This window comes from Mesoplodon densirostris, chromosome 11, assembly GCF_025265405.1.
Source record: "Mesoplodon densirostris isolate mMesDen1 chromosome 11, mMesDen1 primary haplotype, whole genome shotgun sequence".
In the NCBI taxonomy this organism is placed as follows: Eukaryota; Metazoa; Chordata; class Mammalia; order Artiodactyla; family Ziphiidae; genus Mesoplodon; species Mesoplodon densirostris.
Window position 1 is genome coordinate 6,363,166 of NC_082671.1, and position 143,290 is coordinate 6,506,455.

The 143,290-nt window shown below is 45.1% G+C and overlaps 5 protein-coding genes and 1 non-coding gene across 9 annotated transcripts; 4 read left to right on the forward strand and 2 right to left on the reverse strand.

Annotated features, from left to right (window-relative positions):
• The first annotated feature begins 4,438 nt into the window (after positions 1 to 4,438).
• Positions 4,439 to 13,207, forward strand: DYRK4 (dual specificity tyrosine phosphorylation regulated kinase 4). Its single transcript, XM_060113668.1, is given in 5 exon segments — positions 4,439 to 4,599; positions 6,179 to 6,238; positions 9,610 to 9,740; positions 12,087 to 12,262; positions 12,966 to 13,207. Coding segments are annotated over 5 exon segments (717 nt in total). The 5' UTR covers positions 4,439 to 4,491.
• Positions 13,208 to 14,993: 1,786 nt separating this feature from the next.
• Positions 14,994 to 43,256, reverse strand: AKAP3 (A-kinase anchoring protein 3). 4 transcript variants are annotated; one of them, XM_060112825.1, is made up of 4 exons: positions 43,088 to 43,256; positions 34,776 to 34,871; positions 23,103 to 25,415; positions 14,994 to 15,300 (listed from the first exon to the last, which is right to left on the reverse strand). In XM_060112825.1, the coding sequence occupies exons 1-4, from the start codon at positions 43,154 to 43,156 to the stop codon at positions 15,145 to 15,147; spliced, it is 2,634 nt and encodes an 877-aa protein (XP_059968808.1). In that variant the 5' UTR covers positions 43,157 to 43,256; the 3' UTR covers positions 14,994 to 15,144. The 4 variants fall into 4 exon arrangements, with proteins under 4 accessions (XP_059968808.1, XP_059968806.1, XP_059968810.1 ...); XM_060112823.1 differs by having other exon boundaries at positions 23,103 to 25,442; XM_060112827.1 differs by having other exon boundaries at positions 23,103 to 25,442; positions 42,860 to 43,256.
• A 166-nt stretch (positions 43,257 to 43,422) lies between these two features.
• On the forward strand, positions 43,423 to 70,007 carry NDUFA9 (NADH:ubiquinone oxidoreductase subunit A9). Its single transcript, XM_060112380.1, has 11 exons — positions 43,423 to 43,528; positions 48,929 to 49,099; positions 49,446 to 49,543; positions 53,083 to 53,174; positions 54,375 to 54,516; positions 58,398 to 58,500; positions 61,771 to 61,838; positions 63,006 to 63,082; positions 64,259 to 64,354; positions 66,870 to 66,936; positions 69,400 to 70,007. Exons 1-11 carry the CDS (start codon positions 43,480 to 43,482, stop codon positions 69,568 to 69,570), a joined length of 1,134 nt encoding a protein of 377 aa, XP_059968363.1. The 5' UTR covers positions 43,423 to 43,479; the 3' UTR covers positions 69,571 to 70,007.
• Positions 53,861 to 53,967, reverse strand: LOC132499671 (U6 spliceosomal RNA). The gene has a single exon (XR_009533901.1). It is a non-coding gene; the product is annotated as a U6 spliceosomal RNA (small nuclear RNA).
• Positions 70,008 to 70,174: 167 nt separating the features above from the next.
• GALNT8 (polypeptide N-acetylgalactosaminyltransferase 8) lies at positions 70,175 to 117,821 on the forward strand. The gene is given in 16 exon segments (XM_060113405.1): positions 70,175 to 70,214; positions 70,378 to 70,439; positions 73,903 to 74,071; positions 77,496 to 77,676; positions 78,860 to 79,057; positions 79,560 to 79,674; positions 83,986 to 84,171; positions 85,154 to 85,291; positions 85,837 to 85,894; positions 85,897 to 85,931; positions 86,937 to 87,079; positions 87,313 to 87,340; positions 94,139 to 94,288; positions 113,228 to 113,293; positions 116,957 to 117,077; positions 117,790 to 117,821. Coding segments are annotated over 16 exon segments (1,722 nt in total).
• Positions 117,822 to 127,681: 9,860 nt separating this feature from the next.
• KCNA6 (potassium voltage-gated channel subfamily A member 6) lies at positions 127,682 to 129,309 on the forward strand. The gene has a single exon (XM_060112478.1). It carries the CDS (start codon positions 127,682 to 127,684, stop codon positions 129,263 to 129,265), a length of 1,584 nt encoding a protein of 527 aa, XP_059968461.1. The 3' UTR covers positions 129,266 to 129,309.
• Positions 129,310 to 143,290: the final 13,981 nt, after the last annotated feature.

Below are 143,290 nucleotides of genomic sequence, written 5' to 3' on the forward strand. Positions count from 1 at the left end.
AGCCCTCATTGTCAAAACCTTTAATAAAAGTGAAAAAGTTGTGATATGCACTTTTCCTTGATACTAATGCATCCACCTGTCTCTTAACTGTCTACATTTTATGATAAAATGAGTGCTTTGCAAAAAAATGTTAGCCTTTTTGTTGTAAATATAAAGGGGAAGAGCTGTTTCTTAAAGTCGTCACTTTTACATTAAGCCCATGCTTTAGAGGGTGGCTGTCAAGTACTTGTCACCCCTATTGTATTAGATAGTACAGCCCTTTAGGAAGCTTAGGTCCTAATTCACTGTGAGAAAAATAGTGATAGATATTTTATATTTATGGTGAGAACTTCAACCAAACCGAATTTCAATTTTTAATAAAAATACTTTGAATCATGTTAACCATTAAAAAACATATAATACTTAGCTCAGTTCTTCTTGGTTAATGAAATATCTATGGTAATGTGAAGATAAGTATTTAGAATTATGATTAAAGTGATGATTTTATGTAGGAATTATGATCCTACTGCTATTATATATATTTTTTCTTATCAAGTGTATATTTTCTACTGTCTTACACCCCCTTACCTACCCCACCCCACCCCTTCTTGGAAACATGTTTCCCAGGGGCACGGTATTGAGGTACTCTGTATGCTGCAGTTTAACAATAAACACTTATTAAGAGCCTACCCTGTGTTAGTACTGATATTAATTAATCATCTGGACCAGCTTGATGAACCTGTTTTCTCTATGCTATTGATATTAGTAGTTTCCACTGAAAATTACCTTAAAGTGTGTCAAAACTGGCCTTGCAGAAAGCACTCATGACCTTTCTGTTGCCAAACCCAGGGTACACTTTCTCACCTTATCTTATAGACCCTATTCATTATACCCTGCTTAGTACATTTTATTTCTGGGCCCGTATGACACCATTCTTTTGTACTTTTCTCCCGCCTCCCTTCCTACTCTTCATTGTTTGTGGCTTGCTAATCTTTTGTGTCACCTACACGCACGGCTCTCACTACCATACCATATTCTGTGAGATTCTATTCTTTTCCCCCCTGGTCCTTTTTTCTTTCAAAGCTTGGGCAACTTCAAGTTCCAATGGTCACCAGTGTGACAGTGACTGCCAAGTCAGGATCTTTAGCCCAGACCTTGCTCTTGTCACAGACCACTTGATCATTTGACGTAAGTCATCACTGAATCGATAACGTCTCACCCTCCCCAGGCGTTTTCCCTCCTATATTTTCTGTTAGTAAATAGCATCACCCTCAGTCAGCAGAGGTGCCTCAGGTACTTGCACCCTTCACATCCGTTCAGCAAGCTCTAGTCCATTTCCTGCGTTTCTCAAAACCGCTCTCTCCTTCCACTTGCTGCCTTTACTCTGACTACTAACGGGCATCCTTGCCTTGACTGGTAACCTACTCGGGCCTACCCATCAAGCCACTCTAGCCAGAGGGAGTTTCCTATAATAAAATCTGAGCCCAAACACCCCTCTGCTTAAAATCCACACACATGCCCCTTAGCCTGTTTAGTTCACAAACTATTTTGAATCAGGCTGGCCCCTGTCCGCTGCTTCAACCTTGTCCCATGCTGCCCACGTTCACCTTTGACCCCCTGCCACACCACACTGGGTGCTAGTACCCGTGGCTCCAGGTCTTCAGATGGTTCTTATTTGCCTTCTTTCCATTGCTAATTCCTACTTGTCCTTGAAGGCTCAAAATCAACTTGGCTCCTTAAAAGATTTTATTTGAATGTCTGTTTCCTGCAGGGACCAGACTGTATATTCCTCCAGGTGATGCTGCTGTCATTCACCTATTTAGTTTTCCTGCTTTTACCATGTTAACAAATTGAAGGATGAAAACCATATGATCATCTCAATAGATGCAGAAAAAGCTTTCAACAAAATTCAACACCCATTTATGATAAACTCTCCAGAAAGGCATAGAGGGAACTTACCTCTATAATAAAGGCCATATATGACAAAGCCACAGCCAACATCGTTCTCAATGTTGAAAAACTGAAACAATTTCCACTAAGATCAGGAACAAGACAAGGCTGCCCACTCTCACCACTATTATTCAACATAGTTTTGGAAGTTTTAGCCACAGCCGATCAGAGATGAAAAAAATAAAGGAAATCCAAATCGGAAAAGAAGAAGTAAAACTCACTGTTTGCAGATGACATGATACTATACATAGAGAATCCTAAAGATACTACCAGAAAACTACTGGAGCTAAACAATAAATTTGGTAAAATAGCAGGATGCAAAATTAATGCACAGAAATCTCTTGCATTCCTATACACTAATGATGAAAAATCTGAAAGAGAAATTAAGGAAACACTCCCACTTACCACTGCAACAAAAAGAATAAAATACCTAGGAATAAACCTAACTAAGGAGACAAAAGGCCTGTTTGCAGAAAACTATAAGACACTGATGAAAGAAATAAAAGATGATACAAACAGATGGAGAGATACCATTTCTTGGATTGGAAGAATCAACATTGTGAAAATGACTATACTACCCAAAGCAACCTACAGATTCAATGCAATCTCTATCAAACCATCAATGGCATTTTTCACAAAACTAGAACAAACAATGTCACAATTTGTATGGAAACACAAAGGACGCCACATAGCCAAAGCAATCTTGAGAAAGAAAAACAGAGCTGGAAGATTCAGGCTCCCGGACTTCAGACCATACTACAAAGCTACAGTAATCAAGGCAATATGGTACTGGCACAAAAGCAGAATTATAGATCAATGGAACAGAATAGAAAGCCCAGAGATAAACCCATGCACATATGGTCACCTTATTTTTGATAAAGGAGGCAAGAATATACAATGGAGAAAAGACAGCCTCTTCAATAAGTGGTGCTGGGAAAACTGGACAGCTAAATGTAAAAGAATGAGATTAGAACACTCCCTAACACCATACACAAAAATAAACTCAAAATGGATTAGAGACCTAAATGTAAGGCCAGACACTATCAAACTCTTAGAGGAAAACATAGGCAGAACACTATGACATAAACCACAGCAAGATCCTTTCTGACCCACCTCCTAGAGAAATGGAATAAAAACAAAAATAAATGCGACCTAATGAAACTTAAAACCTTTTGCACAGTAAAGGAAACCATAAACAAGACCAAAAGACAACCCTCAGAATGGGAGAAAATATTTGCAAACAAAGCAACTGACAAAGGATTAATCTCCAAAATATACAAGCAGCTCATGCAGCTCAATATCAAAAAAAAACAAACAACCCAATCCAAAAATGGACAGAAAACCTAGACATTTCTCTTTCCTTTTGTTTGTTCACTTTTTAGATTCCACATGTAAGTGAAATCATACTGTATTTGTCTTCCTTTGTCATTAAATTCATTTAAAAAATCTTTCCTGTTGGGCTTCCCTGGTGGCGCAGTGGTTGAGAGCCTGCCTGCCGGTGCAGGGGACGTGGGTTCAAGCCCTGGTCCAGGAAGATCCCACATGCTGCAGAGCGGCTGGGCCCGTGAGCCATGGCAGCTGAGCCTGCGCGTCTGGAGCCTGTGCTCTGCAATGGGAGAGGCCACAACAGTGAGAGGCCCACGTACAGAAAAGAAAAAAATCTTTCCTGTATATTTGTACTTTGATTGCAAAGTGCCTCAAGTCCATTTTGGAAACAGACAGGGTACAAAGTCATTTTTATTAAATCTTTATTTTGTTTTAAATCACTAAAAATTATTACATCCTTACTGTACCCAAGTCAAAAAACAGAGAAGTGACTACAAAATCCCTTGCCCTGCCCCCATCTAGGTAACCAGTTAACAGCATTTGCAAATAACTGTAATGTCCCATTTCTCCAACCTCAGTTTCCTCATCTGTAAAATCTAGGCTGCCTGCAATACTAAATATCCTCTGTACCTCCTCGTCTGCTGAGATTTTGTTGAACTTTTCTTTCTATACTTTATATAACACAATGCACATAATGTATGGAATATACATTTTTAAATTATGCATTTTGCACGCTTCTTTTTCAACTTTCATACACGTCTTCCCTTGCCAAATCGCAATACTTCAGAGGGTGTCTACCCCAGATTAATCAGACAATTTGAAAACTTAGCTTTATACTCGTCTTATGTTTTCTTTTTTGAAAGCTTGCCTGACAAATTTACTTCTCTAGAACAATGCCTACTTTAGAGTTCTTTATCAGTAACGTGAGGCTAACAACCCCTCATGATAATCAGGTTCCTCTGAGGATGTGATGAGATTAGATGTGGGATGGGACTCATAAGTGCTGGCCATTTGTACTTCCTTCTCCCTGCAAAGCCTGGAGAGTGAAAAGAAGTCAGGGGTGGGGGGGTTCTTAATTAATTATTGTCCACCCTCGCCTGAGCAGGTATGTGGAGCAGGGTGCTCTGGAGAGGAGATTTCCACGTGAGGTTTCTCTTTCTTTCCCCTGCAGCCTACACCTACATTCAAAGCTGGTTCTACCGATCCCCAGAGGTGATCCTGGGCCATCCCTACAACATGGCCATTGATATGTGGAACCTGGGCTGCATCATGGCCGAGCTGTACATGGGCTACCCCCTGTTCCCTGGGGAGAACAAGGGGGAGCAGCTAGCCTGCATCATGGAGGTGAGGGGGACCCGGCTGCCTTCCAGCCGATGCCCTCGGGATGGGTAACTTCCGCTTTCAGACTCCAGGCTGCATCGGACTCGCTCTAGGGCAATGGCCTGCATCTGTTTATGGGACAGGGTTGGATGTTTTGAAATTATGTACAGTTTTGAGTTGACATCTAACCTTTTTATCATAAATTTAAGTAACTGCAAAGGATGTAACTTCCAGCATATTGTGAATAGTGACATTTAAAATAAAACTGTTATACCAGTCTTTCAAATATAGTCCAAAGAATCTAAAAACAAGGCTGACATGACACCCATTGAAATCTGTGCACTGTTCAGTTGTTAGCTACCATCTTAACTTTCTGGGAAGAATATCACCCCATGAAAAGGCTTTACCAAGACTCTCATATGATTATTTATTATACCTGCTATTCTTTTACTTAAAGACATCTTGTTAAGCCAAATTAGATGACATAGGAGAAAATTAGAAATTTCACATTTTAGGATTTCCCCAGGCAACAAAGATATTTTTGACTCTGAACAAAGACATATCTAATTCCTCTCTCTCAACCTATCTATCCATTCATCCCAAATCTCCATTTTCTAGATTGTCTTAAAGTTAAATGTTGGTTGGGGAGACACATACATCCTTGAGAATTAATGTAGAGATTCATCTTATGGTTGAAACTGATAATAAAGTATTCAAATAATTTAGTTAGTAGTAGCTATAAGTGATAGCTATGGTGGGATGAACACTGCCCTGGAAATCAGTAAACCTGGAGGCTAGTCCTCCTTCTTTGGCAAGTCACTTCCCTGGTCTGGATCTCTGTAAAATGAGGGGACCAGAGTCCATGGCTTCTAAGGTTGATGATGGATGATTCAGTGAAGCATCCCTGAGCCAATCCTCCTCCAATTTCCAAGGAGAATGGAGGGCATGGGATCTGGGTGGAGGTTCCTCCTGCCCCAGAACTGCAGCTTCCTCCTGACCTCAATCAGTGAGGCTGAGGAACAGGAGGGCAGGGTCATGAAGAGACAACCTGGGAACCTGGCTGCAAGGACAGGGGCCCAGAGCTGAGGGGGACGCCTGTCATTTCTCTCTTCTGTGTGCACCCCTATAGGTTGCAGTGGGGAAAGGTGACCAAGCAGGTGTTACTCTTGTCTTTTCAGAAGATATTTTGTTATATCGTGGTCTGATGCCCATCTGGTGATTTCCATCTCCTTTTCCTTTCCTCCCTTCCCATGCTCTGAGCTGGGATGTGTCGCTCCTTAATTCAGGGGTGGTCCACAGCTACACTGGTTTACTTGCTTGGACAGTGGGATCTGGCTGCTCTCACGAGTGGCCTAACTAGTAGGTGCTGATGTCTGTTTAGAATATTGTGGGTGGTATCAGTGCTCAGGATACTGAAACGGCCCTGGATTAGGAGTCAAGTCTCAGGCTCTGGACCTGCTCTGCCACTGGCTTGAGGTTATCGCTTAATATCCTGGGTCCTTATCTGTAGAAGACAACGTTTAGCTGAAGTCCCACCCAGTTCTAACAGTCTTGGAATGTGTGACTCCAGAGGAGTGAATCCACTGCTTTGTCCTTGTTGAAGGTGCTGGGCTTGCCACCAACCCACTTCATCCAGACGGCCTCCAGGAGACAGACATTCTTTGGGGAGTCCCAGGTCTGACTCTCTTTTTCCTGTTGTAGCTGATGAGGTTTCCCAGCCCTGGAAGACACCTTCCATGCCCTACACCCCATATGATGCTCTTCCTCTGGCCCCACCCCAAAAGGCAGGCTGTGCTTAGAGGTTTCTTTCAGAAAAGTAAAAAGATGCTGAGCCGTGGTACCAGGTGCATGATGGAGATGGGTGGGGCAGTCACTGGGAACGAGGTCTTGGCAGTGAAGATGCACAGGTGCCGAGAATGACCAGGTTCCTGCTCAGAAGGCCTATCAGCAGATCTTGAAACCCCAAAAGATTAGAACTCTACCCTCTCCTAACAATTCTCCCCACCTCCCCTAGCAGCTTGCCTGCCCGCTCGCACTATGCACGGTGAAGGAAATCAAAGAGCAGAAGCGTCTTTGCAAGAATAGTGGAAAATTCCATTGCTGCAGTTTATCATTAATGGAGCCTTATTCTTTCCTGCTGAAATTCTCTTAATCCCCCAGTCCCTTACTATTCCAGATTCATTGCAACTTTGGTATAAAATGGGTAAGCAAGGGCTGTCAGCTATGGCTTGTCAATTTTGTATAGGACATCTGCCTAATTGCTGGAATTAAGCTTCATCCACAGTCTCCATGCTGCACCCCCCATCCCAGTTCCCAGACTCTGGATTTTATGATCCTCTGTCTTTCAAGCCAAGTTGTGCTGTACAGGACGGACTGGTGGATCGATGAAGTCCAACTCGGGCAGGGCTTCTGGGCCACTGTGAACCAGAAGATGAAGCCAGCCCCAGATCTAAAATCCCTTTGCTAAGGGATTCCCGTGTACAAAAAGCCATAGTGGCCCTAATGTCAGCCAAGTGGAGTGAAGCCAGATGTGAGGGACGAGGGCTCCAGAGACGGGCTCCCTGCCATCCGGAACGACAGTGTCGTCAGCTTAGTGCACAGGCTCACACTGTCGTTCCCAGCCCTCCTGCCTCTTATTTTCACCCAATGGTGGCCTCAAAATGGGTAGACAAATCACATAATTTCTCTCCACATCTTGTCCCATCAATAGGAAAGTCAAAAAACACCACCCTGGGGGACCCTCCTGGACAAAAGTGTTTCAGTCATGTTGATGGGCAGTCGGTATATATTGGTTCAGCCACCTGGGGGTTAAAATGTAGTCTATTTCTGTACCAGTTGGTTAAAAAGCCACAGCCCTGAGCCCACGATCCAGAAACTAAAATTTTAAGGTCTGGCAAGAAAAGGTCCTCCAGGATCCCCCTCCAATGCCAAGACTGTCGTCCACTCGGATTGGTCAGCCCCATACCAGAGCAGCCTGATGGCAGCAGAGGCTCTGGCTGACTCGCTGGTATAACTTATGCATGAGGCAATGGAACGGGTCTCTTGACCCCAGATATACTTTTCCCATCCACCACTTTTAATTCAGCCTTTTGGATTTCAAAGGATTTAGGGAAAGACAAGTAGGAGCATTGGTGTTCCCTCCTGCTAGACAAAGACAATGTGGGAAGAGTCACATCTCAAGCCTATAACCCTGAACTCAAGAGATTGTACTTGGGGGAATCAAAAGGAAGGGAATATAGGCATTTTGGTAAGAGGGTACCAAAGACATACACATGTCCATTTCATAGAGGACCCGATTTTTACCATCAGCACTAGGCTTCCGAATGTGGTTTTGGTAGCAAAATCACACATCTTCCCTTCCTGCGTAAGAAAGGACGTTATTGGGAGCTGCATCCTCATCCGTGTTTCCCAAATTTTATTTGATTATAAGAATCATTTGGGTTCTTGGGAAAAATGCTAATCCCCAGGATCCTCCTATGGTATAGTGTGTTTGAGGTGGGACTCAGGAGTCTGTATGTTTTTTACAGCAGCTTGTGATGAGGCAAGTTTGGAAACACTGTATCCACTTAAGTTCTTGGCTCTCCCTTCCCCAGGTTTGGGCTGCCAAGAGGTCCTCAGCCCCCAGCCACTCCTAGTTAATACCCTTAATTAAGAGGAAAGTTGTTTCTTCAAAGGTAGCAAGATATGTAGGTGCTCCAGGCAACAAGAGGAGGTGTGGAGAATAATGAGACATTGGGGAAGGTCAGAGAGGTAGGAAAAACTTGTACAAGAAAAGCCATTACATAAGGATGACTGTAGGAGCTATGTTATTTGGAAGCCCATGAATCTAATTCTTCTTTGGCCATTTATGAAAAGACAGTATAGGATAAGGTGGGAGCCCTGGTGCCACAGTCAGAAAGGAGTTCACAGGACCTGTGCCCTATGCAGTACCCCCAGCCCATTTTTTTCTATATAAACACACAGATACCCATGTGTGTGTATACACATATACACACACTCATGGGCTCTTCTAGGAATTCAGTAAGAGCAGGTGTTCTGTTGGACGCCCTGCAAATTTTATTGATTGCAAAAGTAATTAGAAGCATTTCATTATGTACCTTCCAGGATGTCTATTGTATGAACCCCGAGTTTTTGTGAGAATTTCATGGAATGTGTCAATTTTGCATGTGTGCATATACATATCCGCCCTTTTACATGTATATTTACAAGGTGTGAGCATACATGGTCACCTTTCTGCACGTGCTCACCAGGACCGAGATGTCCAAACGAGTGGTCTTGCCTTCAAGGCATTGCACTGTGTTCTCAGGCCACCTTTGGACCTGTCTTCGGGGGTTTCTTTTCAGCAATGACAGAAGATACATTTGGTGAGGGCTTTAATCAGTGGAAATGGCTGAAGAAAATCATTCCAAGCAGTGTCTTAAGCCACCAACCAAGTTTGATCATTCCAGTTATGGACAAAATTTTGACACGACTGTAAAAATAAGACATGAGGTTAACTTGCTTGTGTGGCTTGTACATGAGCTCTGAAAGTCAATCCTTCTCCTAAAATGACTTTCCTGTTATTCCTCATGGGTGTCCCAAATTCTCACGTTTTGGGGTGAGGAAGGATCAAGGGCATAGATAAGCCAAGAATGGACAACATGCTTTTTGTTCAGAGCGGACTGTTTCTGTCACTTCAGATTTACTTTACTATTATTATCCTCCTCCTCCTCCTCATCATCATCATTATCATTATCGTTATTATTTTACGTTGGTTAATGTTAAACCATTAAAATCATTTGATTGATTCCAGGAGGAGGTGGTGGCTCAGAACATGCCGAGTAGTAGGAAGTTATTTGTAAAAGTAAATTGTATTCATTGGATAATTTACGTGTGGTTATTTTAAACTAAGACTGCGGGTGTGTTTGTCTGTGTGTGAGGGGGCAGGAGAGCTGCAGAGACCACTCCCAGAAGCAGCATGGTTGAGTGAACAGCTGTGATGTGACCAATGCATATTCACACCTGGAACTAAACACATAATGTTATATCTCTAAAGATTCCAAAGGTTTTCCTAAAACATAACCAACAACAGGGGGGAAAAAAAGATACCCGGATTCCAAGGATCTCACCATGGTGCTGAAAACCTACGACACCAGTTTCCTGGACTTTCTGAGAAAGTGTTTGGTGTGAGTTTGTCAGGGTGTCTTTGCTTCTGGGCTTCCTCTTAAATACTGTACTTTCCCACATGTTTGCTGGTGAAAGTCTGGGGCTGGGAGGCAGTCACGGGACATAATAAACACGGACCATAGATCTTTAGAGTCTACGAGATGCTTTCCTATCTGTTGCCTCATCAGACTGCTCTCTCCACTGTCCATCCTGTGTGGTCAGTGGAACAGACGATTTGATGTTTTGAGACATGGAGCCTCAGGCTTGAGAGGTTCAGTGACTTGCCCTGGATTACACAGCGTGCGGGTCGAGCTTGCTTCCTTCTTGCCCTGACTGCCTGGAAGCAAGGCTGCAGGCAAGTCCTCAATGTTTTCTCCTTCATGAACTGAAGCCAAGGTCTTCAGAGAGCCTGTTGTATCAGTAACTACTCGCATACATGCCCAGTACAAGCTGGTTTCAGGCCCCTTCCCACCCATTCCCCTAGGGTTTAGAGTCTAAATCCTCTCCTATTAGGGAACTAGGGAAAGGGTGATCTATAAACCATTTATTGTGTACAGCTTTTTAGAATCTATAGGCATATTTTGAATCTTAGAAAGTAGGCTCTGTACTTCACCCAAGTCAGTATTGATTAAAAAAAAAAACCAATAGTCCATAAAGCACCTTAGAACAGTACCTAGTTTAGAAGGTATTTAGAAAATACTAGCTGTTGTCACCAATTTTAAAGAGGTTATGCAAGTCTGTCTCCACTGAGTGGCAAATAAATTAACCATGTGATATTGGACAAGTCATTGTCTCTCTGGGCTTCAGTTTCCTTTTCTGTAGAGTGGGGTATTACTAAGGTCTCTTCCAGCTGTATTAGTCCTATAATTGTTTAGTATTTTTAGAAGACCATACCTTTATGTTCTCTCATTCCTTCAGCGGGATGAAGTAGTTTTAGCAAAATACTACTCTTCTGGCATTTGTGCATCTGGAGTTTAGGTACTAGCTCAGAAAATAAACCACCAGGGACTGCCAAAAGTTTTCCCATCTGCGGGGTCATGCTACCCATCTGAAAAATGGAGATAGAGAAGGATCCTGTGCCCCATGATGACCCCCACTCCACCCCAGCCTCTTGCTGAGGCGATAGAATGAATGGCCATTAACTCGTAACAGAAACTCAGTACTGAGACCGAGGTGGGTAATCCAGAAACTCAGAGCCAAGAATGAAATTATTCTCCTTTTTAGTGCAAAGGGCTGGTTGCTCACACCTTGTAAGAGGCAGTCATGCTGTCAGGGCCTGTTGTTTTATTACTTCGTATTTGGCTAATTAGCAAGTCTTTGAGAGACTAAAATTTTGGGGTCAGATTTAATAGGAATAAATGTAAAGTTCTGTGTCTAGGTTTTATAGGCTAACTCTAGGAGTTCAGGAGAGGCGAGGTGTAGCTTAACAGCAGTTCATTGGACAAAGAACTGGGAACTTGAGTTGTTTAGACCTTGATGAGTCTGAAATATTAATGCCATCTCCTTGCAGTTAGTAGCTATTCCCAGCATGATGGACACCAGTTAGATAACAGCTGAGCTTCCCTATCTAGGAAGGAACTGATCATGTCATATGATCAATAATTAGTAGTCATGTAAATGTTTTCAGATAGTTGAAGGGTTGTGACATAAAAGATGGATTAGTTGTCTCATTCTGTATGATGCTAATGGGTAGAATTTAAGACCGGGTCAGAGTTACTGGGCTAAAAGTTCCTGAGAAGTGAATCTTGGCTCAATGAAAATGAAGAACTTTTAAAGAATTGGAGTTTTTAAAAACTGGAATAGCTAGTTCTGTGAGTTAGTGCCATGTTACTATAATTACTCAAGAAAGACAAGATGATTCCATGGTGGGTCAAGTGTATTTTGTCAAGTGTATTTTGTTACTGCATTAGCAGTTTGGATTACCTCCAAGTCCCCTCATGATCTTAATATTCTAGTGTTCTATAATGTTCTTTGTGATATATTTGGAGGTCCAAATTCCATAGTTTGGGAATCACAATTAAGCATCTCTTCATTTTGATGTTCTTAGTTTATTAAACCCTAAATCCCACTGGTTTGGATTTTCTATATTTCTTGTAACGGAATTTGGGCTCCGAGATATTCCTTGGCTTGTCATACACATTTTCTAAAAAGATCATTTCCAATAGTTGCCTCCAGGTACTTTAAAATTATATGTCATAAGCTCTGTTCTATGGTATCTTTGAGTTTTAACATAGCTTAAATGGGTTCTTTAAAAATGAACCATTTTTATATCTTATTTAGGTTCTTTATTGGGGTCTTTGAAAATATTTCATTATTAAAAAGGGAAATAAAACCCCTAACCGATGCTGGGCTTTGTTGGTGTGTAGCTGGGAGCCTTCTCTTCCCATGACCCCTGACCAGGCCCTCAAGCATGCTTGGATTCATGAGCTGCGGAACCTCAAAACACAGCCCAGGCTTCAGACCTTGAGGAAATCCAGTCTCTGTTTCCCTTCTGAGGCCAGGAAGGACAAGGTTCAAGGGCAACATCACTTGGGCAAAAAAGGTACAGTACCTCAAATAGCCAGTCCTATTTCCATAATCCAGGGGGTCAGACATCTCTGGAGGATTGCATTCCAATTTCTCTGAGCTCAACCTTGGTTAATTATTCTGGCTTCATCACTACTGGCCTGCCACTTCTTAATTTGGGGATTTTCCTCTTTCAGGAAACTCGGTTGTGGCTGGGTTCTCCTTTTTTTTTGCCCTCTCATCAGGAATTTCCGTGTTTCTCCTATCTCCAATTCCTATTCGCCTCCTTTCCTTTTCTTTCAATGTGTCCTGCTCTGCAAGCCCTATAATTACCTTTTGAATTTTTATCAGATTATGGAATTATACAAGTAACTTTTATATGCAATATAGCATCATGGTTGTGTCCTTGGACACTGGAGTCAGGTTGCCTGGGATAAATTCTGGCCCTACCACTTATGAGCTGTAGGCCCTTGGGCAATTTACTTACCCTCTCTGTGCCAGTTTCTCCATTTATGAGAATGAGAATAATGCCTGTTCTCTCTAGTTGCAGGAAGGATCAAAGGAACCAGTAAGTGTAAAGGGCTTAGAATAGTGCCTGGCACACAGAATGTGCTTTACAAATGACTTGTTTTTGTATCATTACAACCAGATTTCCCCAAAATGATTTAGAGCCTAATGGACAGTTAGAATATAATTCATATTTGAACACTTACTTGTTCCTGCTCTCTCCTCTTTGGCAGAGGTGATCCTTCAAATAGAGACTAAAGACAAAACCAAAGAAGGCGCCACTAAACAGGATCAGAATTCAGGTAATCAGCAGGGCTCTGTCCAGCACACAGCTGAAGTCCAGCTGCCTCATATAGCAGAAGCTTCCGGAAAGCCCGAGGCAGTTGTTGGGCCAGCGGAGTCCAAGACCTCCACAGGACAACAAAACAAAAACTGCTCCCCCAAGAACACAAACACCTTACCACCTATTGTGTGACCCGAGAGGAGGGTGTGTCCTGTTCCTTTCCACCAGTGATTTGTATTAGAGACGGCACTTATATTGTACAATACTTAAGACTGTTGTTTTTTAATGCATAAAGGTTTAAAACAAACAAACAAACCGCTATTCACGTGGCCTATTGGCATGATTCCTATGATGAGGGATTGGAAAGGGTGTCCCTGCACCCATGCTCCTTCCTTATGCCCTCAATGAAATACAACAATGGGTGCGTGTGGGGGGAGATGGGGTGGGGAGAGAGTTAAGTACTCAGTGTTACAGCATCACTGAGAGGACTCTAAATAATAAAAAAACACTTTTTTCCTCTTGCCCAAGACAGTCAGGATCCTGGTTTGAAAATGACAGAAGCTGAGTTCAAACTAGTTTAAACAACAAAGGACATTTATTGGTTTATGTGACTGGGGAATCAGGAGGGATAAGTGTAGACACAGCAAGATCTAGGAATTCAGACAAGATCATGGAGCTCAGACTCCCTCTCCCCCATTAGTCTTGCTTCTTTTTACAGTTAACTTCACTCTGAAGACAAGCTCTGCCCAGAAGTTAAGATGACCACTCTCAGCCAGTCAAAGATGCAGTCCTCCTGCTGGTAGGAGAGCCTCAGAGATGACTGACCGGATTTGAACTCATCACTGTGTCTGAGATATTGGGATCCTCGGATTGGCCAGTCTGGGTCACAAGCCCACAGTGTGGTGTGGTGTGGTGGCAGTGCCATGACTGATGCTTCTCCAGGACCACGTGGAGTAGGGGACAACAGGTTTCCCAAAGGACGGAAGACGAGCAAACTACAGGAGGTATCCACTCATCCACCACCTGCCCTTCTACTCTTTACCTACACGAACTCAGTCTGTATATGGTTGTAATTATAGTACAGATAAATGTGTACAAGACTCAAGATCATAACATCATAAACATCATACATGGCTTCATAGTTTTCATTTTAATCAGTGTGTAACTGTCCATGAAGGGAGACACCAGGTAATTGAAGCTATGGGTTTGGATGAGATCACCTAGGGAAGATAGTAGAGAGTAGCAGAGGGTCAAGAGAAAGTCCTGGGAAAGACAATCATGTAAGGGGTTGACAAAGTCGAGTAGAGCCCGAGAGATGTAGAAAAATAGGGAAACTAGAAACCAGAGGAGGAGGAAGTTTCTAAAAGGAAGGATGGAGAATAAAAAATAGCTGGAGCATGTAAAATTCAGAAAATGCTTCTAAAGTGGGGTGACGTGGACATTAAGTCAGAGCAGTGTCAGAAGAGGTGACTTGTCCCAGGTCCTACAGCCAGAAAGGTACAGAACTGGCAACAGAACTCAGGTATTCTGGACCTTTTTTGACACCGACTGTCTGCAACCATGGATAAAGCTGAGGTGGACAGTTATTCTGCGGAGACAGAGAGGATTAATTAATCCTAATTAAGAGGATTTAGATTGGATATTGAAAAATATTTACAAGGTTATAAAGGGCTGAAATGACGCTTGATAAATTGTGGCTTACTTTTAGGGACAACTTGAAAGCAGGGGAGCCACAAGGCACTGACGGGGGGGATCCAAAGACAACAGGCCAAATGGCGTTTGGTGGGGTCTCTCAGGCCGGCCGTATTTTTCTTCTGCTAGCCATCGGATCCTTTTCTCATTGCTGAGATTGCTTCACCTTACTGTCCCACTGGATGCCAAGGAAACAAAATACCTGAAGCCATTTATTTGTAATTTATTTTTTTTATTTTATGTCCTTGCTCACATGGACAGGAAAATCTGCAAAATCCAGGGACTAGCACAAGATGACATGTCTTGGATGTGAGTGGTATGAAGGTGACGTTGGGGCTCTGTGAGGATACAGAGGCGGGGGCTGCAGAGGTGAGAAAGCAGGGAGGGGACGAGGGCCGGGCCCAGCGCGGGAAGAGGGGAGAGCAGCGGCGGCCCCATCACAGGTTCACCAGCAGCCAGTCCAGCAGCTGCAGCTGCATGACGTTGTCCACTGCCTCGTCCAGCTGTTGCTTCTTCTTATAGCGCAGCACCGCCTGCAGAACCTCACCTACGCTGCGCCCTTTTTCCACGGCGGCTGCCGAGAGCTGAAGTAGCTGAGGGAGGGAAGGAAAGCAGTGGTGGGGGTCAGAGCATCCCACCGAGGGCAGGCAAGGGCTGCCAAGGCGAGGGCAAAAGAGCCCCTGCAGCGGGAGGGCCTCGAGGGAGACACTGAGATGTCCATAACCGGGACGCTCGCTGGCCCGTCTGACAGAAGAAAGGTGGTTACATCGCCCTTAATTTAAGTAACATCCCCCTGTCCGTGATACGGAAAATGTGATTTCCCACTAAGACTAAAAGCTTCCTGCTGCCAGTGGGTGTTTGGTCAATGGTGTTCTTGCCTTCTCAGGATTCTAAAGTTCTTAAGTTCACTGTAACATCATAAAACGGGCTCCATCATTGTCCCAAGACTGACCAGGGCAGGAGAGAAAGAGACAAAGGACAAATGTGGGTGCTGCTTTCCCTGCCCCACAGACCAGACAACACTGGGATGTTAGAGCAGGAAGGTGACTCAAAGATCCATTCAACCCCCATGAAAATGCTGCCTGGAGAGGTGAAGATTGTCAGTAATACAATGCTAGAAATTAGCGGAGGTAATACTCATTCCCAGGTCTCTGAACCCTATGTTTAATTCTCTTCCCAAGCTTAAAATGAGAAAAAATGAGCCAAAGCAAGTATTCTAATACGAGCAGAGTACACTGCTATTCCACCTGGAATCCTCGCAGCAACAAACTAATCAAATTTTATATTTTGTGCATTCTGCACCTGACTGTCTGAGAAAGTCAAAGGGCAAATGAACGGGACAAATATCAGGAGCTGTTTCAGGGGAAATTCTGTGCAAAGACTGAAGTATTGCGTTGGCCAAAAAGTTCGTTTGGGGTTTCCCATAGCATCTTAGGGAAAACACAAATGAACTTTTTGGCCAACCCAATACATAAGGATACTCCTGAAACAAATGGAAAGACAAAGTCTCCACAAAAAGGAGATATAAAGAAGACCCAAATGGAAATTTTGGAACTAAACAATAATACAAAATCCAAACTGAAAACTTAATGGACGGAGATGAGAGAGGAAACCCAGTAAACTTGAAGAGCAATAGAAATGCGTCGCACTGAACGGGGTAAGAGATTGATTAAACCTCTTTCAAAAAGACTGAGGAAATAAACAATTCCAAAAGGTTTTACATTTATGTCATTGGAATCCCAGAAGGAGGGGAGAAAAAGGGGAGTACAGAAAACATACTTAATGAAAGCTTCCCCTATTTGGCAACAGACATAACTGACAAATTCAAGAAGCGTAGTGAAGCTGAAATAACATGAACCCAAAGAAATTCACTTCAAGACCTGCTGCAATCAAATTGCTGAAAACTAAAGAAAAAGAAAAAAAAATCTAAAAGCAGTCAGAGAAAAACGGCACATTTTGTATAAGGGAACAACAATTCAAATGCCAGCAGATTTCTCGTCAGAAACCATAGAGGACAGGGTAGGTGAAACGGCATTTTTTAAGCACTAAAAGAAAAGAACTGGGCTTCCCTGGTGGCGCAGTGGTTGGGAGTCCGCCTGCAGATGCAGGGGACACGGGTTCGTGCCCCAGTCCAGGAAGATCCCACATGCCGCGGAGCGGCTGGGCCCGTGAGCCATGGCCACTGAGCCTGCGCGTCCGGAGTCTGTGCTCCGCAACGGGAGAGGCCACAACAGTGAGAGGCCCACGTACCACAAAAAAAAAAAAAAAAAAAAAAAGAAAAGAACTATCAAACCAGAATTCTATGTCCAGCAAACATATACTTCAGGAATGAAGGTCAAATAAAGAAAAATTCGGATTACATTAAGAGAATTCATTGCCAGAAAATGCACTCTTGTTCTTCGGGCAAAAGGAAAATGGTATCAGAAGGAAACTGGGAACAGAAGGAGTGAACAAAGAACAAAAGAGACAGTAAAAATCTCAGGATAAACAATAAACGATTTGCCTCCATTCTTTAAAATGTGCTTTACGGTTGAAAGCAAAAATAACATTGCCTAAGGATTTTTGCAACTAAATACATAAAATAACTGCAACCTAAGGCAGAAGAGTAAAGGGACCTAAATGGTAGGAAGATTTCTACATTCCAATTTAAGTGGTAACTACTGACTCTAGTTAGACTCTGAAAAGTTAGGTATGTTATTGTGATCCCCAGAGAAACCACTAAAAAACTACACAAAGAGATATAGACAAAAACACGATAGATTAAAATGGACAACTAAAAAATGTTTAAATAACCCAAAAGAAGGCAACAAAAGGAAAAACAGGAAAAGCAGAGAGAATAAACATAACTAACATTAAAATAATAGGCCTAAATCCAAGCATATCAATAATTAGGCTAACTGTAAATGGTCTAAACACACCAACTGCTGTCAGAATAGATTAAAAAAGCATGACCCTACTTACGATGCCTATGGAAAATGGTAATGTGAACCACCTTATGGTAAGTATACTTTCTTAAGAAACTGTCAAACTGTTTTCCAAAGTGGCTGTACCATTTTATGATATAGGTAAGTTAAAAGTAAAATTATGGAAAAAGACGTACTATGAAAACACCAATCAAAAGAGAGCTTGAACCTCAACATTTATGGTGATTCTGTTGGTATAAAGGGGGAAGAATTCAAAAGGGCCAGATGTCCATTTGTCTTTTTGTCAAAGGTGCTGAAGACAACCGCATACCCACACGCAGAAGTATGAATCTAGAATCTAGACACCTACCTCATATTATACATGAAAATGAGCTCAAAATTGGTCACAGACCTAAATATTAGAGCTGAAATTATTATTTAGAAGAAAACAAAGAAGAGAATCTTCATGGCCCTGGTTATTAGGTCAGGGTTTCACAATCTGGCTCTCCTGACCTTATGGCCAGGCAATTCTTTGCTGAGGGGCTGTTCTGTGCACTGTAGATGTTTATAGCATCCCTGGCCTCTCCCCCTAGACACCCCCTTCCCAGTTGTGACAAAAAAATACGTCTCCAGGCATTGCCAAATGTCCCTTGGGGGGCAAAACTGCCTCCAGTTGCGAACCACTGAGTTAAGCACAGATTTATCAGATACGACATCAAAAGCACAAGCAATGAAAGCAGAAAGTGATAAATTAGATGTCATCATTAAAAACTTTTGCTTTTTGAAGCACTCCATTAAGTAAAAAGACAAGATACAGACTGAGAGAAAATATTTGCAAATCATATATATCTGATAAAGGACTTGTATCCAGAATACATAAAGAATTCTCGTAACTTTATATTCTTGTAACCCAGTCAAAATATAGGCAAAAGACTTACACAGACAACTCACCAAAGAATATATATGAATGGCTAATGAACACATAAAAAAGATGTTCAACATCTTTAGTCATTTTAATGTATGTATGTCAAATTAAATCCACAGTCAGAAACCACTATAACAGCTATAATTTAAAAAAAAAGAATAATGAGAAACTGAAATCAACAAAAATTGCTGGTCGGAACGTAAAATGGTACAGCCACTTTGGAAAACAGTTTGACAGTTTCTTAAGAAAGTATACTTACCATAACATGCAGCAACTACACTCCTTGTCACCCAAGAGAAATGAAAACGTCATGTCCACACAAAGATGTGCATGTGAATGTTCACAGAAGCATTATTCATAATAGCCAACTAGTGGGAACAACCCAAATGTCCATGAACTGGTGAGTGGATAGAGAAAACATATAAAATGAAATATTCAGCAATAAAAGAAATGAACTACTGACATATACTGCAGTATGGATAAACCTCAAAAACGTTATGCTAGGTGTACAGAGCCAGATGTAAAAGGCTACATAGTTTATGACTCCATTATATAAAATGTCGGAAGGGCAAATCTGTAATGCTAGAAAGCAGGTTGATGGTTGCCTATGGCTGGTGGTGAAACTGAGAAATATAGCCTAGAAAATTTCTGAGACAGAGAAATAAGGAATCTCTAGTCCTTATCAGATATTAAAACATATTATAGAATTACAGTAATTAATCAATATGCTATGAAAATAGTATTAAACTAGTAGGAATAGACAAATGATTCAATGGAATAGAATAGAAAGCTTTGAAAAAAAAACACAGACAGATAAGTATCTGAGCTAGTGAGAAGCAGCTGCATCGCACGGGGAGATCAGTTTGGTGCTCTGTGACCACCTAGAGGGGTGAGATAGGGAGAGTGGGAGGGAGACCCAAGAGGGAGGGGATATGGGGATATACGTATATGTACAGCTGATTCACTTTGTTATACAGCAGAAACTAATACAACATTGTAAAGCAATTACACTCCAATAAAGATGTTAAAAAAAAAAGAGCTATCTGGAAAAAAATAAGAGATTGCATCCCTACATCACACCTTATATGAAAACAAATTCAACATGGATCAAAGTCTTAAACATTTTTTTTAAAAATCATAAAGGTACTAGAAGAAAAACATGGTGAAGTCTTGTTAATATTTTGTGGTAGAGAATGTTTTCCAAAACACGACACAAAATCTAGGAAAAATAAAAGATAAACTGTCATATTTGACTACATAAACATTAAAAAAATTCTGTATGGCAAAACCAACAAAAAACAAAAAACACCCATCAAAAGTCAAATGATAAAAATATCACATTTACTATCACAAAGGCTAATTTCCTTGTATATAAAAAAACTCTCAGAGATAAAGAAAAAAAGACCAACAACCCAACAGAAAAATGGGCAGAGGGCATGAACAAGTAATTCATCCATGAAAAAGGAAATTGAAAAATGGCTCTTAGAAAACCATAATTCAAAAAGAGACATGTACCAAAATGTTCATTGCAGCTCTATTCACAATAGCCCGGAGCTGGAAACAACCTAAGTGTCCATTATCGGATGAATGGATAAAGAAGATGTGGCACATATATACAATGGAATATTACTCAGCCATAAAAAGAAACGAAACTGAGCTATTTGTAATGAGGTGGATAGACCTAGAGTCTGTCATACAGAGTGAAGTAAGTCAGAAAGAGAAAGACAAATACCGTATGCTAACACATATATACGGAATTTAAAAAAAAATGTCATGAAGAACCTAGGGGTAAAACGGGAATAAAGACACAGACCTACTTGAGAATGGACCTGAGGATATGGGGAGGGGGAAGGGTAAGCTGTGACAAAGAGAAAGAGAGGCATGGACATATATACACTACCAAACGTAAGGTAGATAGATAGTGGCAAGCAGCCGCATAGCACAGGGAGATCAGCTCGGTGCTTTGTGACCGCCTGGAGGGGTGGGATGGGGAGGGTGGGAGGGAGGGAGATGCATGAGGGAAGGCATGTGGGAACAGATGTATATGTATGACTGATTCACTTTGTTATAAAGCAGAAACTAATAAAAAAAAATCTCAAAAAAAAAAAAAAGAAAAATGGCTCTTAAACATAGGAAATGGTATTCACCCTCGTTCCTAATACGATATGTGAAAAGTAAGGCGACACTTGGCAAAGGTCCAAAGTCTGGAATGGACTGTTGGTTAAAGTGTGGGAAATAGGCACTGTCATACCGTTGGTGCAAGCTCTATAAAAGGCATTGGGGAATACATATCAAATCTACAAGCACACGCTCAGATACATTTGAATCTGTGCATACAGCACTGCTTATAGCAGCACAATACTGGTAACTGAAATGTCCATCCATAGAAGAGTGGTTACATACAGCACCTGCATACAGTAAATATGCAGCCATTAGAAAAGAATGTGGCAACTCTATATGTTGCAGAAGAGAATATATACACATAGAAAAAAGACTACCGTTTGTGACTTAAAAAAAGATAAGTATATGTAAGTATTAACTTGTACATGCAAAAGCATTTCTGGAAGGATAAACAAGAAATGGATCAGAATGGTTTTCTCCAGGGAGGGCAATGGGATGGGAGATAAAGCCCTTAATTTTAAGTGTGCATCTTTTCTTGTGCCTTTGGATTTTGAACTATGCACACATTACTTATTCAAAAATGGATGCAAATTTGTTTAAAGGAATTGGGCTCATGGGCATCCCAGTGTTACCAGGTTCAATCACCTGCATCAGCATGACAATATTTGCATATGTTAATTAAATCTCTTTCCGAAAACAAATTGCGACTCATTTTTAGGTAGTTTCTTTGATGTATACTTCATGCAGCTGTTCTTAAAAATACACGGATGCTCAGTGCAAATCCACTCAGGTGAAGTTTGGATGTGCTGCTGCTCATCCTCCCCACTCTTCCTTTAAGAAAACAGATGATAGTCTTTACTTTGGGCAAAGATGTGCGTGTGTGTAGAACAAGGAGGCCTGCAAGTCTCCTGTCCTCATTTCAGAGCATTGTATCATAGACATTCTAATTCAAAATAATCTAAAATCAGAATGTATTATGTATGGTATGTATGATGAGGATGACTTAAAAGATGGTGTCAGAACAAAGCCTGTTTCACACACTGTACACATGAAAGCTAGGCTTTTTAGATTTTTTTCATCAGTCTAAAGCTTTTGTGAATACAGGCCCCTCCGCGAATTACTACGCGCCAAAACAGTTGTCTGTTGTACAGACTGGAAAAACTGTAAAGAGACAGAACTTGCCGAGGACTCTTAGGGATAAATCTAAGATTGGAGCTCCACGTTCTGCCCTTCAGCCCAAATGGCACATGCACACAGATCACCTGGGGATTTTGCTAAAGCGAAGAGTCTGATTCAGTAGGTCAGGAGTAGGGCCTGAGATTCTGCACTTGTACTGAGCTCCCAGGCGATGCCAATGCTGTTGGTCCACAGACCACATGAGTAGCAAGGCTACAGATGACACAGGTTTCTCGTTTAGGCTGAGTGTGGCCTATTCTGTACGCTACACAGTTCTGTGTCTTCCCGGTCATCAGATAAACCAAGTAACCCAGTTACAAGGGTTCCTAATACCACATATTAGAAAGAGAAAGCCTCTTCCTCCACGTCCTCTGGTTTCTAAGAAGATGAATGTTTTTTATAAATCATCCCAGCCTCTTGTGCCACCTCCTACTACTTAAAATGCCACTGTTCTACTTTTCTCAATTGAGGGAAAATAATAAAAAATCCTGAGAGTGTGTGTGTGTGTGTGCGCTGTGGAGATGGCCTCTCTTAATTCTCCCACACCAGCATGAAACAGCAACTACATAAACAAAAGCTTTCTGGACCCCAAATTTCCCTTCAGTGAGCAGTTCCAAGGCCTAAACTGGGAGAAGAAAGGAGTTAAAAGGCACACTTACCTTTATCAACAAGAACAGTAAGAAGCTGATTTTCCATCTGCCTTATTCTTTGGCCTTACTTCTCAATTGATTCAGAACTCAGGGTGAGGGGAAGAGGGATGTTATTTATTGAATCCCTTCAAATCCCCAACACTTCCTAGACCACCAGCTAAGAGAGGAATGACAGGCTTGAAAAGGCCAACAAGTCTAGCCCTTCAACACTCCGCCTCCCCAGCCCGGCAACACATCCCCAGGATGGGATGCTTCCCAGCAGCTCCTTCTCATTCTTTGGGCAAAGCTGTATGCAGAATTCAGCCTGAGCCCAGACCTTGATCTGATTCTTTCACCAAGTCTCTTGGAGGTTCCTTATTTGTGCATTTCCATCAATATACGCAGAAAAAAAAAAGAAAAAAAATGATTTTTCTCTCTTTTACTCTTTGATACGCCTCCTATTGGGCAAAATGGAATTTTAATTTACCCATTATCTCTACCATGAGGCATGAGCTTCAAATTTTTACTGTCCCCACTCTACCCTTCTCATGGCTCTCTTTCCATTCAGAAAGAAAAAAAGAACTTAAAACCCTAATTAACCCCTAATAAATCTTCCCAAATTCCTGATTCTACTTCCTTACCTTCTCCTGGATTCCTTCATCGTAACCAGCAAAGTACAAAACGGGGACATTGAGCTCAGAGGCGGCCACCCACTGAAGAACGGCTTGGAGTTGCTTGTTCTGAGCCGTATCGGTTAGGTTGTGACTGCTGACAATCACTTGGGGTGCGGCACACCCTTCGGGAAGCTGTCCTGATATACCTCTCAATTTGTTATAGATAGCTTCATAAGCATTCTTCAGGAGGATCTCTGCTGTCCCTGTGCCCTTGGTTGGCAAACACACATGTAAACTATCTGGGGAGGCTGAAGTTGGCCCGTTGGTATCCCCAGACTTATCATCTCCTAGTTCTGCCAACGGAGAGTCACAGGACTTTTTAATAATGACACACAACTTCATCACTGAGTCCATCAGACGTTCTACCATTTGCCCGTTCATGGGGTCATCTAGCTGGTTAGCAACCTTCTTGGTCAGCCCAGCAGAAGTACCTCCAGCCTCATCGCCTTCGTTTACTTTGATGGGAGAAGGAGTTACAGGTCTTTCACACTGGGGACTGTCTTCTTCCTTAGTTGGCTTGGGTTCAGAGCTACCGTCGCTCTTGAAAATGGTCTCACCGAGTAAGTTCCGGATGAAGTTGAAGAAAACGCTCATTAGATCCTTCTTTTCTGCTTCTTCTTGGTCAACCCCCATATGAGGAGACCTAAGGCCAGACTCATCAGAAACTGCAGGGGACTTGTTGGCCTGCAAGCTGGTGCTGGCAGCAGCTTTAAGGGAACTCTGTGCATCCATGCTTCCCCCCTGGGCCAGGTGGTACTGAATCAGAAGTAAGGCAGATACGATCAGGTCCTTGGCCCAGGAGTCTAAATCATACATAAAATTCTCCGGTTTCTCTGGGTGATGTACAGAGGGTCTGAGGTTGCAAGGATCGAAAGGAACTCCCAAGGGAAAGTCTGGTGCAGGCTTATACTGTTTGTTGGAAGCTACAAACGGTGCACACTGGAAACCTGGAGATTTTCCTTCTTTCTGCTGATTTTTATGCCACAGGGACAGTCCTTCTTGGATGATGTGCTCACCCAGAGTTTCAACACAAGTCTTCTCCTTCTCGGGTTTGGGTGCAGGAGAGCATATTTTCCCCCTCAATTTACCTTCAGATTTCATGGATGCAAAATTGATGTTTCGGTTTTTAGGGTCACTCATGCCTTTCACGGACATGCGGGAATAACTCTCAGACTTGTCCTTGGTTTTCCTGACAGTCTCAGGAGGTTTCTTGGCAAATGTCACTGAGTAGAGTTTACCCAGCATGGCATCCATGATATCTGTAGCCTTCTGGCTTCCAAGAGAGAAGAGACTTCTTTTCACGGCCGAGACAAAGTCCGTATCAGTCATGAGGGCCCCTGTGACGTCGTGTAGGTGAGTCATCATGGAATCAATTAGATCTGAGACCACCTCTTCCGCGTGCTTGACCAGGACCCTCTTTAGCAGGGTGGTGGCGATGGTCGTGTCCTTCACTTGGATCCTCAGTGTCTTCATGATGGAGACCATCATATCAGATACCACACTATTAGCATAGGTGATGATCCCTTGACTGACAGAAGCTGTGAAGTCATCGGGCCTTTCCTGCTCTCTGAACATCTCTCCCTGTGCGGGTAAGGACTTGCCGCCCTCTGGGGCATCACCTGAGTTACAAGATTCAAACACTTCCTTATAGAAGAAAGACTTCTTAGAAGGCTTGTCGTCTGGACTCCTGCTTTCCTTGGTGCTGTCCTTGATCTTCAAAGCACTTTTGTATTTTAAATTCAGGGGACTCTGTAATGTTCCTGAGGCTCTGTCGCAGGAGCCAGGAGCCTTATCCGAGGTGGAGTTTGTGGAACAGGCAGAGACAGTCTCGTTCACCAGCTCTGATGCCACCTCGCTCAGGCTTTTGTTGGCTGCGGGCTTATCCCCCATGTACACTGACTGATGGACGCATTTGTTCTCAGAGCCTTCAATCCTCTCGTTGATCTCCTTGCGGGCCATGGCTATGACGAGATTTGTGAGGCGACTGGCGTAGAAGGAACCTTCGTCTACTGAGCTCCTGTTACCAACGTGGGCACCGGAGCCATTGTAAGGGTTCTCTCTGTGACTCATCTCAAAATGCAATCTCCCTGGACTGCCCTTGGTGGTGGTGTTAGAATAGTCCACACAGAAACTTTTGCCTGGGTCTCCTGAGTTGACCATTTCCCCACCAAATGATGCTTCTCCAGGCTTGAATCTTCTAACATCTTGGAACCCTGCTGTGCTTTTTTCCAGGTCTCTGCGGAGCCAGCTGAGCACTCTGATGGGATCATGTGAGGCTTCCTTAAAAACAGACAAGGATTCATCCAACTATAACAAAGCAAAGATATGGGATATTCAGGACAACCTCAAAGATCAGTTACAAAAATGGTCGCCTCTCTCAAGTCTTAACTGCTCCATCAGCCCCATAGATGTAACTGACATTTATTGAGTGCTTACTCTGTATCAGGCACTGCTGCAAGTATTTTAGGCCTGTTATCTCATTTAATATTATTCTGGCAGTAAACTTAAATGCTAGCTCTCTTATTACCCACATTTTACAGAAGAGGAAATTGAAGAACTGAGAGATTTAAGTTAGTTTCTTACTTGAGGTTATACAGCTATAATCATTGACGGAGGAGGAATTCCAACCCAGGCAGGCAACTCCAGGGCCCATGCTCTTGGCCACTGCACTATACTGACTCCAGAAACATCTGTCCTTAAGATATGACTGTCAGGGCTCCCCCAGTGGCTCAGTGGTTAAGGATCCACCTGCCAACGCAGAGGACATGGGTTTGATCCCTGGTCCAGGAAGATCCCACATGCTGTGAAGCAACTAAGTCCGTGCGCCACAACTACTGAGCCTGCGCTCTCGAGCCCGTGAGCCACAACGACTGAGCCCGTGTGGCACAACTACTGAGGCCCACGCACCTAGAGCCCATGCTCCGCAACAAGATAAGCCACTGTGGGCTTCCCTGGTGGTGCAGTGGTTAAGAATCCACCTGCCAATGCAGGGGACACGGGTTCAAGCCCTGGTCTGGGAAGATCCCACATGCCGTGGAGCAACTAAGCCCGTGTGCCACAACTACTGAGCCCGAGCTCTAGAGCCCACGAGCCACAACTACTGAGCCCGCGTGCCACAACTACTGAAGCCCGTGCGCCTATAGCCCATGCTCCACAACAAGAGAAGCCACTGCAATGAGAAGCCCAGGCACCGCAACGAAAAGTGCCCCACTTGCTGCAACTAGAGAAATCCCACGCACAGCAACAAAGACGCAACGCATCCCAAAATAAATAAATAAATAAATAATTTAAGAAAATACTTTAAAAAAGAGAGAAGCCACTGCAATGAGAAGCCTGTGCACCGCAACCAAGAGTGGCCCCACTTGCTGCAACTAGAGAAAGCCCGTGAGCAGCAACGAAGACCCAATGCAGCCAAAAAATAAATTAAATAAATTTATATATTAAAAAAAGATCTGACTGTCAGCAGCTACAGAGGTAGCATTTGAGCTGAATCAGAGATTTCATGTATTGCTATTAATTGCTATTTTTTAATGGTTGATCTGTTTTATTTAGGTCTCTTATTCCAGCACAGTTTTCAAAAAATTAGAAAATTCAAGGACAGTTGTGCCTAATTCATCACTTTACTGGGCTACACAAGCACAATCTGATAGGATCAATGGCTTCCAGTGGACTCCTGGACATGACTTAAGTTAAAAATCTGATCTGTAATTGAGGAGTTAGTATCTGTGGACAATTTATTAGTTTTGAGTGAATGCAGATTCTTTGGTGGACATTAGCGGTGATAAGCACATAGACATATTTATATATTTACCTACTGTAATCTATAATCTTCACTTGAACATAGGCTACAATAAGAATGTATGTAAAAGTATCCTATTTACCATCAAATGTAAGGGATCGTTGTAATGACGAGTTGTATCTATCTGGGGATGACCCCAAGTACTGCCCATCTTTAAAGAATAATTTGGTATTTTAACTACCAAGTATTACAGAATTGCTGGCTACTATTTGTTAAGTACTTAGGTCTACCAGGCACTGTGCTTAGTGCTCTATGCATGTTATTTTATTTAATTCTCATACATACCCTGTAAGGTGGGTATCCCTCTTCCAGTTTCACAGGTGGAAAACTGAGGCTTAGAGAAGTTAAATACTGACTAACATCTCACAGCTCCTACACGATGGGGGCTAGTATTCAAATCTAGTTTGGATTCTAAAATTGGCACTCTCCACCCCTACGGTATTCTGTTATGTTTGGATGACTTGGGAAGAAGAGAAAAGCAGCTGGACCTCTACAGACTGGTTTAAGTTGCTTTTGGGCTACAGAGCTTGGTTCAAAGTCCTCCTAAATGGTTCTGCTAATTTGAGTAATAGCTACTATAAGGAAATTTGTGCTCTAGTAGAAAACTATGCATAATCTATAGCATACCTTTCCACATTTTCTGATTCTGATTCTCTCAGAGATATCTGATAACTCTGTAAACTGTAGATAACTGATAGCAATGCAATATAATTCTTGTCTACACACATATTAATTCTGACCAGGGAAGAATTACTTACTGTCTCTCCCACTGTGGAAAAGGTCAGTTTTGCTTCCATTTGCACATTCACTTCAATATTCCTGATCTATATATGTCTTTTTCCTTTGATTCTCCTTTGAACTGCACCAGCTCCTCATTAATGAGTTAAATAAAATCTTTCACAATTTATTTTAATATTCATATGAGAGTCATTATTTCACCTTTCTCTGAAAATGACCTTTTAACAGTTTTGGAAGTCTTTGCCAAGATGTCCAACAGATTTGCCTAACAGAGGTAAATGTCATCATGAGGATAGTGTACCAGGTGCATCTTTTCTTAGGCCCCCAAAGGTGAATGCAAAGGGCAACAGAGGTTTGCAAACGTTCTGTTTTTCTAGTTTTAATTTTCCTCTCTACGAATTTTGGTTTTGGTTTTCATTTTGGTTTTTCCATGGCCAATAATCACCGGTGGCAGCAATGCTTGAGAATGTGGTTTTATTGCATCACCATTTGGTGATTTCTTTAATGGATTAATGGTTTATAGAGATCTATTCTCTGTTGGTGACAGACAACAGAAAATCTATTTTGCTAGTATTGTTTTGCCTATCTTAAGCTCAAATCAGTTTGGAATTTTGTGCCTAGTTGGAAGGAGAAGGGTTCTTTAACCTCTGGACAGGTGAGTTTTGGATTTCTGTGTTTACCTTTGACACATGACTAAAAGGGTTTTTTTCCCATTGAAATATAGTTGACATATAACATTACATTAGTTTCAGGTGTACAACACCTGTAATTATTCGATATCTGTATACATATTGTGAGATGATCATCACAGGAAGTCAAACGTCCACCATCACCACACCTAGTTCAAAAATGTTTTTCTTGTGCTGAGCTCTTTTAAGATCTACTCTTTTAGCAACTTTCAAATATACAAAATATATACTACGGTATTATGAACTATAGTCACCATGCTGTACATTATATCCCCAGGATTTATTTATTTTATAACTGGAAGTTTGTACCTTTTGACCTCCTTCACCCATTTTGCCCACCCACCTCTGGCAATCACCCATCTGTTCTCTGCACCTATGAATTTATGTGTTCTTTTTTATTTTTAGAGCCCACATATAAGTGAGATCATATGGTATTTGTCTTTCTCTGTCTTACTTATTTCACTTAGCAGCTATTGTCACAAATGGCAAGATTTCCTTCTTCTCATAATATTCCACTGTATATATGAACCACATTTTCTTTATTCATTGTCCATCAATGGACACTTGGGTTGTTTTCCATGTCTTGGCTGCTGTTAATAACGCTGCAGTGAACACAGAGGTGCAGATATCTCTTCGAGATGGTGATTTTGTTTCCTTTAGATATATACCAGGAAGTGGAACTGCTGGATCATATGGTAGTTATTATTATTTTTAAATAATTTCCTCATATGATTGTGATTAAGATTAAACGAGATAATATGCACAAAATAATGTGTACACTTGGAATGGAATGTATCAGACAGGTAGTACTCCTTAAACATGTCAAATGAAGATTAGACTTCAGAAGAGGTAAGAGAAGAGGAAGAGAAGTCAAGAAGCTTGATCGTTAGGGTAATGTGGTGAAACATGGTTAACCAGCTGTGGAGTACTAGGGAATAAAACTTGACTTCCTACATGTATGGGAAGTAGTGCTCTGGGTGAAAACAGAAGTGCTGGAAGACAGCATGGCTAGGGGTGTGTCCTGCAATTCATTCCCATCAGCCTGGGTGGGAGGTGTGAAGAGACTACTGAGTTTCTGTATGAATCTTTAAAAAAATTATTTTTCTGAACCAGAGGTCAGTAACAAGGGTGAACTTCTAAAAGGACAAAATTTAGCTTTAAGAGGAAGCTGTAGGAAAGAGAGCTGCCTGTATGCATGTCTGAGAAAGGGACAGAGAAAAGGTGGTGGAGTCAGAGCAAAGACTTCCAAGAAATGGAAAATTCAGTGGGTTCCAGCATACAAACTATTCACCAGGGGGACCAACCTGATAGCCCACTTTGCAGAGGTGATGTAGGGGAGATGAATGATGTGTATCATAAACTATAATAAAACAATTCAATATGTATATAGTGTCTGTGTGTAACATCATTTAGAGAGGGCATTTGATGAGCAGCCTTCTTTGCAGTGACTCAGGCTCTGCTTTTGCATGGTTTCACCCTTCCTTAGGGACTCAGAATCTTTCCTTCGAGCCAGTGTATGGGAAACACCAGAGACTGTGGAGGACTGAATGAGAAACTTTTGTTGTCCAGGCCTGAAAGTGACAAACATCACTTCTACCCATATTCCATTTGTCTTTGCCTTTTGAAAGTGTGATTATGATGTATCCCAGCGCGGGTCTTTTGATTTCATCCTATTTGGAGTTCACGGAACTTCTGGATGTTTATGTTCACATCTTTCATTAGATTTGGGAAGTTTCCAGCCATTATTTCTCCAAATATTCTCTCTGTCCCTTTTTTTCTGTCTTCTCCTACTGGGACTCCCATGCTGCATGTTTGTTCTCTTGATGGTGTCCCACAGAGCCCTCTGGCTCTGTTTTGTTTCTTCAATACTTTTTTTCTTTCTGTTCCTTAGACTTGATAATTTCCATTGTCCTATCTTCAATTTTGCTAATTCTTTCTTCTGCCTGCTCAAATCTGCCTTTGAATCCCTCTAGTGATTTTTTCATTTCAGTTACTGTACTTTTCAGCTCCAGAATTTCTTTTAGTTTATCTTTAGGTTTTTTATCTCTTTATGGATATTTGCACTTTGTTCATACATCATTTTCTTGATTTTCTCCACATCTTTCCCTTGGTTCTTAGAGCATCTTGAAGACAGTCATATTAAAGTCTTTGTCTAGTAGATCTGCCATTGGGTCTTTTTCAGAGACAGTTTCTATTGATTTATTTTTTTCCTTTGAATAGGCCATACTTTCCTGTTTCTCTGTTTGACTTGTGAATTTTTTTGGTTGAAAACTGGACATTTGAATCTACTGGATGAAAGTTTAGAATTGAGGCTCTAAGCTATTTATCAGTGTTCGAATCATTATGTGTCTGCCATTCAGAAAAGCATTAAGTGTAAGTAATAATGTCTTCCTACCTCCACATGGTATGAACAAGTTAATATTATAAAGTTTCTTGAGCAAAAGAATCTCTATTCTGACTGGAAAAAGTATTCTTATAGAGCCTAACTCAGAAATATTTTAGGAATCTAAGTTCACATAGTTGGGTAAATTTTTGGTAAATAAGATTAGTTTAATAATTTTTGTTTAATAAAAACAGCTACGGGCTTCCCTGGTGGTGCAGTGGTTGAGAGTCCACCTGCCGATGCAGGGGACGTGGGTTCGTGCCCCGGTCTGGGAAGATCCCACATGCCGTGGAGCGGCTGGGCCCGTGAGCCATGGCTGCTGAGCCTGCGTGTCCGGAGACTGTGCTCCGCAGCGGGAGAGGCCACAGCAGTGAGAGGCCCACATACCGCAAAAAACAAAACAAAACAAAACAAAACAAAACAAAAAACAGCTACGTCTTTTCTGATTTACCAGAGTTAGGTATAATGTTAAGTGTGCGTTTTTATTTTATGTTGATGTGCTCTTCATAAACTTATACAGGTTATGCAGATCCAATCAGCTAGTATTACTTGTACTTAATGTTTAAGATCATGAAAAATATAAATATGTTTAATCAAATTGAATATTTATCCTGACAAACTTTGTTTCAACAGTTATTATGTTTTATAGTATGTCAGCTTGATGATAAATTTCCAACATCCTTATGTAACTTAAAACACTGGACTGGTATTAAATTGAGCTAATTAATGGATATTCACTGGATACTTAGATCATTTCTAAGTAAGACAGAATAGTGAAACACTAATAGCTAAGCATAACTTATATGCTTTTGCTTTCTATTTTTATTACTATAGATAGGTTAAACCTTTGGGTCTGTTAATGAATGTGTTTGTTTTTGCCACTTAGATTGTAATAAGGGATGTGTATGTCTGTAGAGAGTCGTCCTGTCTGGTCCATAAGCTCTGTTAGTCTGCACTTCAGCTGCTATGTGACAGTTCACCATTGTAAACCTCCTCTCTCCCAGGTTTCTTTGTGAAATAGATTGGAAAGTACTTAGGTTAAAAATTATGATTAATGTAAGTGGCTGAGACTATATTTAGGAACAATAGTTTCACAGGAATCCAACAGAATACATGCCTATTTTTCTAGGGACTGCAGGTGAAACCTGGTGGAGAGAGTTTCTTAGTTTTGACTCCCTGATCTCAGGACAGCAAATAATGGAGGCCTTTAAAAGCCAATTTGGAACTTCCCTGGTGGTCCAGTGGTTAAGAATCCACCTTCCAATGCAGGGGACGTGGGTTCGATCCCTGGTTGGGGAACTAAGATCCCACATGCCACGGGGCAACTAAGTCCTTGCACCACAACTACTGAGCCCACGTGCCGTAAACTACAGAGCCCATGGCTCTGGAGCCACATGCTGCAACTAGAGAGAAGCCTGTGCACTGCAATGAAGATCCTGCGTGCTGCAACTAAGACCCGATGCAGCCAAAAATAAAAAACAAAGATCCTGTTAAAGGCCTATCTGTGACTCTTTATAAAAAGTTCCAGTAAAGCAAACTTAAGGCTTATCTGGTTGCCGCAAGTATATAAATAATCAGACCAAATCTGATGAGACTAGCCTTATTTTGTGATCAAAATTTATCTTATTTTGAGATTTTTGCAATAAAAATGGAGCTAAGTGTAGGAAAAAATTTTGTGCTTCATTAGAAAACTATGCACTATCTATAGTTCATAGTCTGTAGACTGAGCATTGCATATAGCCGTCCACATAACTTGATTCTGATTCTGTGTGAGCTACTTTACAACTCTGTAAGCTGCAGATAATTGATAGCAATGCAAAATAATTCAGTGTGTCTACAAACATGTAACTTCTGTCCAGTGGAGGTTTAGCTGTGGAAGAGGCCAGTTTTGCCTTGATTTGCACATTCATTTCAACATTCCTGATCTGTAAGTATACCTTTTTAAAAAATTCTCCTTTGAACTGGGTGTAATATGTCTCACCAATTTCCTCATTAATTAGTTGAAAAAATCTTTAACATGCATTCATTTTTGTATCTAATTGGGAGTCTCGATTTTGCACTTTTTTGAAAATTATTCCTTAATGTTACCTACTTTTACAGATGGCGCACACTATTTGCAAATAGGCATGTTTCCAAAATTAGGCTGTAACGTGTACAGTCTTATTATAATGCAGATGTAGATTTTACTTTGTATCCTTTTCAATTCTTTTCACAGAACATTAAGGAAAAACAACCCTATAGCACAGCATCGAGCTTCGTGATGGAGTCTAAGGAGTTGTGTTAGCTTGGTGTGTTTTAGTTTTTCAGTTGTCTATTTATGTTTTTTAAACTAAAATGTGTGCACCCTATGTGCATTATTCCACTCAATCCAGAAGAATTTTGCAGAAGTAGCCGATGAAGTCAGAGTGACTGGCGGAAATACTAACCCTGTTTCTTTTTCTACTGATGGAGTTGACAGTCAAACACCCACCTCCTCCAAACCTTTTGCCCTCTTGTATCCTTTAACTTTCTTATAGACTAGTATCTTGAACAGTTGGGGAAGGTGGATGCCCAATTATTTCTGAGTCTTTCTTAATTAAGAACAGGGAAAATTTTCATGGCCCTGAAGGAGAATATGAAAAGGGTTAAGGGGTTTAATTTTCTCTCCTCAGCCATCTTCTGCTTCAGTAGCTTAGTGTTAAGTCAACACATATGCCTCCCGTCCTATTCTTCACCTCTAACTCAATTAAACATACTTTATAAAATTTTCCCTATCTCCCACTTCGAAATGATCTGTTCTTTAAGCATGCAGAGCAATTACTGTCCAGAAAATCCATTTGGCAAATTACCATGAACTTCTTATAATTGGTGTCTACTAGTTATTTAGAGCACATGTGTATTTTTTATTTTCCCAAATGAATGATACAGTCTACGAGGACAGAAATTGTTTCATTCTTTACTACATCCACTAGAGTGCTTCTCACTTATTGAAAAATTGAGAAATTTTTGTTAATTTGATTTAATATTGAAACTCATTTTTTTTTGTTTTTCTAAAGAAAAGGGAAGAAGTAAATAAAAGATCTAGTGGAAGCAGTTTTGGTTAGCACTTATTCTACATTAATTGGGTATCTAGTATCTGTATGTCCTAATGTCTTAATGTAGATTTGTTAATGTTTTCTTTCTTAGGCTATATAAGGCAGACCAAATAGATTTTGGACAAACAGAATATGGATGATGTAACGTTACATGCGAGCAGATGTTTGATAAATGTTAGTACTAAGGATGAGGATTACAAAGGGGGTTCCATTAGATTGTGAGATCCTTAAAGGGAGAGAATTCTAATTTATTTTTCTATCTCTGACCCTAAGACTCAGCACAGTGTCTGTGCCAGTTATTCATTGCTGTCTCTCAACTCCAAGTCCACGCTTTTCTGTCTTGCATTGTGACTCTGGAACTGGACTCTTTAAACACTTCTCCTTCGGCAGCTGGCTTTGTTGACAGAGGGCACTGGTGGGGCACTACGTGGTCATCACAGGTGGGAGGCGTTTCCCTTCTGGCCCCTCTGTACCCTCTGGCAAGTGTCTTCAGCACCACTGGGATGCAGGTGGCTGTCCTGCTGCAGCTCACTCTCTCCAGGGAGATCTGAAGCAGCCTTGGTTGAGGGCGAGGGAGCTTTCGTGAGCCTTAGTTTCTTCCTTGTTTACTCTTTTAGCCTAGGGGAAGTAGCTGCTTTCTCCATTTGCTGCTTCTGGAACTCTTTGAGTCTTCTTTCACAGCTTTTAGCAGTTAACTTAGCTAAATACTTTTTACTGAACAGGTTTTTAATATTCAGTTACTGGTGCGGTTTCCATCTTCTGACGGGACTCTGACTTACAGTTCCTGATACTAAGCTGAATGATGTAGGCAGAATGACAATATCACTTGTTCTAAAGGAGTTCATTTTCCCCCCAATAACTTCATCTTCAAGAATAAGAGGTGGTGGTGGAGAGAATAAAGCTAGTCTTAATGGCACATATTCCTAACTCAGTATTTATAAGGCGGCTGACACTTACCATTTTCCAGTCCTGAGGTTGGCCATCTCCGGGGGAATAGACATCAACTTTGCAAACTCCAGTTTGGCTTTGTAACCAGTCAACCCTATCTGACATCTGGAAGAAGAAATAAAATAAGAATGGGTCATCAGAAGGGCTAGTTATACGGAAGGAGAAATAAGGTAAAAGGCTGAGATGTGGAAAACAGGAGAGATGCTTTCCACAGAGACCTGTCCCAAGAGCTACTCCACACCCACTTAACTCTGGACCTCTTCATCCTCAGCTCCCAACTGCAGGAAGATTTCTTAAGCACATGTATCTCTAGTGCAGAGGCCAGAGGCTGGTGTATTCTAGAGGTGCTTGATATAGATTTGCTCATGAATGAACCTAAGCAGACATGTCCTGCTCTCTGTGTCCTGGCTGGACAGACCTTCCAGATCTTGGATTTTCAGTACATGCTCAAAGCTCAGTGTGATCAGAATAGAATTAATTGACTTGTCCCTCTCTGTTCTTGCCTCCACCAACTTTATACAGTAACGTAGGCTTCATTGTAATTAATTCCTAGAGCACTAACTTACTTATATTAGCAGTAAGTCTAGTATCTCTTCCTTAAGATTAAGGGCTTCCTTAATGCCTCTTCCAATTAGCCAGGGGTCCTGGAGGAATTCTCATTCCCCAAGGTTCCACCAAGTATCTGAATGCCAGGAGAAGGGAGATGTCATATGCACCATCCAAAGGGCCTTGGAGGCAGTGATGTCCTTGCTGATGTTGATTTTTTCAGAACCTTCCCAACTCTTTGCTCTGTTCCCTAACCTCTGTAATGGCACCACCATCTACCTGGTCTTCCAGAAAGCTGAAATTTATTTGACATGTATTCTTCCCTCCCAAGCCTCCTCTAACTACTATTTCTCTCTTCTCTCATTTGTAGTCATTTTTCTTGAAAGAATTGCTTATACTTGCTGCTCTCACTGCCTCCTCTCACAAGTGAGCATCATAGTCCTTAATCCATATACTCCTTGGCCTTTGGCCTTAGTCTCATCCACTTTCTGCAGCACCACATCTTTGCTAGTTCTTGGAAACATGACTAATTATCCTATTTGCCTACTGCTAATCTACAAGTACGGGAAGCTTCTCTCTGCCCTCTTTTTCCATGACAGAATGCCATTACCAGGCTTCCACACTGAAGTTTCCCTTCTTTTGTTATAAATGTTGCTTAGATCTATACTTCTTAATAAGCAACGTGGAATAAGGTGGCCAATTTTTCCTCCCCAATGCCCCACAAACATCTTTGTGAAATAGGCATATATATTTATAGTTTAATTTCAACAAATATACTGGTTTAAAATTCTGTTATAATAAAGTCCAAAAGCTTAACCTAATTTTTTTTTAACAATGAAATTGTGTTGTAAAAATAATTGCTTGAAATAAATGGAGCATTATTAAGGGTTGAATATCTGGTTAATTGGAAATATTTGCTTTAAGGGACTTTAGGTCGTGGTGGGGTATACATCTCCCCCACAAATAAAACCAACACAACTCAAACACAGATTACACACGATTTAAACTTAATTGTAAGTGGATTTATTATTTTTGTTATACATAACATTATGGGTAATTACTAAAAAGAAAATATAAGATCTTTCAAGAGCTACCTGTTCTTTGCTCCCAAAAGAATGCGTTCCCGTTTTCACACCCCACTAACTTAGATTACTGAGCTGGGTAAACAGCTTTCTTTTCTCTTCCTAATACCGTAATACAATAGATTCCTTGAATAAGCAACGGGTTTTCCACCCTGATTAGACCTTAGAATCGCCCTGTTTAAAAATACTGAAACTTAGGATCAACTGTTTAAAAATACTGTATCTGAGATACCAATCCCCAGAGAGTCTTATTTTAGCGGTTTTAGGGTGTGGAAATGTAGGCATTGAATTCTTAAAAGCTCTCTGGGCGATTCTAATGTACATCTAGAATTGAGAACCCCTGGGCCTGGGCTTATATGGAGAGATCCTCTCTGCAATAGACTTGCAAGCTCCGGAAAGATAATTATTCTTTTCTTTAAAAATTTTCTCTGAGATTTCCTAACCTTCTTGGTACCTTATTTTAATGTTTTTTAAAAACTCTAACAAGGAAGCTTTTAATGTCAATTAAGTTAAACCCCGTATGGTTTCTCAGCAGCTCGATATTTTGTGTATATATTCGAACCCTTGAACCATTACCATGCATAAAGGAAGGGATGGCACTGTTCTTTGGCCAAAGAATCAGAAGACTTGGAAACAGGCTGTCCTGGACTGTTGACAGTGCAGGTCTTTTAATCTCTAGTTTACATTTCATCTTAATGAGTTACTTCTAATAGAAAATGACAAAGTCAATGGGATCTACTGACTTTAGATTATATAGCACAATTAAACCAGGCGTTTCCCTGGTGGCGCAGTGGTTGAGAGTCCTCCTGATGACACAAAGGACACGGGTTCGTGCCCCGGTCCGGGAAGATCCCACATGCCGCGGAGCGGCTCGGCCCGTGAGCCATGGCCGCTGAGCTTGCGCGTCCGGAGCCTGTGCTCCACCACGGGAGAGGCCACAACGGTGAGAGGCCCGCGTACCACAAAAAAAAAAAAAAAAAAAAAGCAAGGATGAAAATGAAGTACAGAAAGGAAGTTGTGGGGTCACTTACTCTTACTGAGGACAGGTTCTGAGCTGTGAGGAAAGCTCAGGATTAACTTCTTGTTGTCTTCACTATTCCTAAGTCTATCCACCCCTCCTGCCATGAAATATAAGGAATCCGCAGTGGAAAGACACAAATAAAAAAGGCTGATTTTATATATGAACTTTATTGCTCATATTACCAAATAATGGTTTGACCTATTATTTTTCACATGGGATACATAAGTGATGAGCACAAAATGACATTCACATTCATATTCCATATCTCATTCTTGGTGCAGTCTGATGGTTCCTACATGACAACAAAGGTTTCATCATCTGGCCAGTAATTTCTGAAATGACTATTGTTATTCTCCACCTTCAAATCATTGGTAGACAGACTTATTTAACAACGAGGACACTGACAGTTTTTAGCCTAATCTCAAATCTGGCTTAAATAGGAAGTCAGAAGATAAGTAGCTAGAATGGAGAATAAGTGCCTGGAGTTCATGAATCTCAAAACACTTTGGGACTTCCCTGGCAGTCCAGTGGTTAAGACTCCGCGCTTCCAGCATTTCCACTGCAGGGGGCGCAGGTTAGAGCCCTGGTTGGGAAACTAAGGATCCCGCATACTGCATGGCAGCGGCCAAAAAGATAAAACAAAAAATCAAAACACTTTGTAGGCATTCCTTTGAGGACTCAGGAGGAATACACATCCTCATGTTACAAAGGGAATTCATAATTAACTTCAAAACCAGCTTCCAGATCAATTATTTTCCTTCTAATTGCCTGCTGAAAGAATGAATATATGACTACAGCCTATTTCTAATTCTAGATGGCTCAATTTTTCTTTCTCTCTTAAGTTGGAGAATCTGAGAAAAAAAGAAATGACTTGCTCAGATTTGCTAGACTGGTTAAGACTTGCATGAAGCTTGACTCTTTTTGGGGATATGTTCACCCCAGAGACTTATCGAAGGTGTAAATATTTATCCAATGATTTACTAATAGACCTTCTATCCCAATAAAACAAATAAATCAATACCTCAAAAGCACTCTTGTACTTCTTTCACACCTACTCGTTATATAGATTCAGCAAACACTTCCATTTACATATGTCCTGAGGTTTTTATTCTATTTTCTATATCTTCTGTATGTTTGTCTGCATCCATGACGTTTGTTTTAGACTTTCAATTCCCTAAATTGTCCTGGATAATAGTGTATATAAGGAGGTACTTAAATACCTTTGGATGATAGTGATACTCAGACTCCTAAATCTGTATACATGTCTCATAACAAAATGGAAAAGAGAGGAGAGTCTAGAGATTAATGGAGCCAATAAGTGGATTCATCCATTTCTTAACCTCAAAGTTGGTGAATAATATCCTGGAGTTAGGGTGGAAAATAAAAGACATAAAGGATGCTTTGTGTTATCTATTAAATTTGATGAGGAAAGAAGGCTAACTATATACAATGTGAAGATAAATGGACCTTAGGAACCATTTATTGTAACATACTCATTTTAAAGATTAGGAAACTGAGGCCCATAAAAGGAATATTAAAACCAATGGATAAGGCTTCCCTGGTGGCGCAGTGGTTAAGAATCCGCCTGCCAATGCAGGGTACACGGGTTCGATCCCTGGTCTGGGAAGATCCCACATGCCGCAGAGCAACTAAGCCCATGTGCCACAACTACTGAGCCTGCACTCTAGAGCCTGCAAGCCGCAACTACTGAGCCCGCGTGCCACAACTACTGAAGCCCATGTGCCTAGAGCCTGTGCTCCACAACAAGAGAAGCCACCCCAATGAGAAGCCCATGTACTGCAACAAAGAGTAGCCCCGCTCGCCGTAACTAGAGAAAGCCTGTGCGCAGCAATGAGGACCCAACACAGCCCAAAATACAGAAATAAAATAAATAAATTAAAAAAACCCACAATGGATATATTCATTGAAATATTTACAGCTCTGCAGGTTAACATTCTGGAAGCTAAGAATTTTATCTATGGCCAATAGAGAGACCCTGTGGACAATGGAAGGACTGACCTAAAATGTTCCTTAAAAATGTCAATGTGATTATTACCTCAGAGATAACTGAGGAGTGCAAATCATGAATCAGGAATGCACAACAATACAGGGCTTAGTTATGGTGCTGTATCCCAGACCACAGCTCCATCTCGAGACATGTTTCCTGTATTCATCATAAGGATGAGCTCTTGTTTACTCAAGGTTCCTAAACTCACAGAAAAACTCAAATTATGGGCAGCAAAAATGAAGCTTTTGCAGGGTTGATACATATCTGATCAAGTTTTGAAATTTATTTGACTAGTTTTTATTACTAGTTTAAAAAAGGAAGTATATATTCTATTACATCCATTCTCTTTTTCTCTCTCACTCCCTTTCTCTAAGTGCCTGGCATATAGTAGACACTCAATAAATTTGGTTGTTGATGAGATCAGTTTCATGCGATTTTGTTTAAATAAGGATTAGAGAAGTGTGTGTGTGTGTGTATATCTTTTTCTCAGTGGTACCACTCACTGCTCAGCTTTCCTGTGGATCTCCTATAGTTTCACTTTCCCTTAGTGATAACCTCTTCCTCCATTGCCCTGTTAGTACAGACATTTTCTCCACAGAGCTACATATATCCTGCCTTCCCCCAGTTCTCTGTTGTCTAGCCACGGAGTCAGAACTAACAGTGAGAGAATGGAAGTGGATGAGAATCGGGGCTCAGAGCTATACCAGTCTGATTTTGCTATTAGAGCACTGGGAACAACAATAACAACAAAAAAAACAAAAACAACAGCTCTTGGAACAGCCACACATGAATAGGAAAAGTCAGCACACAGTCAAGCTTCCAGTCACATCATGAAATTGGAAAGCAGACGTAAGACCCCCTCATGTCCCCAAAAGTATGGCCAAGGAGATCTGATCAATCTGCAACAAAATTAAAACTTCAACAGCAAAGATAGTACGTTCAGCTATCATGGTACTGAGGGAGAGGCTCATTTATTTCCAGAAGATTCTGATGTGAAACTAAAATTGACCGGGCAAAGAGGGAGGCGCGGTTGAACATTAAAAGTTAGCCCAGCACTTATCACTGAATTCTCCCTTTTAACCACAGAGGATCAGAAAATGGGCTGTTTTCTCAGTCCAGTGGGATTTCCTACCTCTGCAGCACTGGAATGATGAAACATAATCAGACTCCAGAATATACTTTTAAAGTCAATGAAGATGCTGGGATGTTCATGCTCAGCTCAAGATCTTGTTTCCTCCCCCAGCCTTCCATGTACCTCCCCCTTGTTGGGACTGGAGAGTGACATCAGAATCACAACTGGTGATATCACTGTCTCCATGGCAACAGTGGTGAGGCTACCAGAAACTGAGTGATCAAAGGCCAAGGGGAGGGGTGAAGATACATTCCAAGGCTCGGATGCTTAGTTTGGAAGGACTGGCCTTGCTTTCTCCAGATTAATTTTCTCATTTAAGTGTCTAATTTTGTTAGGGGATATGGGAGGGGGAATTTATGCCAATGGATCCCATTTAAAAGAACAAAGTAAGTATTACATAGGAACAAATCCAGATGGGTGCAGAGAATAAGAAATTAAAGAATTGAGGGTCTACTAAATTTTTTATGCCAAGCCCATGGAATCACTTCATTTTGTGGGGTCCAGCCTGGACTCTTCTTGATTATAAGCATCTTAACTTTTATATATAAAAAAAAATTCTGAGATATTTTGCCTAAACTGACCACCTCTGGGTTATAATGAATCTTAGATGGTCACAGCTGCAGTAGCACTAATCCATCCTCTGCAATTCTCGACCTGAGGAATCATACTGAGGTGGATCAGACCAAGAGCATTTGGTTGGCCATTTCTAGGCTTGAGGAGACTTTATGAGCAGTACACTCTCTTTGGAATGTTACCTTAGGTACTCTTAATAACTCTCTGAACAATGCTACAGGATAAAGATTAAAATTGTTAATGAATTCAAAAACGACTTACTGGTTTACAAGCTTCCTTCAACAAGGTTACTTATCTACTGATAATCTTTTATATTGTTTCAGTTTCTTCATCTTTAAAATAAAGAAATTGAGTTTGCTGATCTCTTAAGATCCCCTCCAGCTCTAACATTCTGTGATTTTGATACTTGAGTGCGATGTGAACAGAACACACGTACACTCATACAGCACTTTGCAACTGACAAGGTGCCTTCATGTCCATGTCATTTGATCCTTACGGTAGCATTCTGAGGAAGCAGGACAAGTTTTCTCTTCCCTATTAGACAGATGTAGAAGCTTACCCAGCTCACAACACATACCTGGTAGACTAGAACTGGGCTCTAACATTCTGAGTTTTAAGTCGATGCTGTTTCAGCAATATCATGCCACCTTGAAACTAGTATTGAGAACGTGAAGCACTGTTTGACTTGGAGGTGAAACATAATTGGCAGTATTACACAGGTGTTAGGATGCGGCCAATGATAAAGGGATCTATAAATTTATAGATAAATTTTCCCCTGGCTGCCAATCAGGAAGGTATGTTTTTATTCATATTGACTCCAGAATCAAATATTAGCAAAATAAGTCCTGAGTGAACACAGGATGAGACCAAGAAATATGAGTGTAGCATTAGTAAACTTCTCTGATAAAATTTCTTCAAGAGTTTCTTTCCTCTTCCAATTCACTGTGGAAGATGACATTTCAGTAAGCGGAGGGGGTGGGGTAGAGTGGGACCAACCAACCTTACAAGCCTAATAACAGGGCACTTCTGCCCACTACATGTCTTTTGTCCATCCCAGCAACGCACACTCCTTTCTTCCTGAAAACACAAAGCACTGAAGAAACGACCGAATCTAGAAAGACTCCCCCAAACGAGTCTGTTTTCTGATAAGCCCTAGGTAGATGTCTCACGACACGTTGCTGATCGCTGTTCCTACTCAGGGAGCTTGAGAGGTTGCCCCGAAGAAAGTATTCAAAAATGCAAGTCTTTACCTTTCTAGAATTTCCATAAGCTCTAGATACTATTATACTTTCTGGAACAATGTAGACTCCCAACGGATCCACAGTTTACAAAAAAAAATTACAAACCTTTGCTCTAGAGAGAGCCATCTTGAGTTTCTTCCTAGAAAAATGTGCAAATGGCATACACGCCCACTAACGTTTTACATGACATTTCAGGAAGTTCGTAGACTTCCTGAAGCCCACTCCTTTTTATTTGGCCACTCTGTGCGGCCTGCAGGACCTTAGTTCCCAGAACAGTGTTCGAACGGGCACGCCCTGCAGTGGAAGCACGGAATCTTAACCACTGGACCACCAGGGAAGTCCCCTGAAGCCCACTCCTGGGTGGCAGTCCAAGTTAAGAATCCCTGGATTCATGTCAGGTGGTGAGATAAAGGCTTTGATAAATCAGAGTAATTAAAGGACAGGTGGAATGACAGAAGACGTCAGACAAGTCGTCTCCGAGGTCACCTACCCGCAAACACTTGAGCTGGTGACACGCCAGGAAAAGGGAACAGCAAGAAAGAGCCAAGGCTCCGGACGGAACCTGCTCCGGTTCCACGACAGCATCCTTTCTCACTTCTATTTCTCGTCCTCACTTTTTCTCTCTTGGTCCCCGCCCCCTCCAGTCCCCTGGGCCCGAGTTTTCTCCTTGAAGAGTTTCCCGAGCGCAGGGACCACGCCTCCTCCTTCCCCGCCTCACCGGGGCCGCCCCATCGGACACTTTCAGGGAACGATGAACTGAGAGTCGGGAGAGCTGCGGTGCTGCCATTTTGCCCTTGAGTCAGTCCCCGGCCCACTGTAAATTTCACGTTCCTCGACAATACGAGGTTATCTTTACGGTGCACTCCAGACCGGAGATTCCGACCCTAAGACTCCTTTCTTTCTACTTCCCCTCCTCCCCGTCTCTCCCGCGTCCCCCCACCCCTCCAGCTCTCTCCCCAACACTCTTCCGAGCCACTCTTCACCCTAACCTCGGACCCGCCCCTTCCGTTCCCGGTAAGCGCCTGCGCAGACAGCCGGGAAAGATGCCTTTTGACCCAGCTTAGTAGCCGTAGGCGGCCGAGCGCCGGCGGCGGGGGATTGTGGGAGAAGATGGCAGCCGCCGTTCACCCCCGAGTTGTCAGGGCCCTGCCAATGTCACGTAAGTGTCACCGGGAACGGCGGCCCCGGATCGGGAGTCCAAGATGCGGATCTAAAGTTTTGGGAGTGGCACCGTGGTGCAGCGGTCGCGCTGAGTCCCTGGGCACCCTGGTTTTTCTAGGTCCGGAGCTGCCTCTGTCCAGTTCCTCCTTTTTCTCCCCTTCCCCGGCTCACGTATTAAATTGTGCACCTGGGAAGGGGTCTTCGCTGGGAGAATGTGAGCAACGCGAAGGGGAGAGGAAAAAGGGGAACATGTGGAAGATCGACAAACACAGTACTGATAGAGTTGTAAGGGTTTCGGGTTATAAGAAATATTGGGGGGAAGGCGGGGGAGGAATCTGAAAAGGATGGGGGTAAAGGATAGTGGAGAAAAGGTTCTTCATGGATTGACTTTATGACTTTGTGCAAACTCTTAATCGGTCTCAACTTCAGATTCTGCGCATCACAGTGGAAATGATCATAGTACAACGTCAGGGAGTTTCTGAGAAGATTCAGTGACGTAGTATTTATAAAAGCACTTTCTAAATCAAAAGCATTCCTACAAATGTGGAGGCGTTGAGGCCTCGGGGAGCGAGGGATGCTCAGGAGAGAGAAGAATCAGGACATTGGTGGAAAAAAAAAGGAAGAAGAATAAAAGAATATCTTAGGATTTGTCTAAGTGTAGTTTATTGTCCCTTCTATTCTGATCGGATCTGCGGTCCTCAAGTTGAAAACACGCATTTGCTCTTCCACTCACTAAGAGAGGCCAGAAAAGCAAGGAAATTGGGAATACAGTTAAACTTTATCATCATTATTTCACCCTCCTCTCCCTCACAAACATGCCCTGCATCAACCTCCAGAAATTGCATTTTCCATAGTGTATTTTAGTTGTTACAGAATATCATTTGCTCTCAAAATTAGGTGCATGTCAGAATCATTCTTAGAGCTTTATAAAAAATAGAAATGGAGACTCATTGAAGAGCTATTGAATCAGAATTTTTGAGACTGGCTCCTTGCACCTTAAATTTTAAAAAGCTCCACAGGTAGTTCTAATGTTCAGCTAGAGGTGAGAGTCAGGAGTATTTGGAGGATTCTTTTTTATTTTCCATCTTGGGTAGAGCTCCTCCACGCCTCTGGGCAGGTGGTTGGTGCACATCACTTATAATGGATGGTTTCGTAGCGCTCACTTCTTTGCAAAGACATTTGCTGGTTCTTGTTAAACTGTTACATTGGTGCCACATAGTGTAGGTTGTGAATGGTAATAACGACAATTTATTGAGTTCCTGCTGTCAGCTAACCACAGTTCCAGACATTTTCATAAAATTTTTTCCTTTAACTCTTTTTTTTTTTTTTAACTTGACACTGTAGCTTGTGCTCTTTACCACTCTGCTTTACTGTCTCTGGTAAAGTAAGCTTTTGAGTAAACTCGGGAGAGGCAAGTCTAGTGTGTAACATAATCAAAACACTACAGAACTGTATAAAACATATATAGTGAAATGTGGCGAGACTATTTAAGTACCACAGGAAATCAGAAAAGGGAAAAAGTAGATCATCTGAAGTAGGGAGGGAAGATTGTAAGGCCAGTGGAGAATTGCAGCGCTTCCATTGATTAAAAAAATTTTTTTTTTTACGGTTGTTATGATCTGGAAAGTCAGAGGGGTTGGACATTTTCCTGGCACTAGCAAGGACACGGGGGTGAGAATGGAGGCAGAGAGATGACTCCCTGAAGATCTGGAGTTGTAGGAAAGGAGGTTGAATACGTTAGATGGGATCAAATAATGGAGACCTTTGAAAGCCAAGCAGAGTTTAGACCAGTGGTTTTCCAAGTGGGTTTTGCAAGAGGAACCAATGGTATATAAAAATACAGTATTAGAACTTAAAGAAAAAAAGTTTTCTGTAGTAGTAACAATAGCTAACACATGGTTCAAACTATATACCAGACGCTATTCTAAGTGCTTTCATGTGTGTTGCAAAATGTGTATAACATATGGGTACTACATAGAATGTGCATGTAATTTACAAATAAATACTTAAAAAAACCCTTGTGTGGTGTGGAAGCAAATATGTTTGGAGGCTATTGGTTTAGATATTAACAGTAGGAAACCAAAGTAGGTTTAATGAATAAAGGATATTATTTTCCTAATGGTGTTCCTAATAAATGGAAGAAGATGGAGAGGCTGGAGCCAAAGAGGGTAATAACATATTTATTGAGAACCTACAGTGTGCAAGGCACCGTGACGTACTTACCCATTTATTATTATTATTTTTTAATTAATTAATTAATTAATTAATTAATTTATGGCTGTGTTGGGTCTTCGTTGCTGCACAGGCTTTCTCTAGTTGCGGTGAGCAGAGGCTACTCTTCGTGTGGTGCGCAGGTTTCTCATTGCGGTGGCTTCTCGTTGTGGAGCACGGGCTCTAGGCACGTGGGCTTCAGTAGTTGTGGCACGTGGGTTCAGTAGTTGTGGCTCGCGGGCTGTAGAGCTCAGGCTCAGTAGTTGTGGGGTGTGCGGTCTTAGTTCCTCCGCGGCATGTGGGATCTTCCTGGACCAGGGCTTGAACCCATGTCCCCTGCATTGGCAGGCGGATTCTTAAACACTGAGCCACCAGGGAAGCCCTTACCCATTTATTATTAATTTTCATATCAACCCTCTAAAATGTAACCTTCACGAGGCCAGGGACTTTGTCTTTTTTACTATGTTAGTCACAGTTTCTAGAATAATGCTTGGCTGGTAATTGTTGAAAAATAACCATGTGAGGTTAGTGTAACATTACTTTCTGAGGAATTTCAAAGTAATAGTAAAAAACTCCTGGAATTCTTAATGTGTGCTGGGTAATGTGCTAAATGCTTTACACACATTTACTCCAGTCCTCATAACAGTCCTTGGAGATGTTCATACCTAGACTCCAGTAATTCTTCTCATTTTATTTGCTCTGTCCTTTATCCTGTGCCCTAACTTCCTTACTCATCATTCTAATCATTCCCTTTCATACATTCTCAGCTCCCCAGCCCTTATCCCTTTGACATAAAAAAATCAATGCTGATTAAACCAAGCTTTCCATGTATACTTTCCACATATTTCCTGCCTGGCCCTGAGCGGCTGAGAGCTAAAGCTAAGGAAAACTCCAAACAAATTGAGTGTCCTTATTTTAAATCCACGAATGCAAATCTCAAGTGGATTTTCAGCACATTTTTTTCTAGGAAATTTGCTTTCCCTTTCTCCATATGACTAGTCAACACTGCCAATCTCCTAAAACTTTGAACACGTGCTTCTGTCTTATTCTTAGCTTTATAGAGAACGGAAAGGAATCAGATGGGAACAGTCTTTTTCCCACCATGAAAATCTAATAGCTGAGCTGGGATAATTCTCTGCTTTCCCTCCTCTTACAGTGTATGAGCTTCTCCTGGTCTGATGGAAGGCTAGTTCCGTCATTTGGCCTTTGATCCCATCCTCCCTTCCCTCTTCCTCCCCTGTCCTGAGTCATTAACATTTCCCCTCTATGGGGTCGTTCCCATCAACATCTAAATATGTTATAATCTTTCATATTAAAAGAACCCTTCCTGGGCTTCCCTGGTGGCGCAGTGGTTGAGAGTCCGCCTGCCGATGCAGGGGACACGGGTTCGTGCCCCCGTCCGGGAAGATCCCACATGCCATGGCCGCTGAGCCTGCGCGTCCAGAGCCTTTGCTCCGCAACGGGAGAGGCCACATCAGTGAGAGGCCCGCGTACCGCAAAAAAAAAAAAAAAAAGAACCCTTCCTTGTCTTCCTGTTCCTCTAGTCCCATTTTTCTTTGTCCTTTTACATCGTATCCCCTGAGAAGTATTCTCGATACTCCTCTTAGGACCTCCCTGCCGCACTCTCCTAATCCAATCAAATTGCTCTTGTTCAGGCCATTTACAGCCAACCTCTTCTAGATCCTAGGGTCCTCTGCCCTCCTCTTACTTCACTTTTCAGCAGCATTTGATAGAGTTGACTATTCTCTCCATCGATCACTTTCTTCTTTTGGCTTCTGGACACCATTTTCTTTTGTTTTTATCTCTCACCTCACTGGGCCACTTTTCAATTTCCTTTGCAGGCTCTTTGGGTTCGTCATGTAACCCCTCTGAGCCTTGGTTTCCTCATCTGTAAAGTGGCAATAAAGATAGTGTGAAATAAAATAATGTCTATTAAGCGCTAAGAACGATGCCAGGTGCCTTTGTAAGTTTAGCTGTTATTTATGCGTTATTATTGTGTCACTGTTATGTGTCTGATCCGCATTGTTTGTTTCTAGTCTCTGTGGTTGCAGTAGCTATTCGCTAAGCTAGGCTTTTTCTCCAATTCCATACTTTTGGATGGGAAAATCAGTGGTTTCTGGGCAGAGTGCCACTGGAAAGTCAGCTCTAGAAAACAGAACAGACTTATTGATACTTTCTTAGTTACTTACTTATTTACTTTTGATGACTTTCATTAGTTGTTTATTAAGTCTGAAGTGTACTCTTATTTTTATTTTTTTAAACTAATTAATTAATTTACTTTTGGCTGTGTTGGGTCTTTGTTGCTGCGCGTGGGCTTTTCTCTGGTTGCAGTGAGCGGGGGCTACTCTTTGTTGCAGTGCGCGGGCTTCTCATTGCGGTGGCTTCTCTTGTTGTGGAGCACGGGCTCTAGGCCTGCGGGCTTCGGTAGTTGTGGCGCACAGGCTCAGTAGTTGTGGCTCGCGGGCTTAGTTGCTCCACGGCATGTGGGATCTTCCGTGACCAGGGCTCAAACCTGTGTTCCCTGCATTGGCAGGCAGATTCTTAACCTCTGCACCACCAGGGAAGCCCCTGAACTGTACTCTTTTAAAAAAATAATCTCTTACCTCTATCTCCAACCCATATCATCAACTCTGTTTTTCATTCATCATCAGTTTTACAGTCTGTTCCAGGTACATCTTTTGCTGTTCCCTGCGCTGGGCTTTTTCATTCCCACCCCTACGTTGTTAGATGTGTTACGTGTTTCACGTGGAAATCTATCTTTTCTGTTATTACTCTTTCAAATCTTTCTCAAAACACTTTATTCAGGAGTTCTTCCTCATGATTCTCTAACTTATGGCACCTTTACTTTGCATTCTCTCTGCTCCTTTCATGTGGAGATTTATACTCTCTTAATTTGTAACTGTTTATTATTATCTTTCTTAACATGATTTATCTTTTTAGGTAAATTACATCCTATAGGGCAGGGAGTTTGCTTTCTAACTTTTATACATTTCCTTATGTCCTATGGATTTTTTGTTGCAATAATTTGTGTTTATTATTGCTGTTGTTACTTAAATTATAAAAGTTAAATTTAAACTGTAACCTAAGTAAATGAAAATACTGATAGCAAAATAATGTCACGTTTCTAGGAAAAGAAGCTGTTTGAATTCATGGTCAATTTTATATATATTTTGGGATTCTCTTTAAGGTTCTTCTGTTACTACAATAGCCACATCTGTGTTTCATGGCCCACCCCAGCGCCAGCTTCATCATGCACTCGTACCTCATGGGAAAGGTGGGCGTTCCTCAGTCAGTGGGATTGTGGCCACTGTGTTTGGAGCAACAGGATTCCTGGGCCGCTATGTTGTCAACCACCTTGGTAAAGTTCCTTGCGTTCAATGTACTCCAAAGCCATTTATTACAGTTGCCTAATGAGAACTGTTTCTTTTCATTGTAATGGTGTTTTGAATTACTCCTATCTTGGATTTATGTAATTTTGGTCTGTTGTACGTTATGAGCAGGCCCAGACTTCCTATATAGGACGTTAATACAGGAAAGGGGGCTCTGAAAAGTTATGACATCTCTAGCATGGCAAAATATGTTTCTTACTAAAAATAGAATCAATTCACCTATCATACTAGAATTTAAATGTTACAAAATCACTGTTGTATAATGTAACCATATTATGTTAACGCTGATCCTTGTTCCATTCCATTCTTTTTTAGGTCGCATGGGGTCACAAGTGATCGTCCCCTACCGGTGTGAGCCATACGATACCATGCACCTTCGCCCGATGGGTGACCTGGGCCAGATTATCTTTCTGGTAAGAGCCCCTGTTACTGATTATTGGAGTTGATAAATGTAAATTACTAAGGTCATTTTTAGCCTAGAGAGGCAGTATAATAAAGCAGCAACTTCATCCCAGAGTGGACCAAGGGCATCCTCCATTCACAGGCCATTCTTGTAAACCCTAGTCCAGCAGTTAGCAAACTTTTTCTCTAAAGGGCCAGATAGGAAATATTTTAGGCTTTGTAGGTCATAGGCTCTTTATCATGTTTACTCAGCTCTGCCCTTGTAGCCTAAAGGCAGCTACAGGCAATACATAAACAAGTATAAACAAATGGGAGTGGCTGTGTAAAACTTTGTTTACAAAGCTAGACTGCAGGCTAGATTTGCCTGTGGGCCATAGTTTGCCAACCTCTGCTCTAAACCTATGCTGGCCAGTAGCCATCAGCCACGTGTGGCTCTTGAGCCCTTGAAATGTGGCTGGTGTGGATTGAGGTGCACTGTAAGTGTGAATTACACATCAGATTTCAAAGACTTGGTTCGAAGAAGATAATATTCAATATATTGTTAATAATTTTTTACATTTATTACATATTGAAATAGTATTTTGGATAAATTGGGTCAAATAAAATATTAAAATGAATTTCACCTGTTTCTTTTTATTCTTTTAAAAGTGGCTAAGAGAAAATTTAGAATTACATACGTGTCTCGTGTTATATTTCTCTTGGACAGTACTTCGATAGAGAAAATCACAAATAGGGTGTTTTATAACTTGGTTGGCTTGGATAGACTTGACTTCCAACAGTTCTTCCTGAGCATTCACTATTATTATTCTTCAATCTGCAGGTTCTTCCTTTAGGCCAATAGTTAGTTGCCAGCGGGGTAGGGGGAACTGTGTGGGGAGAACCTTCAAGGGAGTGATGAGAAATGTGTGGGCCCTTTTGGTTGTCACAGTGACCGGAGACCATGCTGGTTTATTAGGCAGGGGCCAGGGATGCTGAGTATCCTATAGTACACAGGCCCTTTTCACAGAGAATGATGTTGTCCCAGTGCCTGCAGTTTCCTATGGAGAAACACTCCGGGCCTGGGTGCTTGGGTCAGCTGTTCTTGTAGCTAACTTTTCTTACTTTCATCATCCTGCCTGGGCCTGAGCACTTCCACTGACACACTTTCCTCTTTTAAAAAATGTTTGTTAAATATCCTTAGTATCTATTTTATTCACACAGGTTATTTGTGACCTCATTAAATTTTGACTTATTTTTAATGGCATTTTCATTTATTCTTTACTGAAGGTTCACAAGCTAAATATAATATTTATATTGGAAATTTCTTATTTCTAAAGTGTTTTTCTTTTCCACAATCTTATTCTCAAATATCTGCTTGGTATTACAGTTAGAGGAGCTTAGCCTTTTCCTAGTTCTTTGTGACTGATGATTATCAGTCATCTTGTCAATCCTCAAAATTGAGGTATTTCATAAGTGATGGACGAAAACTTTTACCGGCTTGTAAATGTGGAGTCATTGGAATTAAGCTGAATGGCATGTATTCCATGCTTTCCGCGGATGTTTATTGTGTCTGCTCTGTTCCTGGCGCTGAGCTAAGCTCTGAGTGTGCCTTGTTGAACAAGACCACAGGGAACTCAGTCTTAACAGGGCATACAGACACAAAGTGCATAACTTTGAATACGGTCATGTTTATGAAAGGGGAAGCCCAGGAAAGTTGTAACGGGGGGGACGCCTCACTATATTGTTGTTGTTTATTTTTGAGAAGGATGGACCACATTGGGTGTGGGGTGCCGAGTTCCCCACTTGAGTCTCTGTTGGAAACTGCTGTCTGAACAGCCGTTTGGTTCACCAACCTGATCGTGCCCGTGGGCCTTTATTCCTGGGAATTTGGTTTCCTTTTTTTTAAAAGTATTTATTTATTTTTATTAGTTTCTGCTTTATAACAAAGTGAATCAGTCATACATATACATCTGTTCCCACATCCCTTCCCTCTTGCGTCTCCCTCCCTCCCACCCTCAATTTCCTTTTGACTGCTGCTCTCCGGGCATCACTCTTGGGCCATTCATGCAGTTATGCCGAAAGCTCTTCCCCTCTGAGTCTTCTTGGGTTCATCCTTTCCCACCCGTGTCATCTTCTCTGAAAAGGCCGTGTTAAGCTCGTTATGTGTAGAGCGCTGTTTTGGTTGAGTGTGCTGCTCACTGTGATGCAGATCTTCTGTATATTTCACTTACTCGTAGTAGCAACCCTGTGGGGTAGGTTGTATTTTCAAGTTTTTTTTTTTTTTTTTTTTCTTTTTGCGGTATGCGGGCCTCTCACTGTTGTGGCCTCTCCCGTTGCGGAGCACAGGCTCCGGATGCGCAGGCCCAGCGGCCATGGCTCACGGGCCCAGCCGCTCCGCGGCATGTGGGATCCTCCCAGACCGGGGCACGAACCCGTATCCCCTGCATCGGCAGGCGGACTCTTAACCACTGCGCCACCAGGGAGGCCCTGTATTTTCAAGTTTTGCATGGAGTTTGGAGAGAGCATTTGTACACTGTTAGTAAATGGCAAAGTGGAATTTGCATTCTGTCTCTTGTACCGCGTTCGCCACAGTCAGTTGTAACCCGTGCTGCCTGCCGAGGGCTTCATCTTTTTGCCCTTGAATCTGCTTCCTGTAGCCCTCTCTCTCTTTTCTAAATTGCACAGGCATTCTATTGCTCGCTGTCTCTCCTTCTCCCCCAGCCCCCCACTTCTCTTCCGTTCTCCCCTCTTTTCTCCCTCCCAGCCCCCTCACTCACAGATACAACTAAGAAATCCATACTACTTATTATCTTCCTTCAAAATGCTTTAAAATTGTATTTTTCATTTTAACATAGAAAATGCTCTACCTTTGTCCGGGGGTCTTTAGTCCCTTGTCACTATTTTGGACATGACACAATTGATCTGACTCAAGTCCTGAACGGCTGCTCACAAGTGCAGGTCTCCACCGAAGTCTGCCATCGGCTCGCCCAGAACTGATAGGCAGGTCACTTCTCTCTGAGTGCTGTTTTCATGTCTTTAAAGCAGAGATGACCAGATCTGGGATGACAAAGAGTAAAGAGTTAAAAAGACATAAGAAAATAGTCATGAGTATTCCCAGTTCAACTTTAACCTTTGAGAGACACCCCTCCTATCTCCCGTCTAACTGGTTGGTGCTAACAAGGGAAAGTCAGTTTACCTCCCAAATGATCCTCGGTTCTTTGGCTGTATTTCATTCAGGAAGGGAGACTTGATTGCTAGGTTCCTTTACAGGCTTCTGCGGGGCAGTTGGGAGGACAAAAATTGCTCTGCCCCGTGAAAATGAAGAGTGTCTTTTCTAGTTGTGTCACCTGCTATTACCTGAAGAAAATGTGCTTTGGCCCCTTCGTTTCCAGAAGAGCCAGAGAATCAGCAGCGTTTCTGTTGTAGTCAGTGGAGCCGGTGTGAAATGGCACCGTCTCGTGCCGACAACAGATGGCCCGTTGTGAATCTTGCTGATGGGGGGAGCTACAGACGTGTTTTGTGCCAGGGTGCACCCCTGATGTTTTTATGTGACTGGTTCTTGCTGTTATAGGAATGGAACGGGAGAGACAGGGACTCGATCCGAAGAGCTGTGGAACACAGCAACGTGGTCATTAATCTCGTTGGGCGAGAATGGGAAACCAGGTAAGTCTTTGACCCTCGTTTCTCCTTTGCAAAGCTGGCCTAAGGTTCAGTAGACATTTGTTGGGCACGTAACATGCCAGGGATTGTAGTTGTGACATTTTTTACTAGTTCATCGATGAGTGTTGACTGAACAACCTTTCCACAGCCAGTGACCACTCTCCCCACCTAACCCCTATCCTCCCCCAGCCGGGGATTCAGTTGGTGGTAAGTCTAGTATAAGAAGCAATAAAAAGCCACTGTGGATTGTGCCAGTGTGGTGGGTGTCATCACCTGCTGGGGTGGGGTTAGGAAGGAGGGTTTTCCTGTTCCACTGACCGACAAGCTGAACACTGGGTTTTCTCGCGTGATCAGTGTTCTCGATCTCTTCTCCACGTTGTTAATCAAAGATGGCATGAGTACCGGTTTGAACAGTTCTTTTTAGCCCTTGTGTGGGTTGTTTATCAACAAATAATGTTTTAATCTTGTGGTTCCGCAGCACTCTGTTCACACCTCTTTCTTCACATTTATGAAAGTTTGACTTAGACTTATTTAGATATGTCTGCTTCATCACATATTTTTAAGTTCTTTGATGACTTGGAGGGTCTTATTCAACATTATAGCCCCCGTGATGACTAACAGTGCTTTGTACAGAGCAGGCACTTAGTTCATGTTGTTGGATCTAATTGGTGACTGATTTTTTTTTTTTTTTAAATACGGAACGCTTCATGAATTTGCGTGTCATCCTTGTGCAGGGGCCATGCTAATCTTCTCTGTATCGTTCCAATTTTAGTATATGTGCTGCCGAAGCAAGCACTGATGTATTTTTTTAGTTTCCTTTTTTTTCCCCTGAGGAAAGCAAAGGCCTGGGGGTGAGCAGTGATTTCCCCTCCAGCACCCAGCACTTCTCCCCTCCCCACCCAATCAGTGCAGCCAGATGTTTTTAAAGGGCCTCAGCCTTGGGATTCCTTGAGGACAGAGATTAGTATGTATTCTGATTTATGACTTATAGTAAGCCTTACATTATGTATGGTAATGGCAGTGAGGAGGCCTGGAAAAATTTTTTTTAAATATTAGTTTTGACTTTGGGTTAAATCGTTGCTACTTAAAAGTGTAACTATTGATATTATGAATTCCAGCAATAGTATGAAAACCAGCTTATCACAGTATGCTTTGAAATCCCGAGTCAGGTGTTCTTAACCGATCCCTATTTTTTCCTTCCAGAAACTTTGATTTTGAGGATGTTTTTGTAAAGATTCCCCAAGCAATCGCTCAAGTGTCCAAGGAAGCTGGAGTTGAAAAATTTATTCACGTTTCACATCTGAATGCCGATATTAAAAGCTCTTCTAAGTATCTGAGAAATAAGGTAAGGAACAAGTTGATTTGGGAAGTGGTTCACAGAGCTTGAGTTTCTTAGCCCCTTGGAAACGTGAGTTTAAGTGAGAAAGGTTTCTCACTGATGTATCCAGAATCAAGGGGGATTTCTAATTCTCCATATCCAGAATGTGATTGTTGTGTGGCTGAGTTGTAGCTGAGTGCCTTCTGTTTGCAGGGAACTGTGCTAAGCGGCCTCAAAGATGGGTAGATCATACTCTTACCCACCGTCCAGGGTGTAAAGTTTCTTGGCACATCATAGACTTACAGAGTAAACACAAAAGGTAGAGTGTGCTTCCTGCATAAGAGTCATACCTGTGTCAGCCACCAGAGCTACAGGACCATCCTTCTTTCTCGGACCCCTTGCAGAGTCATGGTCTTATGCCATGCTTGGAGGGGTGATGTGAAGGCTGGTGGTGACAGGATAAGTATTTGCCAGGGAAAATGGCTGTTCACATTGTAGTTAGGCTTCTTGGACTCCCAGAAACCCCACTGTGGTCCAGATTGTGCCTAGGGATTGAGCAGCCTGGTTTGGAGTCGGTCTGTAACCTGAAATGTTTTATCACCAGGGGCTCAGCAGGGATTGCGGTGCCCAGGAATGCCTTCAGCGTTTGGTTCCTGCCGTAAGCAGCCTGCTTTGGGTCAGATTGATAAGGACCGCAGAGTTCCTTGACACTGGCTCCAGCTTTTGGTTCCACTGCATTCTTTAATTGACCAAATAATTTATTAAGCACCTACTACATGCTCCATGTTGTAGTAGGCGCTGGGGATACAGGGTAAATAGAACACACATGGTCTTAGCCCACATCTAGTTTCTAGTCCATTGAGGAAAATAATTCCAGATGCACTAGGTGTTGCAGAGTAGCTTGGGGAATCTTTACAAAAACAACCTCCAAATCAAAGTTTCGGGAAGGAAAAAATAGGAATTGGTTAAGAACACCCGACTCGAGATTTCAAAGCGTTCCATGATAAGCTGGTTTTCATACTATTGCTGGAATTCATAATATCAATAGTTACACTTTTAAGTAGCAACGATTTAACCTGAAGTCAAAATTAATACTTTTTAAAAATTTTACAGGCCTGTTCACCGTCATTACCGTACTTAACGTAAGGCTTACTGTAAGTCATAAATCAGCGTACACACTATTCTCTGTATGAGAGCGAGCGAGAGGGAGTGAGAGAGTGAAGCCCGTGCCTGCCTCCGCCCTAGCATTCAGAGAATCACCCGCATTCGCAGTTGTTTGGAGGGGGCGGAGGTGGGGTAGTCAGTGGTGAGGGTGAGGGAAGGTTCGGCGGTACCCCGCCCTCAGGCTTAAACCCCTGGATGGATGGTGTTCCTGTTGAACCAAATGAGGAACCCTTGAGAAGGACCGGGTGCTGGGGGCAGGGTTCTCAGCCTTAGTGGCCCATTAGAATCATGGAGGGGACTGAAAAATCTTGATGCCCAGGGCACCCAGACCAATGGAAATAGCCGCTCTGGGGGTAGCACTCGGGCATCAGTATTTACACCTCTCCCTGTGTAATCCCAATGTGTAGCACAAATTGAGGGGTATTATCTGTGGAGAATGGAAGAGGATGATCCAGTTTTGGCCTCGGGTTGGCATCTCAAGTGCATGTCAAGTCACCCAGGTCCCAGTGGAGAATGAGGCTCAAGATCCTGGAGCTCCAAAGAAGGAGTGTGGTGGGGGATATGAACGTGGGAATCCCCACTGTTTGTTGTTAATTGAAGCACCACGAGGGGACAAGGTGGCCTCATGGGGATGAGTCGAGAGCAGAGACCTCTGGACAGCGCCCAGAGGAGCACTGACGGGGGGTCTGGGGGACGAGGACAAGGACGCACCTGCAAAAAGCAAACAAGAGGACTGAGCAGGGTGGACCCGGAGAGGCAGGAGGGACACCAGGAGAGTCTGAGGTTACAGAAGCGGGGGGAAGATGAAGAGGTGAGTCAGAGCTGCAGGGTCAGCCGGGGTCTACACCGCAGGTCCTCGTGGGCTTATCAAGAGCAGTTGGAGCAGGTGTCGGGGCAGCAGTGAGTGAAGAGCAGGCAGGGGCAGAGGCAGCAGGGACAGGAAGACAGCACCGTCCTCGGGTGGTTCACTAAGAGGAGGGCGGGGGGCAGGAGGCTGGGGCGGCGTGTGGAGTTGGAATTCCTGTTTCCTCTTAAGGTAGATGATCTTGACGTTGTTGAAGTGCTGGTGGGAAGGTGCAGGTAAGGGGAGCCTGACCGCAGATGTGGGCGGGAGTGATGGGCAGGTTCCTGAGAAAGTGACAGGAGGTGAGTTCCTCCACTCTGGTCAGGAAGGAGGAGAGAATGTTGCTTCGTGCACCTGGCTTTGCAGATTCAGCACTGGGAACACCAGGTGGTTTCTCTCTGCTGCTGTACTTTCTCCTTGACTTAGAAGATGAAGTCATTTACTGGAAGGAAGAGGGGAACATAAGGGAGAAATTTGAATAGAACAGAAAAGGTTTGAAATTTGTCAACTGGAAATGTAAACTAATTAGAAGGAAACCCTATTTCTGGGAAATGGTACGAGCCCGGTTAAAACTGGGGACAGGAATTTATGTGTTACCAATTGATGATTTGTACTTGTTTATTTTCCTGTAGCTCTGAAGGCAGCAGGAGTGCATGGCTTAAAGAAGGAGGCTAGTGGGGTTCTTCCAGGATTGGGATTTTGCCTGGTGGGTGGAGGAAAGGACAAGGGGACAAGTAGTCTACAGTGTCGCTAAGAGAGTGATGGACAGGTTGGGCCATGGAATCTAATCTGGGGCAAGGGGCGTTCGGGGGGATTGGTGTGGAGGAGGGCAGACCCAGTGGACCGGGGTCCCCGAGAAGTTGAAGGAACACATCTCAGGAGCAGAGAACAAGCAGGCTGGCAGCCCAGGAGCTGGTCATCTGAAAGCGGCACGTGTTCATGTCGGGCTCAGAGGAGGGGCGCTTGGGTTGTTCTGGTCTGAGGCCTCCAAGTGGAGAGTGGCTGAAGTGGGCTGGAGACGAGGTCCCTGGAGTTGAGAAGCTCAAGAAACGGAGGTCCAAGACCACCGGGGCTCTGATGTCACCCGCAGCGGGTGCGGGTAGGCAGGATGGCTGAACCAGGTGCTGGCATCTGCACCTTGTCTAGGAAGTGAGTCTGCTCTGATTTTTCTTCTTTCTTCTTCCGCATAAACTTCCTTAGAATAAATATGGGAAGAAACCCAGCAAAGAGCTCTAAGAGGTGGAGCATTTTTATGTGTTAGTAATTTTTAAAAAACTTTCGCGTAGACTTGTTTCCTCCTTACCGTGAGGAATGGATTCCAAATCCCCCAGTGGATGCCTGAAACCGAGGGTGGTACCGAGCCCCGTATATACTTTGCTTTTTCCTATATGCACACACCTATGATAAAGTTTCGTGTATGAATTAGGCACAGTAAGAGACTAACAACAATAACTACTAATAAAGTAAACAGTTATAACAATAGACTATAATAAAAATTTCATGAATGTGGTCCCCTGTTCTCTCACTCAATATCTGCTGACTGTACTCACCCTTCTTCTTGTGACGATATGAGATTCCCGTGCCAGCAGGCCCGAGCAGGATGACATGAGATTTCATCACGCCGCTCAGAACAGCACACAATTTAAAACTCATGAATTATTTCTGGAATTTTCTGTTTAATATTTTTGGACCGCAGTTGACCGCGGGTAACTGAAATTGTGGCAAGCGAAACTGAATATAAGGGCGGGGACGGGGGGTGACCGTAGCTGAGTGTTACGAATAATATGATTCCCTTAACCTGGAGGAAATACGACCTTGAAATACGTGTAGCGTCCCCATAGTGGAAGGAGTGGGAGCTTCGTTAACTCACCGCAGAGCTCTGTTGTGTTTGGTTGTTTAGGCTGCTGGAGAGAAAGAAGTGAGAGACACATTTCCAGAAGCTACCATCATAAAGCCATCGGACATCTTTGGAAGAGAGGATCGATTCCTCAATTATTTTGCAAGTATGTCTTCTTCCTTAATAGTTGGAGGGGGAATGCTGGTTAACCAGGTTGAAGTTAATCACAAGCAAACTATGTTCTCTGACTGGAAGATGGAGGTTGTATTTTTTTCTCCTCGAGTTGCCTTTTTCTCCCCAAAGTTTCTCTTTCTCCAGTCAGCATGGTCCCTCTCGTGATCTTCGTCACTCTGTATCCAAAGAAGCAGCTTAGATGCCTGGAAGGAACATGGACTTGGGAGTTCGAGACCTGACTATGAATTGGGTCCTGGGACTAACCAGCTCTGGGACTCTGGCAGGTCTTTGAATATAGCAGCTTCTTCATCCGTTAAGATGGACATGATGATGTCTACCTGAGGACCAGTGTGCTGGTTAATGGAGTAGCTAGCTTATGTTACAGCACCTGGCATGGGGTCAGTGCCTCCTTTATACTTGGCCTACGAAGCCCCAGTTTTCTTAGTGCCGCGTCACTTTCAGTCTGTTTTCCAAGTCACTTAGGTGTTGGTTTTGAACGACAAAGGGGTAGCATCCTACTTTGTCAGACACACGTGATAGGTCATAAGAGTGGGGTCCTAACCCGCAGGATTCGTGGCCTCAGAAAAAGAGGAAGAGAGAGATCATTCTCTCCCTCCCTGTGTGCCCTGAGGAAAAGCCATGTGAGAACGTAGCCGGCTGCCTGTAAGCCAGGAAGAGAGCTCTCACCAGGAACCAGATCAGCCGATACCTTGATCTTGGACTTTGCTGTGTCCAGAGGTATGAGAGAAATAAATTTCTCTTGTTTAAATAAGCCACTCAAGTCTGTGGTATTTTATTGTGGCAGCCCGAGCAGACCACACAGTCTTAACCATTTCTAAGTGTACAGTTCAGTACCGTTATGTGTATTCACATTGTACTGCAAACAATCTCCAGACCTCTTTTCATCATGCAAAACTGAAGCTCTGTATCCGTCAAACAACTTCCCATTCCCCACTCCCCCCAGCCCCTGGCAACACCATTCTACCTTCTGTCTGTGAATCTGACTACTGTAGGTACTTCATATAAGTGGAATCAGACAATGTTTGTCTTTTTTGTGACTAGCTTATTTCACTTAGTATAATGTCTTCAGGGTCCATCCATGTTGTAGCATGTGACAGGATTTCCTTCCTTTTAAGCTGAATAATAATCCATTGTATGTACAGACCACATTTTGTTTATCCATTCGTCTGTCAGTGGACACTTGGGTTGCTTCCACCTTTGCATTATTTTATCTGAATAATGCTGCTATGAACATGGGTGTACAAATATCTCTTTGAGACCCTACTTTCAGTTCTCTGGGATATATATCCAGAAGTGAAAATGCTGGAGCATATCGTTCTATTTTTAATTTTTGGAACTACCTTGTGTTTTTCCTTAATGTCTGTACCATTTTACATTTCCACCAACAGTGCACAAGGTTCCAATTTTTCCATATCCCCGTCAACACTTGTTATTTTCTGTTTTTTTGATAGTAGCCATCCTAATGGGTATGAGGTAATATCTGATGGTTTTGCCCTAATGATTAGTGATGTTGAGCATCTTTTCATGTGCTTGTTGTCCATTTGTATATCTTATTTGGAGAAATGTCTATTCATGTCCTTGCTCATATTTTAATTGGGTGGTTTTTTGTTATTGTTGAATTGTAGGAGTTCTTTATACATTTTGGATAGTAACCCCCTTCCTATCAGACATATGATTTGCAAACATTTTCTCTCATTCTATAGGTTGCATTTTTACACTGTCAATTGTGTCCTTTGTTTCACAGAAATTTTTAATTCTGATGTAGTCCAGTTTATCTATTTTTACTTTTGTTGCCTGTGCTTTTGGTGTCATAGCTAAGAAGTCATTGCTAAATCCATTGTCATGAAGCTTTTCCCCTGTGTTTTCTTCTAAGGGTTTTGTACTTTTAGCTCTTATGTTTTGGTCTTTGATCCAATTTTTGTGTATGGTGTGAGGTAAAGTTCACTTTCATTCTTTAGCCTATGGATATTCAGTTTTCCCAGCATCATTTGTTGAAAAGACTATCATTTCTCCTTTGAATGGTGCTGGCACCTTGTCAAAAAGTTTTTGGCCAGATGTGCAATGATTATATCTCTCTATTCCATTCCATTGGTCTATGTCTGTCTTTATGCCACTGTTTTGATCACTATACACTGTTCTGATTACTGTAGCTTTGTAGTAAGTTTTGAAATCAGGACGTGTGAAACCTCCAACTCTTTTTCTTTTCTTTTTCAAGATTGTTTTGGCTATTTGGGGTGTCTTAATATTCCATATGAATTTTAGAATGGAGTTTCCTGTCTTTCTGCAAAAAACACCATTGGGATTTGGATAGGGGTTGCATTAAATCTGTAGACTGCTTTGGGTAGTATTGACATCTTAACAATATTAAGTTTTCCAATCCATGAACATGGGATGTCTTTCCATTTGTGTCTTTTTAAATTTCTTTCAGCAATGTTTTGTAGTTTTTAGTGTGCAAGTCTTTAACCAACTTGGTTTAGTCTTTCCCTAAGTATTTTGTCCTTTTGGATGCTCTTATAAATAATTTCTACTTTTAAAAGTTTTTTTTAAGGGACTTCCTGGTGGTCCAGTGGTGAGGACTCCACGCTTTCGCTGCAGGGGGCACAGGTTCAACCCCTGGTCTGGGAACTAAGATCCCAGAAGCCACGTGGTGTGGCCAAAAAAAAAAAAAAAAAGTTTTTTTAAGAAAATCTTTTTTTACCTTTACATTTAAGCCACTTGGGATTTTGTTTTGGCTTATGGCAAGATGTGAGCCATTTCTTTCTTTTTTTGTTTTTTTCCTTCAAAGAGTAGAATGATTATCTCAGCGTCATCTATTAAATACTTCCATTCTCTACGTATTTGTGGTACTGCGTTCGTCATACACTAAATTCCTATTTCCACCTATGTCTTTCTCTGGGTTAGTTGTATTGCTGATCTGTTGATTAGAATAGGGTGCAAGTAGAGTGCAGTCTTGGGAGTGGCCATGCGCTTAGCACTGCAGAGTGGAAGACAGGTAGACAAACCACCTGACTGCGTTCCCTTGTTCTCTGTGTCCCTAAGCATTTGGCCCTTTTACTTTCTATGTTTGTTGTGTGAAAAACAAATGGCTGCCCCTTGTAGGATCATTAACTGCCTCAGAGTCAGCTACATTTATTTCATTATTTTTACCACACAAAATGGTTATGCCAGCTTGGGGCACCTGGAGATGCGTGGGTCTTCAGGCAGCCTAGGCCTTCTAAGAACGTTGTCTTTCTTCTGCCAGGTATTCGATGGTTTGGTGGTGTCCCTCTTATTGCCTTGGGCAAGAAGACAGTGAAACAACCAGTATATGTAAGTACCCTGGATAAAGGAGCTTTCTCTGAATTCAAGAGTCAGGTGATCAGTTTTCCAGTTTTATCCTAATCCTGTAATTCCATCATTTTCATCTCTGTCAGCTTGCTTTGACTGCTTGCCTCTCAGTTTACCTAAGAGGTACATATATTCTCTGTCTTCACTTGTTCATTCATTTAAGAAAACTGTATTGAGCCCTTAATGTGCTAGGCACACCGCACTTCACTGGGAATATTGAAATGCTAACGTCACTGGGAATATTGAGATGCTAACGACACAGACACACATTGCTGTCTTCAAGATGGTCAGAGGCAGGTCAGCAAAACAATTGTCATGCAGCATGATAAGTGCTATGACAGGAGAGGGTTTTACGTAAATATGTCAGAGGACACCTACTCCAGACTTGAGGGTCAAGGAAGGCCTCCAAGGAAATGACATCTTACGTGAGACCCTAAAGATGATTCACATGCAGAGGGAGCGGTGTGTACGGGGGCCCAGAGGTGAGAGGGCATGTTGGAGTCCACATTGTGTTGAACCAGGGTCTCTCAGCTGGGGCACTGTGGACTTCCTGGGCCAGTAACGCTTTGCCATGGTGGCTGCTGTGAAATGTGTGGCCGCATTCCTGGCTTCCAGCCACCAGGTGGCAGTAACACCCCCCAAGCTGTGACAACTAAAACTGCCTCCAGGCATTTGCCAATGGCCCTTGGGGGCCAAAATCACCCCTAGTGAAAACCACGGGGTCTGAAATCATGTAAGATTATTATTATTTTTAAAAGTTGAAATGGTAGAATATTGGCAGCTCCGTGTGGTTTGGACTAATGGTTTGTGATAGCACAGTGACAGCGAGAGGAGGAGGAGGGGGGGGTGAGGTTGGAGCCGGTGGGAGAGGCCAGGATGCCCGTGAAGCTAACGTGCTCCGACTGGAGAAGGTATTCAGGTGACCCTCCCACGTGGAGGTTATCTGAGCTCTTGAGAGGTGGGTTCTTTTAGGAGCGTTCTGAAAACAATGACGTCATCTTAATCTTATCATTCTGTTGTTGTGATCCATGTGGCCTGCTTTCCTTCCTCCCTCCCTCCCCTCCTCCCTTTCTTCCTTTCTCTCCCCCATCTCTCTCTGTTTCTCTCTCTTTCAACAGTTACATAAACATGTGTTATAATTTCTTGTAGATTGTGGATGTCACCAAAGGAATTGTTAATGCAATTAAGGATCCAGATGCCAGAGGGAAAACTTTTGCCTTTGTTGGGTAGGTGGCTGGAGTTTGACTTTAAAATAGCGCAGCCTGTTAAAATGAAAGAACCGTGATTTACAACAACAATAATTTCTAAACATGGTGCTCACAGGTCTGTTGGTTGCATTTTTCAGTGCCTTTCTTGGATGATATTTATTCCAGAAACCTTACTGTCTTGGCCCTGAGGCCAGTATATCTCAAAGAACCATCCAAAGGCCATCATTATCAGAAGCTCCTGAATGCTTATATTAAATCCGAATTGAGGGAACCTAGGAATCTGCTTGAGTAAATGATTCTTCTGTCACCAAAGTCTGAGAACCCCTGCCCTAGACTATTATGTAGCCATAGTCCAGTGACCCCCAAGGATGGTTTTGTGCTACTCCAATGATGTTTTTAATATATCAAAGGATAATCAAACAAAACACTTTTAGGGAGTAAGTACAGTTGCAAAATCAAATTAATTTTCCTAGATTATCACGATGTCCCAAAAGGTTGGAAATGGCTGGCTTAGGGTACAGTTTCTAGCGCTTTGCAAGACTGATCATTTGTTGTATGCTCTCTTTGTTGAAATTTGCTCTCAGGAGAAATGGGGCACAGTTAAGCTATGTGACTTACCTGAAATTATTCAATCATGTCACAGCTAGGTTTAAGACCTTTTTACTGAATTAATTAAAACTAAAACACTAAGACCCGGGCTTTCCTGGTGGCGCAGTGGTTAAGAATCTGCCTGCCAGTGCAGGGGACACAGGTTCGAGCCCTGGTCCAGGAAGATCCCACATGCCGCGGAGCAACAAAGCCCGTGTGCCACAACTACTGAAGCCTGCGTGCCTAGAGCCCATGCTCCGCAACAAGAGAAGCCACCACAATGAGAAGCCCGCACACAGCAATGAAGAGTAGCCCCCGCTCGCTGCAACTAGAGAAAGACCACACACAGCAACGAAGACCTAATGCAGCCAAAAAAGAAATAAATAAAATTTTAAAATAAATTAAAATATAAATATAAGGGGATGAGAAGTTAAGTTTATTATTATATATTAAGTTTATTAACTTCATCTTTCTTTGTGCTAATCTGTATTTCCTATAGTGCGTATGTGTTTCCTTTTTCATAAGAAAGATGTTATTTTGTAAAACTAAGAACGAAAGTTTGTGGGGAGCAAATAATCTGAAGAACTGTGAATTTTCTGTTTGTAGGCCCAGTCGGTACGTCCTCTTTGACCTGGTGCAGTACATCTTTGCCGTGGCTCACAGACCCTTCCTGGCATACCCTTTGCCACATTTTGTATATCAGTAAGTAAAGTGCTGCTTTTTGTGCCTTCTAGAAAAGAGCTAACTAGAGACTTCGTTTGTAATGCTCCCACCCAGGGGTTAGAGGGAGTACGTCCGTTGCGGTGAAATCTGGGAATCTCTAACCAGGAGGTGCTTCTGATATCTTGACATTCATCTAGGACAGAGCCAGAGGAGTTTAAGAAAGGGAATGTTGATTTGTGGGTGAGAAAAACACTGTGTTGGAAGGTTGAATCTACAGGTCTTCAGATTCTCCTGTTAGAAGCCACTGAGTTTAATTGGCAGCGTCTTGCTTGGCAGGTCATGTGAAGGAGCAATCACGTTTCCCTCTGTTTCATCCACTCACCCAGGAGGGGGAAAGGGGCCCTCCTTCATTAAGGCTGTCTGATCCCGGGGTTGGGGAAAGGAGCCAGGTCAATTCAGCCGCTTCCTGCAGTTGCCTTATTTGCTTTTCCTGCTTCTTGCTTCACTTCTCCCCTCTGTAGGTTTAGCATCTTGGAATGATCACACACTGCGGTCCTGGTCAGGGAGACTTTCACATCCAGTTTGCCAGAGATTGACTGATGAAGCAACACAGCAGCTCACTTCTTCATTCGTTTGGTCATTCAGTCATTCAACAAACATTTCTTGTTGCCAGCTGTGTTTTAGGCAATGTACCAGGCACTCAGGATGTTACAGTAAACCCTCAAAAAAGCTTCTGACCTAACAGAAGTATCAGAGAGATAGACAGAAAGCAGTGTGATGGTAATATTTACTGGGAGTGTTCCATCTTTCAGGCTGCCTTCTTCATCTCATTTAGCACTCCCAGTGACTCCGAGGTGAGTGGGGCAGAGTGGAAGATCAGGGCTGAGGAGTATCTCCATTTAAAGGACCAGCAGAGCAAGAGCAGTTTGTCAGGGGAGCTAGAAGAGAGTAATCAGAGGCTCAAGTGAGAAATGGAGAGACTTTGGCCTCCTGGGCACCAAAGGAAAGGGGGTGCTTCAAGGAGGGAATGCCTTTTTTTTTTTGTGGTATGCGGGCCTCTCACTGTTGTGGCCTCCCCCGTTGCGGAGCACAGGCTCCGGACGCGCAGGCTCCGGACGCGCAGGCTCAGCGGCCATGGCTCACGGGCCCAGCCGCTCCATGGCATATGGGATCCTCCCAGACCGGGGCACGAACCCGTATCCCCTGCATCGGCAGGCGGACTCTCAACCACTTGCGCCACCAGGGAGGCCCGGGAATGCCTTTTAAGGAGAGGAGCTTTGCTATTTTGTTCACATCTGTGTCTTCAGCACCTAGAACAGTGTTAGGCACACAGTAGGCCTTTTGTTAACGTTTATGGAATGAAATGCTGTAGAAAAGTCAGGTAAGATAAAGACAAAAGGGCATCCACTGGAGCTAGCGGTGAGGTCATTTGTGGTGGGGGCCTCGGGGCAGTGGAAGGGTATCAGCCAGTTTGCAGGGAGCTGCTTTCGCGGTTGTGCCTACACCTGAGGCTTATCTTGGAGCTGGCATATGCCCATGGCGTGGCCCCCGAGGACCCGAAAATACAGACTGGAGGTGATGTGTTAGCGTAGAACCAGAGCAGAGGATTGTAAGCGGTGTGTTTTGTTTTGTTTTTTTAAGTCAGTGAAGTGTCCTTTTGTTGCCATTGGAACAGGTTGGCTGGAATCTGAGGCTTGAACATAGGTTCCTGGAGAAATTCTGACCAATCTTCAGCTTCCTTTTTCATTTTTTTATACCTCCCTTTGGAATGTTTTTCAGGTTTTTAAAAAGCTGCGGAGCCCTGGGTTTGATGACTTTTGACCTAAAGGCCCATTAGGACAATCAGATAAAAGCAGAGCCGACCTGGCCGGAGGGGTGGTTGCTGCTCAAAGCACACACTCCCCGCTCTGCCTCCAGTCCTCTGTGGGGACCCCGAGGAATTCCTAGGGACCTCCCTGTCCTGAAGACACGTGAGACAGGAACTCAGGTGGCAGATAAGGAGACCCCCGGGTTTCAGTAGGGTGAAGAGATGGTGCTGAGGAGGCAGGTGGCCCCTCTTGTCCGGGTTTTCTCTTGGCTTCCTCATTTGAACCGTAGATCTTAGGCATCTCCTCACTTTTGGGTCTTTTGGTTCTCTCGGGTCCCCTACTTTTAAGGCTCACACTTTCTATCTTGCATACCGCCTGGCTCGCCCTGTGTCCTTGACAGAAGCCTGTTTGAGCGTCTGGGGCTTAACTTTGATTGAATGTGACAGGTGTCACTGAACGTTGGATCTTTTTTGTTTGTCTTGTTGCTGAGGCAGCTGTACTGGAAGTCTTTCCGATCCACTGTCCCTTTGGTGGGAGCCTAGGAGAGCCACGGTGAGGCGATCAGGCTGTTGGCTTGAAAGGCGAGGCCACCTCCCAGGCACTGGGGCCAGGAGGTTCGGACGTTTGTTCGTTTCTTTAAAAACCTGCAGTGACTTCCTGGCTCCCCGGCAGCCTCCCTTGCTTGCTTGGCTTGAACATCGAGCAGAGACACTCACCACATGTGCCTTGTTCATTCCTCTTTCCAGATGGCTAGGTCGACTCTTTGAAATGAGTCCGTTTGAGCCCTGGACCACGAGGGACAAAGTGAAGCGGGTGAGTATGAGGGTGATGAACACTTGCCCGGGCGAATGCCGGGCAGAGAGCCGCGGAGATGGGTGAGTGAGTGTCGAGCTTGCTCATGGGCTCGCCTGGCTTATCTCCACGTGCTTGTCTGCCTTCCTCGTGTCTGAGGTCAGCCCCTCCCTCGTGCACAAAATGCACCCACGCCCAGCCTCTCTGGGGTCCTATCTTTGACATTTTCAATTTTCCTTTCTCCGCTGGATCATCTCCATCCACATACAGACAGACATGCCTTAACACTAGCTCTGTGTGTTTTTAAAGGCCGAAGTCCCTCCCTGGGCCCATCGTGTCTGGCCGCTGCCCTGTTTGTCTGTGTCCGTGTGCATCAGACTCGTCAGAAGAGCTGTCTCTACCTGTGGTTGACAGCCTCTTACCTCCTTCTTGCTTTAACGCACTCCTGGCTTTTATTTCCGTGTCTCCCCCAGCCCGGCTCTGTTCCCGGTCACCTGTGGGCTCTGTGCCGTCAACTCCACGGTCAGCACTCTGCCCTGCCCTCACCCCATCTGTGAGGCGCATTGGTCAGAGGCGCCGCTCCTGTCCCCTTGAAACCCCGGTTTCCACCTGCGCTCTCCACATTCTCTTGCTTCTCGTGCTCACTCGGTCTCCCTGGTTCACCCTCTGTTCCTGGTCTCTGAAGGTGGGGACCAAGGGCTCTGTCCTCAGCCCTTTCCTGTTCTTGCTCTTTCTCTGAGCGACCCTCATCTCGCCCCGGGCTCCGGCTGCTGTCTGTGAGCTCCTGGCAGCGGCTTCAACTCCAGCCCTGGATGGCCTCCCTGCCCACCCAGCTGCAGGCCTCACATCTGTTTAGCTGTGTAATAGTTACCCGAAACACGGCTCGTCCGAGAGTACAATGGCAAACCCGCTTCTCTCCTAGCCCCTCTCAGCTCAGTTAAGGATATCACTGTTCTCTCTGTTGCTCAAGCCAAAAATCTGGAAGTCCTCCATGATTTCTTCCTTTCCTTCCCCATGTAAACAGTACTGTCCCATACTTCCTGCTGTGATGGAAATGTTCTGTCATCTCTAGTGTTCAGAAAGTAGCCACTGGCAACAGTGACTGTGGAACGCCTGAAACATGGCTAGTGTGACTGCAGAAATAAGATTTGAGTTTTATTAAATTCGTATTGGACAGCACAGGTCTGGCCCATCAGCAGGTATTGATGGGAAACCAACTGTATGCTAGATCTCACCTCCCTCTTCCTACCTTTTTATTCAGCTTTTTATTATGCAAATGTTTATAATAGCATTGAAAGTTTTCCACTTCCAGAAGGGTAGAGGAAATCACTCTATGCACTCTGATCCAGGAGGGTAGCTCATCCCTTCCGTAGCCTCTGGACCAGCTCCCGCTGCCTCTTGGCCCCTGTAGTGCGCTGACCCCTTCCCGTCTCGCTGTCTCCAAGCTGGTCTCCCTCACTGATCGCCTGCCCGCTGCGTGTAGAAGTGTTTATGTAGAAGTATTTCCAGGGAGGGTACAAAATAAAATACACACACTCTGCCGTCTCTGCCTGTGAAAACCTATTGGCCTTTTACCAACAGGCAACAGCCAGGGTGTCCTCTGAATGTTACTTGAAAGCTAAGATATTCACAAGATGGAAGCATAGTCCTTGGGGAACAGACATGAACAGGCAGCTGTTATCCCAAGGCGTCCTTTCTATGTTCAGGAAAGATCGGGCGGGAGAACTGATGGCCAGGACGCTTCAGCGTGTGACGGATGCGCCTCTTACATTTGTCACTGAGGAAGTGTTGGGGCAGCGGGCTGCTGGGTTCCGGATTTGATCTGGGGAGACAGCTTGACCGCTCTTCCATGGAAGGATGGCAGATGTGCTCAGCTGGGAGGATGGGGGTGCACGCTGCTCTGGGTGGAGACCGAGCCTGTTCGTTTGCTTGAGGATGAGCCGGGGTCTTTGGAATGTCAGGGCTCACCCTCCTTCCCTGCAAACAAGGTGGGTTTGGATTTTGAGATCTATAGTCAGCATTAGTCAGCCAGCTTAAGTAGAGCTGGAGACAAAGGTTCTTGGATTGTCGCTGAATAATCTTGATTCAGCAAAACCGAGGCAGAAAGCTGTGCTCGGAGAACAGGCCCAGGGGATCCTCACGATGGGCTGGTTTTGCCTCAGCCCCTGTTTCTCTACCGAGCCTCACAGATGTGATGACCTGTCTGCTCCAACCCAGACTGACTGCTGTTTAACCCTCACCGGAGCCTGGGTTTTGTACTCGCGGATAGACCCTGAGCTGACACTTGCCTTTCCTTCCACGAGCCCTTTTCTGTGGTCTGCTTTCGGTGGTTCTGGGCATCAACCCCTGCCCTGTATCCTTTGAAACCAGTGAAGTCTCAGCCGCGGGACTCAGGCCGGCCTGCGGGTTGGAGTGTTTGCGAGGCCAGTGCTCCGGGTCCTTGGCCGCTTTTCAGCGCTCTCTGCGCGTCTTGTTTACTCACAGGTGCACATCACAGACATGACCCTGCCTCACCTGCCTGGCTTGGAAGACCTGGGTATTCAGGCCACGCCCCTGGAGCTCAAGGCCATCGAGGTGCTGCGGCGTCACCGCACGTACCGCTGGCTGTCTTCTGAGATTGAAGATGTGAAGCCAGCCAAGACAGTCACTGTTTAGTGGCCCCTGAGCTGCCCTTGGTTTTTGGTGTCATTCGGGTCACTAGCGACCAGACCACCTTTGGCAGAGAATCCTGTGCATCGTGCGTAAGAGCCCCTATTAAAACATCTGAGATCAAATTCTTTGCCAACATTTTCTTTCTTGATTTACAAAGGGAGAGATTCAGCTATCTAGAATTTGAGCATTATTTTCTTTAAATTTATATATTTAATAGTGACACATATATATCTTATTCTCTGAAATCCTGGAAGATTTGAATGCCCTTCTGTCAGGCCACTTCTTGTGAATGTTCCGGAAGATGAGAACCGCTTTTTAAGGTCAGAATATTGTGAAGCCCCCGTGTGATATATGATGCCTTTTAATAAACACTAATTGAGAAAAGACACAATGAATGTCCCATAACTAATCTGAATTTATCCACACTTTGGGTATTTTTAAACATTTATCTTAATGATCTCTACACACATTTAAAATATAGTACGTACATGGAAAACCGTTGTCTGTAGCCATGGATCCTCCGACTACCTGCAATAATTCTACAGTCCTCTGCCCAGATCTGAACTTGCCGAGGCCTCTACCTGCCTGCGGTTAGGACAGCCTCTAGATGGTTTCAGACACGTGGGTGTACAGGGATCCTCTGCCGCGTAAAGGAGTGCCAGCACTAAGGAATTAGGACTGTTTGTGTAAGTTGTCAACCACACGGCCAAGATCCAGATGCACAGTTGGTTCAGTGTCGGCAAGTCCCTCAGGACGGTATGATGAAAAAATCCCAGGGTTTGTGGTGAAGCTCATGCACCCCCTTCCTAGGCGGCCCAGGATTGGTCACGCAGCCCACTGCAGTGCGGCGCCTCAACCTGTGGGGTGGGAAGGTCAGTGGAAGCCCTGTTCGTTTATAGTAACGCCCGTCTCAGCCTTGCGGAGTGAGGAACGTGAGTGCTGAAGTGCCTTCTCTCCCTGGCCCCTCTGCATGCTCCAGAATCTTTTGTCCCCAGATGGACAAAAGTGTGCCATGCAAAGTGTGATTTCTGGACCAGAAGCGTCAGCATCCCCTGGGAGCTTGTTGGGAATGCAGGGTCCCAGGCCCTCCCTGACCTGTTGAATCAGGATCTGCATTTTTAAAACGTCCCTGGGAGATTTTTGTGCACAGTGGTGTGAAAACGCTGCATCTCAGGAATGTGACTCCTGTTACTAATTCAAGTGGCGGAGCCCCACCCCAGACCTGCTGAGTCAGAATCTTTAGAGACAGTGATGCATGTCAATTAAATCTCAGTAAACCTGGAGGAAAAAAATAAAACAATATTACATGATAAATCGGAAAAAAAAAAGAGTCTGATGAAAGGGCCCAGGAGTTTTATCTTCATTAAATGTGCCGGTTTATCCTCACGCACACTAATACGTGAGAATCAGGGCTCTAGGGAAAGGAGTCCAACCCTGCTTCACTTTTTTTCCTCAGTTAAGAGATCTCTTGTTGGTTTGGAGGATACTTCTGCCAGCCACAAGCCAGCCAGCAGGCACACAGATGGGTGGATTTGATTTGAAAACAAATGATAATTGTGTGATGTACAGTATCCGTGTGTTCTAGCAATGCTATTTCTCACTGGTTTGTATCCTAACCCATGATGTTGCATGCTTGCTTGCTCTAAAACCATAATGTACCCAAGATGGTTCTTTCCTGTCACACCCGATGCCCCCTTTTTATATTTTGTAATTAATTATTCTTTTATGAAAGTTGTTATTATTATAACCTATCTAACATGTAATCAAAACATAATGGCTTATCTCATATAAACAAGGCATTAAAGGAGAATAATACACCCATAATAAAATAACACGTACTCCAGTGGTGACGTGAGCACAGTTGCACTGAAGGGCATAGTGACGTGGTCAACTGCTTGCATTCCTGTGGGCAGTCACCATAGGCACACAGGTGCACTGGCCTGATGTGGCCAGAGGAGTAGGTCACCCATGCATGATACAGTAGCAGCTAATATTTATTGGTCACTAAATGCCAGGACTGTGATGTGTGCTTTACCCGCACCATCTCACGAAATCCTTACCACAACCTGTGGTGACCCAAAAGGGTTAAATCAAGGTCAAGTTCACACAGCCAGGAGTGTTGGGGTGAAGGCTGAATCCAGGCTCCCTGACTTCAGGGCTGCAGAGAGGGTCCGTCTCTCTTGGCCACTTAACTGCCGAGAGTTTCATTGCTCTTCCTGATGTCAGCTTCTGAATTAGTGAGCAGCTTCTTGTAAAGTTCAGAACAAAACAAAATCTAATTTGCCCTAGATTTATATAGTAAATCACATTCTTAGAAAACTCAACATATATTAACCCCGTACCAGAAATCCCTTATATCTGTCAAACAGTTAAATTTTCAGTTCAGGTGAGTGTAAATGGGGTTTTAAGTCACGTGAGATGTTGCAAGTCTTGATTTGTGTGTTCTGACTTACTGTGCTATGTCCACCCCCACTAAATGCCCATAGTCCCCCACCATCATTGTGATAAACAGGTTGCACCCACAGATTTCCGGGGTGCCCTCCAGGGGCTGTGTCACGCCTGCTGAGAACGACCACTGTGACCCCTGCTGGGGACATCTTTGAATGTGTGTTGCCATTGTGTCTTGGGAGCTGGGTTTAGGCAAGGTGACCATGGTTTGGTTTTGTTTAAAATTTTTAAAAATTATTTTAAATTTTATTGGGCTATAGGTGATTTACAATGTGTTCGTTTCAGGTGTACAGCGAAGTGAATCAGTTATACATACACATAGATCCACTCTTTTTTTAGATTCTTTTCCCATATAGGTCATTACAGAGTATTGAGTAGAGTTCCCCGTGCTGTACGGTAGGAAGGTGACCATGCTTTAATGGTAAACCATGGTAAACGTCTGAAACACCATTTGAGCAGAGTGTGGTATTCCCCTGACTTGCTGCCAGCTGTACAACACGGCACACGGCTCTGTTGGCTTTTCTGTCGGGCCCAGGGCACCCCGTGGTCCAGCCAGCCTTCCCTCTTTACGTCTGATCCTCTCCCCAACAGCACACTCTTCAATAGAGGACGCACTTGAGGTTCAAAATGCAAAAGGCCACCGTCGTATCTGTCCATCTCTGAGTGCTAACTTAGCTGGTAAATTAAAGCGTGGACTTCCTGTTCATCGTTTGCCACAAAATTAGCACAATAACCAAGCTTTCAGTGGGTGGCTGTTTTGGGTTTCACTTCAGGTCAACCAACCCTAAATGAGGTGGCCTTCTTCTCCATCCCTTCCCTTATCTCCTTCCTTCCAGAAGCTCCACGTTTTCTGTCTTTTTTTTTTTTTTTGCGGTACGCGGGCCTCTCACTGTTGTGGCCTCTCCCGCTGCGGAACACAGGCTCCGGACGCGCAGGCTCAGCGGCCATGGCTCACGGGCCCAGCCGCTCTGCGGCATGTGGGATCCTCCTGGACCGGGACATGAACCTGCATCCCCTGCATCGGCAGGCGGACTCTCAACCACTGCACCACCAGGGAAGCCCCCCATCCCATACACTTTTAAATGGGTGAATTTTATTGTATGTGAAATATATCTTGATGAGGATGTTAAAAAAAAAAGAAGAGTAGGTCAGTGCCTAGCATACGGTAAAGCATTTAATACATATAAACTCTGACACTTAAAAAATGTGTTAAGCACACATCTCTGGACAGTTGGCCGCCTCTCTTTAGTGGTGAAGGAGAGGATTGTGTCAAAAATGACGGCAGGTCTGAGAACTTGGAGAAAGAGTGGTGGCAATGGCAGAAGGAGGCCCTCTGGCAAGGACGATCATTTGGGGACAGGGAAGAATAGGGATTCTTTGTGGGACGCGTTGAATGTTCAAGTGGAAGCGTCTACTGAAGGTTGATCAAAAAGAAATGCAGGGCCTCCCTGGTGGCGCAGTGGTTGAGAGTCCGCCTGCCGATGCAGGGGATACGGGTTCGTGCCCCGGTCTGGGAGGATCCCATATGCCGCGGAGCGGCTGGGCCCGTGAGCCATGGCCGCTGGGCCTGCGCATCCGGAGCCTGCGCATCCGGAGCCTGTGCTCCGCAACGGGGGAGGCCACAACAGTGAGAGGCCCGCATACCACAAAAAAAAAAAAAAAAAAAAAAAAAGAAATGCATTTTATCCCCATAACAGGAGAATTTTGGACAAACAAATACAAAATCTTCTTGCTACTGTGATAAGCAACTGAGAGTTCCCCTTCCTCATGAGTTTGGGGGTTGGTGAGTTGATTGATAGATTATAACATCATACGTAGAGAAGAGGGACTTTGAGAGTAATGTTTAAGTAATTAAAAAGAGGAATATGGTTATAAAAAATCTCTTAGAGGTGTCTTCAGAAAAGAGATCCTTCACAACGCCCATCTCTCAGTGTCATTCTCATATTCATGGATGAAGCTCTCTCTGTTCTACAAGGAGCCATCTCCGGCATCATCAGCTGGACACCCTCTCAATTGTTGAAGGAGATCATCTTAGTGGACGGTTTTAGCTCAAATGGTGAGCAACTTGATCAAGGAATAGTAGTAAAAATGACCGTGTATGGACTGTGCTAGGCTGAAAGGGGTTTTAGAGTTTAGGACAAGAAGTTGGACTTCTCATGGAGGGAAAAGAAAGGGGTCATTTGTTGAGGGATCATTTTGTGCTGGGTACATTAATCTTCCCAAGTCAAGACAGAGGATCATCCTTTTGTTCACACAGAAGAGGAAACCAAGAGAGGTGACACAGTGTGATCCAATTGCGTGGCGAGTCTGCATTGAGTCAGGCCCAGGGCTGTGTGACTCCAAAGCCACCTGTGCCCGTCCTGTGCACCATGAGGGAGACCCAAGGGAGCGAAGTGGGTCCAAAGGAAGACCCCAGACACCAAGAAAGGATTTGGAATTGTTCCCTCGGAGGAAACCCCAATCTTCCTGGGTAATTAAGCCCAGAGAAAAGGGAGCTCTGGGTGCTAAGACTCTTTGGAGGTGGCAGGGTCTCTTGCTCCCGTCCTGCCCTTCTCCCCAGGCTGGTCCAGCCCACCAAGGACAACACGTGGTGAAGTGGGTGGTAGTACACTTGAGTCTTCACTTTATGGATTTCAGAGTCTTGGTTCCTCCCTTAAAAGCTTGATTCCTTGAGTAACTTAACTTCTCTGTGCTCGTTTCCTTACCTGCAAAGCATGAATGTAGAGAATAATCATGAGCTTATGGACTAGAGCGAGAATTAAAGAGATAATAATGGCAGCTAACATCATTTGTTCTAAATACCTTATGTATGTTAACTATTTGAATTTTGACAACAACCTATGAGGAAGGAACCACTTTTTTTTTGCCTATTTCACAGATGCAAAACACTAAGGCATAGTCTGGTCAAGAAACTTTCTCAATGTCAAATGGCTGGTAAGTGTCAGAACTGAAATTTGACTGTAAACTTTAGAGTCCAGAGCCCTAGCTTTAGCCACTATGTTCACTGACATAATACATGAATTACGAATAGCACTGAGTGCATAGTAACCTCTCAGCAAGTGTTAGCTCTTCATTTTATTAAGTTTGGGCATCAAATAAAAGAAACTAGAACTGAGTCACAAGCCAGAGATTTGGGCTAGCAATAAGGAAGACATTTCTAATAATAAGGGCTGTGAAGTGGCAGCCCATGTGAGGCAGAATTTGTTCCTTCTCTGGGTGATCTTTAAGTACCAGATGGATTATTGCAGTATCAAATTAAGGGCAGTTTGGCCAAAGGAGAAGAGACAAATGACCTCTTTAACCTTCCCTTTTGGATTTCCAGACACTGAAAATACCCCCTTTCTTGCTTTTAAATACCTTTCTCTTTTGTCCTTCCAATATAACTGCACAAAACATAGGTCCACTTCTTTAGCAAAATTCCACTGAAAACCAAAGAAAAGAGGATGGCAGATTTCATTCCATTTTGGGCATGGAGGCTGATACCAAGTTTCACACTTGGTTTTCAAGCAAGAAATAGGAGCTTGATTAGAAAGACCTCTGTTCTAGAGTCTGAAGAGATCCTGGCTCCACTCCCTGCTTCTGACATGATGTGAGGCAAACGTTTCATTTCTCTGGGACTCACCTTCGTCAGGGGGCCAATGCAAGTGCTGAGCTGGAAGATGTCTTTTTCTGTGGATAAAAAAACCCCAAAAGCAATGGTTCTATAATTCCACATTCCACGGAAATAGATGAGTTAATTCAAGACTCCTTCCTGTGGAGCAATGAAACTGAAAGATAACAAGTTTACAAACACAGAGTGGACACACAAAGAGAAGCCAGAGAAGGTTCTCAGCTGCTCTGGACCCTATCATATAACATCCCACTTACTTGGGTCAGGAACCCATTCATAGAGATAATTTGTTTGGATAGGCACAGCAGAGGGAATTGTTGGTCATTCTTTGACGGGTGTCACTGGAGCAAGAATCACCTTCTCTCTCAGTAACCATGGAAATATCAGCCAGTTTGGGCCTACACTGAATTATGTATTGTGTTAAAATCTTTTTTTTGTTAAACTGAGGAAAATGTTTGGATGTCTGTACCATGCAGGCCACAAGAGAAACTTACTGTTCACGTGACTTTGGGGGGTGTCTCTCAGCTACCTCTTGCCTCCATTTCCTCATCTGTGACATGGGACAGATAATAGTGCTTCCTGATAGGACTGTTTTGGGGATTAAATCATACCTGTAGAGTCCTCAGCCTAGGGCTTGCCCATAGTAAATGTTAGCTAGGGTTATCCTCCTTGTTTACTTCAGTATCATTGGTAGTAAGATTGAAATGCCACAAATCGATGTTAGAGATGTACCCCCTTCCTTTTTTCCCCCTAGATGTGAAGCCTCATTTCCATCAGGTCAAATATATCAAGTGTCAACAGATTTAATCCAAGTATTTCAAAAATGATATGAATGCATAGACAGGCTTTATAAAAGAGAGGAGAGAGAGAGAAGAAGAAACTGTAAACAATCTGGAAATAGAGAATCTTATTTGCATAATGTTGGGGATAAACTTATTAGCTAGAAGCTGGCAAGGAGATTCGTCTGGGTATTCTGTCCCAGTTGGTCCTTGAGTAGGTCAAGTAGGAATACCTAAAACAAGACAAAACAATTTCAGTTGTTTATGTACTCTCCAGAAAACCTTGAGAGTTTAGCTGTGGAGAAGAAGTTCCAGGTTGTCTCAGCAATGTCTGTCCATCAGCACCTCTACCTTAGTTAGGTCAGGTGTGTCCCATTCATTCTTTTTTTAAAAAATGTATTTTATTTATTTATTTATTTTTGGCTGCCTTGGGTCTTTGTTGCTGTGCACGGGCTTTCTCTAGTTGCGGCGAGCGGGGGCTACTCTTCGTTGTGGTTCATGGGCTTCTCATTGTGATGGCTTCCTTTGTTGCAGAAAGAGGGCTCTAGGCATGTGGGCTTCAGTAGTTGCAGCACGCAGGCCCTTGAGCACGTGGGCTTCAGTAGTTGCAGTGTGTGGGCTCAGTGGTTGCGGCTCATGGGCTCTAGAGCCCAGGCTCAGTAGTTTTGGTGCAGGGGCTTAGTTGCGCCATGGCATGTGGGATCTTCCCGGACCAGGGCTCGAACTAATATCCCCTGCATTGGCAGGCAGATTCTTAACCACTGCACCACCAAGGAAGTCCTGCATTCATTCTTGTAAGAATTTCTCAATACACTTAGAGCACATGTAACAGTGCCTGGCAAATAGCAGTATTATTATGCTAAGATAGTTTAACTTCAATGGAAAAATTAGGATTGGGAACATTAATCCTGTGGATGGAAGGGAGAGGAGAAGCAGGGGTAGGGAAACACTATTTTCTCAGGCAAGGCTGTACAACTGTCCATCCTGTGCTGGAGGCAGTCCAACCACTACTCTACAATAGTATAAAATTTTTGCACCGCATTGATTATTGCATTTAGAATTTCTATAGGTGTGCATTTGGTTGGCATGAGAATTAAAGGCATACTTGGATGAGAAGATTAAGCTTTACAACCAGAAGTCTCCAGGACTACTGAAAATAATACGGCACACCAAGAGAAAAGGTCTTGCTGCTGCTCGCAACACCGGCAGAGAGGTGGCCACGGCTGACGTGCTTGCCATCTTGGATGCTCATGTTGAAGTGAACGTTGGATGGCAAGGCTCCAGGGGACTCCTTCTGGGAAAGGGAAGAGAGGAAATATTGTACATACGATGAGTATAAGACAGGATATTGTGGAAGTAGGGAAAGTCAACACCAGACCTCAAGCAAAAGGAAGCTCCAGGGCCTCCCTGGTGGCGCAGTGGTTGAGAGTCCGCCTGCCGATGCAGGGGATACGGGTTCGTGCCCCGGTCTGGGAGGATCCCATATGCCGCGGAGCGGCTGGGCCCGTGAGCCATGGCCGCTGGGCCTGCGCATCCGGAGCCTGTGCTCCGCAACGGGAGAGGCCACAACAGTGAGAGGCCCACATACCGCAAAAAGAAAAAAAAAAAAAAAAAAAAGGAAGCTCCAAAGACAGGATGCTTTTGGTTGGCTAGGAGAAGTAGTTTAGTGCTAGCAAAAAAGCAATGGACTTGGGGCTTCCCTGGTGGCACAGTGGTTGAGAGTCTGCCTGCCGATGCAGGGGACATGGGTTCATGCCCTGGTCCGGGAAGATCCCACATGCTAGGCCCGTGAGCCATGGCCACTGAGCCTGCGTGTCTGGAGCCTGTGCTCCACAACGGGAGAGGCCACAACAGTGAGAGGCCAGTGTACTGCAAAAACAAACAAACAAACAAACAAACCCCCAAAGCAATGGACTTGGCATATGGACAACTGGATACCAACCCTGATTTTGCCAAATACTTTGTGACTTTCAGTGAGTCACTTCACCAAACTAGACATTTATGTAAAATGAAGAGATTATCCTTACCTGTAAAATGAAGAGATTATCTTCTGGTAATTCCTAAGGTTTTTCCCGTGAAGTTACCTGATACAAAGAGAGCTGTGTTCTTTGGAGAATGTGGGGAATCAGATAGTAAAGAGACATTATCTTGGAAGCAGGAAGACCCAAGAGGTAATGTACATTCAGGCAGATACTGATGGTCCTGTTCACAATGGCTTGGGGGTGATATTTGGGTACTAATTTCAAATCTGTTCTTGACCTGGGTCAGCAGCTAGCCACCCCAGCTATCCCCCAAACTGCAGATTCTCTGGACTCTGGGGAGTTCTGCTCACCACCCAGGGCAGCCTGAATGAAGAAGGTGCTCAGTGTCAGGGCAAGGTGCTTGGAGCAGCTTTGTCTGCTTGCTTCTGCTGTTTATCCTCACATCCAGCCTGGGTTACACACTGTTCTTTTAGGGAAGAACCCATCTTGGCGCAGATTCAGGAAGACCGCACCATGGTCGTGTCTCCTGTGTTTGACAACATTCTTTTTGACACCTTTAAACTGGATAAGTATGCATTAGCATTTGACAGGTTTAATTGGGAACGATGGTGCCACTATGATTCACTGCCAAAGGCCTGGATTGATCTGCATGATGTCACCGCTCCTGTGAAGTAAGTCTTTGTGGGCTCAGGGAGCTTGATTAGCACATGGGAAGTCAGGAATGGGCAGCCTGGGCTTTGTTTGTTTTTGGTGGTAGTCATGGGAGTGGGGTGGGAGGAGTTGGAGGAGATGGGGAGAAGGACAGGGGATAGAGCAAAAAGAAGCTGATCCCAGATAAGAAATCACAGATAATTTGGCTATTTAAGGAATTTCAAGCAAAATAAAGCAAAGAGTATAATGTTTTAGAAAATATCTTGGCCACTTCAAGCATTTATCAGGCTATGAAGCAGGGATACCAAGATGAAAAAGATGTCATTTCAATATAATTTGAGAAGGGAAGGCTCCATGCACTTAGTTCAGCCTAAGGGTTTGGGGAGAGCCTTCAGGATAAGAAGAAGCTTGGGTAGAGAGAATTTTGAAGGCTAAGCCATCACTGGGCTTCCTAGCCCTCACCATCATCCTGACCCATTCTTCGTCGAGGGGTTAGTGACTCTCTTGCTGTGTGCTCTGCAGGAGTCCTTCCATCATGGGCATCCTGGCTTCCAACAGGCTCTTCTTGGGAGAGATTGGATCTCTGGATGGTGGGATGCTGACCTATAGAGGGGAGAACGTGGAACTTAGACTGAGGGTGGGTGCATTTCCATTCTCGTTATGGGACAAAGCAGAAGGGGAAATAATAAGAAGGTAGTAGGATCTGTGGAACCCTGGAACAAGGATGAATGCCATTGGCTCAAGAGGCAGGCAAATTCTCATGTTTCCAAGTCACTAGGGAGGGGCTGTGGAGCTTCTGGAGTGGAGCTTTCTGGTATAGGTCTGTATAATCTGGGTGATATGGGTGGAAAGATGGTGTCCCTATTTCCCTGAGGACTCCAGGCATTTTCCAAGCATCTCCTGAGATAAGCCAACTTTGGGACAGACGGCTCTCTACAAGACCAGTCAAAGAGAAACTAGAATGGGGAGAGGGACCAGAGGATACAGATGTGTGGGCAGCCAACCTGCCCCTGTATGGACAGCCAAAGCAGCATACCTGCTACATCAGGCAGCTAGCATGGCTAGTGACACGTGGCTTACATTCAGTAAGTGGTTACTGACAATAAAAATTATAGTAAGTATGTCAGGGTTGCACTGTGAAAAATGCTGAACATGGGTTCTAATTCTGGCTCTGCTAACACCCTGTGGACTGAGCTTCTATAACATGGCTTTTTTCCCTTCCCCCAGATTAAAAATTCTGTGCTTGAGGCCAGGTGACCTCTGGTCCATTGTGGACTCTGGAGGAACAAGATAATTTCCTGTCTAAAGCTTAGTCAGGTCTTTCAGCTTGAGACTGATGACCCTACAGCCATATATCGTACCCAGTTAGCACCCAATGAGGACTCCACATTTGTATGTTAACAAATAAACTTTGAGTCCCCCTCTGGGTTCTACCTTAAGCCACAATCATTCCTTGGCAGAGAAAACTAATTTGTTTGCATAGCAGTCTTGACCAGTTTTCCCATTTGTGAAATGAAGAGAAGCATCCTTGTTTCATCTTCCTCCTAAGGATGACGGTGCAGTTCAAACGTGGCAAGTAATTTAAAATGATTTATAAACATATTAATTAGAATCCTCGTTTGGTTTCTGTGACAGAGGCCAAAATAACAAAGGTTTGAACAAGGTAGATATTGATTTCCTATAACAGTTAGAACACGAGCAGTTCAGGACTGAGAGGGCAGCTCCAGGGTGATGGGAACCAAGCCTCTTCCATCACATGGCTCTGCTACCCTCAGCACCACATCTGTATTCTCATCAGTACGAAGAGAAAAGAGGGGAAAGAGAGAGCACGCTGTTTGTTTTTAAGGTCACTCCCCGAAAGTTGTATTTCTCCTACATCCCATTGGCCACGACAAGTCACACGGACATGCCTGTGTGCAAAAGAGTCTGGGAAATGTAGATTTCAGCTAGTTGGCTATGTGCCCAGTTATTCCTTCTATAACTATAAATGTAGGGGGTGGGGAGTAGACATTGGGGGTACAATTAGTCTCTAGCACAAAAAACGTAAATGCAGAAATCATTATTTTATGCACGGTACTTAGCAAAGTCCTGAGGATGACCCAAGTTCCTTGTGGCTGGGTTTTCCTACCCACCAGAGCATCCCATGAATTTGCCTGGAACCTCAATTCTCCAACTTAGGACCCAAAGCCCTTCTTATCATTTCTGAGTTCATCACGCTTTTCTCTGCTCTCCCTTCTGCATCTCATTTCATCTTCTGCAAGAAATGCTATTTCTTTTAATACTTTGTGATTCAAAAAAATAGATTTTGCTGGAAATAGAGGGAGTGTCAGGGAAGGGTCGTTCTTTTCCTTTCCTTGATAAAATGGTTTACCCGTATCCAGTTTCCTTTGTTTGTGTGTGTGGCCATTTGCCTTTTCAAACCTCTAAGCACTTGTTAGGATATATATTTCTCCTAACAGTAGTAGACCTTGGAGAACATCAGAGATGCACTGGGTGTTTTATTCTGACATCTAGAGGCCACGCAGTGTTGGTGCACATGAATGCGTATAAATAGAGATGGAGAGTCAGTCTGATGCCCTCAGCACTGGTCCAGCACCCTGTGTATTACTGGCAGTGTACCAGAGCTTGACACTGTCTGAGATCAGAATCAGGCTCTGTCATTTCTTAGCTGGTAAATGTGGACACATTACTTTAATGGGGGTAATCATAATACTTACATGGTGAGGGTTAAATTCCTGAAACATCAGGATAGTTTGTGATACAAAGTAAGCCATTGTAACTATAAGCAGAAGCTTCATGTCTCTGTGTGTTTGAGAGCGAGAGAGAGACAGACAGACAGACAGAGAGAATGAGGAGGGGGCAATTGGCAAGTGGGAATAAATTGAGAGAGAAAAATCTGAAACCTATTGTTTCAGGATAAGAGTTAAAGTTGCTTCATCGATGACAATTCTGACTTTTATCTTTTCACTTGAATTTAAGGTTTCTTGTGCCCACTGTTCATTTTTCTCCCTGAAGTGCCTGTGGATTGGAAAACTCTTTTAGGAAAATGGAAGGAAAGTTGTATTGGGATTTTTAAATGTTTATCTACAGAAAATAAAGTCTGAAAACAAGCTAGATGGAACCTCTCCATGAGGCTGGGAACCAATGGGGTGAAATGGAGGAGGAGGATGAAGCAAAGATGTGCTTCAAGTTTATCATCTTAGAAGATGGTGCCATTTAGTCCTCCTGGCAGCCCTTTTGTGGCTGAGCCCCTTGAGGCTCAGGGAGGGGGCAGGTTTCCCCCCCTCGCTGCCAGGTGTGCAGTGATGGATTTGATACAGGTCATTTTGATTTCAAAGCCTGGCTATTTTTCACTTTGCTATTCTGGATTGTAGAGATGGTGAGGGAGGGGAAGCTGTGGGTTCAGAAGTAGAGGAAGGGGTGAAAAAAATTGAAAGTCAGATAAGGGGACTGACCATCCCCCCCCACCCCGGGTGTTAACTGAACCAGCAGGACCTGAGTTGCTCTGGGGGTCCCACAGACATGAGTGTGGTAGGTTGCTAACCACTGCTGGATGGGCTAATAGCTCCCAGAAAATGCAACTCACTTGGGCAACCATGAAGAGAACACACAGGAGCCATTGTATCGATATAATACCACTAGACAGTTCAGTCATCTACTGGCATAAAGAATACATTTTAAGCCACATATTAGAATGTGTGGGCTGCCAAGCATGTTTGTATCCATCAGGATGACAAATTTTATAATTAGATCATAAGAAGTCATGGGATCTCTTGGTCAAGAATTACTTGGATTAGTTACCAATTGCTGTGTAATAAAATCATCACAGGGCTTCCCTGGTGGCGCAGTGGTTGAGAGTCCGCCTGCCGATGCAGGGGACACAGGTTCGTGCCCCGGTCCGGGAAGATCCCACATGCTGCGGAGCGGCTGGGCCCGTGAGCCATGGCCACTGAGCCTGCGCGTCCGGAGCCTGTGCTCCGCAACGGGAGAGGCCACAACAGTGAGAGGCCCGTGTACCGCAAAAAAAAAAAAAAAAAAAAAAAAAAAAAAATCATCACAAACGTAGTGGCTCAAAGCAATATCATCTCATGGTTCCTGTGGGTCGGGAGCCCATGCCTGGCTCAGCCGGGTCTTCTGTAAGGCTGCAGTCAGGGCGTTGGCCAAGGCTGGGTTCTCATCTAGGGTTGGCTGGGGATAGGTCTGCTTCCAAGCTCGTGTGGTTGCTAACAGCAATCAGTTCCGTCAAGTCTTCCAGACTGAGGAAGCATTCAGCTTTTTCTGGCTCTCAGTGGGAGCCGCCCTCAGTGTCTTGCCATGTGACCTCTCCCTTTGGCGGCTTGATTCTTCAAAGCCAGCAAGACAGTGCATCTCCCAGCAAGATGGACACTACCTGCTTATGTAATGTAATGACACACATGTAGTCGTGCATATGCTGTCCTCTTGTTCTAACCTATTGGTTAGAAGGAGGTTTCAAGCCCACCCTCAGGGGAGGGGATTAGGGAGACGTGAATGCCAGGAGTCAGGCCTCATGGGGGCCCCTGAGAGTCTGTCCACCACATTGCCTTACATCCAGCACCAGGGCAGAGAGCAGTCATGCGAAGCTAAGTCCAGCGAGACTGGCCCAGGCCATGGCGTACCTCAGGACTTCTGCATTTTCCCTGGGGATAAAGGAGCAGGGGCCCTCCTCTGGTTCCTTCAGGAGGACTTCCTGAAGGAGGTAGGACTTCCGGCGCTGTCTGAGCGACAGGAGAGAAGCAGTTTGGTAGACGTCTAAGGAAGATTGTTTTATATGAATAGTTTGGGGGTGCGTAGAGATGGGAGTAGGAGGACTGAAGGTACACTCTTTAAAAAGTGGCTCCAGAGTGTGGTCTCTGAGTCCACAGGCTGTGCACTTTCTGGCCATGGGTCCAGCCTGCCCAGGCGATTTTGCTTTTTTCTTCTCTTGCAGGTGTGGCAAGGCAGTGGGAGAGTCAAGGTCTTGCCCTGCTCTCGGGTTGCCCACCTGGAGAGATACCACAAGCCCTACTCCTTGGACCTGAGTATTCCCTTGAAGCATAACGCCATGAGAGTGGCTGAAATCTGGATGGGTGAGTACAAAGACATGGTCTACATGACCTGGAACGTACCTCTCCAGGTTCGTCCTGGACTTGAACAGAAGCAGAGATGGATGAAGGAGGAAGAGGTGGTGGTCAAGGCGGGAAATGGGAAGGGATAAAGCAGAAGTGCCATCCCAGCCCTAAAGAATTAAAGTCAAGTCCCGATAGGGTGAGGATAATGACATTAGCATTTATGTCCCAGGACTAAGTTCCAGGCACTCATGACTCGTCACAACGTACCTCTTGTGTAAGGCTTATTTTTATTATTTTAAGTTTTCAGATGAAGAAACTGAAGCACAGAGTGGAAAGGAAGTTGCTTAAGGTAATAAGGTCGTAAGAGCAGAGATAGGATTCAAACCAAGGAAACTTCTAGATTCCATGTCCTTCATCCGTCATCTATACTGGGATTCCTTGTGGGGCAGGGTTGGGCATGGATCCACTGTCTAAAGGGGACATAAACATGGCGGGTGGGGTGTGGGATGGTGGGAGCAGGCACCGGAATCCTGTTGGATGCACGTGAACGAAGATGACCTTCTTGGCTAAGGCCACATCATTAGCCCTAGTCCCCGAGGTCGGCATGACATGCCGTCTCTGTTCCCGAGCTGTGGCTCTGGGCTGAAGCATTCTTCCACTTTCATTGGCCACAGATACCACTTCTAGAAAATCTCCTTTAACCTCCAAATCTTGCTGCCAGAATATTCCTTTTGGAAGCCTTTTCCGGACATCATGAGGAGTACTTTGTGCCTGGTTGATGTGAATATTATCTCAAACAGGAGCAGTCTGCATCAGCTTGCTAATGATGAGACATAAACCCCGCTATGCAGGCCTTGCAAGTGCCTTTGAAACTAGCAGATATTCCTAGGGGTCAAGCTTCTTCCACATTCCCTGGAAAACTATAAATGATTAAGGATATCTTACAGGGAAGCAGGGAAACACTCAATTCCCTCGTGCATTATCCCTACCCTTTGGTGGAGTCAAGGGTGTTGCAAGGTGCAGACATGTTCCGTGTTTTATTTGCAGAACTCTGGAATTGATTTTGGAGACGTTTCTTCCAGAATGGCACTCCAGAAGAAACTGAAATGCAAAACTTTTGACTGGTATCTGAAAAATGTTTATCCAGTCCTGAAGCCAATCCACAGCACTGCGGGCTACGGAAGAGTAGGTTTCATGAAATTGCTTTCAGATTTTAAATGTTTGGATATAAAAGACCATGAGACCTGAATCATCGCATGACTGCCTGGACAAGGGTTTCCAAAACCCATCCTCCCCGATTCCCTACCTACCCCCAACTCCTTCCTCAACTTTTTGCCCTTGAACCCTCTCAGTTTCCCTTCCTCTCTTGCTCCCCAGTCGCCATCTATTCCTTCTCTCCGCCTCTGGTTACTTACTTTGCAAACTACAGCCCTTGCTCTGACCCTCACAGTTTCTCAGCCAGTCAGGGCATGTGGCCTCACCCACCTGACTGCAGGTGTAGGAGCCCCTTCTTTATATATGCTCTGATGCTCTGAGGGTGTGTGTGTTCCCAGGAAGTGGACATCACAGCAGAGCCTCACTTCAGCTTAGAAAGTAGCTGCCAGGATCCCAAATTCCCACACCCCTTGGTGTCCTTAGAGTACTGGGCAAAATGCAGGGCCTGGGGAGGCTTGGGGACCCTCCTTCTCTGCCTCTTTCCAACAGTGTTGTCTTGTGTTTTGCTCCTTCAGATGAAAAACCCATTGGATGAAAGTGTCTGCCTGGACCAGGGAGCTATTCCAGGCAACAGCTGATCATGTATTATTGCCATCAGTACAGTTCCCAGGTATCTTCCATGCCCCGGCAGGGTGAGTCTGTTGTGGCTCACCCCCTGGTAGCCTTTGCCAGATTTGGACTTGGTGTTAGATGATGGGGAAGCAGGTGCTGAGCATCCCTGGTAATGGGTAAGGATGAAGCCTGAACCCGTGCTTGTAACCAAGCACTTCCAAGTTCATGTGAGCAGTCATTGCGTTTCAGATACAGGGAGGATAGAAAGAAAGGCTGTGCTCTGGCACGTTCATTCTCCGTGGTCATATCTTCATCGGAAAAAAACCTCCAATCTCTTCCTTTTCCCCTCCTCCCACCGCCCCTCCTATCCGCCCACTTCCCCCTTGTATGCCCTGGAAGGTGGACAGGTGATGCTACCTGTGGTTCCTTCCATAGAGAAGGAAACAGAGGGCTAGAGAAGAGAGAGGCTGAATGGAAGTCTCTCCATGGGGTAGGAGAGGACTGGCACCGCGTGGAAGGTGCACCCAGGGGACTTTTTCCTCCTATCACATTACTTTGCATGTTGCCCTCACAGGAACTTTTTGAGGTCTGCAGGACAGATTGAATTTCCATTTGAGAAGAGAAAACAATGGAGACACAGAAACAACCTATTTGTCCAAGCTCACTGAGCAAGGCAGTGAGAGACTGAGAATTTGAAAGGTTTCCTGACAACAAGCCCTTAGCTGGGACTTATAATGACAGCTTCTGAAGTTCAGTTGTGTTGTGTTTTTGTTTTCAAAGATAAGCTCCCTCATCTATGCAGGAATTGACTCTATTGGAGCCTTTGTATGGAAGGAAGCAGGTCAGTGTCCCTCCCTCATTCCTGGTCTTCTTTCTAGAATCAGCTGGGGATGAGGGGTGGTCAGAGAAGGGTGCAGAGGTGACTCTTTGTTACCCACGAAAGTTCAGTGGTCCCCCCGTGGTGACTGGGTGTCTAGGGAACCAAGAGCAGTCTTTATGCCCTCTGTAATGTCAAGGGCATCCCCACTGAGTCTCCATGGCAAATCCCCTTGTCCTCTTGCAGAATGTCTACTACCACCCAACTGGGGAAGTCTATGTGGGACCACTGATTGCTGAGACAGACATTGATGACTGCTGTCTGACACACCCTGGCAAAGAGGAGAAACCTACTTTAGAGCCATGTTCCAAGGCAGTCAAAAATAGACTGCACTGGGCTTCCCTGGTGGTGCAGTGGTTGAGAGTCCGCCTGCCGATGCAGGGGACACGGGTTCGTGCCCCGGTCTGGGAAGATCCCACATGCCGCGGAGCGGCTGGGCCCGTGAGCCATGGCCGCTGAGAGCCTGCACGTCTGGAGCCTGTGCTCCGCAACGGGAGAGGCCACAACAGTGAGAGGCCCACATACCGCAAAAAAAAAAAAAAAAAAAAAAAAAAAAAAATAGACTGCACATACACTGGGATTTTAAACCGGTGAGTCAAGTGTTGTTTTTTTTTTTTTAAAGATGGATATATTAAAATATAGTCTGAGAGGTTCAGATTTGATCTAGTAGTGTTTTAGAAAGATTAATTTTGTAGCAGTGTATAGGGAAAAGACTAGAAAATTTTCTAGTCTGGGCATGAAATACTGAGTCTGTTGACTAAGGCGGGGTGGCCAAGGGGAAAAGATATTGGAATGTGGTGTAACTTAAGTTAAGAGTTTGCCTTCAAATCCTAGTTCAGTCACTTTTAGCTATTTTCTTATCCTCTCTGAGACTCAGTTTCTTCATCTCTAAAGTGGAGATGATAGTTTCTACTTTACGAGCCTGTGCAGATGATTAAATGGGATAATATATGTAAAGTATTTAGCATGGTGCCCGGCACATAGAAAGCGTTCAATACTATTAGCTGTGTGATTAGCCTTATTCTTTTTTTTTTTTTTTTTTTTTTTTTTTTTGCTGTACGCGGGCCTCTCACTGCTGTGGCCTCTCCCGTTGCGGAGCACAGGCTCCAGACACACAGGCTCCGCGGCCATGGCTCGCTGGCCCAGCCGCTCCGCGGCATGTGGGATCTTCCGGGATCGGGGCACGAACCCGTGTCCCCTGCATCGGCAGGCGGACTCTCAACCACTGCGCCACCAGGGAAGCCCTGATTAGCCTTATTCTTAATGATAATCAGAGAGTCTGGAGCACTAGGATGCAATTCGACAGGCAATGATGTAAAAGCCCTGTTAACATCATCATCAATTGACTAAGAACAGGGTGGAGGGAATCCAGCAGAAGTCACATGACAGTGGCATGAGGGACATGGCTGACCATGTCTACATGTGAATTAACTATGTGTCGGAGCTGCATTCCTAAGCCACGTTGGCAGGAATGGGATGTCCCGAGGGAGAGAGGGGGATAATGCTTTGTTTGTGAATGTATCTCTGAGCATCTTGGTGCTGTGTTACCTTAGGTTCACATTGTAAGAGACATGGACAGTCTAACAGTAATTGCTCACTTAAAGCTAATAACCCCTTGAGGAATGCTATGGACTGTCTCCAGGAAAACATATATAGGCACCTATGTGAACAATTGTGCTAATGTTTTGTTGAAGTTTTTTTTTTTTTTTTTGGTGTAAGTTCATTAGAGATAACAGTCTGCAGTTTTTTTTGTTTTTGTTTTGATACTGTCTTTGTTTTTAGTATCAGGTTGATACTTGTCTCATAAAGGGCATTGGGAAGTGTTCCTTCTTTCTGTTGATAAAATTAGTCATGTTGACAAATATTACAGAAGAGACAAATTTCTGGAAGAGACATTGTCTGGAAGAGATTTTCTGGAAGAGATTGTCTTTAATTGGTGTTATTCCATCTTTTAAATTTTTGCCAGAATTCTTTAGGGAAACCATATGGACCTGGATTTTTTTTCAGAACCTTTTAAATTATGAGTTGAATTTTTAAAAAATGATATAGGGCTATTCAGATTATTTTGTCTTGATTGAGTTTGGTGGTTTATGGTTTCTGAGGAACTGTTCCACTTCTTCAAATTTATGAGTATAAAGTTATTTGTAGTATTTGATTTATTTACTTATTTTTATTTAGATATAATGGACATATAACATTATATTAATTTCAGGTGCACAGCATAATAACATGATTTATATGTATATTGCAAAATAAGCACCACAGTAAGTCTAGTTAATGTTCATCATCACACACAGTTACAAGTTTTTTTCTTGTGATGAGAACTTTAAAGGGGGTTTTCAATTTAATAAATTCCCTTAAACATTACAGACTGTATTTATAAATTTAATACATTAAATTTTCTTTTTTTAAGAACTTCAGTGATCTTGACTTTAAACTGAATGATTTCTTAAGTTCTATTAAATGTTTCAAAAGTGTTTGCAATCCAGTAAAATTTTAACATACAATCACAGATTTATTTAATTACACATTATAAAATTGGTATCAAAAGGTTAATCTGTAAGACAGTTTTTCTTAAACATAGTAAGTACTTAATATAGTAAATGTACACAGAATCTTTAGCAATTATTATGTGTTTGATTCCTTTCACATCTCAACTTTATCTTAAATCTCCAGATAGTACTTATGCTAAAGAAACAATGATGACATCCCAAACATTTTGAAGGTTGTCTTTCCAAGAGAATTTTGGAAGATCACTTACTTTCTTAGTGGGTTGAAGTTGCTGATAGAATAGAGATCTTGGCTGCTGTGAGATCTGGATCTGCGGGACATGCAGGGGAATCCAGCCCACCACTCTGATGTCCAGGCTGGGTCCCTTGGTATGATCACTATGTCAAGAATTCCAAAAGTTAAAGAGGGAGACACTGATGTCGCTCATGGTGCATTGCCTGATTTCAGGTCAGGTTTAAGTCCCTTCATTCCATCTACTCTCTCCATACCCACCTTATCTCTTAGGACCACAGCTCTTTCAGATGTGAAAATGATGTTTGATGGAATCTTGGGTCCCTTTTGTGCTCTACTTTCTTTGTAGACACCAATCGCACATTCATTCTACTAAAAAGTTACCAAAGAAGTTTCCCAGAACTGAGAGGGAGGGAAGGCTCGATAATTCCTTTGTTGTCTTCCAATTCCATGATTAATGTTTTGAGTCAACCAGAAGAGGTTCTGACCTCTGAAAACCACAGGAGAGGTGGTGCCAGTGATGAGAAGGGGCTTGTTTGGAGAGAGAAGGTCAGTTTGAGGTATCTGGACTTTCACACGAGGAGCATGGGGGGGAGAGGAGAGACGAAGCTGATATAATGCAGAATTTGAGTGACAGTCATCGTTCAGAAGTCTTTTGGATAGAGTGACAGCAGAGGATCTCTGGGAGAGGTCGTGAGAAGGAGGAAGCCACTCGTAGTTGGGTTTGAGAAGTGACCAGGAAGAGATCCCTGAGGGAGGGCCCTCATGCGTGCTGGAGTGCACAGCTCCAGAAAGATCTGACACTAACCAGAACCCCCAAATTGATTAGGCCGCCTTTTAAGGTGCTAATTCCCTTTTTTTTTGTTGTTGTTTTTTTTTTGCGGTACGCGGGCCTCTCACTGTTGTGGCCTCTCCCGTTGCAGAGCACAGGCTCCGAACGTGCAGGCTCAGCGGCCATGGCTCACGGGCCGAGCCACTCCGCGGCATGTGGGATCCTCCCGGACCGGGGCACGAACCCATGTCCCCTGCATCGGCAGGCGGACTCTCAACCACTGCACCACCAGGGAAGTCCTCCCTTTTTTAAAAAAATAAATTTATTTATTTTGGCTGTGTTGGGTCTTCATTTCTGTGCGAGGGCTTTCTCTCGTTGCGGCCAGCGGGGGCCACTCTTCATCGCGGTGCGCGGGCCTCTCACTATCGCGGCCTCTCCCGTTGAGGAGCACAGCCTCTGGACCCGCAGGCTCAGCGGCCATGGCTCATGGGCCCAGTTGCTCCGCGGCATGTGTGATCTTCCCAGACCAGGGCTCGAACCCATGTCCCCTGAATTGGCAGGCAGATTCTCAACCACTGCGCCACCAGGGAAACCCGCTGATTCTCTTTTAAGACAATATTTTAATTTAAGGAATAATATAGAATGTAGATCAAGATTAATATAGAAAATATGTTAATAGTTATAGCAAAATATTAGGAAAGATTAAATGTCTAACAGTAGGGGAAATTTTTGTTCATCCCTTGAACTGAATATTATATAGTCATTCAAATTATATTCTCAAAAAGTGTGTTTTCTAAAAAGTGAATGACACTGGAAAATGCACATGATATAATGTTAAATTTCAAAAACAGGGTATAAAAGTCATATAGACAATGTTATCTTAAGCTAAAAAAATGAGCACATATTCTTTTTGTACAAGTGAAAAAGAATCAAAAAATCTTTTTAAAAGGGGCAGGCCATACCTCTTAAATAAAAACCAAACCAAAAATGTATAAGATCCAGATGAACACATGTAAGAGAAACCAGAGGAGAAGAGTCTGAAGACATATAGGAATATTGCCAAAGTACATGTCACATGGAAGTGGAGAGAAAATAGGAAAAAAAAAAGACCATTGATTTCATCTGCAAGGTCACAATAAATTGTTATTGCCAATATTTATTGAGTACATATTATGTACCAGACATTGGGTTAAACATTACCTAATTTAGTCCTTACTCAAATCTTATGAGAAGTATTACCATTAACTCTACTTTACCTATGAAGTAACTAAAACACAGAGAAGTCGAATAATATTCCAAGGTCACATAGCGTAGTAAATATCCAGGGTTCAAACACAGAATCTTATCCACTGTTTTTGCCTCACTGCTTGGGAAGTTTGATTCTGAAAGGGAGAAAAACACTGAATGCTGGTTGAAAAAGATGATAGAGTTAAGGAACTGTTTTTCCCCTCGAATATTGGGACATTTGGATATATTTAAAGTCATAGAAAAGGAATCTGCCAAGAGGGAGAAATAAGAGAAGGATGTTAGACAGGAAGGGTGTTTGTTTCTCTGGCATCGAAGATGGCTGGGCTCCAAGCACAGGGGGCTGATCGTAGAGCCAGAGGCAGGGCCGCTCCTTTGAGATGACCCCTGAGCAGTACCCCGAGATTGCTCATGGCATTTGGGAGGGGCTAGATTGGCTGGAAGCAAGGTCTTCTTGACAAAGGGAAAAATAAAGGCATTTAGTGAAAGTGAGGGACAGGGGCTGGGGCAGCAGGACAAAGCGTGCCAAGGAGGCTTGGAAGAGCAGCCCTACGGAGCGAGCCAAGCTCTGAGGCCAGACTGTTCTAAGCACCTTTTAGGGGCCAGGCCTGCTCGGTCGGTGGACCTTCTCCAGGAGTGCTCTGTGGTCTGGGAACGGGGCCCAGAGAAAGGAGCGGTGGGAGTGATGCAGGCAGTTCAAGAATAGGAGGGCATAATTCCAGAAGAGTCATGTACCACAGTGTTCACTGCGGCTCTACTTACAATAACCAGGACATGGAAACAACCTAAGCGTCCATCGACAGATGAATGGATAAAGAAGATGTGGCACATATATACAGTGGAATATTACTCAGTCATAAAAAGAAACGAAACTGAGTTATGTGTAGTGAGGTGGATGGACCTAGAGTCTGTCATACAGAGTGAAGTCGGTCAGAAAGAGAAAAACAAATACCGTATGCTAACACATATATATGGAACTAAAAAAAAAAAAGGTTCTGAAGCACCTAGGGGCAGGACAGGAATAAAGATGCAGACGTAGAGAATGGACCTGAGGACATGGGGAGGGAGAAGGGGAAGCTGGGACGAAGTGAGAGAGTGGCATGGACATATATACACTACCAAATGTAAAACAGCTAGCTAGTGGGAAGCAGCCACTTAGCACAGGGACATCAGCTCGGTGCTTTGTGACCACCTAGAGGGGTGGGATAGGGAGGGTGGGAGGGAGGGAGACGCAAGAGGGAGGGGATATGGGGATAAATGTATACATATAGCTGATTCACTTTGTTATAAAGCAGAAACTAACACACTATTGTACAGCAATTATACTCCAATAAAGATGTTAAAAAAAAATAGAAAAGAATAGGAGGGCAGCCCTGAATGACCGATGCTGGATGGATGCACCCAGGGAGGTGGGAGGTGGTAGCCAGAGGGAGTCCAAGGTGGCCAGGGACAGGGGCAGGTGGGATTGGGGGAGCAGGGTTGGTGGGGGCCGTTGGCGATTGGAAGAGATGAGAGGACGAGAGGCGGGGTCAGAGAGGGAGCAGAGATTTGGATGTAGAGCTGAAGCCCTGCTTGGTGTTAAGCAAACACGAGGTGGGGACAGGTCATCGAGGTGGAGCAGTGAGATCCGGGCTTCTCACCAGACGTCCACATGGATGCTGTGAGCTCTGAGGGTAAAGGGGACCACTTCACCCAGATACTAAGGTAGATTCCTGCAAAGGGGTGGAGAGGGGCATGGGGAGGGAAGAGTTAGGAGAACGGAACAGGACAGATGGCATGACCGTCAGTGTCAAGGTGAGCAGGAGCAAAGAGGTCGGGGGCGTTGGAGGTGGCACAAGGGAGCACAGAGAAGGATGCCTTCCCTCCCCTGTTCCACATTAGGATGGGGAGAGATGGAGATGAACTAATATCCATGGCACATCTTCCACGTCAGGCACAGAGCTCAATAAATATTAACCCCAACGTTAACCCGGATATCAACTCTAGACCCATTTTAGAGATGAGGAACTTGAGACTTAACATAGGTAATTTGCCCACATCTCTCTCTTCACAGTGGAGCAGAGATCCAACCCAGACTCTTTGGCTTTAACTCCCTTACTGTTTCCAGCAGTAAACCTTGGTGAAGCTCCCACAACAGGGGAGGCAGGAACTGCCTCCCTCCCCAGAGAAAACAGGTGGAGAAAATAGGCTGAGAATCCTGAACAGAGCTTCCACTCCAGTCCCATCACCGGAGTCCCTTGCTGAGGAGGCGGTGGAGTGGGGGAGAGTTCTGATGGATGTCACGGGCTCAGGGATGAAGACGTAGAAAGGAGGTCAAGTGGAGAAGGGCCACGGCTCTTCAAGCTGCATCCTGTCTTGCCAGCCATGCTGACCTGATGCTTCCAGCTCAGGAGATACGGATGAGAACATAGGAACCCAGCACAGCATTTTTACTCCCGGGTCTGGGGTTAGTTTGCGGTGGGACTAGGAGAGAAAGCACCGGGTGATCTAACTCAGCACTTGGCTTCGTTTCTCCACTGGATGACTCGCAGAGGATTGAGGGAGCCCTTGGGCTTTTCTCTGAGCACAGCAGGGAGATGATGCTCTACCAGGGCGCTTCAATACCTTCACTTCTTCTCCTTCCATCCAGGGAAGAGCCGTCCTAAACAGAACCACCAAACGATGTCTGGAGACAAAGAGGGACACTTCAGGTGGCTACATGTTTGCTCTCCAGACCTGCACCACACAAGTGTGGGCGCTCCAGTACACTGTTGGAAACTGGGGGTCAAACCAACGCCCAGTGATCCTCAGAGAGCCTGGGTTCTTGTCACAGGAATGGGCTCTGTTCCCAATGCTGCTCAAAGTGGAGGAGAGGGAGAGAAAGAAGGGGTGTGTGTGTGTGTGTGTGTGTGTGTGTGTGTGTGTTTACTGTGACTTCAGCCAGGACTGTCCTGAAAGGTGCAGCAAATCGACGCGTAATCTTTTAAAAAATGCCTCCATCCATCCCCTCACAGCAGCTTTCTTTGGATTACCCCATCTCTCCCATAACAGAGACTCCAGGGGCTGAGGATAGGAGAGAACACACCTAACGAACCAATTCCACTCTGCCTAGTACATGAGAATGGTGGAAAAATCCAAGTCTTTCCAAGTCTTTCTCTAAGGAGCTTATAACATTTAATAGGCTTGATTGCCTGTTTCCTTCTACCATCCCTGAAAATTATGGAGAAAATGAGGCTTGAAACAGAGAGGCATCACTCGTTGGGAAACAAAGAAGGGATTGTAGGTAAGTACTAAAGACCAGGGGTCCTTACAGCTGCCCACTGGACAAATCCTTTCTTGTAAGTGGTGAGTTAGGAGGATCTGTCTAGGGGTGCCAGCTTTGGCAAGGTCTTAGGGGCTGGTGAGAGTGAGCATCACGGTGGGAGGGGAAGTAGGATGACCCTGTGTGTGCTGTGTTGTTGGGTTCACCTTTCAAGTATGTCCTTTCTCCAGAGGGTCACCTTTTCCTCTTAGTTTCACGTCAGGGTTACTTGGGTATGATTCTGGGAATTACCAGGCTTCCTTTAAGCATTAGGCAGACAAGACATTGATAATTTAGTGCAGAATTAAATCAGCTAAGAGTTTTTCAGATAAGAAATGTACAAGTCATAAACATACAGTTTGATAAAATTTTCGCACTGACCACGCTCATATCAAGGACTAAAACGTTACCATAATTTAAGATTTTATGGTGCAAAAATTAAGGAAGAGGATACATGTTAAGCAAATGTAGAACTTCTAGCTTCTGCCCAGCATGTTGAAGGGAAAATGCAATTCATAGCCAAGTTTTAATAAAAGCATGTGCCCCACAGAAAAATGGGCAAAAGACACAATATTCTTAAGCAAAAGAAAAAATGTTTAACCTCATTCATAGAGTAATGCAAATTTAAACTGTACTTAGATCATTTTTCACTTAACTTGGTGAAAATTAAAAAATATGAGGGGGCTTCCCTGGTGGCGCAGTGGTTGAGAGTCCGCCTGCCGATGCAGGGGACACGGGTTCATGCCCCGGTCTGGGAGGATCCCACATGCCGCGGAGCGGCTGGGCCCGTGAGCCATGGCCGCTGAGCCTGCGCGTCCAGAGCCTGTGCTCCACAACGGAAGAGGCCACAACAGTGAGAGGCCCGTGTACCGCCAAAAAAAAAAAAAAAAAAAATATGATGGCACATTCTGGTTGGCAGGGCTGTGGGAAACAGGCAATCTCATACTTTGATGGTAGGGATGCAAACTGGTACAGTCCTTTTGGGAGGGATATTTGACAATATCTAAAAATACTATATGTGCATTTTCTATTTGTGCCGGTAATTCCACCTCAGGTATTTACAGCTCCAAAAACAAGAAAATACTTACGTACAAAATAATTCTTTGCAGTATTGATTGTAATTGTAAAATGTGGGAAACAAACCATATGCTCAAACATCAGAGAGTGGTCCACCCAATGAGGTGCAGCTATAAAAAAGAATGAGGACCATTTTTTGAATGGATATGGAGTGATTTCCAGTGTGAAAGAAGAAAAACAGTCTAGAGTATGGGTTTTTTAGGTAAGAAATGAGGGGGAAAGATACATGTAACTGTTCCTTTCTGGTTAATCTGCATGATAAACCAGAAACTAATGAGATTGGTTACAAATGAGTGGTGGTAGTTGGAAATAGGGTGGAAAGGATTGGGCATAGGAACAGGATAGAAGGAGTGTGGCAGGGGAGTGACACTTTTCAAACTACAATTATAATTGTAGCCTTTTAGAACCACGTCATATTTCATATGCTCAAAACACACATACGGTAAAACCAATAAGGTTAGAGGAAACCCAAAATGGAGTACAAATAAAAACAAGTGAACTTAACTATATTTTGATATTTTAACTGAATGCACATACCCTCTGAGAACACTTAGCATCTAGCATCCAGATCTTGGTTTCTTAACATTTTCCAGTAAAAGGAATTAGGGCTCCCTGGAGAAATAGCTGATTTTAGGGCTTGGGGACTGGGACATTTTCCCGTGTTGGGAAATAAGGAACTTCTCAAAGAGTGATGGGAACAAGTCACAGACTACAGCAGCCAGGTTCCAGGGGCTCCCACTGGCCAAATCTAAGACAACTTGAGCATTAAACTAAACAATGATTTTATTATATAGACTATAAGCCATAGAATAAAACAAGAATCCATGAGTCCATACCGATGAGTGATTGGATAAATGGATGGGTAGATAGATGGACGAATAAATGAATGAATTGGGAAAAAGGTAAAGCTCTTTTTGATAGTAGAAAGCCAACTAATAAATGTAGGAGAAATTATGGAATTAGAAATTTATTTGGCAACCCCCATAATTAAAATTGTTTCAGGCAAGAATTATCAATGGTTGTTAAAACTAGTGGGTGATGAGAAACAGGATACATACATAGTATCAAAGTAACTACTCAAAAGATATTCATTAACTACAAAGGGAAAATAATAATTTCATGGTGGAGAAACCGGGCATACACCATCTTAATAAGATAATTAGTGTTAACATCATCAGTTACAGCAAAAATGTATATCATGTGCCTCCTGATATGATGCTCCCAGAAGAATACATCATTTCTGTGGTATTCCTGCCCACAGTACAGAACCTGAATCTATAATCTTGAGGAAATATCAGTTAAACCCAAACTGAGGGACATTCTTCAAAATAAATGGTCTTTATGCTTCATAAGCGTCAGTCATAAAAAAAGATGGACTGAGGAACTGCCCCCGAGTAAAGGAGATTAAAGAGACAGGACAGGTGTCCTGATTTGCTTCTCGTGTTTGCACTGCTGTTTCTCTTGAATTTTGGCACTTTTTTCAAGAGAGATGCGCCTGAGACGGTGGTCATGTATCCTGGGCCTGGTGGTCCCTTTTCTCCAGGCCCCAAGCATCATCCATACCAGCCTCAAACATCCCAATGCTCTTTAGAACAAGCACCTTCCTCATTTGTGCAAAACCTAACAGATAAAGGGCTGAGGGCTGAGTCATAACAAATTGAGATTCTAGAAGTTCTAAATTTAATCTCTTATAGAGTCTTTTTATTTTCCTTGTAATCCATTTTTACAATAGGAAATGTGCTTTTAGCTAATTTCCTAATTTTAAGGAAACTTGCAAAGTCCTTTTATAGAGGTTAAGTGAAATAGAGTTAGGCTAGTAATGTCCTGGGGAAAATTATCACTAAGCTTGGTGAATAAATCAACTTCTCATGACTTTAAGTTGTTATAATTTTAACAAACAGTTTTTTTTTCCTGCAAACATATTGATAAGTGTAGTTTCAAGGAACAAACCTGTCTCAAGATTTCAAGTCCACTGTCCATGGAACTATAAAAATCAAATCTCTCAATATTACCAGAAAGGTGTTTGGCCTTCTTAACAAAAAGACCTAGGCAGAAACTCAACTTTATGACAACAAGATAAGAAATAGGTGTAGTTTTCCCTTTAATTGATGTAAGAGGTTGCCTCAATATTCCCAATATTTTCCTTCTTTCTCTGAGAAGTCATTACCATAAGGGCAGGACTTGTCTTTTCCAAGTACCTTGTCAATGTTCTTCATTCTTTAAAGGTTCTTCATTAACTACTAAATGAGGCTGGTGGTTTCTGTTTCCAATATAGTTTCTAGCCAAGGCTAAATTGCAGAAGATGGGCTTATGTTTTCCTGGTTTCGCAGGTGCTTTGTCTTGAGGCTGGCTGTAACCCCCAAGTCCCAGCTTCTCCCCCCAACCCCCACCAAGCTCTCTACTTCCTCTCCAGGGGCCCTGCTGATGGGCCTTCCCCACCAGGCTTGCAGCTCATCTTGACTAGTGTTTCCATGTGAGAATTCTTTCCCAGCATTGCTTGGGAAATTTCTGTGTTTTTCCAAATTTCAAATTTCAAGAAGAAAACCAGTTGAAAAGTTAGGAAAACAAGAAAAAACTCTATAATTCTCCTGCAAGAATTAAAGCTTTATAAGTGACATAGAGATGTTACTGATTTGAAGGAATCCATTGAAGTGCAATGGAACATGAGTGCAGGAACCACTGACACATAGAGTCCAAGGTTAAGGGTGATAGTTTCTGAGACCAGGACAGGAACACTCAGAAGAAAAGCAGTGATGATCTAATCAGTTTGTCATCCATAAACTATAGCCATGTTGTAAGTGTCTGTGACCTGCCTGTCTCTAATGGTGAGTAATTGTTGCAAATAAAATAATAATTAATGAATTTTACTAATTTCTGATACATTTTTATGCACTGTGTACTTTATACAAATCTTGGAATGGTGTTCCAAGAAATAATAAATTTGGGGAGCAAAATATGTCTTGAGCAATTTCAACGTATTATTCTGACTAGTGCTGTTAACTAGTTAACCTCTCACTAGGAGATCTGAATGTTACATTATTTAAATAATACACAGTAATGCTTGCTAGTGTTTGAATATTTGCTAAGACTATAGTTTTCATAAATACTACTAAGCTTAATATTTCTTCTTTATTATACAACTTTTTAGATATCCATGAGTAAAGAGTATAATTAATTTTAGAAACACTTAAAGAATAACTTATGAGGGCTTCCCTGGTGGCGCAGTGGTTGAGAGTCCGCCTGCCGATGCAGGGGACACGGGTTTGTGCCCCGGTCTGGGAAGATCCCACATGCCGCGGAGCGGCTGGGCCCGTGAGCCATGGCCGCTGAGCCTGCGCGTCCGGAGCCTGTGCTCCGCAACGGGAGAGGCCACAACAGTGGGAGGCCCGCGTACCACAAAAAAAAAAAAAAAAAAAAAAAGAATAACTTATGATTTGGGGAATTCCTGAAAATTCTCAAGAGTTCTAATTTTTGTTCCTGAAACCCAAAGATAGTATCTGTTGGTAAACTACTGGGAATACTACCTTAACATTGCTGGAACCTACAGGGTGGTCTCCCCCAATGTATTGCCCTGGGTTTTCCATTAAGCAATCAAACAAGTTTCTTTCAGGATTTCCTTATAAAAACTTTGTCCTTTTTCTTTTTTTCTTTTTTGCCAAAATTTTTAAAGCCACTTCATTGAGGTATGAGTGACATGTACACAATTAATGCACCCAGTTTAACGAGTTTGGGGTAAGCATAACCCGGGAAACCATCACTACCTTCAAGGCTACAGACATCCATTACCTCCCGAGGTTTTCTTTTGCCATTATTATTATTAATATTATTATTATTACTAACACATTCACCATAAGATTTTTCCTCTTAGGAAAATTTTAAGTATAAGATACAGAATTGTAAGCTATAGGCACTAGACTGTATAGTAGATCCCCAGAACTTACTCATCTTGCATAATTAAAACTTTATACCCTTTGACCATTATTTCCCTATTTCCTCCTTCTCCGACCCCTGGCAACTGCCGTTCTATTCTCTGCCTCTATGCATTTGACTATTTTTAGATTCCATATGTAAATGAGATCACATGGTGTTTGTCCTTCTGTGTCTGGCTTATCTCACTTAGCATAATGTCCTCCGGGTCTATCCATGTGGTCACACATTTGCCAAGCTTTTAAAATTGCCTTTGACAAACAAGTTTCCCAGTGGTCTTTTCTTCTCAAGTCTGTGTGTACCTGGGCTGTGGTTGGCCGGGAGAGCTATGGCTGCGTGGACAGCAGCTTGGACACAGTGCTTGGAGGGCTCCTGCTGGGGCACAGTGGTTCTCACGATTATAAGTATCTTCAACAATTTGTTCCCAGTGACTTTTTAATCAAGCGCTTCTCTCAAGGGCAGGAGAGTTCTGCTGAAGGTGGAGTAAAGTGTATCTCCCCACTTTCCTCTGATCCGTGTGGGAAAGGTCAAAATCTAGGACCATGGGTTACGACGACAGTGTCAAAAAGCTCCAGCATCATAATCTGGGGAACCCCTTTCTTCCAAAAGTCCCACCCCAAACCCCATCATGGAACCTCTTCACCACCTGCTGGAGTCTTTCTGCACAGATTTGTAGAGGGTGCAGCAGAGGTGCCACAGATTCTGTGAAGAGGCTCTAGGACAGATGCTCTGCTTTCTAAGCCATGGATCCTGCCACTCTCATGAGGGCTTCCCTTCCCCAGTTGGAGCCAGACGCTGGGTCCTGGGAGGGCTACTGCTCTAGGGACTGGCTACCTGCCGAGCCTCGCTTTGCTGCACTGGGCTAGAACACTGCACACCCGGAGTTGCCCATCATGGCTTAGGGAACAGGGAAGATAGACTGAAGGGACAGAAAGGAATTGACTCGGGGGCAAAAGGGGTGTGGCCACTGCACAGCCAATTTGGGTGATGGAGGACCCTGCGGGATGGGTGTGGCTGTGTGGGTACCAGCAGTACCAGCAGTGGTACTTGCTTGCCCTAGGGTCAACAGGGCAGCAGATCTTGCAGGGTGATGGAAGTGGCGGGGTGGGCAGGGGGCTAGTCTTGCCTGCAGTAGCAGCTGCAGGAGGCCCCGTGGTGCTGGGTAGCTCTCAAGGAGCTCTGGAAATGGCAGGTAGTGAAATGTTGGTAGCTGAGCCTGGGGATTGGCCAAGCAGGAATGTGTGAAAGAGCCAGGAGAAGGGGCCTCTAAGTGTGGCTGCCTCTGCCCTTAGTCCCTTCCCTGCAGGAGGATTCTGGCTTTCTCAATGTGCCTGAGGTTTTCCAGTCTCCATCCTCAGATGTTAAGACCTTTGCATCTGGGATGAACTCAGCTCCAGGGGAGCAGACACTGGCTCTATTGATCAAGGGCAACCCTGCTGTTGTGCATCTTTCTGTTCAGTCTAGAGGGAACAGTAGGGGGTCTTTACTCATGAACACTTTGCCCAACAGATCTTTAATCACGGACAGGCTGTTTTCCATAGAGGACTCTTTTTTGGATCCTACCCCAGCCCTTAGGAGGCTGAGAAGAACTCTCCAAAGGGAATAATGTCCCCACCTATGAGACTCACCTTTCTCCCTTGGACACTCTAGGATCAGGGAAAATTTCTTAAGACTGTAATAAGAGACACCCCTAAAAAGTGAAGGCATCTCTTTTACCTCACCCCTACCAGTGTGAACTCCCTGTAGCCAAGTTTTCTTAGAGATAGAGAGAGGGAGGTTTTGGCTGTCCTGGGCTATATCCAGAGCCATGGCAGAAGCAGGTCCACTGATACTGATCAGAACTGCTCTCCAAGTGAGAATCAATGGCCAACACAGCAGCTCCCTGGCCATCTTGAGTGTTTCTAAACATCCTGCTTATGTACAGAGAGGTTTGAAAATATAAAAGCAATCCAGGACCAGTTCCACCCAGAAGGCAAGGAAGAGAGGTTCTTAATGGAACAGCCAAGGCCCCTGGGGGAGCGGTGGTGCTGGCTGTGGCTGGGTTGGGCCTCTTTGGGCAAATAGACCAGCTGGCCGGTCACTAACAGAGTGCAATGTGGTAGAATAAACAGGCAACTGTTCTGAAATCCAGCTTGCCCTGGCCCTAGCCTGGAGTGGTCTGGCAAACCCAGCAGTGGAGAGACTTCATCTCAGACATGCTTTGAATAAGTGGACCCAGTTGAGTCCTTTGCCAGGACTCTTGTCTGTCTGCACTCCATCCTTAGATCCTTTTGGCTCCAGAGGATATCAAAGGTTCCTGCTTTCCTTGGCCAGAGGCCTCAGTGAGAGAGACTTGTAAGAGTCTTTTCATTATGGGCTCTTGGTTACTGGAATTTGAAAATCTGGCTGTGAACACTTATACTAGGCCAACTGTTGGCACCAGTGTTATAACAAGGATCAACTTCTACTGTCAATCCCTTTGAGTCAAATATGGAAAAACTCGGTTTGGCAGTGCTTTCCCCTGAAATAGCAGCAAGAAGAGAGACAAATAACCTAAGTTTAAAAAGAGAAAACTTTAGACTGAATCAGGCATTCTCTTGTACTTGTATTCTAATAAGTAATACCTTCAACTTGAGAAAACTTTAGACTGAATCAGGCATTCTCTTGTACTCGTATTCTAATAAGTAATACCTTCAACTTTGTCATCACTCCTGATATTTGTGACTATAAATGACCTCTAGACTGGGGATGCAAGTCAGCTCTGAAACCGCAGCTGGAATAAAAGAAACCAGTGTATTAAAAGTGCTTGCATGACTGGTTCAAGATGGCAATGCCGGAAGATGCTGAACTCGCCTCCTCCCATGAATACACTGAGTCTACAGGTACACATGGAACCATTTCCTCTTAAAAATCCTAAAGACTGGCTGAGTGATAACGTCACATTTGGCAAACAAGAAAACCACATCGAGGCAGGTAGGAGAGGCTGGGACACAATCTCACACAAACCCCACCCCTGGTGTGCATCTCACAGCTGGGAGGGAACTCGGAACCCAGAGTTTCTCCCTGAGGAATGAGGGGTTTTGACCCCACATCAGGCATTCTGACATGTGGGACACATGAACCCCCCAAAACCTCTGGCTTTGAAAACCCATGGGTCTTGGGTCCTGAGACCCACAAGACCAGCAATCTGTGAGATGGCTCTTAAAGGGCTCCCACACTAAACTTGCCCATCCCATGGCCCAGCTCAGAGCAGCCCATTGCCTCCAGACTTAAAGGGAGAACACTCCCCTGCTTATATTAAAGCATTGGCTGGAGGGGCTAGCATCTAATTTAGCATCGCATCTAGGAGTCTGCTGGACTGCTCTCCAAGATGCAGATGGGTGGGTGTGGTCTTCCGCTCTCCCTTTGCTGTGCTCCCTGTACATCAGTGTCTCCAGGCTGGATGCTTTTGCACACGTCCATGCCCGAATTTTTGTGGCTGCTGCCTGGGGCACACCTCTTGATCACCTGGCCCTGGAGGCCAAGGGACTGTAATAATTGGTGTCACCAGAAAGGAGCTCACAACCCAGGCTGGCACCCTGATTTTTGTGACTGGTGCCAGAGGACTCCTCCACATCACCTGGCTCTGGTGGCCAGTGGGGTTTACAATCTTGGTTCCCCAGGATGGTGACTGACAGCGAAAGAGTTCTTAAACAGCTGCCACCCCCAGAGCATAGCAAGAGGCAACGGGCCCCTTGGAGCTTGGAGACCTATTAGCTGATTATTATAACTGCAGCCAGAGGGGCAGCCTTCTGATTAAACACACAGCTAAGGGCTGACTGTAAACCTTTCCTGAGACCTCGGAGGGTGACGTTATCTTTGCACTCATCCTCTGCTGTGCTACAGAGGCCAGTGTCTCCTGGAGGGGAGCTTTGCATGCATCCAGAGCCCTGGTTTCTGTGCCTGGAATCTCGGATTTTGCAGTTGCCACCCAGGGTACACCCTTAGACTGCCTGGCTCTCGTGGCCAGGGGGCTTGTGTTCCTGAGTCCCATGGGACTGTGATGATTGAAGAGATGATTCTTGGCAGGTTACCACCCCCAGGGTACTCAGGCTGTGGACTGAGGCATACACCACAGTCTTTCTATGAAGAAGGACTATTTGCTTGTCCTTTGGCCTGAAAGGCAGTTTTCAGGTTTGACACACATTTAGAGGCCTATGGAACCACTCTCAAGGAATATAGGCTGTGGGTGCCATCTTGGCTTTCTTCCTCTGCTTTGCTGCAGCTCACAGGTATCACGCAGAAGAGAGTTCATACACTCATCTTGAGCCCTGATATCTGTGACTGCCACACAGGGGACACCTCCAGATCACCTGGACCTGTTGGACAGTGAGGCTTATGCTTGTGGTCCCAGGAGACTGTATGTATTTGCATATGTTTAAAAGTGGATGCCTGAGAGACTGGCTTCCAGTTAGCCTGGATCTAGGTGGTGACTGTGATCCTCCCCTTCGGGACACTCACAGGTCTTGGCACACCCTCAACTACTGGGAGCTATTAAAAATATAATAGGCTGCTTGGACAAGCACAGAGGCTTAAAAGACAACCAGGAGTTGAGGTAGGGCTGAAGGAAAATGTTCATCTCTTACATGAGACCACTCTTTCAAGACCGGAAGGGGTGGTTGTTTCACCTTCTGTAGAAACCAACACAGAGGAAGCAAAACGAAGAAACAGAGGAATATGTTCCAAATGAAAGGACAAGATAAAACCTCAGGGGGAAAAGAAAGCTTAATGAAATGGAGATAAGTAATTTATCTGATAAAGAGTTCAAACTAATGGTCATGAATATTCTCCCTGAACTGGGGAGAAGAATGGACGAACACAGTGAGAACTTCAACAAAGAGATGGAAGATATACAAAAGTATCAAATAGAAGTCACAGAGTTGAAGAACTCAATAACTAAACTGAATAAATACTCTATAGGGGTGCAAAAGCAGACTAGATGAAGCAGAAGAAAGGATCGGTGGGCTTGAAGACAAGACAGTGGAACTCACCCAATCAGAGCAGCAAAAAGAAAAAAAGAATGAAAAAAAAGAGAAAATAGCTTAAGGGACTTATGGGACAACATCAGATGGAAACCAAAAGAAAGCTAGAGTAGCTATACTTACATCAGACAAAATAGACTTTAAAACAAAGACTGTAATAAGAGACAAAGAAAGGGCATTACATAATAACAAAAGGGTCAATCCAACAAGAAGATATAATATTTGTAAATATTTATGCACCCAACATAGAGGCACCTAAATATAAAAAACAAATATCAGATCTAAAGGGAGAAATAGACAGCAACCCAATAATAGTAGGGGATTTTAATATCCCACTTACATCAATTGATAGATCATCAAAACAGAAAATTGATAAGGAAACATCAACCTTAAAGGACACATCAGACCAGATGGACTTAACAGATATTTACAGAATATTCCATCCAAAAGCAACAGAATACATATTCTTCTCATGTGACAGAACATTTTCTGAGATAGATCATATATTAGGTCACAAAGCAAGTCTTAATCAACTTAAGAGGATTAAAATTATATCAAACATCTCTTCTGACAACAGTATGAAACTAGAAATTAATCACACAAAGTCAACTGGAAAATTCACAAACACGTGGAGATTAAACAACATGCTACTGAACAAGCAATGGTTCAAAGGAGATATCAAAAGAGAAATAAAAAAATACCTTGAGACAAATGAAAATGGAAATATAACATACCAAAATTTATGGGATGCAGTAAAAACAGTTCTAAGAGGGAAGCTCATAGTGATAAATATCTACCTCAAGAAACAAGAAATGTCTCAAACAACCTAACTTTACACCTCAAGGAACTAGAAAAAGAAGAACAAACAAAGCCCAAAATTAGTAGAAGGCAGGAAATAACAAAGATTAGGGCAGAAATAAATGAATTAGAGACTTAAAAGATAATAGAAAATATCAAAGAAACTAAAGAGACTAAAAAGATAATAGAAAAGATCAAAGAAACTAAGAGCTGCTTCTTTGAAAAGGTAAATAAAATTGACAAAACTTTAGCTAGACTCACCAAGAAAAAAAAGAGAGAAGACTCAAATAAATAAAATCAGAGATGAAAAAGGAGATTTTTTTTTTTTGCGGTATGCGGGCCTCTCACTGTTGTGGCCTCTCCTGTTGCGGAGCACAGGCTCCGGACACGCAGGCTCAGCGGCCATGGCTCATGGGCCTAGCCGCTCCGTGGCATGTGGGATCTTCCTGGACCGGGGCATGGACCCGTGTCCCCTGCATCGGCAGGCGGACTCTCAACCACTGCGCCACCAGGGAAGCCCCGAAAAAGGAGATTTTATAACTGATACCACAGAAATGCAAAGGTTCATAAGAGGCTACTATGAAAAATTATATGCTGACAAATTGGACAGTCTAGAAAAAATGGATAAATTCCGTATATATAGATATAAAATAAGGTGTGTGTGTGTGTGTGTGTGTGTGTGTGTGTGCATACATGTGGTGCAATATTATTCAGTCATAAAAAAGAATAAAATCCTGCCATTTGTGACAACATGGATGGACTTCGAGGGCATTATGCTATGAGAAATAAGTCAGACAGAGAAAGGCAAATACTGTATGATCTCTCTTATATGTAGAATCCATATATATATGATATTATATGTATTTATATAATATACTATATAAATACGTATAAAACTAGGCTCATAGGTACAAATTGGTGGTTGTCAGAGGCAGGGGGTTGGGGGGGATGGGAGAAATGGATGAACTGTTTTTGTTTTATTTTAGTTAAATACATTGAATAATAACAAAAAGACACATAGCCAGAGAGAGAGAGTGCTTAATTAAGTAAGTCTGTGAGTTAGAGAACAGAAAAGCCAAGGTAAATAAGGTCCCTGCAGGGATGGCTCTGGGACAGGGCTCTGCGTACCCTGAGACGGGGTGTTTTTCTTCTCTGGTCTGGAAGGGACCTTGTAATGCAATGCTTTTCTTTGGAGAGCATGTGTCCTCATGGAAGGGACATCTGTTTCCTCTGTTTTGGATACACGTTTTCCTGTCTCCTACTAGGAGTCAGAGAAAAAGGACCATTTGAATCCCTTTTGGTTGTGTCTTTTTGAGACTCTGTAGCTGCCAGTTGTGTGGCCTAGATTCACCAGGGTTATGCAAACTTAATCATGCTTTTTTAGGATTTTATGGTTTTCATCCATTTCCCCCACCCTTCCCACCTTCTGTCGTAACTTTTACTTCTACTTCTCTGACACTTGGTTGAATCAATATAATTGGAGCAGAAAGGGAAGCAGGCCCATGTGGATTGGGGAGGGGGCTAACAGGGTGGGCGGGGGGTGGGGGTGGAGGAGGCTCTCAGGTCTGCCTCAGGCTCAGGAGGCCTCCCGAGGAAGGTGGGGTTGGAGGAGGTGAGTGAGGAGAGGGGGACTCTTTCTGCTCCAGAGCCTGACATGGTCCCAGGGATGTGATGGCAAATGAACAGAGACATGGAACTGGGAGCAAAAATGCCAAAAATGAATTTGCCTGGACGGCATGAAAGGGCAAAGGAGAGATGGGGGCCCACCCTGGGGGACAGACAGTGTAGACCTGCGAGGAACACAGCAGCCAACAGAAACGTCCTTTATCCTGCCTTCTCCCTCAGGTATGCATAGAGAAACAAATGAATAAAAAATACTCACATTTTATTTTTCGTTGTAAAAATTTCCAAAACACATAAAGGCAAAGCCAAACAAATAAACAAACAACTACAAAAGCCTGCATCAGCTTATCACTTTGAAGTAATAATTATAGATTTCTCTTTATTTCCTTCCCATCTTTTTTCTTTGAATCTATGTGTCTGAATATATTTATACATTTTATAAAATTAGGACCTTATTTTATATACAGTTGTAGCTTGATTTTTTAAATTTAATATTTTACCAAGAAATCCAGCATTTTTCATTATCTCTGGATATAGAGGAGTTATCTGCTGAAAGACAGAAGTTTCTCGTACAGGCTTTAGAAGATGACTCTGGAACGATGGTGTGGGTGAGTCTCTTTGGGGCACAAATTTTAGGTGGCACAGAGTGCTTCCTCAGCTGACCAGCCCACCATAAGGGCTGCTGTTCCGAGAAGGAAGAAGGAAGAAGGCAGAGGGAGGTGTGTTAGAAAAAAGAGTTCTGTTCTCCCAGGTGTGGTGGGAGGGAGCCTGCAGGGCTGGGTCTGGTCTGTAATGATGGGGTCAGTGCCTCCCAGCTGAGTACAAAGGGATTCCCCACCTTGGAGGATGCTCCTTATAGGGGACATTTATTGAGCAGCTACTAGGCGTTTGGCATTGGGGGCTGTGCAAATGCCCTTCGTCATCCTCCAAACAACTTGAACAAATAAGCATCATTATCCACACTTTACAAAGGCAGAAACAAAGGCTCTCAGAGATTAATTTACCAGTTCCTGGTCACACAACCGGTGAGTGACTGAATGAGGACTACAACTTGCATTTCCAAGAGGGTAGCAGGATAGAAAAATATACGCTTTGAAACAAACAGGAAACATGAATTTGAATCACTTTTGTTAAAATACAACTTTCCTTTAGGCTCAGAAGTGATATGTATTTATTGAAGAACCTTGCTACCAATGTCTTTCTATCTCTGGTCACTTGATTTGGGAAGTCTCTGCTTATCTGATTTTCCCTGTTGAGATCTTACATTAAGTCATTCAACAAACATTTATTTTTCAATTACTATGTTTAGTCACTGATAAGGGGAATAAAATAACGCATATGGCTTAGACCCTGCCTTCAAGAAATAGACAGGACAATGGGATGTGGCAGCCACATACACACTATAACACCTGTAATGATTACTGCCTTCGAGATCTGAACCCAGGGCTGAGGAAACATCCACGAGAGGAGGATTACACCTGACTGGCCAGAGTCAAGGAAGGCTTCAGAATGAAGGTGGTGTTTCCCACTTTGAGCCTTGGTTATTTCACCTGTTAAATGAAGGAACTGGACAAGAGTGACTTGTGGCTTTGGCATTCCGTGATTTTCATTCCCTTATCTTCCACAGGGTTGTCACCAAGGACAGCTCTTTCCCATAAATAGGAAACTACATGTGAGTTACATATGTGTTCCCAGACAGCGTGCTGCAGAGCTCCCATTACATGGCTGCCTTCGAAGCCTCTTCTCTTGCAGTGACCCCACCTGCACATTTGCTTGTGTTGGGCAAGGAGAGATCTGGTCTCAGATCCAGGTCTGGGATATTTCCTTCCCACTTTCAGCTCCCTTCCTCTTTTCATGCTTTCAGGTGTCTTTCAGTGGCAGGTCAAGACCCACTCCACTCCTCCCCACACCCACATTCCCCGAACGGGTAGGATTTGTTCCAATTCAGCTCTGCACGCCTCTAGATCTTAACACGGTGCCTTGTGCATAGATGATCAAATAATGTGGACGGATGAATAGCTGTTTTCTCTTTTGGAACTTTGCATGCCATTTAAAAGTGTCTGTGTTTGTTTTCTCTAGTTTGTGCAACAAAATTAGCACAAACGTGGCTGAAAACAACATAAATATATTATCTCACAGTTCTGGAGGTCAGAAGTCTGAAATGGGTCTCACTGGGCTAAAATCAAGGTGTTAGCAGGGCTGTGTTCCTCTGGAAGTCCTAGGGGGACATTCCTTCTTTTCTGTTTGTTTTCTGGTTTTGTTTTTGTCTTTTCCATCTTCTAGAGGCTGCCTGCACTCCTGGGCTTGTGGCTTCTTCCACCTTCAAAGTCAGTGGTGGCTGATCAAATCTTTCTCACATTGTGTCACTGCACCACTGACTGTTCTGCCAACTTTAAAGGACCTTGTGATGACATTGGGCCCCTCTGAACTCCAGAATCATCTTTCTTGAAGTCAGTTGATCAGCACACTTAATTCCATTTTGCCGTGTAACATATCATAGTGACAGGTTACAGGGATTAGGATGTGGACACCTTTGCAGGGGCTATTATTCTATCTACTATGGGGCCAAGTAAATTTATTTAAGGATCCTGTTTATTCAGCCATCCAGCCCTGCACTCACCTCGCATTTGTGGAGCTCTTACTATGTTCCATGTGCTCTGCAGGGAGCTGGGAGATCAGGGGTGCACAATGCATAGTCTGGTAGGAGACAAGAGTGAGCAACTGCACAGCAATCTGACAAGCCCTGTAATGTGGGTGTGCAAAGGGGGGCTGTGGGGTACAGAGCAGGGGCATCACCCCAGGCTGGAGAAAGAGAGGACACCCGGCCTGAGCTTTAAGGGGGCTGCGGCTGGGACTGAGGGGCCATGCAGAAGGAATAGCGTTTACAAAGACCTGGAAGGCATGGGAGTTAAGAATAGTCTAAATTGCTGGAGCATAAGGTGCTTGCCCACACTCTGCCTGTGCTGTCCTTAAGGAAGGGAGTTGAGGCTGGATAGGTAAGAATGGGCAGATCATGGTGGACCCTGGGTGCAGTTAAGGTGCTGGACTCTATGTTGTAGCCACAAGTAAGCCACTGAAGGATTTCAAACAGAGGAGCCATGGTGCTGATGTGCCGGCCATGCAGGGTGACATTCCAGGGATTCTTCCTTGCATGCTTGGGGCTTCCTTCCTCCCAGGGAATACACATGGTCTACCTTTTTCTCAAATGAGCACACTGCAGCCATTTAACACCCTTGTTGCCAACCTCCCTGGGCTAACCCTGGTGCCTGCTGTGGCTAAGGCTGCTTTGAGGTCCTCAAAGGTGACTTTGCAGAATCTCTCCACATATTATGCCCAGGACGTGGCTCTGATTACTTCCCTGCTTTCCGTCTCTTTTTCCCCCAGAGTCATCTTCATTACGGTCCTAATTAGGACAGCATCAATGAGCTGTAAGTGCATCTGTATGAGATGATCGCCTCTCTCAGCAGATTTGTTGCTTCTCTGAAAGCAGTGTCAGAGCGATGATGAAGCAGCTGTGGGACAGCAGCAAAAGCACTGGTTTTAGCCAGAAAATCTGCCTGTGAATCCCAGCTCTGCCACTGAATAGCATTAGAACTGGAGGAAGTCACAGAAATTCGGTCATAATTCAATTTCACAGTCTACAGAATGGGGGATGTGTTAGCCAGGGTAGGCTAACTGCTGTATCCAACATTTTAGTTAGATTAACACTATAAAAGTTTATGTCTTATTCATACAACAGCAACACAGGTGTTCTGCTTATCTCTGCTCCACTTTGTGACTCAGGGACTCAGAATCCCTCCAACTTATGGCTCCTTCAACCCCCTCCACCCTGCAGTCCTCAGCATCCTCCTTATCTGGTCAAAAGATGGGGAAAGGAGAGAGAGTGTTCAGGTTTGCATAGTTTTATGAGCCAGCCCGGGAAGGGACCCACATCCCTTCTGCCCACATTCCACTGGGCAGAATGTGGTCACATGGTGCTGCATCCACTTAGTTGCAAGGGAAGCTGGGAAATGTAGTCCGGCTGCGTGCCCAGGATGAAAAGGAGATGGTTCACTGCACACCTGGTCAGTCTTTCCCCAACTATCTGACTATAAGGATAAAACAGTTTCGAAAGTTAAATTAGATCCGTGCCTCTCTAGCGCTGAGAGCAGTGCCTCGTACATGTGAGGGCTGAATGTGGTCTTTTGAGCCTTGGAAAGAGTGCCTCAGAAGACAACAAACACTCCAGGAAGGAAACGTGAGTTGTGGGTTGTGAGAGCACCCCTCCTTCATGGTTTCTTTAAATGTATCAGGAAACAAGATTCAGTAAGAATCAGTCCATTAGCAGCGGCAAAACACACTTCAAAAGAAAATAGTGCATTAGCCCCGCCACACTTAGGACAGAGCAGCTTTCTGCCAGGAGGTGCTGCTTCCTGTCTGATCTGATAGTAGCAGAGTCGCTGGCCTTCCTCATCTTCCTTCGCTGCTTCTTTTCCGATTACTTGCCCCCCTCCCCCCATCCTTAAACTCACACACACTAATTCCCCTCATGGAGGGATATTAGAAGCTGACTCAGGAGTGATAAGTAGGAGAGGAGTGGGTTAAGTTGGACAAGATAATTTAGAAGAATAAATAAGGCAACCTAGGTCATCGAAAGGAGAATTAAATGCCATGTGACCTAGGAGAAAGGTCCAGATTAATTCAGACGCTTATGTAAGGGAGTATGCAAATCACTTGAACAGAGAAGAGAGAGACCGCTCATGGAAACGTCTTGTAATGAAGTAAGAGAGTGTTTCTTCCAAGTGTTAGGGCCCTGATGCCTTTCCAATCCGCTGTCCTGCTTTGCCTCCTCCTCATTATGGGAACTTAATTAGGAATGGAAGATATTCCATCTCCCTGCCTGCATATTTCAGGGCTGGTGATTTTATTAGAGCAAGTATTTATTTTTTTAAGACATAATAAGAAGATTATTTCTTCTCCCTTTCTATCAGTTCAAGCCCTACCTTGGAAAAAACAACAAGAAGAAACTCTTTAGTGAGCATGCTGCTTTCAGAGCCAGCCCGGGGGACAGATCCATCTCCATTAAGTGTCCAGTTTTTGAGAGATGCAGTGGGCTCGGTAATGAACTCTGTGATCTGAAGGCGGGGGGGCTGGTTGGGAGGGGCCTCTAAGGGTGGCTTGGGAAGCAAGTCCCTCTCTGATGATCCCCAAGACAACGTCAGCCAAAGAGAGCTGGTGAGCCGTGTGCATGAGGGCTGAGAGTGATGAATGGGGGTCATTTGAAAGGAAGGACATGACACGTTAAAGCGAAATCATGCCTGTGGCTCGGGACTCAGAGCTTTTATCCAGCCACGAGCTATTCTTGGTCTGCTTGCGGGAGGGAGGGCTGTAGGCTGCTTCTGCTTCAGAGTGAGGATGTGAACGTGAAGAGGAGGCTGGTCTGGGGCTGAGTGGGCAGAGAGGAGGTTAAAGCTTGGCCCAGGAGCCAGAGGAGAGCTAGAGGAGGAGGAGTCAGAGGAGGAGCCTGGCTGTGAGGACAGAGAACCTGGGATTCAGGATCCCGGTCCTAGAGCCCGTAGGCTCCCTGTTCCAGGAAGGAGAGGGATGAGGACCATTCAGAGTCGATCAGTGAAGACATTGGATGGAGAAGAGCTCTGACTGCCCTTCTGTTTGATTATTTTGCTTTTCCTTACGGTGGATCTCCTTCAGGAAGAGGGTTGCAATGTGTGTTGTTAAAAACCTGGGTTTGAATTCCAACTCCACCATTTGTCTATTTGGTGAATTGGAGAAGTTTGTTAACCTCTCTGAGCTTCAGAGAATGGTGAGGATTAAAAGGATAATGTATGTAAAACCCCTACAGTGTCCGGCTCATAGCAATCGTTTGTCCAAGTTAACTGATGCTGTGACAAGTGCTTAGTTTGTTCAAGGAGATGACTGGAAATCTGGGGAAGGCATCCCAGACAGCATGATAAAGCTGTCCTCATGCAAACGCAAATCGGAAGGTCTTTTTCATGAGGTTTGCCCCCATTTGGAGGCCAAAGACCTGGGTCCTAGTCATGGCGCCGCCGTTAACGAGCTGCAGGACCTGCAGGCAGCTCAAGTAAGGATTTCAGGAGCAGGTCCTCGTGTTAGAAATATGGATGATGCTGATTGCTTGGCCTGCTACACGGGGTTCCCTTAGGGTTCATCAGGCAAACTGGAAACACTTCGTGAGAGGCAAGAGTCTAGGCAAACATGGGGGTCATCGGTGGGTGATCCCCAGAAGCAGAGGCAAGATGACTAGGGAGTGAGAGGAAGAAGTGGGGAGAGAGCAGAGAGGGGGAGAGAAAGTGCTAGAAGCTCTGGTAACCCTAAGATTGTTTTCTATGTCTGTGAGTCTGTTTCTGTTTTGTAAATAAGTTCATTTGTGCTTTTTTGAGATTCCACATATAAGTGATATCCTATCATATTTGTCTTTCTCTCTCTGACTCACTTCACTTAGTAGGATCATCTCTAGATGCCTTCATGCTCCTGCAAATGGCATTCTTTCATTCTTTTTCATGGCTGAGTAGTACTCCATTGTGTATATGTACCACATCTTCTTTCTCCATTCCTCTGTTGATAGACACTTGGGTTGCTAGCAGTCAGCTCTTGTGAGTCAGCATGAGCTCCAGCACATCACTGGCAGGAGACCAACAGAGAGACTTCTAGAGCTCTGAAGCAGTGAGCAAAAGTAATCAGAGTTGGGATATATTTTTAAAGCTTCCTCCTATTATGAACAAGGGTGAGTGACATTCTTGCTATATCTCATTTAATCTTTATACTAGCTCAGGGCCAGCTTTAGCCCATAGAGAACCTTTGCACAAATCAAAAAAAGACGCCCCTTCCTCATTATTTGATGAGCAGCCACGCCAGGGTGCACGGTGCTGGGTATGGAGTGCAGGCTAGCCCATATGGGGTACAACCCACCAATTCACGAAGACATCCTTTGAACTACAGTGACAGAGGTACTGTCAGGACTCCCTTTTCGTAGGTGAGGAATTGGCAGTCCGTATTAGGTAAGTAACTTGCCTGCAGTGGGGGAGATGAGATATCAATCCAACGTACAGCCTCACCCCCAAAGTGAATCTTCACGCCTGGGCTGTCAGGTACCCAGATTGCAAGGGCAAGGAGGTGGAAGGAAGAGTAAGAAACCTAGGGCTATAGATTTTTACAGTAAAATTATATCCCTGGAGTTGTCCCAACCCAAGGGAAAGTGAAAGGAACTATAGTTATTAAGTTTCTACTTGATGAAAAGCATCCCAAACTTCTTCACGTTAATTTGGGACCAAAAGACATTTTAGCTTCATTTTAAAAAATGAGAACACGGAGGTTCAGAGAGGTTAGGAAACACACCCAGGGTCACACAGCTGGGGAGTGGCACCTGGCCTGTGCTCCTTCCACCTCACCTCCCTCGAGCTTGTGCTCTACCAGTGGGCAAAGGAGCCCCGCCCTTGTGGTGCATCCCGCCTTCCTCAGAAGATCAGAGGCGTCTGGATGGGGAGCAGGCTGCCCACTTCCTAATATTTTAGGAACTTGACATCAGGGCAGTTGTATGGAGATCATTTATTTTTTTCACTTATTCAACAAACATTGAGTGTCTGTTATGTACCAGCCACCCAGTTAGGTATGGCGGCTGCAGTCAGAATGTCAGAGGCCTTCTCTCCGACCTTGTAAATTACTCCACAATCCTCTTGGATCCTCTTTACTATTCGTGGTGCAAGTCCCAAAGGCTGGGTCCCAACCTACCCAGGGTTCTAAGGGAACCCAGGATGCTCACGTGGTCTGCTATTTTCCCCAAGTGAGAATAGAATCAGGACACATGGAAGGTATCAAAAATCGCAACTTCCCGGGACTTCCCTGGTGGTCCAGTGACTAAGACTCCACGCTTCCACTGCAGGAGCCACGGGTTCGATCCCTGGTTGGGGAACTAAGATCCCATGTGCCACGCAGTGCCCCCCCCAGAAAAAAAGAAGTTGTGACTTCCCTTTCCTGTTTCCAAAACATCGCTTTGCCCCTTCCCCTGCCAATTCCTGAGCCGACGACATGGAGAAAACTGAGCGCAGAGCTTCCGGACAGCATGGCGCCCGCCCCCCGCCTGCCCCCCATTCCCCATTCTCCATCTCCTTGTTTTTGACCTGTTCTGTAAGGATGCAGGGCTCTTCCCTAGTGCAGGGCCCCTTCCTGGCTTTGGGAGGATTCGGCTGGACGTGTTTTTCATGGAAATGGAATTCAAATTGGAACCTTATGTCTGGTTTCTCTGTGCCGCAGAGCGTGGCTAGAGTGTGGCCTACATCAGCCAGACCCGGATTCCGAAAGTCTGCTGACTTGGATTAGCTAAGCTGATGCTTTCTCCCTAAATAAGGGACTTCATGCCTGTCCTTTTCCTGTAAGGATTCCCTTCTGGTGATGAGATAGTGAAATACGATGCCCAGGGGTGTGTGTGTGTGTGTGAGTGTTTGTGTGTATGTGTGTGTGTGTATATGTGTGTATATGGGTGTGTGTGTGTGTGTGTATGTGTGTATATGGTTGTGTGTGTATGTGGGTGTGGGTGTGTGTACATGTGTGTATATGGGTGTGTGTGTATGTGTGTGTATATGTGTGTGTGTATGTGGGGGTGGGGGTGGGGGTGGATGTATATGTGTGTGTGAAGAGAAAGTGCAGGGGGTTAACTCTGCATTCGGGAAAGTTCTGGGCTCCCCTGAGCTCTACCATCCCACTCACTTCCCAGGAGGTTGTCTGTCCTCACAGCTCAGCTGGGTTGCAACCTCCACTGTAAAACTTCTTAGCTGATATACTCTCTGCAGGTTACTTGGCTTCTCCGAGGGGTTTGGTTATCTCTTGCTGCAAGACAAGTTACCCGACACCTACTGTCTTCAAATATCAGTTTGGTATCATTACAGCTCACAATTCTGGGGCTCGGGAATTCAGACAAGTTGCAGCGGGGATGTCCTGTTATCTTCTCTGTGATGTCTGGGGTCTCAGCTAGAATGATTTGAATGGCTGAATCCCAAAACAGCTAGGGCTGCTTGAGGAGTCTGTCTCTCTAAATACGTGTGTGTGTGTGCACATGTGTCTATACACTTATGTCTGTATACTGTATACTTTGCCCCCCCCCCATTAGATAGACTGTCCTGGGGGTCAGGGTCACAGTCAGGCCTATTTCATTCAACACTCTATACCCAGTACCTAACACAGTACCTGGTACACAGAAGATGCTCAATGATTATTTGTTAAGTAGATGAATGACTACCTCTCAGGTCACCAGTATGCATTGCCAGGACAGCAGGTGATGAAAACAAGATGAGTCAGCACAGAGACAGCCCTCTCAAGGAGCTGCCTTCTTGTCCTCTCCCCACTCATAAATACTGCTCAGGTCACCCTGGACTGAGGGGAGAATTCTATTTAGCAGCTAATACAGCTTGAGGAGCCCTACGGTTGCCTTGGCTAATAGAAAATGTGCGCATTAACTAATTTGCGCTTTTCAGATGGATAGGTTCTGGGATAAATGAGAGACACGGAGTACTTTGAGACTCTGTGATGACAAATCCATTGGAAATGTCCTTTCCTGTAATTTTCATCTCTCCAATTTGGGCTGTTAGTGTAAGAGCCTTCATCTTATCCTCAGATGAGCATGTCTCCGTAGGGAGTGGTGCAGGGATGCGTGCGAAGATGGGGGGAAGTGGCATCTGGGTGATGAGGGTGTGTGCATCCTCTTGCTGCCTCTGTGGTCTTGTTCCTGCAGCTGGTGACACACGTCCTCCTGGGCATCACCTCCAGGAATCAGGTCTTGGGCCAACGGGAAGGGGTGCCTAGAGCCCACTCCTCGCTCTGCTGTGGGAAGGGCCTGGTGGGTGACACCTGGCGTAGCCGTGTGAGACCAGCGTTGGAAAACTGCTCTACTCGGGAGTTGCTGATGCTGTTGCTTTTGGAGAAAATGGGGTTCTTTCTACCTACAGTGGCAGATGTCTGGAGACCCTCTGAAATGGTACCAACCTAAGGTTAGGAGCACACATCCAGAGTCTGAGGGTTGCAGAACCAGGATTATAATTGACCTTAGACCCCAGAGTCCTCTTGTATAAACCCCTCACTGTGCAAGTGAGGAAACCAAGGCCCAGGGAAGTGCAGTGATGTGGGCTGATCACTGGACACCCCAGGCCTGGAAGGCGGGCTCCCCAACTCCAACTTCAGTGCTCAAGGCTCTGGATGTGACCGTCCTTTGCACACTGTGATCAACTGAGGGCGTTCTTCATGTTATGATGAACCCGTGTCCCTTGGTCACTTGGATGGGAAACGTACATGGAGAGAAAACAGCTGTCACCTCTCCCTCTTCCCCCCCTGCACCCCGACCACACCCTCCGAACACGGCCGCCTCCCCTCCTCTGGACTCTGACTCCCTTGCTGGTGTCCTGGACCCAGGCCTGGGGGGGAGCAACACATGCATTTCAGAAAAGAGGGTGCGGAGGAGAAGGAATTGTGCGATGCTTGGTGAGCCTTCAGCATCTTCAGAAGGAAGGCACGAAGCGTGGGGACACCAGGAAGAGCAGCACGACTCCCTTGCACCCTCCTCCCCTCCAGCCCCCAAGGCCCCCGACTTCCAGGTGTCCTGAAAGTCCAGCTCTGTGGAACGAGATGCTGGAATCCTTGCTCCCAACCTGGCAGCCAGCATTGTGGTCCATGTGGTCAGAGCCCACCTGCCTCTGGGAATTGTGTCTTGGGGGAAATGAGGTCCTCCTTACCCCAGGCCATTGCCAGGCTTCCTGAACCACCGAGAGCACTGGGATGAAGGATGAATATTTTATAAAAGGCCATAAAACATAATTTGTTCTTCAGAGCGAAGTAGAGGCTGTAGTTAAAAAAAGAGAGAAGCTACCATCAGTGGACTGGGAATGTTGCATTATTTAGCCCCAGCTATTTCATTCCATCGGGAAAGCAGAAGAACCAGAACATGAAAATCACCCTCTTAGCTCCTCAGAAAGGGAAGCAGCACCTTGGAGGCCCCGCTACATCCAGCTTAGACTCACTGGGCAAGGGACAGTGGCTCTCTGTTTCCAGTGTGCCTGGGGGGAGGGAAGCATAAACGCTTTGGAAAGGACCAGGCACAAAGCTGCCCCAGCCTCACCCTACTGCTCCCATCTGTCTATTTGCATCCAAAGGGGAGAGGGGAGCAGGGGATGCTAGTGGGGTCTCCTCTTTCTGTAGAATCCTCCCTAACCTCCCCCATCTTTTCTTCCAAAGCAGCCCCTTCATTCTCCAAGACTGGAAAGGGAAGCCAAGCCCAGAAGAGAAAACAGCCTAAAAGTGCACATTAGACATGCCAGTTCCAATTTCTGCATCTGACAGGCTACCTCACGAGGTCTTTGAGACCTTGCCTTCCCACTTGTTTTGGGGACCTGTCCTACTCGACAGACAACCTTCTCTAATTTCTTCCTTTTTATTTTTTTCTTTTCTTTTTCTTCCCTACTTTCCTCCCTCCTTCTCCCTCCCTCCTTCTTTCTTTCTTTCTTTCTTTCTTTCTTTCTTTCTTTCTTTCTTTCTTTCTTTCTTTCTTTCTTTCTTTCTTTCTTTCTTTCTTTCTTTCTTCCTTTCTTTCTCTCCTTTCTTCATTTCTTCCTTTTTTAAAAACATCTTTATTGGAGTATAATTGCTTTACAATGTTGTGCTCCTTTCTTTCTTTCTTTAAAAATTTTTGGCCATGCCATGCGACTTGTGGAATCTTAGATCCCCAAGTAGCTTGTGGAATCTTAGTTCCCCCACCAGGGATCGAATCTGTGCCCTCGGCAGTGAAAGGGCTGAGTCCTCACCACTGGACCGCCAGGGAATTCGCAATTTCTCCCTTTTTAGGTTCCTGCAATTCCTGACCCTGGGGGGAATACGGAAAATCATTTTACTTCTGTTTTGATGCAAAGCAATTGAACTTCCTTTGCCTTTAGCTTCCATCACAAACTGTATCCTGGGCTTTATTTTTCTTATAACCATAAAGTCCATTCATTTGCCATCAGAACTAAGAGAACTTTTTTACTTCACGGAGTCCGCAGTTAGCAGACTCAACAAGAGATACAATTTCTCCAACTGTGTCAAAGGTTCCAGATCAATCTCTTCGTGGACTTGTACTTCACTCCAGTGGTGGAAGAAGCCATAAAATATTTTCTCTATCTTTTCTGAGCATACCCTCTACAGCATGATATGGTGGGGGGAGAAGTAGCCAACAACAAAAACAAAAGAGTTGACCAAAATTAAGCTTTTGTAATGAATTTCATGATTTATGTTCAATTTTTTTCTTGTGGCCATAGAAAATAGAACATTAATGACCTCTGTTGTATGTATCTCCGAGCAGGAAAACAAGTAGGTGTATCAGTCAGGAGAGGCTAGGTTAGCTGTAGTAATAAACATCCCATACCTCTCAGTGGGTTCTATTGAAGGATTATTTATTTCTCAGACTACGAATGCTTCACTGGCATTCTTGGCAGCCCTAGGTTGATGGAGTGGCCACTGTCTCAAGGGCTCTGGATTGTTATGGCAGAGGAAAAGAGTTTGGGAAACTCAGTGCTGCAGGCCAGATATGACACGTATCACAACACATCGATCGGCTGGAGCTAGTCACGTGACCCTGGCCCGCCATACGTGGACCAGGAAGGACACAAACCTACCATGTGCTCAGAAGGTAGAGAGATGGAAATATTTGGTAAATAACAGCAATGCCTACTATCGTCTGCCCTCCTGATCATGAAATGTTTGACCCTCACAGGCAAAATACACTTACTCACTCTCTAAGGGAGACAATACGAAAGTCCTATCCATTCCAGGTACCAAGCTCAAAGTCTAGGACCTCCAGTGGCGGGTAGTAGTCTCTGTGTTCAGAGGGACATGTTCTGGTCTCTACATCAGTTACAGACGTGGCACCTCCTAGTTCAGAAACTCAGAGAACCAAAGACATGTTATCTTTCCCTGTCTCACAACATGATGGACAAGGGTTGATTTGGAATAAGATAACCTTAATAAATATTCCTGTTCAGAAGGGGGAGAGATGGAAGCAGTGCGGCCATCACTGGACTGCTGTGGTTCTGAACTCCACTTAGCAGAATTAGGAGCTCATGTGGCTCCTTGGGAGGGATTCCCAGCTCACTGTTCTCGATCCCCTGGCTTCTCCCTCTGGAACACCCCTTTTTCTCTGTCATCTTGGTCCTGTCTGAGATGGGCGTTGCTGATGATATGTTTCTTGAGGACTGAGCAGGTTTCTCTGTCTGCTTCCTGACCATAAAAATTTAGGGGCCTGGGCTTCCCTGGTGGCGCAGTGGTTGGGAGTCCGCCTGCTGATGCAGGGGACGCGGGTTCGTGCCCCGGTCTGGGAAGATCCCACATGCCGCGGAGCGGCTGGGCCCGTGAGCCATGGCCGCTGAGCCTGCGCGTCCGGAGCCTGTGCTCCACAACGGGAGAGGCCACAACAGTGAGAGGCCCGGGGCCTAAAAGTTGTTTCAAGTCTTGAACAGTCCTGAATGGTTTAGTCCATGTCGTGGTTCCCTTGGTGGTATGTCTGATGTAAATCATCTTAGACTTTCTTCTATCTGTCCAGGCAGTGCCCCTAGTCAATAACCACACCCATGGTTCTTCTTGAGCTCAACGTAACAGTGGATAATTTGAGCCTATTAGTTTTCTGTGGGAGGTTACACATCTCTAGTTCCTTCCCCTCCCCACAAGCCACTTTGTTTAATTCAAATAATAATTTTTTGGAAGTCACAACTTTAATTATGTTTTTGTACAACACCTTATTTCCTTCAGAGGTATTAACAACGGGCGCGACTGCTCTACGATGGATTTGTTCCATGAAGCCAGGCTGAGTCCTCATCAGCCCTTCTGCCACAGAGGGCTTTCAATTTCTGTTTACATCTGATTGGGAATGAGCAGCAGTTGCCTCTGCCAACCCTGACGATCCCCACATTTCTGGACTCTCTCTTGTCCATTTCAGCTCTGTCTGCCAATGGTAGCCACCATGTGATACTAACAGTCTGTTTTCTAACCTCTTCATAGATGTGCCAGTTTTTAGGTACATTATCTGCCTTCTAAGTTATCACAGGCAACAATTTTTCAAGTATTTTGCCACTCAGAACATAGATAGTCCATAACAGCCTCCAATAAAGTGTCCTCACTGTCCATTATCTGGCCCCTGAACCAATGACACAAATTTTAGCTTTTGGTTACAGCACCTTCTCGATTTTGGGTATCATTGTGGATCAGTTTGGATAGACTAGATTATGTCATGGTACCAAATCCATCCCCAAATATCAGAGAGTTAGAACAACAAAAGATTTTTTTCTTACTCATGCTATGTTCCTGCTGCTTTGTCTGGGGGCCCTGTCCCAGGTCACCTCACTCTGGAACCGACTTCACTAGAGCAGCCACCATCGTGGGTGATTCTGGCCATTGTGGCTGGGATAAAGAAAGCTCTAGAGGCTTTAATTAAATATTTGGGTCCAGAAATGACATGCATCACTTCTGCTTACAACTCATGGGTTAGACCTACTGGACTGGTTCAACCACAGTTGAGCTAGAGTGTACAGTTCCCCACCTTCCTGAAAGGGAGAGAGCTGGAGACATTTGGAAAATAGCACTAGTGATGCCACAGTAGGGGAATGGGATGAAGAAGCAGCTGCAAACTTGTAATACTAACACGTGCTCTTGGATGCTCCCTGACTGGTAAAACATTCTTTCTTCTTTTTTTTTTTGGCTGCGTCGGGTCTTAGCTGCGGCATGTGGGATCTTTCGTTGCAGCTCGCGGGCTTCTCTCTAGTTGTGGCGTGAGGGTTTTCTCTCTCTAGTTGTGGTGTGTGGGCTCCAGGGCGGGTGGGCTCTGTAGTTTGCAGCATGCGGGCTCTCTCCTTGAGGCACATGAGCTCAGTAGTTGTGGCACATGGGCTTAGTTGCCCCATGGCATGTGGGATCTTAGTTCCCCAACCAAGGATCAAACCCAGGTCCCCTGCATTGGAAGGTGAATTCTTTACCACTGGACCACCAGGAAAGTCCCAAACGTTCTTTATAGATTTATTTTTTTGGCATGGTTAGTCATTTCCTACGGCTGTTGATTTGCAAGACACAGATGTCTAATGCATTCTTTTCCCAATATACAGCTTCACTCAAGTAAAATCTGTTAGATTTTTCTCTAGTGGATTCTGGAGCATCATTATCTCCATCACACTTTGTAGTTGAGATCATCATCATCACAGTCATCATCATCATCATCATTATCATCATCATCATCATCATCAAAAACTTTGGCTAAGCAGCTAATTATAAATGATGCTTATCTACAAGCTATGTGTTTACATTTGTCCTTCCCCTTGTCAGTTTAGTCCCAGCGAAAGCCCAGAAGGAGGGAAATGGTCATGAGACACATTGTCTGACTCATCATCCCTTTCCCAAACCATCTGCAGTGGAAACCTAGAGAGGGGGGTGATTCTTCTTAGGGAGGGTGTGTGTATACATACTTGTGCACAGGTAGGAACTGAGGAAGCTGACCACTTACCATTCTTTCCTTCCACAGGTGTCTGTGAGAGATAGGGCAGTGAGAAGGACCATTCGCAGAGATTACTCAGAGAAACAAGGCTAAGTCTCCCCAAAGGAAAACTACAAGGATCTTATTCCTGGGGTAATGATAAGCACACACATGCACACGCAGAGCAAAGTAGAAAATGTAATAAAAGAAATCTGTAAAATAGAGTAGAATGATCATTTATATACCTGGGATAAGTACATTTTCAGGCAAAGATAAAAATGTAAATGGTTATCAAATTATCTGCCACATTTTATCTGCTCATCTTGGTACATACGTCCATTTTTAGGTGGTTCCTCCCTATTGGCACCATTTTATTCCCACCATGCGCCCCTAATTTGATGTAGATATGTTTTCAGCTGGGAGGTCTGCATGGGTCTGGGAGGCTGGGACCTCTGGGGTCTGGTACCAGGTGTTGGTTTCCAGGACAATCCTTTCTCTTGGTTTCCTTTCCTTTCCACTGAAAACCCCTTGGTCTTCTTTGCTGGCTCCTCTTCTTCCTGAACTTGAATGGTAAATCGTAGACTGCTGTGAAGGACTTGGTCTTGATTATGTTTCTCTTCATCATCCATATTCTGTTTCTCTAGGAGACTTTAGTGCCAGGGGTTTAAACACTGCTAAATATTTTAAATTCGTAAATCATACATTTCTCTACCATATTCTAGACCTGGATGAACAATCGCCTCCTTGATGTCTTCGTTCACATGTATAATTTGCTTCTCCACGTGAATATGTCTAAAAACGATATGGGTCTTGATTGATCCCAAGCTGTTTAGTCTCTCATCTTCCCTTTCTCAATAAATGGCACCACCAACCCACCTGGTTGCTCAAATCCCAAACCTGGCATCCACTGTTTACTTCTCATGTCCTATCCATCACCAGTTTCTGCTAATTCTATCTCCTGAATATCTCCCCAACCCCACTCCCTCCCTCTGTATCTCTATACACCCTACCTTTTCTCTAGTCCAAGTCATCATCATCTTTTCCCCAAATCACTGCAATTTCCTGGTCCCCCGATTTTTTCTTTTGTGGCTTTGTAATTCATTCCCCCACAGCCTCTATGTAGATCATGTCATGTCTCTTCTCCTCTTGAGAAACATCATTGGCTTCACAACCAACATCCTAAGATAACACCTGAACACTGCCCCCTGTAAGACCTACCCCTCGCTCCTTCTTCAGCCTCATCTTGTACATCTCTCCCTGCTGCTCATTCTCCTCCCAGCATATGGCTTTTGTTAGCATCTTGAACACCCATGACCTGTCTAGCTCAGAGCTTTTGAACTTGTCTGCCCGGAATGCTCTTCCCTGCTTTTAGCAAGTCCGGCTCATTCTCATCTTTGATTTCTCAGTTGAAATATTACCTCTTCAGAGGGAAATTTCCCAACCACCCTCTTCAAAGCAGAATCCCCAGGTTCATTTCTGACTCAGCATCCCATTTATTTTCGTCAGAGCATATACTACAATATGTAAATATCTTCTTGATTGTTTACTGTTAACATTTTCTATCTAGAATGTCATGTACTTATTGCACGAAAATGTAAGCTCATAAGAGCAGGTGGGTTGTCCAGATCACTTCTAAATCCCCAGCACCTGGCACATAGTGGGCACCCAGTAGCTTCTCAATGAAAGCTTGTTAAATAAATGAATGGTTCCTACCATTAGCGAAAATGTCTGGATTTAGATACAGTTAGAAAAGCCTATGGTTTCATGAAATTGGGGCTCAGTGAACTCTGGGGAAATGTTCACCGGTCACTGGAGGTGGCGTTGCAGTCTACAGATGGGGTTATTCCTCCTGTCTTCCTTCACATAGGAACTGGCACTTCCAAAGGTGTGATTTTACTCACCCTTAATATTTGCTTGAGAGGAAAGATCTAGAAAAAAGGGCTTTTCTAAGGCTAAGAAACGAGTCTCTTTCACAGAAGAACTAAAAACAGAACTCTGATTCATGAACTTGCTAATGGGTTTTCCCTCCAGGGGAAACTCCTCAAGCACAGTGAAACCTGTCTTGGGGCAGAGCCTTGTGGGGTGCATGTCAAAGTAACCATGGAGCATCAGCTCTGCCTGTAGCTTGGCAGCCTTAACCCAAGTGGTATTCAAAGGGCTATTCCCGCCACCACGTTAGATTGTGCACCCTCCTGGCAGAATGCAGGTTCCTCCCCACGTTTCTCCAAGGTTTGCTTGGAAGAGTTACTGACCTAGTTGATAACCTCGTGGATAAAAATGGAAATGATGAAAACAAACATGCAAATGAATATTTCACTGTAAAAACTGACCACAAAAGATGACAAAAGGGATCATGAGTGAGTCAATTTACCACCCAGAAAAGAATTACAGATAATTGGACATGGGTAAAAAAGAGTATCTTCTATGTTTTATAATACTTATGTTATAAGTATATCATATAATATATGATATACTTATATCATATAACATAGCTTATATATAGGTTCCCTTTCTTGCCTTAAAATATTTCTTTTTTTTAATGGAGCAACTTAATAGTGCAAAGTTTAAATTGATTAATTATAGAGCCTGTGAATAGGAAAAATATTGACTGAGTGACTGGGTACACTTGCTCTCTCACCATTCACTGAAACATGCAAGCTGAGAGGAGGGAGTGGAAATGAACAGGATAAGCAAAGAGAAGAAGCGGAAGAGCGATTGCCCTGCGGACCTGGTGAGGGACCACACTGGAGAATGAAGCAGTGATGTGGCAGCCTGTCTCCTACCCACTCACCACTTGACCTCTGCCCTAAACGTCCAGGACGCTTGGTTCCCTACCCCCCATCCCACGCCCCACCCCCGCCCCCACCGCGCTGGGAGTGAATCACTGTGGTTTTCAAACACTCCATGCAATACAAAGAACTCTCACATGAATCTCGTGGTTTGAGAGTAACCGTATGTATCATTCCCATCAGTATCATCCATGAACTCTTACCAATGATCTAAGAGCACAAGAAGCTACACACAAACACCTTCTGGTTGTCAGCAACTATTTTGTCCACAGCCACCCCAAAAGGGGGAAAATGAAGCACAGAGAAGCAAACGTCAACCCTACCTGGCAGTGGTAGTGTGAAAAGATCAGACCAAAGCTCCCCCAGCAGACCCCAGCCTGTGTGATCCAGTGATGGAAGACGATAGGGCCTCTGGTAGAAATGGATGGAAAACGATTCTCACCTCCTCCCTCCTGGAGAGTTAGGGGAAGAGTCTCTACAACAAACTTGGGTCCCTACCCAAATACTGCCATGTGGGTCTTCGCTGTAACATTACTTAGGAACAGAGGCCATCTTTCTCATAGTTTTGTGAAGAGGGAGTGAGGTGGTGCAGGTGAAGCACCTGGAAGGTGGCCGGTACGTATTAAGTGTCCAGGAAGTGCAGCTGTTAGTTTAATCAGCAGGCCCTTTCCACTCCGCCCTTCTCCCTTTTCTCATTCACTCCTTCGTTCCCAGGGAGGCTGGGAGCTTATGAATTCCAGGATGTACTTCCCTGGGCTATGCTACCTCTGAGATGCCACCATCTTCTGGTTCTTTCTTCACTGGGGCTGCTGCCCAAACTCCCAGGACTCCCTTGGAAAACTTCTGTTGGAAAAGGCAACCAGCGACTTCCTATCCTTTTCCCTGCTATCACTTTGCAATCCTGGGAGAATGGTGGCCTCGCCCTGCCGGGTTTGCAAAGGGAGGTATGGGATTCTCTGGGGACTGACGTTGGAGTACAATTTAAATTGGAAGCTCTCAAGACATCAAAACATGCTTCCTCAATTTTTTTTTTTTAAGTAGAGATTGGAGAAGCTGGCAAATAGGTCTTCGTAAATACGGAAGGACAACATATAATTTGATTTCTTTCATTAAATTTCTGGGTGAGTGGAGGCACAGAACTCTGTGCCATGGGGCGGGGGCGGGGGGGGGGCGATGAGGGGTGTTTTCTTATTGATGAGATGCACTGCGCAGGTCAGCTCCCTAAACCGAAGAGAGAAGAGCGACTTGCAGGGGCGGGGGTGTGTGGCATTAGGGTACCTGCGCCTGTTTAGAGGGCCGTGGATGTGGACGTGCGGGAGGGAGTGGCGTGCCAGGAGAGCGCGGGAAAGCTTACTGGAGAGGTGAGGGTGCGTCCGCTCGCCGCGCCCTGGCTCGCGCGGCCCCTGGCCGGGCAAGGGGTGTGATGCGCGAGTGGGGTGGGAGGGGGCAGCAGGCGGGGCCTGCCACGTCACTTGGAGAGAGTGTGCTGGGAAGGAAGGGCAGAGCGGAGAGCCGAGCCGCTGCAGCTGCGGCGGCTGCAGCGAAGGCACAAGGGCTGGGGAGGTGGGTCCGCGCGCCCCGGCGCCGGGGCGGCCCCAGGGCCCTCTCGCAGGCCAGCGGCGCGGCTCGGAGGGAGGCGGTGGCGGCCGCGGCGGCGGGAACGGCGACCTTGGCCAGTGGAGTCCGCGGTGGCCGTAGGGCGGAGGCCGAGCCCCGCCAGGCGTCTTGGCCGAGCCGGAGGGAGGCGCATCTGGCGCTCGGGTCCCAGCGGCGGCCGGGGGTCTGGAGCTGCTGGAGGAGCGCCGCGGGAGCTGGGACGTGCTGACCGGTCTGGAGGGCGGACCCCCGCGTCCCGGAGCCCAGTCTGGGGAGGGCGGGGGCGCGAAGCCACGCTCCTTTCCTGGCGTCCAGCTGCACACGCACCAGGCTGCGGTTCCAGGTACCACAAGCTCTATCTAGCATCGGGCGCAGATAACTAGGGGCGCGGAGCCGAACCCTCCGCGCCCAGGTCACCTGCCCAGACCTAGCCCGGCGAAGACCGGGGCTTCGGGGCTTAGGGACCCGACGTCGGTCGTACCGCGAGCCCCACCCCGAAAAGAAGGCGCCGCCGAGAGCTGGGAGGCGGCGCCGCGCCCGGGAGGTCGTGTCGTGGGCGCCGTCCTAGTGGCGGGGAGCGCACCGCGGAGGGGACATGCGATCGGAGAAATCCCTTACGTTGGCGGCGCCGGGGGAGGTCCGTGGGCCGGAGGGGGAGCAACAGGATGCCGGAGACTTCCCGGAGGCCGGTGGCGGCGGCGGCTGCTGTAGTAGCGAGCGGCTGGTCATCAACATCTCTGGGCTGCGCTTCGAGACGCAGCTGCGCACCCTGTCGCTGTTCCCCGACACGCTCCTGGGGGACCCCGGCCGCCGCGTCCGCTTCTTCGACCCGCTGAGGAACGAGTACTTCTTCGACCGCAACCGGCCCAGCTTCGACGCCATCCTCTACTACTACCAGTCGGGGGGCCGGCTGCGGAGGCCGGTCAACGTGCCGCTGGACATCTTCCTGGAGGAGATCCGCTTCTACCAGCTCGGGGACGAGGCCCTGGCTGCCTTCCGCGAGGACGAGGGCTGCCTGCCCGAGGGTGGCGTGGACGAGAAGCCACTGCCCTCCCAGCCCTTCCAGCGCCAGGTGTGGCTGCTCTTCGAGTACCCGGAGAGCTCGGGGCCCGCCCGGGGCATCGCCATCGTCTCGGTCCTGGTCATCCTCATCTCTATTGTCATCTTTTGCCTGGAGACGCTGCCGCAGTTCCGCGCAGATGGTCGAGGTGGAAGCAATGGTGGTGGTGTCTCCCCGGTGTCCAGGGGCAGCCAGGAGGAAGAGGAGGATGAAGACGATTCCTATACGTTTCACCCTGGCATCACCCCCGGGGGAATGGGGGCAGGGGGCTCATCCCCACTAAGTACCTTTGGGGGCTCCTTCTTCACCGACCCCTTTTTCCTGGTGGAGACGCTGTGCATCGTCTGGTTCACTTTCGAGCTGCTGGTGCGCTTCTCCGCCTGCCCCAGCAAGACGGACTTCTTCAAAAACATCATGAACTTCATCGACATCGTGGCCATCATCCCCTACTTCATCACCCTGGGCACCGAGCTGGTGCAGCAGCAGGGACAGCAGTCAGCCAGCGGAGGCGGCGGCCAGAACGGGCAGCAGGCCATGTCCCTGGCCATCCTCAGAGTGATCCGCCTGGTCCGGGTGTTCCGCATCTTCAAGCTGTCCCGCCACTCCAAGGGGCTGCAGATCCTGGGCAAGACCCTGCAGGCCTCCATGCGGGAGCTGGGCCTGCTTATCTTCTTCCTCTTCATCGGAGTCATCCTCTTCTCCAGTGCCGTCTACTTCGCAGAGGCTGACGATGACGATTCGCTCTTTCCCAGCATCCCGGATGCCTTCTGGTGGGCGGTGGTTACCATGACCACAGTAGGTTACGGGGACATGTACCCCATGACGGTGGGGGGCAAGATCGTGGGCTCGCTGTGTGCCATCGCCGGGGTCCTCACCATCGCCCTGCCCGTGCCCGTCATCGTCTCCAACTTCAACTACTTCTACCACCGGGAGACCGAGCAGGAAGAGCAAGGCCAGTACACCCATGTCACTTGTGGGCAGCCTGCCCCGGACCTGAAGGCAGCTGACAATGGACTCGGCAAGCCTGAGTTCTCGGAGGCCACCCGGGAGCGGAGACCCAGCTACCTTCCCACTCCACATCGGGCATATGCAGAGAAAAGGATGCTCACGGAAGTGTGATGGATGCAGGCCGGGCCTGCACGGAAGGAAGGACACTGAGCAAACCATCCCTTAGGGCTCCTTGTCATCCTCCACTACTCACACCCCAGCTCCAGGTGACTTCCTGACTCCCTCCCCTACACCCAGTGGCTGGTGCCAGGACCACACACCTGGACTCTCAATCTTGTTACTTGACCCCTGCAGCATCCAAGGTTTCTCCATCTAAGTGACATTTTCCAAACTCTAACGGTGCCACCCATTCGTGCCCATCTCCTGTCACATGGATGAGATTTCCATCTGACCTTCCTCCCTCAAGATTCTGATTTTTCATGTCTGGGACTCGTAATATCTCTAGGAAGAGCGATGTTGACAAGATGGAAACCAGGCACACCTGGGTCCTTTTTCTCCTTAGCATCTGTGGCTTTGGGGCATGCACCTGTCTTAGCTTCTGGCCACATGGTAACTGGCAGACACGGGTGGACAGAAACAGTACTTCTCCTGTTGTTTTCCTCCAGCGCCCTGTAACACCGGCTGGTCCTCCTGAAGAGGACCCCTGGGAGAGCCTTCAGCTGCCCAGCCTGATAATATGCTATACATCTCTAATCTTGGATGGAATTAGAGAAACTACAATTACACGTGGCCATTTGGAGGATGTGAGAGTCAGTCCTGGACCAAAGGGGCCAATGGATTCTTCCAGGTGGGATCTGGCACAGTAGACATCAGTCTTTGGTCTCCACTTCGTTCTCCCCACTCTGATCCCCTGACTCTCTCGAGCTTCCAGGAAGCCTCCTTCAGAGCCAAATACTCTTCCTGTGCAGAGGAACTGGCAAAGGGGAACCCACAGAGCTGGGAGAAATGGCTGCATATAATCAAGCACCTGGCTTGACCGCTTATCAGAAGAGAGGTGCCACGGAGACAGTGCCATCTGGAGGGCAGAGGAGTCTTCTGCAGAGAGACAATTTCTCTCCCTCACTTCCCCCGACCCTCTCTAGCCCTCCACCCTTCTTCCTGGGAGTCTGACTTAGGATTGCTGTTGAAGGCTCTCTAAAGCAGACTCCAGCCTAAACCCACAGACAGGTAAAAGCACACATTGGATGCTAGCGTGGGCTTTTTTTCCCCGTTTTGTGGGCAATGAGACAGGTGGTTTAGAGTAAGGAAGAAGCATTATTCCTTTGCTGACAGCCTCACTGTTAGAGGTTTTTGCTGAGTCAAGCAAACATTCTCCTGCTCTGGCTCTGGAGCTGCAGCCCGCAGCTCTCACGGGTAAGGTGCCACCTGGACCAAGTCGTCTTCTTCCGCTGTGAACCCCTGTTTCTGTCCCCTCATCACATTGTCATTCATTTGTTGCCTTGATCAACTGTGATGCACTGTTCTGAGCTCTCCTGGGTACAGTTCAGAAACCAGAAGGACTGTTAATGAGTTTTTAATTTTATAAACTAGGCTTTAAGGCTGCTTGATAAGAATTTTAAAAAAAATCTTTTCTCAAAGAGCAAACTTATGAGGGACGGCCTCTTGAGGGTTTTCTTGAGAGACACTGTCCGGATGTTGCCACATTTTACAGGGTCACTTGGGTGCCACAGTCCCTCGTTGTGCCTCAGTTTCCCCACCCATTCAATGGGAACATTCATGTCTTCCCCCCACCCTCACCTCATGGGGAATGGCCCATGAACTCATCTGGGAGGCTGGGGATGATGCTATGCAAATGTGTGAACTTCTGTAATGGTTTCTAGTTCATTACCACGTTTCCCCATGCCCCATAGGCAAGGCCTCCCCTGAGAGTTCCTGCCTTGGATCCAGAGCCCATGTACAGGCCATTCTGGGCCATTAGCTCTTTAAATCCCTCCCTAGCCTCTTGAACTGGGCCTTGGTCTTTCTTCTTACCCTTTGGCAAGGAAGATGCTCTTTTTGGAGCGATCCAGTGGGATCCTTTTAGGGCCAGACACATCATCTTGATTGGGAGCTTGGCTTCTCCAAACCTGAAATGCAGTAGGAGATGCTCATGATTCAGACACTTGCTCTGAGGCCATAAAGTACCAGGTTTCCAAATGTCTTTTGGAATATGACTCCTGGCAATTCGGGGGAAAGAGAAGGCCCACCCAGAGGCAAAAGGGATGCTCCCAGCGAGGGTAACGTTGGAACACGTATGCATGTGTCTCTGTATGTATGTATGTGTCATCCTCATCACCACTTCCTTTTCAAATCAGAGCAGGCCCGAAAGTAAAGGGTTTATGGAGTGCTGGGCTCTCCAGGGACTCTGGTTGCCGTAGCAACCTTCCAGACTGTTCTCTCTATCTTCTGATTTGGGCAGCCAGGGAGAACAGGAGACTACGTATTCCCAGCTTCTGAAAGGGGGACGCCTCTCACATATGGGTTTAGGGGCTGGTAGGGCTGGGACAGGGATGCGTGACCTTCGGAAAATGAAGGGGAAAGCAGGTCCCCAAAGCTTCCTATCTGGACCTTTCTTCCTGGTTTCCCCACCCAGTCATTGAAGCTGCCTCATCCCACCCCTGAGTCTTCAGAAACTTGAATGCTAAGCAACTGCCAGTTAAACCAATGTCCATATTATTGTTTTTGAAATGGCCTCGGAGGGGACTAGCTTCTCCAGAGGCAGTCAAGCTGGGCCTCGCCAAGGGTCCTACTAGTTTTAGTCCATAATAGCACTGTGGAGCACTCACGTCCTCAGAGAGAGGCTCCTCCCAGCGCTGAGAGAGACAGAGAAATGATGCTCCTGTTTCCCAAGGAACAGTCTAGCTCTTGGGAGGAATCTCATAGGTGGTTCATCTTAAGATGTCGAAGGAAAACTGAGAGGCTGTGACCTGACCTAGTTGCTGTGAAGGATTCTGCCAAGTGCCCCCCTCTGACTCTGAGCCTCTTGATGTGGATTTTGCTCCCTGAGCGCCGTGACAATCTGTGCCCCGTGTTGCTGTGACAGCTGGGGTGGCGATTTCGCAGCTGCCAGCAGAGGGGTTCAGGTCATCGTTACACCTGACTCGGGCCCACAGGAGCACCCAGAGGTCTTCCTGGATCTGTGAAGCTCGGCTGAGACGTGGGAGGTGCCTCCTGCCAGATCAGCCCCAGGAGAGAAGGGGACAGCTGGCCGTCTTTGCACCCGAGGTAGGTTCTCCTGTTGGGGAATTTCGTTCTGGCTCAGTCCTTCAGGCCAAATGAGAACAGGGGTGGGAAGGGGCAGAGAGAGGGTGGGAGAGAGTGTGTCTGGGGGAGGATGAAGGCTTTGGTTTCCTTTCCTCAGTGGCCACCTCGCTCTCTGTGTGTTTTGTGTGCATCTACTTTACTCTCCTTCTCTGTTTCTGTTCCCACACTGCTACTTCCCTCTTTCATCCCCTTCGTATATATATATATATCATTTATGTGTCTGTTTTGGCTGCGCCGGATCTTTGTTGCGGCATGCGGGTGGGATCGAGTTCCCCGACCAGGGATTGAACCCAAGCCTCCTGCACTGGAAGCATAGAGTCTTACCCACTGGACCACCAGGGAAGTACCCCTCATCCCCTTCTGATCACCCCCTTTCTCTGTATTTTCCCCTTCCTTCTTCTATTCAGTGTCACTTTCTCTGCCTTCTGTTTCGTTCTCACGTCTCTGATTTTCCCCCACCTGCTGTTTGAATCTCTTCTTCCTCCTCTGTGTATCTTTCTCTCTGTCTCTCTCTTACATTCTCAGGGGCTGGGAGAAACTTGGGGCATTTCAGTTGAGATTGCTCTTTGGACTCTAGGGCGGCTGTGACCCAGGGTGTTTGCTCAGAAGGTTGTTCTCCAGCTGGAGGACCCCCTTTTTCCTGTCATCTTGGTACAGCATCCTTTCCTAGGGTACTCACCTCTGTGGGCAGAGTCCTGAGCTTCTGGAGCAAGGTGAGATTGCTGTGGGTTTAGAAGATGTCTCGGACAAAATTTCTTGAATCTGCAAGGATAAACTAGAGAAGGAGAGAGAGAGAGAGAGAGAGAGAGAGAGAGAGAGAGAGAGAGAGAGAGAGAGAGAGAGAGAGAAGGAACCTGATAGCAATACATTTCAGAGAAATACTTTGATTGCGTAGCACTGGACTGTGCTCACCTCAGGGTCCCCCAACCTTAAGAAGCTTACAGAAAGGTTCAAGACAATGGCACAGTGGAAAAAGTGAAATGAACACAGAAAAGAGGGCTTAGGAGGAAGGCATAGAGTGGAATTAGACTGGAAAAAGTTAATTCAAGGGCGACCTTCTGACTGCCCTTAATTCACTCGAAGGGTCTCAGAGCTGTCTCTCTTGTCCACTGAAGGTAGAAGAAAAGCAAAGGACATAAATGTCATTGGTGCAAGGTGCGGGGGACACTCCTTGGCATGATGGGTTAAGATTCACCAACCGGTCCCTAGGGAGGCTTGTGCATCTCCTTGCTGGAGGTCGTGTAGGCTGAGTCTCACCTGCATCAGGATATCAGGCGGCTTTTGGAGGGTAAGGGACATTTTCTAAAAGAGGATTGTGGTGACAGTTGTACAGCTCTATAAGGCAACCCCAAAAAGTCACTGAATTGTTAAAAAAAAAAGTGACATGAGACTAATAACCTCAGAGTTTCACCTCTTGTCTGGGAGATGATTTGGTTTTATAAATCTAGAGGTTAAGCCTCTCTAAACATGGACCAGACTGCATATTCAGGATGGAGTGACAGTTTTTTCTCTCTGCCACACGGGGACACTTTAGAGCTTTCATGCAGTTGCTGCCTGCTCCTCCCTTCCAGTGCCAAGGACTGTTTGTTTTCTTTTGTTTTGAATTTTGACAATGAAACCTTTGTGGGACTGACATGCCCCTTTCTTTTTGCTCTGAAGATGGGCCAAGCCATTCCTGGTCCGTGCAGAGCCTGGTTAGCATGTACTGAACCAAATGCAGAAACCTCCACCTTATCTCTGTACCTGGAAACTCAGAATTCCTTAAGAGATTACACAGGAGTCAAGGTGTTTTTCTCCTGGCCTGGTCCCCACCCTCCAGCCGCTGATGGGGCCCCGCAGGCTGTGGTGCTTCCAGGAAATAGAAGTAGGGGTGAGAGTCTTCCCTTAGCTCGTCCTCCTCCAGGAGTGCTCATCGGATGTCAGTCCTCTCTCTCTCTCTCTCTTTTTAAAAAGTATTTATTTATTTGGCTGGGCCAGGTCTTAGTTGCAGCATGTGGGATCTAGTTCGCTGACCAGGGATCGAACCCGGGCCCCCTGCGTTGGGAGCACAGAGTCTTAGCCACTGGCCCACCAGGGAAGTCCCTGTCATTCCTCTCTTGCTCCTTCTTGCCTTCTGCTCGCTAATCCCTTCCTTCACCACGACCCCCCGACCCCTGCCCAGGATGCTCTTCCTCACATGACACCGTCCAGTCCTGCTGTTTATCATGCCTCCTCTCCGCTGGCTGAGCCCTCGCTTTTGGCAGTGTTTTGTCCCCCGGCATCTCTCCATAAATGCCAAGATCGATTTCCAGAGAACACTGTCCTCCTGGGACAATCTGGCTGGGACCTTCCGGGCTGGCTCTGATTGGCTTTGACTGTGCGTTATTGCCCCGGGAAGCAAAGTTTGGTCTAATTCTAGCTTGTCAAGGTCACTTAGGGAAGGAAAAGAAATCCATTCTTTAAACCAAAAGATTTCCTCTCTCCATCCCACTTGACTCCAGGCTTCCCGGGGTGCGTGGCTCTCTTGGACCAGAATAAGACTGGAGCCTAGGGCTTGTCGGGAAAGGGAACCTCTGGATGCAGACCGCTGGGGACGAGGACAGATGAGCTCTTAGTTCTCGTGTTACCACATCTCCCCGATGAACCTCTTTCCTGTTCTGGGCTCGAGGTCCTTGTGGGGTTGGAAAGGGTCATTTCTTTCCCTTCCTTTTGCTCTGAACTCCTAGAGAAAGGCATTCATACCACCCCTTGGCCCCATATATTTTTAAAATTTTTTATTGGAGTCTAGTGGATTTACAATGTTGTGTTAGTTTCAGGTGTACAGCAAAGTGAATCAGTTATACATATACATAGATCCACTCTTTTTTAGATTCCTTTCCCATATAGGTCATCACAGAGTACTGAGTAGAGTTCCCTGTGCTCTACAGCAGGTCCTCATTAGCTATCTTGGTCCTCATCCCCTTGGTTCCCTAAAGAAGGAGTGGAAGCCTCTCAGTGACCACTTGGGAAAGGTTATGCAAAACAAGTGACTGCTCGTTCCCAGAACAAGAGAGAAAAAAGAGGCAGACACCATAGTAAGTGCCATCAAGACTGGTCTCACCTTGGCTGTCACCTAACCTGTTGGGGGCCTAGCCCTGATGGGGTTTCTGACAATTTTTAAAAAATATATTTTATGGAAGTAGAGTTGCGTTAATTTCTGCTGCACAGCAAAGTGAGTCAGTTATACATATATATTCTTTTTCATATTCTTTTCCATTATGGTTTATCTGTGACAATTTTTTCTTCTTTTTAAGCACACCTCCAACCTCATCCTTGTTACTGTGGAGGGGCTTTTCCTTTAGTCTGTCCTGCGCCTGGCGGACGCTCTTTGCCCGGCCCTAGAAAAATCCTGGAGCCTTAAGCAGCCTGTGTCACAGGTGCAGGGAAACGCAGACAGACCCCGTCTCTCTGGCGAGCGTGAAACCAACATCTCAAAGGAGACTGCAGCCGCGCTGTCTGCGACGCTGCTATTTTTGACACGCTTGCTCTTGCTCCGAGGACTTGACAACCGCGGTTTCCAGGAGACAAACCCGCTCTTGGCAGCACAGACATTGTGCTTTGGAAAAAAAAAAAAAAAAAAAAAAAAAGGGAGGACAGTCCCGTGGCCAGGAGGGGCCGGGACCGTGCCTTCTTTCTCTTCCCGGAGGCTGGCACTGGCTGGCGACGTTGTGGATCTGAGGCTGCAGTACCACTTCCACCGGGGGAATCCATCCTCTCCCATGGGAGTGGTCCTAACAGGAATGTGAAGGGCGCCATTCACTTAAAAAAGCATCGTGAACACGTTCAGTCCTTTCAGACATCGTGTCGTGTAACAGAGGTTGGGAGCCTGGGCTCTGGAGCCAGATCGTCTGGGTTCAAATCTCACCTCTGCCACTCACCTGCTGGGTGATGTAGACCAAGTTCTGAAACCTTCTGTGCCTCAGTTTCCTTCTCTGTAAAATGGGGGCATAATGGGGCCAGTCTCACCGGGCTGTTTTGAGCGTCAGATGAGTGAGTATAGGTACAATGTTTATGTAATATGTGACACCATGTAACACTATGTACACAGTGTGATAGACAGCCATATGTGAGCACGATCCAGAGGTTGGTATTATCAATGCTGTTATCCTTCAACAGCTAAATGCAGTGGGAAGGCTAGGCATTGTTTTCCTCTTTGGCAGATCAGACAGTTGAGGCTCAGAGGGCAGGTTCAAGGGCACCCGGCTTCCTTGTGGTCCATCGCCCTCAGGGGAGATGTAATGAACAGAATGCAGTGAGGGTCTGATGGGTACTAAACAAGAAGAGAGAATGAATTCGTGGTTCCTAAATGTGTACATAGGCTGTTTTTTGTTTGTTCGTTGGTTGGTTGGGTTTTTTTTTGGCCGTGCCGTGCGACATGTAGGATCTTAGTTCCCTGACCAGGGATTGAACCTGGGCCCCCTGCATTGGAAACGCGAAGTCTTAACCACTGGACCACCAGGGAAGTCCCCCATAGGCTTTTATGTACATGCCAGTTTGTCTTTTTGATGGAAAACCAGCAAGCATCGTATGCTCTTTTCTTTCTGGGGCTTTGAAGGCACGGAGCTGCATCTACATCTTTCTAGAGGGCCTTTCCTCACTCCATCACTCTTCTCCTCCCCTCACGTTTTAGCAGCCTTGGCGGGTGACTCTCCTACAGCCTTCCTCACACACTTCTTCGCGTCCTCTTCCTTGGGACAAATGCAGGGTCTCACAGTTAATCCTCCGGACAGAACCCAGAAGCTGGACCCGGCTCAGAGTTTTCATCCATTGTAGCGGCTTTCAAACTCCCACTTCCCCCGGTCCTCGCCCTCAGCATCCCTCTTTCATGTCCCACTGCGCCCTTTCCCCTTTGCCGGTGGGGTACCCGCTGACATTCCTCAGCTGTTTTCCAGCTGCCCTTTCTTCCTTTCAGGCAGAGGGTACAGGAGACCCCGGAGTCGGAAGACGCTGCTCCCCTGACTCCTGTGGGTCTCCGTTTGCTTCTGCTGTGACTGAAGGGCCGCTGCTGCACTGGGGGTCCTGACTCGGGCCAGAACGCGGTATGCACCCTCAGCTCATTCCCACAGCCACCGCAGTGTCCCGTGCGACACTGCCTTCCCCATCCTGGATTCAGAGCTGCCTTGCTTTTGGAGTCAGAGAACTTGGGTCTGAATCACTGTCTGTTAGCTGCGCCTCGCTTAAACCTCTCCAGGCTTCTGCTTTGCCATCTGCAAAATAAGGAAGCAGATTCCACTTGCCCCACTTGGTTGTCGTGAGGCTGCAAGGGAAAGGGTTAGCAGGCCAGACGGTCTCAGCAGAGCCCCGTTCTCCCCTCTGCCAGGCAGCCTAGGGGGCCTCAGTGACACTGACCAGCAACCTGGGGTGACCAGCCACCTGCACCTCAAAGAAAGGGGGTCCCAGTTGACTGCAGTTTTGTTCTCTGAAATCAACACTGAAATGAAATATGACATAAAGATAGACTCAAGATAGCAAGCTTTTTAACTAGAAGGCTCTTTTCCTAAAGGATTCACAGCAGAATCTCTTTAAATAAATTATACTTAAGACATCACTTAATATAGAGAAAGTAATCTGAATATGTCTTGTAAGAATATGGTGGATATACCGGTAATCTTTTTGGTTGGTTTCCAGCCAAATACGATGCAGAGTCTCACTCAACCCTGTCCCATGAGCATCGGCCTATTGGGTAGGGCAGTATCCAGGGTCACAGATGGACAGATGAGAGAGCTGGGAGTGGTCATAAATGCCCCCCTTCATGAAGGAGAGGTGTGGTGTGGACAAGAGGAGTGACTGACCCATGGTCACACAGGCAATCGGGGCAGAGCTGAGCCTAGAGCTCAATGTTTTCTGACCCCAATGCAAGTATATTTTTCTATGGAAAATGGAAACCTAAGGATTATTTAAACATTAAAAAAACCCTTTATTCATTTCCTACGCAACCAAACTCCTCAGCAGAGCTGTCCAGGAGGACACGGAATTAGTGCGTTTTAATTTCATTTATCTCCCCTGACTTTCCAGGGGGCACAGGCAGCAGGCCAAGCTAAGAAATCCTTAATCAGACAACCAGTTCCTCGATTTTGAAGGAAGGACCTGTAAGTGTTACCCTAGTGCAGACCAAAGGTACTTTTGTGCAGGGAAAAAGTGGTTTGTGTACAGTCTCTGGCACCTAATCTCACTGAGTCAGAGGTTCTTTAACCTTTTAGGGCTTCACTTTTTCTGTTAAATTTAGTGACTGGGCTGCAGGAAACCGTCTTAGGTTAGAAACCAGGAAAGCTGGAGGTTATTTGAGACTTCTGTATTTTATAGAGGAAGGAAGGAATACAGAAGGTTGGCCTCTTACCCAGCAGTGCCGACTTCTGATGCCCTGGGAAACAGAAATCCGCTTCTAGGCCCTTCTCTGCCTTTTGTTGCCCTGGGAGAGAAAGAGAAGTTACTGTTGGGTTACAGATCACTTATAAATCACAGGACTAGGGGCAGGAAGAACCAAGTTTCCAGAGGCCATGGTAGCTGAGCCATAAATCAGACAGATGCTTGCCGGCTGCTTTAGGGCAATTTGGCATTTCTGGGAAGAGACAAAAGTCTGGTGTGCTGGGGAAAAAAAGCTTGTGGCCCGTGCAGGACTGCTCTCTGCTTTAGAGGGCAGGTCATGCTAAATGTTTGTACAGCATTCCAGACAGCTATCACAAAGCGCCTAACCTGAGACTCTGCAGGTTACTCCTGACCAGATGTCTTAAATTGGTAATGTGTGGGCCAAATATGATGAGACACTAAGAAATATTGGACATGACAATTACATTTCCATAAAGATGTGAAGAATAAAAAAATAAAACAAAATACAAGAAAAGTTGGAAGATTTCACATGCAGACCTGGATATTTGTTTTCTTCTGAAAAACAATAGGTCTGGTCTCCTTGGTCCTGTGTTTCAGTTTTTCAACCTCAGTCCCTTTGGAAGGGCCGGGTGCTCTTGCCAGGTGCCCACGGAGGCTGGGGCCCCTGTCGCTTGCACTGTGCCCACAGCCTTGGGTTCCTTGTAGGAGGAAGACCTCTCCCTATGTGTGCATTTCCACCGCAGGTGGGAACATCAGAGACGGAATGGGTGCCCTGTGCAGGGACAGGTGGCACCCGGCCTCCTTCATCTGGTGACCGGTGGACTCTGGCGTGTGTGGCCGTCTTGGAAGCCCTCCTGTGGGATCGCTTTGGACTGAGTCACAGCGGACTGTTAGGTCGGGGTGGGAGGAGGGTGGCTGTCAGACATAGACAGTGGGGATGGAGGCGAGGGCTGTCACAGCTCCAGACGAGAGACAGTCACGTGGCTGCAGGAGAGCAGGGGGCCTCGCAGCGATCAAGTACACACTAGGGCAACGTATAAATACGACACCGCCTCTGTCCCCTGGGGCTCCCCGCCATCACCCTTGTGTAGGCGCTCAGCACCCGATGTTAGCATTATTGCAATAAAACCATTCAATCTGGAAGAAAAAAAAAAGTTATGTGCTCTGTCCAATTACGTAAGCAGGGAGATGTGTGAAACAATTAAGGATTTCCGTCTAAAATGAGAAAAAGGCAAACTGCGGTGTTTAGATATTTCCGATTTGAAGATGACTTCCTGATGTCAGATCACTAGGCGTCCCCCGTGCCTGCTGGCTGGGACTGGAGAGAATTGAGAGCAGGCATTCCTAAAGTGGGACCACGTGGCTTTCCTGGGTCAACGTAGGCCCCGCAGCACGGGCTCTGCCTCTGTCAGCTGTCTGCGACATCACGGCCCCGCGGTCAGCCCCAGTTCCCTTCTTGCCCCTCTTCTGAGATTCTTCCCAGCGAGTTTCAGCTCCCAGGGGAACGCTCATGTCTGTGAGATTTACTGGCCAAAAGTTAAATAATTGTAGAGTTGGAATCATGTCCAGCATTATCGCTTTGGGAGACAGATAAGAACGTCTCTCCTCTTCTCACTGCTTTATGAGTATAATTTCATTACAGTATCTCAGGGCTAGAATTCAAGTGGAGAGCCTCAAAAGCATTCTGAGTTACCGTCAGCCCCAAATCCTCAGGATTCCAAGAGAGGGGTAGATTTCACGCTGGTCCTCCTTCACTGGGACAGTTTTCACTGCTGAAAACCCAAGTTTAAAAGGATGCTGTAACCCTTTTCCTTCCCCTTCCCCCCAAATATTTACCGTTTCCAGGAGTGTGGAAAAAATGAAATCAGGTTAGGCTTAAAGGAAACCCATCATGGTTTCCATTTAATGCTTGTCTGCCTCACTTTTTCCAATGGACGCACTTCTAAAAAGTTGCTGTTTTTGCCATGAGTGTGTGTGTGTGCGTGCGCATGCACACACGTATAAAAATAATAGATTCGGGGCTTCCCTGGTGGCGCAGTGGTTAAGAATTCGCCTGCCGGGCTTCCCTGGTGGCGCAGCGGTTGAGAGTCCGCCTGCCGATGCAGGAGACACGGGTTCGTGCCCTGGTCTGGGAAGATCCCACATGCCGCGGAGCGGCTGGGCCCGTGAGCCATGGCCGCTGAGCGTGCGTGTCTGGAGCCTGTGCTCCACAACGGGAGAGGCCACAACAGCGAGAGGCCCGCGTAACGCAAAACAAACAAAAAAAAAAGAATTCGCCTGCCAAAGAAGGGGACATGGGTTCAAGCCCTGCTCTGGGAAGATCCCACTTGCCGCGGAGCAACTGAGCCCGTGTGCCACAACTACTGAGCTTGTGCTCTAGAGCCCGTGCGCCACAACTACTGAGCCTGCATGCCACAACGACTGAAGCCCTTGAGCCTAGAGCCTGTGCTCCGCAACGCAACAAGAGAAGCCACCAAAATAAGAAGCCTGTGCATCGCAACAAAGAGTAGCCCCCGCTCGCCACAACTAGATAAATGCCGTGCACAGCAATGAAGACCCAATGCAACCAAAAATAAAAGTAAATAAAATTAAAAAAATAATAATAGACTCACTTCCTATCAGAGATGTTTTCAGTAGAAGAGGGCCTTTTCACATTAAAAAAATCACAATATAGCTAAATTTACATGAGAATACCTAGTCTATAGAAAAATGAACCTCAGCTAGTTTGTGGCATACTACTTACCATCCTAATTCCTTCCTGCAGTGGTGGGAAAAGGAATGCTCTGGTATTAGAAAGGGTGGGGATCGCTGACCAGATCTGAGAAAGAAAGAGCCTTTTTGTTCGTTAGCAGAAGTAGGGTATAGTTTTCAAAATGTATGTTCAAAAGTGAGAACTCTAAGAGACTCTTTACCATTTTCCTCTCTTTCTTACTGCATTTTGGCTGTCGAGGTACTGAATCTGCCAGGTGCAGCACTGCGCTTTCCATGCCTATCGCCGTGTCAGGAGAGGCGGGATGCGAGAGATGACACAGTTCTGAGCCCCTAGTTTCTCTTGTTTTCTCTAACCAAGTAGGAAGCGGGGATGTCGGCCAACCTGGGAGTCAGCACCCACTGCTGCCACCACCCTCTGGTTGTGCAGCTCTGTGGCCTTGGGGACTTTGGGAACCTCTCTGAGCTTTGGTCTCCTTCTCTGTAAAATCGGACCGTGAATGTGGTGGCATCCCTCATGGTGGCTAGTGGAATTTCATGAGATAAAGCTAAGCGAGGTGCATCACACGGCTTGGCATGTAGCAAGCACCCAATCAGAGAGGGTTATTATTTCCATGGTCTCTTTCTTCTTCCCCTTGTTCAGTGGGGTGCCAAGGCAGCAACAAGCCTCTGAAAATTGTCCAACCTTTAGAAACAGTGGAAACCACTCAAAGCTTTCGTACAGCAGTCCTTTGGGAGATATATCATAGTTTCTCTCACTTTGCAGATTTAGACTTCCTGACTTAACCCTGACCACGATTCAGCCATTCAATCATCAGATACTTGACTATCACAGAGGTGACTCACGTAAAGGGGCTTAATGCCATGTTAGAGTTGAAAACTGCTTCCATGCTAAAAAAGCCAGCGAAAGAGAATATCCAAGGATTCTGATAAATTCCTTTTAAAAGAACATAAGCAATGAGGCGACTTATCCATTCAGAATCCCTGGGAGCAGTGGGAACTTCTAACTCACTTAGGAATTAACTGAACGTGTGAGTGAGTGTGGAAAGATCGTGTATCTCAGCTCGTTACCTGCCTGGCTTCTGGGCCCAGGTGGATGCTTCCTTGAGTGCCCAGCAGGTCATAAATATGCCTTTAGTGAAATGTTTGGGGTCGAGCGACATTCTTCTTTGGAACTACAACACAAGCAGGTGGAAAATATGACTCAGTTTACAGAGAATGTATTTTTTTACACACAGCATTTCAGGAATGTGTTTCATTTACAGGGAAGTCAGCTGAACTCATTTAATGATGAATAAGTAGAGAATAAGACAAAATGACATGGAATCATTGAGCAGGAAGAGACTTCCAAAAGTTAGGGAATCCACTACTCTGCCCTGCATTAGAGTGAGTTCTTAATTATCCCAGGCCTCTTCTGAAACATCCCCAAAGAGGATCCGTAACCTAGACCCCCTCAAGGACATGTGTTTGAGCTTCACAACCTTTGTTGTCGGGAAGGTTTTCTCCTATCTCAGTTACACATCTCCTGTGGTACTTTAAGCTTCCTTCCTCCCATTTTGTCTTCTACTGAAATGAATACTGCCCATATTACCTAGAATAGCATCTTTTGCCACTTCCTCGCACTGTGATCCGTAGAGCACAATGTCCTCAATGACATTCCTGTGGGAAAAGAATCCCTGGGCACTACGTCTGCTTCAGAAATGCTGCCTCTTAGAGATACACAAGGCATACGTGCAGATTCAAGGCTCTGAGAAGTCCTGCAGCAAATAAACTTATTTCACTTCTTAAACCAGTACTGTTCAATTATTATTATTATTATTATTTACTATGGAAGCTCCA

Bases quoted from the DNA above. Each gene is read 5' to 3' on its own strand.
- NDUFA9 (XM_060112380.1), top strand. From the start codon at position 43,480: ATGGCAGCCGCCGTTCACCCCCGAGTTGTCAGGGCCCTGCCAATGTCA. The intron at 61,839-63,005 runs GTAAGTACCCTG...AATTTCTTGTAG, and splicing joins CAGTGAAACAACCAGTATAT to ATTGTGGATGTCACCAAAGG. The intron at 64,355-66,869 runs GTAAGTAAAGTG...TCCTCTTTCCAG, and splicing joins TTGCCACATTTTGTATATCA to ATGGCTAGGTCGACTCTTTG.
- AKAP3 (XM_060112823.1), bottom strand. From the start codon at position 43,156: ATGGCAGCACCGCAGCTCTCCCGACTCTCAGTTCATCGTTCCCTGAAA. The intron at 34,872-43,087 runs GTGAGGCGGGGA...TTCTTCTTCCAG, and splicing joins TGTCCGATGGGGCGGCCCCG to ATGTCAGATAGGGTTGACTG. The intron at 25,443-34,775 runs GTAAGTGTCAGC...GCTTTGTTATAG, and splicing joins AACCTCAGGACTGGAAAATG to TTGGATGAATCCTTGTCTGT.
- KCNA6 (XM_060112478.1), top strand. From the start codon at position 127,682: ATGCGATCGGAGAAATCCCTTACGTTGGCGGCGCCGGGGGAGGTCCGT.